General features: G+C 40.7%; 3 protein-coding genes, 1 long non-coding RNA gene and 1 other non-coding gene across 7 annotated transcripts; 1 reads left to right on the top strand and 4 right to left on the bottom strand.

Annotated features, from left to right (window-relative positions):
• Positions 1–23,931: 23,931 nt before the first annotated feature.
• LOC131229657 (uncharacterized) lies at positions 23,932–26,116 on the top strand. Of its 3 annotated transcripts, XR_009163524.1 has the most exons (4): positions 23,932–24,113; positions 24,950–25,238; positions 25,399–25,470; positions 25,562–25,675. It is a non-coding gene; the product is annotated as an uncharacterized LOC131229657 (long non-coding RNA). The 3 variants fall into 3 exon arrangements; XR_009163522.1 differs by having other exon boundaries at positions 25,399–25,656; XR_009163523.1 differs by lacking the exons at positions 24,950–25,238; positions 25,399–25,470; positions 25,562–25,675 and adding an exon at positions 25,855–26,116.
• A 27,586-nt stretch (positions 26,117–53,702) lies between these two features.
• Positions 53,703–53,809, bottom strand: LOC131230150 (small nucleolar RNA R71). The gene has a single exon (XR_009163873.1). It is a non-coding gene; the product is annotated as a small nucleolar RNA R71 (small nucleolar RNA).
• Positions 53,810–77,219: 23,410 nt separating this feature from the next.
• On the bottom strand, positions 77,220–77,731 carry LOC131229641 (histone H4-like). The gene has a single exon (XM_058225630.1). It carries the CDS (start codon positions 77,683–77,685, stop codon positions 77,374–77,376), a length of 312 nt encoding a protein of 103 aa, XP_058081613.1. The 5' UTR covers positions 77,686–77,731; the 3' UTR covers positions 77,220–77,373.
• Positions 77,732–79,388: 1,657 nt separating this feature from the next.
• LOC131229678 (salicylic acid-binding protein 2-like) lies at positions 79,389–86,499 on the bottom strand. The gene is made up of 3 exons (XM_058225660.1): positions 86,070–86,499; positions 84,767–84,901; positions 79,389–79,924 (listed from the first exon to the last, which is right to left on the bottom strand). Exons 1-3 carry the CDS (start codon positions 86,439–86,441, stop codon positions 79,643–79,645), a joined length of 789 nt encoding a protein of 262 aa, XP_058081643.1. The 5' UTR covers positions 86,442–86,499; the 3' UTR covers positions 79,389–79,642.
• Positions 86,500–102,414: 15,915 nt separating this feature from the next.
• LOC131229434 (salicylic acid-binding protein 2-like) lies at positions 102,415–115,324 on the bottom strand. The gene is made up of 3 exons (XM_058225394.1): positions 114,855–115,324; positions 111,495–111,629; positions 102,415–102,916 (listed from the first exon to the last, which is right to left on the bottom strand). Exons 1-3 carry the CDS (start codon positions 115,227–115,229, stop codon positions 102,635–102,637), a joined length of 792 nt encoding a protein of 263 aa, XP_058081377.1. The 5' UTR covers positions 115,230–115,324; the 3' UTR covers positions 102,415–102,634.
• Between the last annotated feature and the right edge of the window lie 14,595 nt (positions 115,325–129,919).

Below are 129,919 nucleotides of genomic sequence, written 5' to 3'. Positions count from 1 at the left end.
GCTGTCTTTAGGGATGGAGGAGACAGTAGCAACCAGCTCCTCCTGGGAGATGGGAGCGATCAGGCCCACATTATCATCATCAAAAATCAGCTGCAGAATAGCTTGGAGAAGAGAGGAGGGAGTGGAATCGTGGTCAGCTTGGAAGAGAGAAGAGAAAAAGGATATTGTTGTGGTCTTGATAGCCGTCTGCTGAGTTAGCTCCTCACCTGAGTCTGTTTTAATAGAAGAAATAAAAGCTTTCCTAGCCTGGGCCACACTATGATGTATGTGTTTCATCCACTTTTACATATCCAAAAATGAGAAGGATATTACTCTCAGGTGGACCACAATGGTGATCGGATATCCACAATTAAAATCCTCCAAAGGCCTAGTGTATTGTTTATTTGACATCCAATCTGTTGACTAGGTCATATAGAGCCGTACGAACACAAAAAATAAAGATCATCTTGATCCAAAACTTTTATGCCCAAAAGTTTTGAATGGTCGACATTCATTCAGCACTGTTTACTGTAATGCGGTCCACTTGAGATTGGGATATACCTCATTTTTGGTCATATACTATAAAATGATCCAGAAAAAAATAGATTGACGGCGTGGATGAAACACATACATCATGGTGGGGCCACCGACCACTAGCCATTGGCTTGTGGCAAGGGGAATAGCAAATCCATTTCCAAGGTATGGTACTATTTTAGGGAAGCGGATTCGCTGACGTATCGCACACTGACTTGGCTAACCTAGGTACGTGTCATGTAAAAGATGAGCACTGATGCTCCTCGAGCTCCCAAGTGTACGAACGGTTTAAATGAGATCAAAATTTTATTGCCCACCGTTCGTCCATTTGTTGAGATCATTCTAGATAATTATCCTAAGAATGAGTCATATGCAAGTCTCAAGTGGACCACACAACAAATATCAGTGGAACAATGATACTTACTATTTAAATATTTGTAAGGCCTACCCCAACGTATATGTTATTTATTTTCCATCTCTATTTGATGCAGGGATGGACGTGATGAGGATAACTACTCCGAATCCATGGAGCTTCTTTGGACTCCTCACAGAGACTTCTCGAATCCACGAGGAAAGAAAGCAGAAATAGAAATAAATTCTAAGAAATTCGAAATTGATTAATTGATCACTAAAAACGAGTTCACAACCCTTTAAATAGGGGTACCAAGCAATGGGAAAGAAATCAGAATCAAACTACAACTAGAACTCTTAGAATCCGCGACTTACTATAAATAGTAAACTTACTATTTATAGACGGTCGTGATGTCTACTAGTGCGCAAGGTTTTCGGCCAAAAATAGTAAGTGTTCTATTTAGCTTCACCAAACCGTTCCCCTAATTATTCTAAGCTCTTTTCACGTTAGACACAACTCCTAAAGCTCGACAGATGAAGAGTTATAATCAAACTAAAACTTACTATTTATAGTAAAAACGAAATTAAAGTAAGGAAACGACCGTCGATCCAGGGGTTTTTCGCAATTTCGGGTTGCGCAACCCGGTATAGCGGGGTTGGTTGGCTAAAGTAGCTCGTTCTACCCCAAAATCATATATTTTACGTCAGGTAACTCATTCCGGATGGCGAGATACGCTTGATCTAAGGTCCGACGGTCCGGATCACTTCTGTCGTCGATCAGGCCTTTTCTGATCCATCTTGGCTATGAAACTGTCCGCGACCTACTCTACAACATTATTCATAAGGTAACATAGGCTCAAACAAGGGATGACAAAAAAATATCATATTGATCCAAAACTTTTGTGACCCCAAAAGGATTTTAATGGCAGACGTTCAATCCCCCACTGCCATTGATTTGATCTCTGGGTTTGTCTCATCCACGAGGTAACATAGGCTCAAACAAGGGATGAGAAAAAAATATCATATTGATTCAAAACTTTTGTGACCCCAAAAGGATTTTAATGGCAGACGTTCAATCCCCCGCTGCCATTGATTTGATCTCTGGGTTTGTCTTATTTTTTAGGCTCAAGCCTTAAGATGAGGTCTCCAAGCAGATGGACGGTTTGGATATAACATATACATCATGATGGGACCAATAGAACTTGGTGACGTGAACATGTCGGCCGGATCGGTGGATCCGCTTCCCTATTTTAGGGACGGGGATTACCTGCTAAAGCCTATCGCAGCGAGTTCCTGGGAACTTAGGTGGGGCCAAGGTGATGTTTTTGAGAAATCCACTCTGTTCATCTGTTTTGTAAACCAATTTTAAGAAAAAAGGCTAAAATTAGCCGGATCCAATACCCATGTGGGCCAAAAACGTGAGTATTGAACATCAACAGTTGAAATATTCATGCGGCCACAGAAGCTTTGAATCAGGGTACCGTGTCATCCGAGTATGAATGACGTTATAAACGGTATATATGGCATATAAACATTACTGTCTACATCAGGAACGTTTCAACGGCAGAAATTTCCCTACACACATTTTCCTTTGGTGTGGCCCACTTGAGCCTTGGATCCTACTCAATTTTGATCTCAAGTCCTAGAACGAGCTCACAAAACGGATGGATGGGTGGATTTCTCAAAACATCACCGTAGGCCCCGCGTAAGTTTCCACGACGGGAACTTCGTAGGGCTTTGGCAGGAAATCCGTGCCCCTATTTTAGCTGCATATAATTACGTCAGAGTGTCATAATGCAGCCTACTCTCTCCATCCAACGTACGATGCAGCTGGGGTATAGAGGGGCGCGGATTAAGTACTAACCCCGCCTGTTCGGACCTCAGGCCACTGGGGGCCCACGTGATGTACGAATTTTATCCATATCATTCATTTATTTTTTACATATCATTTTAGCTAATACTATCAAAAATAGAAAACATCCACGTCTCAAATGGACCACAAAGCGTTTTTAAAATTTTTATTGTTGAAAATTCCTTGAGGGCCACAGAAGTTTTGGATCAATATGAGTTTTTTTTTTTTTTTTTCGCTTCATCCAGGTGCATATGACCATATAACAGGTTGGATGACAAATAAAAAACATAGTGGACCCTCAAAAGGTTTCCATGGAGTGTGTCTTCAGCACCGCTGCTTCCTGTGGTGTGGTTCAATTGAGAGTTGGATTTACCTTATTTTTGGTCCGTCACTCTAAAGTGATATGAAAAAATAGATGGACGGTGTGGATAAAATTCATACATCACGGTGGCCCTTCAACAGCCCTTGGAGCCTCCCTCAGTCCCAAGCTCCGAACGGGCAGGAGTATCACCTACAGAAAATGACCACTGTAGACAAAACCTTTTATCCCGTGGTTTTTATGAAGGAATACAAACTTAAGTTACCAACTTAGACTAGCACGTGCGGACAGCGACTTTGAGGACGAAACTACCCCTCCTTTTCACTGCGAAGGCTATCGCTGACGCTCCTCCAACGGAGAGTTGTACGAACGGCTTAGAAGAGATCAAAGTTACATGGCCCCACAGCTATGTATTTATTATATCCACAATGTTCATCCATATTTCGAGATCATTTGGGAGCATTATCTAAAAAAATAAAAAATAAAAATCATATCCAAAGATCAACTGGACCACACCACGAAGAGCAGCGAGGAAATTGATTTTCACCGTTAAAAATTTTGTAGGGCCCACCATAACATTTATTTTCCATCCAATCTTTTCATAAGGTCACAAAGGCCTGGATGAAGAGGAAAAACAAATTTCATAATGATCCGAACTTCTGTAACCCCTAAAAGGGTTTCAATGGTAGACGTTCAATTCCCCACTGCCTTTTACAGTGTGGTCCACTTGATAGCTGGATCTGTCTTATTTTTCATCTCAAGCCTTAATAAGAGTTCTCCAAATAGATGGACAGTTTGGATATAACACATACCTCATAATGAGACCCACAAAAATCGGTGGGGATTACATCATAGAAAAAAAAAAGAAAAAATGAAAAAGAAATAGCGTGCTGGGGTCGACCGGGTCACTACCCGTTCGACTGGGTCAGAACTGTGCCTATGACTACGGATTATAACCGTAGCATAATTGTAGCTATGTATTTTTTTCTCTTTTTATTTTTATTTTTTACATGGAGAACTTTATCCTACCTACATTTTTCTCTAATACATATAAAAAAAAAATCTCTCTTTTTTTTTTTTTTTCATTTCTTTCTTTATTCATTTAACAAGAATATCTTCTAAACTAAAATTAGTTACTTGACATATCACATATGATTTTGGGAAAGGAGAAGCTACTTCAGCTAACCAACCTAGTTATTTTCCAAATTTCTATCAGGTCGATGGTCGAAAATACATTTCATTCACTTCGCGGTCAAATTAGAAATTGAGTGGGGCAAACATGAAATTGAGTAGGAAAATTGAAAATTGAGCGAGGCAAGATAGGAATTGAGCGAGGGAACCTAAAAATTGAGCGAGGCAAGGTATGAATTGAGCGAGGGAACCTAAAAATTGAGCGAGGCAAGGTAGGAGTTCAGCGAGGGAATCTAGAAATTGAGCGAGGCAACGTATAAAATGAACGAGGGAACCTAGAAATTGAGCAAGGGAACCTACGATTTGAGCTAGGCAACCTAGGAATTGAGCGAGCGAAGTTAGAAATTGAGCAAGAGAAGTTAGAATTTGAGCGAGGGAACCTATAAATTCAGCGAGACAACCTAGGATTTGAGCGAGGGAAGCTACAAATTCTGTAAGGGAACTTAGAAATTGAGCGAGGCAACCTAGGATTTGAGCCAGGCAACATAGGAATTGAGCGAGAGAACCTAGGAAATGAGCGAGGCAATGTAGAAATTCAGCGAAGAATCCTAATAATTGAGTGAGGGAAGCTAGAAATTAAGCGATGGAACCTAGAAATTTAGCGAGGCAACCTAGGATTTGAGCGAGGGAAGCTAGAAATTCAGCAAGGAAACCTAGAAATTGAGCGAGGCAAGGTAGAAATTCAGCGAGGAAACCTAGGATTTGAGTGAGGCAACCAAGGAATTGAGCGAGGCAAGTTAGAAATTGAGCGAGGGAAGCCAGAATTTGAGCGAGGGAAGCTAGAAATTCAACGAGGCAACCTAGAATTTGAGCGAGGGAAACTATAAATTGTGCGAGGGAACCTAGAAATTGAGCGAGGCAACCTAGGATTTGAGCGAGGCAACGTAGGATTTGAGCAAGGGAACCTAGGAAGTGAGCAAGGCAACGTAGAAATTCAACGAGGAATCCTAAGAATTGAGCGAGGGAAGCTAGAAATTAAGCAAGGGAACCTAGAAATTCAGCGAGACAACCTAGGATTTGAGTGAGGGAAGCTAGAAATTGAGCGAGGCAAGGTAGAAATTCAGCGAGGAAACCTAGGATTTGAGCGAGACAACATAGGAATTGAGCGAGGGAAGTTAGATTTTCAGCGAGGGAAGCTAGAATTTGAGCGAGGCAACCTAGGAATTGAGCGAGGCAACCTAGCAATTGAGTGAGGGAACCTAGAAATTGAGCGATGAACCTAAGATTTGAGCGAAGCAACGTAGGAATTCAGCGAGGGAACTTAGGAAATGAGCGAGGCAACGTAGAAATTCAACGAGGAATCCTAAGAATTGGGTGAGGGAAGCTAGAAATTAAGCGAGGGAACCTAGAAATTCAGCGAGGCAACCTAAGATTTGAGCGAGGGAAGCTATAAATTGAGCGAGGCAAGGTAGATATTCACTGAGGAAACCTAGGATTTGAGCGAGACAACCTAGGAATTGAGCGAGAGAAATTAGAAATTCAGCGAGGGAAGCTAGAATTTGAGTGACGGAACCTACGATTTGATCGAGGCAACCTAGGATTTGAACGAGGGAAGCTACAAATTGTGTGAGGGAAGGTAGAAATTCAGTGAGACAATATATAAATTGTAAGACCCGTATCCTAGTCCGTACTGTTCCATTGAGTCCCGCGATCCTTCCTGTCGAATTTCGACGACCTGTGACGAATAATCGACGTTGCGATCGACCCTAAGCCTTATGCTGTAGATTTGAGTCGGCTTAAAACAAGACTTGTACCATTGCGACCGCACCGTCGCCGCGGTTCCGACGCCGCGTCTCTCGCACCGATCCGATACCCTGGCAGGAAGATGTGAGCCGGCGTTTATTTTGAAGAAAACGCCGCGCGTTTGCAATCCCAAGAGAATCTCTTCAATGTGTCAAATCAATCCCATCAATCAATCTCATCCATCACCTCATGTCAAGTACAAGCAACCCATGCTTTCTCTCTCCAAAGTCAACCTTTTCTCACCCTCTCTCTTACACACCCATGCTAGTCAAGTACACATCACCTCACATCCATCACTCCCTCTCTTTACATCCCATCTCTCCCTCTCTCTTTCTCATTTCCCAACCCAATTCCAAGCAACCCATAAGCCTCACACGTCCACATTTTTCCAAGGAGAGAAAAAGAAAAGTGAGTAGTGTGGCCCACTTTCCATCCCTAAATCTTCCATCTTAGCCCTTGAATCTTCATCTCCCACCATCAAAGTGAAGCACAAGGAGGTCGGCTTTCCAACGGACCAAGACGATCGGCCGGAGGGTGCCTTATAGGATAGGATTTTTTCATGTTTTGATGATGGACCAAGTGAGGCCTACCGATCAATGGTATGGATCTCACTTGGGACCTTAAGATGTGGCCGATGGCCCATCTTGATCTTCATGATCATTCCATGATGGGGCCATTCTCCATGGACCCCATCATGATGTTTATTTTCTAACTTGGAAAGAGGTCATCTGGACCGTCCATTTGAGTGGAGAAGGGATCCCCACCGTTGATCCTTGATTTGGTGGGCCCACATGCAATGGGACCCACTCGATGTATGATTGCTTGTAAGGGAGGGCTCATAGTGGCGGAGCCCTCCATCATGCGTGTCCCATTTCTCTCTCTATCTCTCTCTCCTTCTCTTTTATTTATTTATTTATTTATCTTTGTGTGTGATGGGGTGGCCATGTGACCCACTTGGATGGGCCCCACCTTAATGTATGTTTTATCCTTACCATTCATCCATTTGGTGGCCCACAGGAGCAAGGCCCACCTTGTGCATGCCCTGTGCATAGGCCGTCCCTGTCCAGGGACGTCCCTGGACTGAAATGAAAATACAAATATGAGCTTGGTTCATGAGTGTTGGAGGGGGTTTGCCCATGTAGGCCCCACCTTGATGTATGGGGCTAATCCACACCGTCCATTCCATTTTCCAAACCATTTTAAGCGTTGAGCCAGAAGATGAAGCTGATCCAAGCATCTGGTGGGCCATACCTTTCAAAACGGTGGTTTTCACCGTCTAAATTCACTTGAATCCTTTTTTCATGCCAAAAATATCCAATATTGGACTCTACAGATTTGTTATGGTCTGTAGAGACCAATGGCTGGGGTAGATCTACCTGATGCGGGCCCCACATATGAAAAACCCTTGAAAAATGGGTTTTCAAAAAAAAAATTAAAAAAAAAAATTTAAGGGCAGCAGCCCTGCTGCCGCTGACAGCGCCAGAGGCGCAGGCGCTGCCTGCCGTGTAGCGGGCGTCCGTGCAGGGACCCACGGCCCCTCATGTGGGCCCCACCATGATGTATATTTTGTATCCACGCCGTCCATGAGGTGGACCACCCCTTGAGGTGGGTCCCCTCCAAAAATCAGTCAGATCCAGACCTCAGGCAGCCCACACCACAAGAAAACAGCGGTGATTGAACTCTACCATTGAAACCCTTTTATGGGCCATAGAAGTTTCGGATCAAGCTAAAATTCTTTTTTCCTCTTCTTCCAGGCCCGTGCGACCTTGTGAACGGGTTGGATGGGAGATAAACGTTATGGTGGGCCCCACATGGGACCCACAGAGATGTATGTGTTGTACCCACCGTCCAGACAGACGGTGGGGCCTACCTTGCTGTATATGTTCGTCCGCACCGTCCTCCCTGGACGGTGGGACCCCCCCTGTGCGCGTGTGTGCGCACGTGTGTGTGCGTGCGTGCTGTGTGCGTGCGTGCGTGTGGTGTGTGTATATAAATATATATATATATTATTATCTATATATATATATATATCATAATATGTATATGTATATATATATATATATTTATATATATATATATATATATTATATTATATATGTTACATTGTATATATTATATATTATATTATATAATATATATTTGTTGGTGGGCCTTAGGGATTTTAATGGTGGAAATCATCATCACCACTTGTGTTTTGGTATGGCCCACCTTGGTATACATGTAAGGCCCATGTGATGGGGCCCATTCAATGTATTTGAGGCCCATGTTACAAGGCCCATTGTGATACATTCAAAGGCCCGTGGGATATGGCCCATTGCAATGTACATAAGGCCCCTTCGATGTGGCCCACTTGATTTATAAAAGGCCCATATGATGCGGCCCATTTGATGAATATAAGGCCCATGGGTCGGGGCCCAACAGGATGTCCTTAGGGTCCATTGCAATGAGGGATTCCCCCATAGTGTGTGTAATGACAGGTTATGCCTTGGGAGAAATGTTGGTTTGACGTCCACGTTGTAAGAATAATGTTGGTTAAATGTCCGCGTTATAACTCTCCCTAGGGCCCATTAGTAGGCCCACATTTGTTGATAGTTCACCACTTTATAACATGCTTAGTATAGCCCCATGATTCATACCCATACGCATCATTTGTATGCTTGATATGAGGAATGTTTGATCATAGCATAAGCCGTTGGACTGAGACATTTACGGGACTCCTTATGAGACGGAGTGCCCCACATGATTGCGTGGTACGCGTGAGATTGCTGCATGATTGCACGGTGTGACTCATGCATCTTGCATATGTGTGACTTGATCACTGCACGCCCTAGCGACATCAGGGCCGTGGCTCCACAGACACATCGTGGATGGCCATATCGGATACCGGAAATGCTTGGTTCTAGCACTGTGGGCACTTAGGATGTCCTTGGGTGAAAGTCCCAGAACCTTTTGGTACCAGGAGATGCTTCAACGTCTAGACCGAGTGGATACACGAGCGCCCGAGTGCCGAATACCAGTAGGCCGCGTCTCCCACTGTTTCGTGGTCGGTTGGAAGGGGGTGTGGCCTTATCCGCCCGAGTGATGGGGCTATAAGCTAGGCTGAGTATGACCAGCTCGCTAATGAGTCCGCTATCGACGAGCCGGGTAGATATTGGCAGATTACTGGGGCGGATAGTGTGGTCTCTTCCACTTACCTGAATGTGCAGCTAGGGAGGAGGCAGTCAGTGTGAGGCGTATTAGACCCGGTGATATCCAGAGAGGAACTGTACTGATATGTGTACTTGATGAGGACTGACATGCTTGCTTTGCATCTCGCATATGACATTTGGCTACATAGGCCTCGCATCGCATGGCCTTGGTATGGCCGATAGCATTCATGACTTGCATCATATAGCATTGGTGCAGCTGATGGCATTCATGGACTTATCGCATATTTCCGCATTACTCTGATATTGTACACTTGGCGCTGGCCTTGCACACACATTTGCACCACCCTCTAAGCTTTTGTAAGCTTATGCACGATCGTTGCGTGCAGGTTGTGTTGGACAGCAGCAGCGCTGAGGCCGGAGTGTATTTTGAAGCTTTTAATCACCCTGTATTTCCCTTTCTGCATTTTACTTAAAGTTTTTGATTTAGTGGATATGTGGTGATGTTGTTTTGTGACTTGGTTATGCTTGTGGTTATGCTCTATTACAAATTTTTTTTTTATGAAAACCCTCCTTGTAGGATCCCAGGATCGGAACCTGGCATGAGAATGCCGGAATCCGAAAATGGGGCACTACGGAGGCTGTCGGCACCGGATTCGGCGATCGGGAATTTTGTGAGCCCGTTTTCCGAGTTTGGGGCGTTACAGAAGTTGGTATCAGAGCATAACTTGGGAATACCTGAGGATCACATCACATATCTGCTATGAACTTAGAATGTATAGGTTCCAAGTCGGAATAACTTTGCGATTTTTTGACTTAGACCCTTAACCTTCATGCCTTCGAGAATTCTCAAGGCTGATAGACCCTTGTCCCTTCCTGTAGGACAAATGGCTAGAAGATCGACTCGAACGAATCCCCCTCCTCCACCTGCGACTCGCTGTGACCTGCTGCTCCCGCTCTACCACCGGCGACTCCTGTTCCGCCACCAGATATTCGATTTCCATCCCGAGGATGCCACTCCTTTACCCGAGGACCAGGTGCGGATCCGACTGCACCGTGAGTGCCACCCAGTGCGCAGATGCTTCAGCGATGACCGCTATTCTTCGGGCGAGCAGCGTCCCACTGTACACCGGTGAGGCCGAGCAGAGCGAGCGAGCGCCCTTCTCAAGGACTTCCGGCAGCACGATCCTCCGCGTTTTCGAGGCGAGCCTGACCCTTGCAGCAGAGATATGGTGCTCGAGGTGGAGAAGATATTTGACACCATGAGATGTACGACCCGGCAGCGTGTCCCATTCCTTCCTTCTGTAAGGTGAGGCTCGGCATTGGTGGGCATCTATAGCCCGATCTGTAGCACCGATTTTGTGTGGACACGGGAGGACTTTGTGGACCGGTTTGACAGAAGTTCTTTCCCGAGCATGTGCGACCCAGCGTGCATTAGAGTTTGAGACTCGGGTCAAGGGGACATGACTGTGTCCCAATATGAGGCTCGTTTCGTCGCACTATCGAGATTCGCGACGTATCTTGTTGATGATGAGGGCGAAAGGCCCGCCGTTTTGAGAATGATTTGCGTCCTGCCCTCAGGAGTCGTGTGATTGGACACATGCTTCCGACTTTTGAGCAGATTGTGGAGAGGGCCCGATTTATGAGTCGGATTGGGCCAGTTTGCAGACCCGTGACCAGAGGGGAGATCATAAGAGGAAGGCGCCCTCTGGTAGTTCCCACATCATCATAGCAGCGACGCATGACCCGCCTAGCATTTCGAGCACCAACAATACCCCAGCACCACCTTCGGGACCATTTACGTACTTGCTTTGGGTGCGGTAGGGACGGACATCGCGTGCGGGACTGTCCCCATCCACGGCGGCAGCCTAGACACCGCATCGGCCTCCACGCAGCCACCACAGCGGCGGCGCACCACATCACCGGCCTCCGAGGCCTCCCCCACAGCAGAGGGCGAGATCGAGCCGCCACAGCAGCAAGATCGATCAGCAGAGACCTCGAGGGGACTGCACCTCCCAGCAGCTCGGGGTAGATTTTATGCCGCTGCCAGACCCTCGATCATCGGGAGGGATCGTCGAGGGTACTCTCCCTGTTTCTGCATGCATTGCACGTGTATTATTTGACTCTGGTGCATCTCATTCCTTTGTGGCCGCTGATTTTTGTCGATCGACCGGTTTGCCGATGGAGTCTGCCCGTGAGGGTTTGTCAGTATCGACGCCCTTAGGGAAGACTATAATATTAGACCGATTTTGCTCGTCTTGCCCCGTTCTGATTGGGGATATCTTTTTGCCTGCGGACCTATTCGTATTACCGATGTCCGAGTTTGATGTCATCGTGGGCATGGATTGGCTCGCCGAGTACCATGCCGTATTGGACTACTTCGTGAGGACAGTCACGTTCTATATACCCGGCGTGCCAGAGTTCCAGTTTGCTACCTAGCCCAGAGGAGAGCTGCTTTCTTGCCTGTTATCGTGTGCCGTTGAGGAACCAGCTGCTTTGAGTATCGAACAGCTGCCGGTTGTTTGTGGTTTTCCCGATGTGTTCCAGGAGATTCCAGGGTTACCACCTCGTCGGCACACTGAGTTCCAGATTGATCTTGTGCCCGGAACGGTGCCTATTTTGAAGGCCCCGTATCGTATGGCACCGATGGAGTTAAGGGAACTGCAGAAGCAGTTGGACGAGTTGCGCGAGTTAGGCTTTATCCGTCCGAGCAGTTCGCCGTGGGGAGTGTCGGTACTCTTCGTGAAGAAGAAGGATGGCTCGTTGAGGCTTTGCGTAGATTACCGCGAGCTCAACAAGGTCACAATCAAGAACAAGTACCTGCTCCCGAGGATCGATGATTTATTTAATCAGCTGCAGGAGGCGCAGTTCTTTTCGAAGATAGACTTGCGGTCCGGTTATCATCAGGTTCGGGTTCGAGATGAGGATATCCCGAAGACAGCCTTCAGGACTCGCTACGATCATTTTGAGTTCCAGGTCATGTCCTTCGGACTGACCAATGCGCCCGCAGTGTTCATGCAGTTGATGAACGAGATCTTCCATCCGTATCTCGACCAGTTTGTTATGATGTTCATCGACGACATTCTGATCTATTCAAGGACCCGTGAGGAGCATGAACGGCATTTAGAGAATACATTGCAGACCCTCCGTGCACACCAGCTTTACGCGAAGCTGGAGAAGTACGAGTTCTGGCAGGAGGAGGTGAAGTTCCTCGGTCATGTAGCGACGAGGCAGGGTGTCGCCGTGGACCCCTCGAAGATTGATGCCGTGCGTCAATGGGGCCAACTCACGAACGCATCCGAAATCCGTAGTTTTCTTGGTTTGACGGGCTACTACTGACGTTTTATTGAGGGATTCTCTCGCATTGCAGCCCCGTTGACCAGGTTAACCCGGAAGGGTGCCAAGTTGGTGTGGAGCGACATTTGTGAGGAGGCATTTATGGAGCTGAAGGACCGTCTCACGTCCGCTTCTGTCCTCACTCTTCCCTCTGGGAGTGATGGATTTGTTGTATTTACCGATGCCTCGCGAGTTGGTTTGGGTGTTGTCCTGATGCAGCACGGGAAGTCGGTGGCTTATGCGTCTCGTCAGCTCAAGGTCCATGAGCTGAACTACCTTACGCATGATTTGGAGCTAGCAGCAGTGGTCTTCGCACTGAAGGTGTGGAGGCACTATCTTTATGGGGTGAGGTTCGAGCTCTTCTCCGACCACAAGAGCTTGAAGTATCTGTTCTATCAGTCCGAGCTGAGCATGAGGCAGATGCGTTGGATGGAGCTCCTGAAGGACTATGATTTTGATCTCCAGTACCATCCAGGCAAGGCAAACGTGGTGGCGGATGCCCTCAGCCGTCAGCCACGAGGCTTGGTGGCGCACATGATGATTCAGGAGTGGAGGATGCTGGAGGATATAGCAGCGTATGACTTCGAGTTTGGTCTGCGGTCTCCTATCACCTATCGAGCCTGTCGATTCAACCCTCTCTTGTCGTAAGGGTGATCGAGGCTCAGCAGAGACAGTCGTCGAGATCACCGAGCGAGGCAGACTCGAGAGTCGACAGATTAGGCGATTGGTTACGATGGTGGACTTCACTTTAGAGGCCGACTATGTGTCCCAGATATACCTGAGTTGCGCAGAGATCTTATGATCGAGGCACACCGATCGCGATTCTTTATCCACCCTGGCTCGACGAAGATGTATCGCGATATGATGCGTCAGTATTTTTGGGCAAGGATAAAGCACCAGATAGTTAATTTTGTGGCCAAGTGTGACACGTGCCAGCTGTCAAGGCCGATCATCAGAGACCCCCTGGTCTATTGCAGCCATCAAGCGTCCCAATGTGAAAGTGGGAGCACATATCTACCGATTTTTTTATGGGTTTACCAAGGACATAGTGCAGTCATGATGCCATTTGGGTTGTTGTGGACCGTCGACAGTTGGCACACTTTCTTGCAATTCGTGAGACTTGGCATACGGACCGGCTCGCCAAGATGTTTGTTGATGAGATCGTGAGATTGCACGGTGTTCCAATCTTGATCGTTTCTGACCGAGACCCGAGATTCACGTCTCAGTTTTGGGGGAGCTTCCAGACGGCGATGGGGTCTGATTTGTAGCTCAGCACCGCGTATCATCTGCAGACTAATGGCCAAACTGAGAGGGTCAACCAGATCCTTAAGGATATGCTTCGGGCCTACACGATTGATTTCTTGGGTAGATGGGACGAGCACCTGCGATTGGCTGAGTTCGCGTACAACAACAGCTATCAGGCGACCATTGGTATGGCTCCTTTTGAGACATTATAAGGCAGACCGTGCAAATCTCTGAGTTGTTGGACCGAGGTTGGAGAGCAACATCTCCTGGGTCCCGAGCTTGTGCAGCAGATGTTAAAGGCTATCGATATCATCAGGCAGAGGATGCGTACAGCTCAGAGCCGCCAGAAGAGTTTTGCTGATCATCGGCGTCGTCTCTTGGAGTTTGCCGTTAGGGACCATATATATCTCAAGGTCTCACCCATGAAGGGTGTGGTTCGTTTTGGAGCGAAGGTCAAGCTTGCCCCGAGATTTATAGGGCCTTTTAAGATCACCAGACGCGTTAGCGCCGTTGCCTATCGGCTTACCTTGCCATCTCAGTTGTCTGGTGTACAAAACGTTTTCCACGTCTCTATGTTGAGGAAGTGTGGGTCAGACATCGTGCCTGTTATTGATTGGCAGTCGTCGGAGGTTCATGAGGACACTTCTTACATTGAGCAGCCAGTTCGTATCCTCGATCGGAAGGAGCAGGTCCTGCGGACCAAGGTCATTCCCCTGGTGAAGGTGCAGTGGAGCCATCATAGTGTGGATGAGGCGTCTTGGGAGCGCGAGGCGGAGATTCGAGAGCGTTATCCCCATCTTTTCGATGTTTGATTGTATGATGTATGTGTTTTGATTATATATGATATTATATTTCCTATTCTCTTATGAGTTATGTTGAGTTGTGTTGGTAGTGCAAATTTCGAGGACGAAATTTCTTATTAGGTGGGGAGAGCTGTAAGACCCGTATCCTAGTTCGTACTGTTCCATTGAGTCCCGCGATCCTTCCTGTCGAATTTCGACGACCTGTGACGAATAATCGACGTTGCGATCGACCCTAAGCCTTATGCTGTAGATTTGAGTCGGCTTAAAACAAGACTTGTACCATTGCGACCGCACCGTCGCCGCGGTTCCGACGCCGCGTCTCTCGCACCGATCCGATACCCTGGCAGGAAGATGTGAGCCGGCGTTTATTTTGAAGAAAACGCCGCGCGTTTGCAATCCCAAGAGAATCTCTTCAATGTGTCAAATCAATCCCATCAATCAATCCCATCCATCACCTCATGTCAAGTACAAGCAACCCATGCTTTCTCTCTCCAAAGTCAACCTTTTCTCACCCTCTCTCTTACACACCCATGCTAGTCAAGTACACATCACCTCACATCCATCACTCCCTCTCTTTACATCCCATCTCTCCCTCTCTCTTTCTCATTTCCCAACCCAATTCCAAGCAACCCATAAGCCTCACACGTCCACATTTTTCCAAGGAGAGAAAAAGAAAAGTGAGTAGTGTGGCCCACTTTCCATCCCTAAATCTTCCATCTTAGCCCTTGAATCTTCATCTCCCACAATCAAAGTGAAGCACAAGGAGGTCGGCTTTCCATCGGACCAAGAAGATCGGACGGTGGGTGCCTTATAGGATAGGTTTTTTTCATGTTTTGATGATGGACCAAGTGAGGCCTACCGATCAATGGTATGGATCTCACTTGGGACCTTAAGATGTGGCCGATGGCCCATCTTGATCTTCATGATCATTCCATGATGGGGCCATTCTCCATGGACCCCATCATGATGTTTATTTTCTAACTTGGAAAGAGGTCATCTGGACCGTCCATTTGAGTGGAGAAGGGATCCCCACCGTTGATCCTTGATTTGGTGGGCCCACATGCAATGGGACCCACTCGATGTATGATTGCTTGTAAGGGAGGGCTCATAGTGGCGGAGCCCTCCATCATGCGTGTCCCATTTCTCTCTCTATCTCTCTCTCCTACTCTTTTATTTATTTCTTTATTTATCTTTGTGTGTGATGGGGTGGCCATGTGACCCACTTGGATGGGCCCCACCTTAAGGTATGTTTTATCCTTACCGTTCATCCATTTGGTGGCCCACAGGAGCAAGGCCCACCTTGTGCATGCAATATGCATAGGCCGTCCCTGTCCAGTCCCTGGACTGAAATGAAAATACAAATATGAGCTTGGTTCATGAGTGTTGGAGGGGGTTTGCCCATGTAGGCCCCACCTTGATGTATGGGGCTAATCCACACCGTCCATCCCATTTTCCAAACCATTTTAAGCGTTGAGCCAGAAGATGAAGCTGATCCAAGCATCTGGTGGGCCATACCTTTCAAAACGGGGGTTTTCACCGTCTAAATTCACTTGAATCTTTTTTTCATGCCAAAAATATCCAATATTGGACTCTACAGATTTGTTATGGTCTGTAGAGACCGATGAGTAGATCTGACCGATGCGGGCCCCACATATGAAAAACCCTTGAAAAATGGGTTTTGAAAAAAATTAAAAAATATATATGGGCGTGACTTTGCTGCCAACATGGCTAGAGACGCAGCGCTGCGTGTAGGCGTCCGTGCGAGGGACCCACGGCCCCTCATGTGGGCCCCACCATGATGTATATTTTGTATCCACGCGTCCATGAGGTGGACCACCCCTTGAGGTGGGTCCCCTCCAAAATCGATCGAGATCAGGACCTCGGTCGTGGCCCACCACAAGAAAACCGCGGTGATTGAACTCTACCATTGAAACCCTTTTATGGGCCATGAAGTTTCGGATCAAGCTAAAATTCTTTTTTCCTCTTCTTCCAGGCCGTGCGACCTTGTGAACGGGTTGGATGGGAGATAAACGTTATGGTGGGCCCCACATGGGACCCACAGAGATGTATGTGTTGTACCCACCGTCCAGACAGACGGTGGGGCCTACCTTGCTGTATGTGTTCGTCCGCACCGTCCTCCCTGGACGGTGGGACCCCCCCTGTGCGCGTGTGTGCGCACGTGTGTGTGCGTGCGTGCTGTGTGCGTGCGTGCGTGTGGTGTGTGTATATAAATATATATATATATTATTATCTATATATATATATATATATATATCATAATATGTATATGTATATATATATATTTATATATATATATATATATATATATTATATTATATATGTTACATTGTATATATTATATATTATATTATATAATATATATTTGTTGGTGGGCCTTAGGGATTTTAATGGTGGAAATCATCATCACCACTTGTGTTTTGGTATGGCCCACCTTGGTATACATGTAAGGCCCATGTGATGGGGCCCATTCAATGTATTTGAGGCCCATGTTACAAGGCCCATTGTGATACATTCAAAGGCCCGTGGGATATGGCCCATTGCAATGTACATAAGGCCCCTTCGATGTGGCCCACTTGATTTATAAAAGGCCCATATGATGCGGCCCATTTGATGAATATAAGGCCCATGGGTCGGGGCCCAACAGGATGTCCTTAGGGTCCATTGCAATGAGGGATTCCCCCATAGTGTGTGTAATGACAGGTTATGCCTTGGGAGAAATGTTGGTTTGACGTCCACGTTGTAAGAATAATGTTGGTTAAATGTCCGCGTTATAACTCTCCCTAGGGCCCATTAGTAGGCCCACATTTGTTGATAGTTCACCACTTTATAACATGCTTAGTATAGCCCCATGATTCATACCCATACGCATCATTTGTATGCTTGATATGAGGAATGTTTGATCATAGCATAAGCCGTTGGACTGAGACATTACAGGACTCCTTATGAGACGGAGTGCCCCACATGACTGCGTGGTGCGCGTGAAATTGCTGCATGATTGTACGGTGTGACTCATGAATTGAGCGAGACAGCCTAGGAATTGAGCAAGGGAAGCTAGAAATTCAGCGAGACAACCTAAAAATTGAGCGAGAAAACCTAGGGATTGAGCGAGGGAAGCTATAAATTCAGTGAAGGAACCTAGGAATTGAGCAAGGCAACCTAGTAATTGAGCGAGGTAACGTAGAAATTCAGCGAGACAACCTATGAATTGAGCAAGACAACCTAGGAATTGAGCGAGGGAAACTAGAAATTGAGCAAGGCAACATATAAATTGAGTGAGGGAACCTAGCAATTGAGTGAGGCAACGTAAATATTCAGCGAGGCAACCTAGGAATAGATTGAGGGAAGACCTAGGAATTGAGCGAGGCAAACTAGGAATAAATTGAGGGAAGACCTAGGAATTGAGCGAGGGAAGCTAGAAATTCAGCGAGGCAACGTATAAATTGAGCGAGGGAAGCTAGGAATTGAGCGAGGCAACGTAGGAATTGTAATGGAGCAATTCAAAATTTTGATGGAGATATCATAAAAATATGATGGGGAACTTCCACGGATTCATGTAATGTAATGAAAAATTTTATGAACCGCTTGGTCAATTTCATTAATTGCTCGGTCAAATTCACCGAAGAGAATTTCATGTAAAGCTCGGTCAATTTCGTTAACTACTTGGTCAAATTAACCAAAGAGTAAATTGTTAGGCTAGGTCAATTACATTTAAAGTTCATTCCAATTCATGTTAGCCTCACCCAATTTCAAGCTTGCCTCGCTCAAATTTATATTTCCCTTGCTTAATTTCTAGGTTGCCTCGCTGAATTTCTTCGTTGCCTTAATTCCTAGGTTCCCTCGCTTAATTTCTAGGTTACCTTGCTCAATTTCTAGCTTCTCTCGCTCAATTTAGAAGACTTTTTTTTACTGCATAAATCTTATCTTCCAAAACCCCAGCCGAGGAATGAGGATAATCTCATTTGGCAGTTCAATCCACGCGGTCGTAATTATGCTAATTCTACCTACAAATCTCTTCAGGTGATCAAGAGGGCCCCCTTTTCCAGTAGATGAGATTAGGATGAAAGGTATTATCTCAATGCTTCTTTTCTCTGTCTTGCTCTTAAAAATCATTGAATCCAAAGCCCTCGGAGAAGAAAGATCTCTCTCCTGATAAAAAATGAGAGGGATCTCTCTTCTATATTATATCTATGAGAAAAGATATAGAGATCTTCTCTGTTCTATCTATTCCTCTATCTATGAGAGGATAGATAGTCTATCAAAAAAAGTCATTCTTATCTTTGTTGATGATTTAACTAGCGCTCAATCTGTTAGTCGCCTCGCTGAATTTCTATGTTGCCTCCCTAAATTTCAAGGTTCCTTTGCTCAATTTTTAACTTCCCTCGCTCAATTCTTTGGTTGCCTCACTGAATTTTTACGTTGCCTCGCTCATTTCCTAGGTTGCCTCGCTCAATTTCTAGGTTGCCTCGCTAAATTTCTAGCTTTCCTTGCTCAATTCCTAGGTTGCCTCGTTCAATTTATAGGTTGCCTCGCTGAATTTTTAGGTTCCCTCTCTCAATTTCTAGCTTCCCTCGCTTAATTTCTAGCTTCCTTAGCTCAATTCCTAGTTTTCCTCACTGAATTTTCACGTTGCATCGCTCAATTCCTAGGTTGCCTCGCTCAATTCCTAGGTTGCCTCGCTGAATTTCTAGCTTTCCTTGCTCAATTCCTAGGTTGCCTCATTCAATTTATAGGTTGCCTCGCTGAATTTTTAGGTTCTCTCTCTTAATTTCTAGCTTCCCTCGCTTAATTTTTAGCTTCCTCTAGCTTCCCTAGCTCAATTCCTAGGTTTCCTCACTAAATTTTCACATTGTCTCGCTCAATTCCTAGGTTGCCTCGCTCAATTTCTAGGTTGCCTCGCTGAATTTCTAGCTTCCCTTGCTCAATTCCTAGGTTGCCTCGTTCAATTTATAGGTTGTCTCGCTGAATTTCTAAGTTCCCTCTCTCAATTTCTAGCTTCCCTTGCTTAATTTCTAGCTTCCTCTAGCTTCCCTAGCTCAATTCCTAGGTTTCCTCGTTGAATTTTCACGTTGCCTCGCTCAATTCCTAGGTTGTCTCGCTTAATTTATATGTTGCCTCGCTGAATTTATAGGTTCTCTCGCTCAAATTCTAACTTTCCTCGTTCAATTTTTAACTTCCCTTGCTCAATTCCTAGGTTGCCTCACTCAAATCCTAGGTTTTTTCGCTCAATTTCTAGGTTCCCTCGCTCAATTTCTAGGTTGCTTCGCTCAATTTTTAGGTTGCCTCGTTCAATTGATAGGTTGTCTCACTCAATTTCTAGGTTCCCTCGCTCAATTTGTAGCTTTCCTCGCTCAATTCCTAGGTTCCCTCGGTTGCCTCGCTCAAACCCTATGTTGCCTCGCTGAATTCCTATGTTGCCTCGCTCAAATCCTAGATTACCTTGGTGAATTCCTACCTTGCCTCACTCAATTTCTAGCTTCTCTTGCTCAAATCCTAGGTTGTCTCACTGAATTTCTAGGTTTTCTCGCTTAATTTCTAGCTTCCCTCGCTCAATTCCTAGGATGCCTTGCTGAATTTCTACGTTGCCTTGCTCATTTCCTAGGTTCCCTCGCTCAATTCCTACGTTGCCTCGCTCAAATCCTTGGTTGCCTTACTCAATTTCTAGGTTCCCTCACACAATTTGTAGCTTCCTTTGCTCAAATCCTAGGGTGCCTCGCTAATTTTTTAGATTCCCTCGCTCAAATTCTAGCTTCCCTCACTCAATTTCTAACTTCCCTCATTCAATTCCCAGGTTGCCTTGCTCAAATCCTAGGTTTCCTCGCTGAATTTCTACCTAGCCTTGCTCAATTTCTAGCTTCCCTCACTCAAATCCTAGGTTCCCTCGCTGAATTTCTAGGTTCCCTCGCTTAATTTCTAGCTTCCCTCGCTTAATTATTAGGATTCTTCGTTGAATTTCTACGTCGCCTCACTCATTTTCTAGCTTCCCTTGCTCAATTCCTATGTTGCTTCGCTCAAATCCTACGTTGTCTCGCTCAATTTCTAAGTTCCCCCGCATAATTTGCAACTTCTCTGGCTCAAATCCTAGGTTGTCTCGCTGTATTTCTACATTTCCTCACTCAAATTCTAACTTCCCTCACTCAATTCCTAGGTTGCCTAGCTTAAATCGTAGGTTCCCTCGCTCAATTTCTAGGTTCCCTTGCTCATTTTATAGTTGTCTCGCTCAATTTTTAGCTTCCCTCGCTCAATATCTAGATCCCTCGCTGAACTCCTACCTCGCCTCGCTCAATTTCTAGGTTCCCTCGCTCAATTCCTACCTTGCCTCACTCAATTTTCAATTTGCCCACTCAATTTCATGTTTGCCCTGCTCAATTTCTAGTTTGACTGCGAAGTGAATGAAATGTATTTTTGACCATCGACATGATGGATGGAATTTTGGAAAATAATTAGGTTGGTTGGCTAAAGTAGCTTCTCTTACCCCAAAATCACATGTGGTACGTAAAGTAACTAATTTTAGTTTAGAAGATATTCTTTTTAAATGAATAAAGAAAGAAATGAAAAAAAAAAGAGAGAGTTTTTTTTTTTTATATGCGCCCGTGCGCACGCACACACACACATATATATATTAGAGAAAAATGTACGTGGAATAAAGTTCTCGACATAAAAAATAAATAGAGAAGAAAGTGCATAGCTACAGTTATGCTACGGTTATAATCTGTAGCCATATTCTGACCCGGTCATCCAGGTCATGACCCGGTCGACCCCAACACGCTGTTTCTTTTCTTTTTTCTTTTTCCCTGATGTAATCCCTACCGATTTTTCCCATTATGAGGTGTGTGTTATATCCAAACCGTTCATCTATTTGAAGAACTCGTATTAAGGCTTGAGATGAAAAATAAGACAGGTCTAGTACCATTGAAACCCTATTAGGGGTTACAGAAGTTTTGGATCATTATGAAATTTGTTTTTCCTCTTCATCCAGGCCTTTGTGACCCTTATGAATGGATTGGATGGAAAATAAATGTTATGGTGGGCCCTACAAAATTTTTAATGGTGAAAATCAATTTCCCCGCTGCTCTTTGAGGTGTGGTCCAGTTGATCTTTGGATATGATTTTTATTTTTTTGGATAACGCTCCAAAATGATCTCGAAATATGGATGAACATTGTGGATATAATAAGTACATAGCTGTGGGGCCATGTAACTTTGATCTCTTCTAAGCCGTTCGTACAACTCTCCGTTGGAGGAGCGTCAGCGCTCGTCTTCACAGTGAAAAGGAGGGGTAGTTTCGTCCTCAAAATCGTTGTCCGCACGCGCTAATCTAAGTTGGTAACTTAAGTTTGTATTCCTTCATAAAAACCGCTGGATAAAAGGTTTTGCATACAGTGGTCATTTTCTCTATTACCTAATCCGGCTGGATTCCAAATGACCCGATTTTAAGATATCGTGAATAGCTGTGCACGAAGAATGTACACATGCAAGATGTAACATCATCTTGAGAAGCGTATGGATACGTGTTCTTCTCTGTTTCGTCCTAGAGACGGAGCTAGCACTGCCCGTTGCAATTTGGAGGTGAGCAATTCAAACAGCGATAATCAATTTGGCAAAATCCTTCTGTTAAGCAATTCAAACAGAGATTTTCGGTAAGGAAAATTCCTTTTACCATTGGAATGGATTCTTCAACTTGGTTTCATCTTCTTAAGGGTGCGAGTCTTTTATATACTGCCGGTGTCTTAAATTTGTCAATAAAAGGATATGTAGATGCCATTGATAGACTACTTAATGCCAACAAGGTCGATGCCATCGATAAATGCTTGATCTTATTAGAAAAATTCATGTCGTTTGCTAGAACTTTTGCTAACAAGCAGAGAGGTCGATGCCATCGATAAATGCTCGATCCTATCAGAAAAATTTATGTTGTTTGCTAGAACTTTTTAATGTTACTATTCGATGAAATCGAAGGAGTTCGATGCCATGGATCACTACAAGAAAATATGCCTTTAGCCACAATTTTTTAGCCTCAGTTAAAAAAATGAAGGCTGAATGTGTTTTTTAGCCTCAGTTGTTAAGGAACTGAAGCTAAAAGTTCATTTTTAGCCTTAGTTGTTAAGGAACTGAGGCTAAAAGTTCATTTTTAGCCTCAGTTGCATAGGAACCGAGGTGAAAAGTCTATTTTTTAGCCTCAGTTACATATGAACCGAAACAAAAAATGAACTTTTAGCCTCAGTTCCTTAGCAATGGAGGCGAAAAGTCTTCTTTTTGGCCTTAGTTGCATAGGAACCGAGTCGAAAAATGAACTTTTAAACTCAGTTGCACAGGAACCGAGGCGAAAAGTCTACCTTTTAGCCTCAGTTACTTAGGAACCGAAGCGAAAAGTCTACCTTTTAGTCTCACTTGCATAAGAACCGAGGCGAAAAGTCTACTTTTTAGCCTCAATTGCATAGGAACCGAGGCAAAAAGTTAGCAAAAAGTCTAACTTTTTGCTTCAGTTGCATAGGAACCAAGGCGAAAAGTCTACCTTTTAGCCTCAGTTGCATAGGAACCGAGGCGAAAAGTCTATCTTTTAACCTCAGTTCTATAGGAACCAAGGCAAAAAGTCTACCTTTTAGTCTCCCTTGCATAGGAACCGAGGCGAAAAGTCTACCTTTTAGCCTCAGTTCCATAAACACCGAGGTGAAAAGTCTACCTTTTAGCCTCAGTTGCATAGGAACCGAGGTGAAAAGTCTACCTTTTAGCCTCGGTTGCATAGGAACCGAGGCCAAAAATTTACCTTTTAGCCTTAGTTAGTTTACTTTTTCACCTCATTTGCATAGAATCGACGCCAAAAGTCTACTTATCGGGATAGGCAGAGGCCCCACGGGCCATCTAGCGGCCACCGTGATCTATGACTTCTACCCACACCATTCATATATTTTTTTTCATATCAATTTAGAAAACTGGACAAAAAATAAGACAACTTCTAGTCTTAAATGGACCACACAGTGGGGATTAAATTCCTACCATTGAAAAATTCTCAGGGCCACATAAGTTATAGAGTTATAGATCAGTATGATATTTATTTTTTCACTTCATCCAAGTATATATGACCGTATCAACAGGATGGATGGAAAATAAATGGCACGGTGGACCCTACGAAGGTTTCAATGCTGGGCGTTCTTAGCACTACTTCTTCTTACAGTGTGGTCCACTTAAGCCTTTCATCTGCCTTATTTTTTATCCAGTATTTTAAAATGATATAGAAAAATGGATGGATGGTGTGGATAAAAGTAACACATCATAGTGTCCCCTCAGTGGCCCGTGGGGCCTCCGCCAGTACCGAGCTCAGACCAGGAGGGCGTAGTACCTGATGCGCACCCTACTTTTTAGCCTCAGTTGCCTAGAACCGAGGCCAAAGGTCTACTCACCGTGAGCGCCTTGGTGAGAGAGAGTGAGAGACTCGCCATCGGTGGGTTTTTACCCGAGCCAAACCAGAAAAACGAAAAGAAGAAAAGAAAAAGGAGAGAGAGAGGGAGGGAGAGATCGAAGCAAGAAAAAGAAAGGAAGATGAAAAAAAATGTAAAAATCGAAGATCCGATCTTCAATCGATCTCGACATCGCCAGGTACGTACGAATCTCCCTTCGATCTTTGTTATTCACCGTGCAATCTGGCATTTCTTCCCATTTCTTCGACCATTCGTCGCTGATTGAAGAAGGGAATCGCTAAGGTTTGTGGCTCTTGGAGTGTCGGTTCCTCTCAAAATTGTGGTGGGAATCGCTAGGGTTTTTTTTTTTTTGGTAGGAATGGTTGGGTTTTGATGCGTTTGGTGGGAAAAAGTTTCGGAAAAATTCAGTCTTGTGCCTTTTTTTTCCTGCATTTTGTGTGTTTTTGCCGGAATTGCTGAGTTTCTGGAAATCGCTTTTGATTTCGTCGGGGAGAGTTAGGTTTTGGATGCGGTAGATGTGGGAGAAATCCCAAAGGTTTTATTTTTTGCATATTGTGTATGAGTTGTGGTTTGATTTGTAGGAATTTGCTTTGGAGTTTCTGAGATTGGCCCCTTTCGGAGATCTCTCTTCAACTCTGATGTGATTTGTTTGGAAATTAGGGTTTTGGCCTTTTTTAAGCAATGCTGCATCAGGTGAATTTTCAGAGAAGTGGAAATTCAACAAGCATTTTGTCTAATAAATCATATGCTTTGATGTTCTTTTCTGAGATTTAGTTTCATTTCATTTTACTGCATTTTCTTTCCATACCAGAAAGGAAAATGTGGTTTTTTGTTTTTTGGTCATGCTATCTAAAACCCTATTTTATTTATTTATTTATTTCTGTTTTCTATGTTTTCAGAAAAATGTCAGCAAGAATTGTTAGATTTCATGATATTTATTTCATAGCTTCAGTATTCATGCAACAGGGATTTTCTTCATCATTGGTCATGGTGTTTCCTGTTTATTCTTCCCAGGTACCTAAACAGTAACAAGCTCACTGGGCTAATTCCACCTGAATTGGGGAACATGTCCAAGCTAAGCTGTCTGTGAAGGTTCTTACTTTAAAATAAAATTTCCATTTCGGGAATATTTGTGTGTAAATTATTTCTGATAGTTTCCTTCTACGGGAAATTGAACAACAATGAACTGGTTGGTAGCATTCCGGCCGAGCTTGGATAGCTGGAGTTGTTTGAATTGTGCATGGCAAAGATTGAATGGTTCCATTCCATCTGAATTCCTGAAGCTGGAGAGTCTAACATATCTGTAAGTCTTAACCAAAAGATATAAGAGATGGGCCAGTCATTTGTGAACATATTCTAATTTACAATGATGTCTTTGTACAGAGGCTTGCAGTTATTAAGTGCACATGCTTTCATTAGTATATTTATATTTTTACCAATCTATATTTTCTTTTAAACTGCAGAAACTTCTCATCGAACAATTTCAAAGGGTGGATCCCTGTTGAGTTAGGGTGCATAATCAATCTTGATACTCTGTCGGTTGCAATGTAAGCTTTCAATGATTATGACGAGAAAGAGGACTTGTACTACCCTTTAAAAAAATCTCTTATATTGATTATTTTACAGGCCTTTGCTCAACTATTGCAACCTCCTCATGATGATGCTCAAATTATCATAACAGATTGTTTCCTTGTCCCCATATTGGTTATTTGTGATCAGCATGGTTCCTAGGTTTGTAAGTGTCTTTTGGCTTCAACCTGTGAAATAGACCACTCTACTTTTAATTCCTTAATATAATTTCCATGGAGGTGGGTATTAAATACCTTTTGCTCTGATTTTAGCAGCCATTTTTTTCCAATCTTTGGTTGACTAATCATTGTCTTTTTGTACCTCTATTTGGAAACTTGAAAAATCTTTAGTCGATTTGATCAGTTCATCAAGACTCAAGAAAGAAAGTAAAAAAAAAAAAAGAAAAAGATGTGACTCTGTCTAGACAGGTAACTTGGTCAAGTCGATTCAACTCAACAAAACTCAAAAAAAAAAAGATGTGACTCTGATAGTGTTGTTTCTCTGCTTTACAGATTTGGGGCATGCTGTTAATTTATGAAATTAGAGGAAGAGGAGTTGTTTGTCTTTCTAATCTGTCAGTAGAATTCTTTTGTTTGTTTGTTTGTTTGTCTTTTTTTTTTTTTTTAAAAATAAATTTTTATACCTCATGCTGTTCTTAATTTGATAAGAGTTAAAGAAAAATAGGAAGTTGGAAGTTTGAGCTCAAATATAGCAATGAACTGCTAATAAACAAATTTTGATCGATGAGATATATTCAGAATATCCAATGGTAACTTTTTCTTTTCTAATCTGTCAGTAGATATTCAGATTATCCAAGGTTGCATTACCTTGGATAATCTTTTGCTACAATTGCATCTCATGAGATATATTCAGAGTATCCAATGGTAACGTTTTCTTTTCTGGTGCCAGCGAAATAAACAAATTTTGATCGTTGCTGTTGTCCATGCAGTAAATGAGGACTATGTTGAGATGGAAAATGATTTCATGAGGCTTGGTTTCCTTGCTAGTGGAACAGATATATCTCCAATTATTCGAGCTTTAGAAGCAATTTGGCAAAATTCAGTGGGAAAAGGACTTTCTGACTTTAATTTTCGGAGTGTTACTGGTAAACCTTACATTCTTGTTTCTATTTGTTGTTAGTTACAATTTTTTGCCTCAACTTCGTTGTCGATGTAATCACATAATATCTTTACTTGGTTCTTTTTTAGATTATAATATACATTCATGAATTCACATTCCATTTCCGATAAGGAATTAAGTCAAGTTCTAGTCTCACGGTTTTGAGATAGCTGCATGTTCTTCAATCTAATAGGAGATACAGTAAATGGTACTTCCTTTGGGAATGTTTCAAAGGAACGATATGATGCATAAAAGGGACGAATGGCTTGCTCAGCAGGTTGTATCATCTGATGTATGTTTTCCAATTTGTTATTTCAGGGATTGCCCCAATGACATTAAGGAAGCAGTCTACTGTTACAGGTGGCTGGTTGCCATTTGTTATTAAATTAACCATGGTTTAATTTATAATTTTTCATTCTCTATTCAAAATTTGACCAATGTTTCTGATACTTAAGCTGTCAATGGTAAATGTATTTCTGCACGTCGTTTGTTGCAATACTCTTTAGTTCTCTGCAGTTTCTACTGTTGTGGTTGAATCCCCTTCCAACAAGCGAGACAAAATTATGATCATATACCAGTTTTCATGTAGAATTTTGGATAATGAATATAGAAGCCACATCCACAGACTAAAGAAGGGATCAATCTGTCAAGGAAAATTGAACCAGGCCTATTCTTACCAGTTTGGACTTCAGAGACATACCCCTAATAGCAAGATCTTGTGATGAAATGTCCAGGGAATCCTAACCAACCACAATGTTGATACAGTGGATATATGTGAGCTTATTGATTCTTTGAGTCTCTGGCCAGTAGACTGTGTGTGAACATATAACTTCCTTGGTTCTTGCCATGGTTTCGTCCAACTTCTGTGAAGGTTTGGGAAACATCTGTTCTAATAATGTCAGGAAGTGGAAGGGTCTATCAACTAGCAAGCTCCTATATGAACACATACATGAACATTGAAGTATTATATTTAACCAAATATAAATACTTCAATGGTTTTAACTTGATTTTGTTAGTCTGCAAAAAATACAAATATTAATATGTATCTGTCAGACTTATTTTCTCATTACCTATTAAAAAAGAATTTACATTGTTAGACTTACGTAGAATCTGAAATGAACTCCAAATAGTACAGGGTTGGAGATGAAGGTAAAGAAGAGACATAACTGAAACTTTGCACTGTGAAAGGTCTGTTGTTTGAGAATGTGTGTGATTTTTTATTTTTATTTTTTGAGGGGAAAGGTGAGGCGTGTGATATGCATGCATATGGATAAGATGCACGGATGAATGATTTAGATATATGCATGGTTAGGTTAGATGGATGAATGGTTTAGATGATTGAATTTTTGATGGCTAAATATTTGGACAAATGGATAGATGTATGTACTTTAATGTATAAATGAATATGTGTATGGATACTTAGATGGGTAGATGGATATGTATAAATACATACTGGTTCTGGAAGATACTTTAAACCTTGTTCCTGAGTAGCTAGCTGATCAATCTGACCAACCAAAATTAGCAAAATTAAGCTGTTCATTTCTTGGAATTGAATTTTGGACATTTTACAAATTTTTTTTTGACTGTTCAATCGATGGTTTGATGCCAACAAAGGCTAAATCCATCTTTAGTTTCGGTTTTGCCTCAGTTACCTAAACTGAGACTATAACTCCCGTGGCTAAAGGCTTTAGCCTCGGTTGTTGAGAACCGAGGTTAAAAATAGATTTAGCTTCAATTGGAGGCAACCGAGGCTAAAATTTGGAGTTAGTCTTAGTTGGAAACAATGGAGGCTAAAATTTGGATTTAGCCTCATTTCGAGAAAACTGAAGCTAAAAAGATTCTTTTAGCTTCACTTGAAGAACCGAGGCTATAAAAGTCATTTTAGCCTCGGTTGCTAAAACTGAGGCTAAAGCCTTTAGCTACGGGGTTTTCAACCTTGGTTCGGATAACTGAGGTAAAATCGAGGCTAAATGCTTTAGCCTCAGTTTTTAACCTTTTTAGCCATAGTTTTGAATAGAGGCTAATGCCCCCTTTTCTTGTAGTGGATAAATTCTCAATGGGGTGTCAATGCCATCAAAGGTCCCATAAAAAATGTGCACAAAATTACATAAGTGCGTAAGTTGTTTCATATTCCAGTTGTAACACTATATATATAAAGTGTAACCGGGTTTGTGGGAGAGAGAGAGAGAGAGAGAGAGAGAGAGAGAGAGAGAGAGAGAGAGAGAGAGAGAGAGAGAGAGAGAGAGAGTAAAAGAGAGAGAGAGAGAGAGAGAGAGAGAGAGAGAGAGAGAGAGAGAGAGAGAGAGAGAGAGAGAGAGAGAGAGAGGTGCATTAGAGCTTTCTAATTAGTTCGTAAGGGTTCAAGGGCATAGTTAGGGCTTGTGAAAAGAGATTCAATGCTTGTTCGAATCGGTAAGACTATCTCTTATAATTTTTGCTTTCATAGTGCATTACTTGTCACTTTGTGCTATGGTTCTTTTCCGCAAGGATTTTTCCATGAAAAATTTGAATTATTCTTATTTGGATTTGGTTGTCCAATTGCGTATACTTTGCTTGATTTATCTCTAATTAAGTGTTTCAGCGATTTCCAACAAGTGGTATCAAAGCAAATGTTGGGAAGAAGATCGAACTTGAAAGCAATATATCATTGACATCTAACATGAAGTTGAATGTAGAAAAATATTCTGGTAAAAATAATTTGGAACTATGGAAGTTAAGATGAACGATATTGTAGTTCAACAAGGATTAAGCGAAACTTTCCTTAGAAAGCGATAAAAAAATTATGTCAAAAGAAGAATGGAACAAGTAAGATAAGAAAACTAATATATCTATTCAGTTGTATCTAACAGATGATGTCCTCTATAATTTTATAAGAGAGAAGAGTACAACAAATATATATATGGGCGAAGTTAGAAAACATCTATGTGAAGAAGTCTCTTGAAAATCATTTGTATTTAAAGTTACAGTTGTTCATTTTGAAGATGGTAGACGGGTTGATGTTGAATCCCACACTAATAACTTCAATAGATTGATTTGTAATACAAATTTTTTATGGCCAAACGAATATTTCAATGGTGGTCATTGAATTCCCATTGTTTCATCTCTCATGGCTTATTTGAGTTTTGGATCCATCTCATTTTGGTCTCGTGTTCTAAAGCGGGCCCGCGAAACAGATGCACAGGGCGGATTTCTCACAAATGTCATGGTGGCCCTCACCTAGCATCGCAACCTAGGAAATTGCTGCCAAGGCCTTAAATCCGCGTCCGTATTTGGTGCGTGCTAGGTACTACCTCCGCTTGTTTAGAGCTCGGGACATGCAGGGAGGCTCTAAGGACCATTGAGGGGCCATGGTAATGTTTGAATTCAGGAAATCCGCCGACACTCAGTACCGACCAAACCGCCTTTTGTTTAAAAGGCCAATTAGATAAGACTATACGTTACATCATCAACGGACTCCCATGTTCTCAAAAGCCAATTCAAAAAAATTATCCAATTACAGATCCATACCATTAATGAAGGTTGGCATATATATATATATATATATATATATATATATATATATATATATAGGGTTAGACATCCTGGTTGGAGAGAGACCCAAAAGGCCCAGGTAGTCACTTCAGGAGGCGCATGGATGTTGCCACGAACTGCTTGCCATCCAATGGATGGCATTCATCTTGCCATCGGCATGCAATAAGCTAACAACTAAAGTTTTTCAAAATTTAGCAAAAAGAAAAAATAGAAAACTGACTTTCAGTGATTGTCAGTGACTTGAATTAGTGCAAATAGTATAAATCGTGCAAATGGTGACTTTTAGAAAAAGGCTTTGCCTAAAGCCCTGGGAAAAGAATGATCCAAATAGTAAATGGGTTCCTCCCAAAATTTTTATTTTACATGGAAAGTCTTGAATGGGCAGTCTTTGTAAGAACTCTATTTGGTGGGCCTTATTGATCAACGGTCTGGATTGTCATTCAGTTAGACTGAATAATTGAGTAGACCAATGGGCCCCACTTTAGGTGATCTGCTGCGCAACTCTGATTGCGCAGCAGTGCGTGTTAGGGCTGCATTGCTATAGTTGTTTACGCAGACAGCAATTTGAGTCGAACTAGGACACAACAATGTGGAGCATGGGAGAGAGAGTTTTGATGGGTTTCAAACTCTCTCTTCACAGTCTCTATATAAGAGAGCTGGGTCCCTGATTCTACACCACGGCAGAATTCGAGCCCCATCTACTGTGCCACAAAAAGGGTGTGAAGGAGAGGAAGATCCTAGCTCTACTCTGGTATTCTGATTAATGGCGTCTCGGCTAGGTAAGCCATCCTAATCGTTTGATCTCTATGTCCTATGCACAATCAGATTCTAGTGATTTCCGCATTAAGCAATTCAATAGTTGGTATCGGAGCTAACGTGCATAGGAATGGATGATCGAATTCATCTATTTCTGATACAGATTCATTTAGTTGATTAGGGTGTATTCGAAACCCTAATCCTGTTAATTAGGGATTTCAAAATCCATATCCCCAACTCCAAATAAAATTAGCGATTTTGGATTTCGATCACCAATTAGGATGATTAGGGGACTTTAGATCTAAAACCCCAAATCCGGTATTAATTAGGGATTTTGAATTAAAACCCATGATCTAGTTATAAATTTGGGATTTTAAATTCGAATCCCTAAATCCTGATTACAATTAGGGCTTACTGATCACAATTAGGGATTTCAGATTCCTGATTTCAAAACTCATATTCGAATCCGATAATCCCAAATTGGGATTTTATATACCCATACCTGTATTTTTGGGTGATAGCCATGGAGACCATAGCCGGTGTTGAGGGTCAAATATTGCATATTAGACCCCAGTAATTACCTTATTTTACGAACATGATACTGTTTAACGGCCCATTTTAATCATGTTTATGTTGTAAGGTGGATTTATAAGCGTGGACTGAAAAAGATGCTAAATGCATGGAATTAATGCTCTAGAATCACCAAGGCAAGGGACGGACTCCAGGGGACCGAGATAGAAGAATTTACATGCCAGAGATCCGAGAAAATTATGTCATTCATGTTAAACGGGCCTGAAAATCGTCTAAAATGCAAGATCATATGGTTCCTACCATTCGTTTGGCTCGAAACTACATACATGGCCTGAGGACTATAAATTAACTGTACATACCAAATTTCAGCCATTGGATCACTGAGGAAGTGGCCCAACGGACAGATTAGCCCCTAAAATCTAGATTCTGGGCCCACATGCAATCTGGATATGCTCAATTTTGGTCCCAACTGTTAAAAAGATATGAAGAAAGAGATGGACTATAACGTCTCGTACTTTGCAGTACCCAGGTGTTATCGTGGAGATCTAATTTAGTAACGTAAACCTAGTTCATTTAACATTCACCTTCATAAGGCTAAACTAAACTATGCATCTTGGGCTGTGAAGCATGAATCAATGGGACCACGGCATCTTGTCCCTTGACACATGACTTGGTCACACTAATAGGGCTCCCTAGAGATCTTTCACCATCATTAGTTCCGCAACGTTTCAATGATCAATCAAACAATTAGCTTTCCTAAATCAACCATCGGATTATAAAATCAACCATAAACCTTTGGAGTAGCGTATGTACATGGCTTGATACGGAACTATTCAAATCATTTATGACTTCGATTAAAGGCAGATCATACAAGAAAAACTAAATAGATAAATAAACAAAATAAGTATTTAGGAATACACGTATAATAGTGATGCATACGATAAGTACTATAATAATATGAATAATATCATTGGAAGGAATTTACCAATGGAGTCATCAACACAGAGAAATGGATTAATATCATTGGAAGTGGATTAATCAGTATCGTCCCTGTGGGCCCCACAGTCGTTTCGCGTGTGCACCACAAGGTGTACACTGGCGTTGCACCGGGTAACAAACACGGTCAAAGTTGCCTTGACCCGAAAGAACCCGTAAAAGAGAGATTTCTCTCTCAATTTTTTGCCCACTCAAATTCAAATCGGACGACGCCGATTCACTCAAGTTGAGGCCCACCATCATGATCCAATCCATTCATCGTGATCGGTCGACGGATCCGACCAGTACCATCCATTAGCACGGCCTCATGCACTCGAACAAGGAGTGGCCGATGGGCGGGGGGCGTGTGTCGATCCCTTTTCAAACGAGGGAAGCTAGGCTGCCAGGTTGGCGATCCACGTCCGTCCTGTTCCTTGCATCTCAGCCGTCTGCCCAGGCGTCTATCCGCGCCGTCCTCCTGTTGCCAAAAACGGGCAGGCCACCGCCTGCACCAAGGAAAGCAAAGGGGAACACTTCCGCTTTGGGAAGGCATCTCTCGCTCGATCTGAGCCTTCCGCTCAAGCCCTGGAAGCCATCCCAACCGCTCAAATTAGGGCAGCAACGGCTTCCCAGAATCTTCGTCAGTCCGCACGAGAAAAGAATCGAGGCGGATTAACTCGCTAGTTATTGCACTCCAACGAATTTTCAGATGAAAAGTGGGCCCCATACTAATACCATGCCCGATCCGATCCGTCCAGATGGATTGGATGGCCGTTTTAACTGACTAATGCGAAAACACCATTTTAGGGGGCGTCATCTTCCCCGTTAAACCAGAGGACCCACCATCACGGCATGAGCCCCATTTTAAGATCTGAGTTGTTTTTCCAGTAGGCCTTAGTGCGTGAAATCCATCCCCATGATTGGATGGACCCCACATTTAGCGGTCTCTCAAAAACGGCCCTTGCAAGGGACATTTAAAGCTCAACCGTTGGCTGAGATGAGCTAGGGTCTTCTCTCAGCTATAAAAAGCCGTTACTGTGTCTTGGGATCCACACCAGAGGGAGAGGGAAGAAAAGAGAGAAGGAAAGGAGAGAGAGAGAGAGAGAGAGAGAGAGAGAGAGAGAGAGAGAGAGAGAGAGAGAGAGAGAGAGAGAGAGAGAGAGAGAGAGAGAGAGAGAGAGAGAGAGAGAGAGAGAGAGAGAGGTGTTAGGTGCAAACTCGGTTCTGTATTGAGTCGACCCAGCCTGTCCAGACTGAGTCGAGCCAGTGCAGGTCAGTGACATCTTTGCAGGGTCGTCTGAATCGAGACAAGTAACTCTATATCCTCCTTAGACCTTGCAACGAGGTGAAAAACGCCCCTCCATTGAGCTGGAAGGAGGCCGAAACCAAACCTTCAACAGACCGTGTCCACGGCTGGAATCGGCCCTCTGATGGGTTTTGATTTGGACTGTGGGCAGGCCTCCAACCTGCGTTGAAACCCGTCCAAAGACTGGGACAAAATTGGCCTTTAAGTGAGTCGTGGGTTGGGCTCAAACCAAGGCTCCAGATGGGCCATGAGCTGGGCTCAAAGATGGCTCTCAGATGGGCCGTGAGAGGAGTGGAACCAGACCTCCTTTGGGTCGAGCAGTCCATGTCCTGGCCTAGGACAGGCAACACATGGTGGAACTGGGTTCAGCCGCACACACACCACTGTGGGCCTCACCTTAGATTCTCGGTGGGCCGCACCTGAGTTGTAGCTCAGTGGGCTGCACCACTCAAGGGCAGCGGGCCCTGTACTTTTCAGTAGGGTGGGCCGCCCCACATAACTATGGGCCTCACCTTAAATCTCTATGGGCCTCACTCAAGGACTGATGTGGGCGTAGAACTTTTGTAACCACATTTCAGGCCCAGCCCAACAATGTCTAAGGCCATTGGAACCGACCTGAGGAAGGGACAACAATGGGCTACTCAGCTCCAATTCTAAACTTGATATGGGAGCCCAATGGCTGGGCCAAGGCAAGGGCCAGCTCAGCCCTTGATTAGGAATGATTTTAGGCCCAAAGCTAAGCCACTTGTTGGACCAAACCTGGTAGGCCTATTCACCCTAATGCTCACCCAAATAAACTCATTCATGGGGCCCTTCAAACCCACACTAAACCCATTTTTATGTATTATTACCACTGTTATTATTAGGATTATTAATGTTAGCAAAGATTAACCATTAGTGGATCGTTCTGCTAAACTGGTTATTATAAACAAATTATAGTTATTAAATAGTAGTATCCTATTTATTATTCTTGAATATTCATTTTGGATGGTCATTGGTGTCACCATAATGACTACCTTGCTACGTTAACTAATGTTAATTGTAATGCTAATATTAACAACTATTCTCTAATTATTAGATTAACATTGTTACCATTTCCATTGTTAATAGGATTGTTAAATATTAGGATGCATGACCATTAGTAAATTATCTATTCTAGTAATAGTTATTATATAAAATAAATTACAATGATATCATTATGAGATGTTAATGCATGGTCTAATCATAAATAGTATATCATAATATTAATTATCATCATAATCATTATTAACTAATATTAACTATAATACTAATGTTAGTAAATATTTTATAATTATTAAATTAACATTTGTAAACTATTACACATCAACTACAATTCAAACCCTAGAGTTAAGGTTACAACTAAGCTCGAAGATAAAATACTAAGCCCTAAAAACAAGTAATCTAAACCCCAGTATATATCGGTCTTGACCATAGATGCTTGGTAGGACATTGATCTCACGTACAACTTCACAATTCATGGTAGGATTTAAGCCCTAAACACAAGCTCTAAGATAACGCACTTCCTAGCAATGTTAGTTGGCGATTCAAAACATCAGGTGATGATTCTTCCCCTTGAGCTTTTTATTTTCCTATTAGCTTAAGTTATAATTTTTATTTCAATTTATAATTGATATCTCCATTTCATGGTCATATGGGTTAATTATTGAAATTGAATTGCTACATTGCATGCTAAATATTATCCTGTATATTTATTCATGCTGGTGGGTTATTTGTGGATTGTTTATGGAACTTAAACTGGTACATTAGTGGGAAACCCCCACTTATAAATGTACACCCATACTTGGGATGTAACTCGATCGACGGTGATTGCAATGAACCTTCGATCTAGTGGTTATTGAGTGGTGGTATAGATGGATCATTAATGTGGGCCTACCATCTAGGGTTGTTGTGTCCAATGGTTTTCAAGGATGGTATTTTGTCGCATGGTTTTGATACTTGCCCTATGTGGCCTACTTTGATATCGCCCTATGTGGCTTTGTTCTAGTATTTATGGGTTCGATATTTTATACTGTGCAACCATGTAATGGTAAGCCCCACATTGTAATATGATTGGCCACTAGTCGATGGGGTTCCATTAAACATCCTAAGGTGGTAATCTCATGAGCCGGGGATGGTGGTCATGGGATACTATGCCTGAGTTGTCGGTCTACGCTGGGCTCTGAGCTCCCCGTAGTGACCTTTGAGCTTATTAAACCTACTGGTTGTAATTAGACTAATAACGGGTTGGCTAATCATACATACATGGCATAGACCAGCATCTATTGCTATCATATGTGATGTATGTATTTGCCTGTCTGAATGTTTTTGTAAGTGCTATGGTTTTATGCTCATTTGGTTGTCAAATTTTGTGGTGCCAAAACATCAATCTATGTCTCGTGTAGCTCATTGGTATATATGATCAAGACATTGCATCACCGCTCTAAACACTTTGCTTCAAGTCAAGAATGAAGAACTACTTCAATCCATTTCAAGAAATGCAAGTACAAACTACAAAAAAGTGATCTTGTTCAAGACCCAAGTCAAGTGAAATTCAAGCTACAGGAAGTACAACTCAAGATTAAGTGTAATATAAGCCCTAGAAGATCTCAAGCTCAATGTTACATCAAGAATAGAGATCTGAAGCTTCACAATCTTCCAAGGTCATCTATCATCTGAAGAAATGGTATTTCAATGTCCATACTCCATGTTTCAGGTATAAAAGACCATAAATTGACCTTAAGGTAGGTAATTTTGAATACATAATTCAAATTGAATCACTTTATAAGTATTTGGTCTGTTCTAAGACTAGTCCTGGACCTTGTTCGACTAGTCCTAGCACTGGCTCGACCAGTCAGAAATTTCAGGACCTATCCTAAGTTTGTTGCAATTGTTCAAAATTTTCTCTATTCTTCGACTAGTCCCGGACTCTGTTCAACTAGTCCGTGAACAGTGTCGATTAGTCATTCGACCAATCCTAGTTCTTCGACTCAAACTACAAAGAACCAATCTTTGAGTCCTACGACCGATCGTAGACACCCTACGGCCAGTCGTGAAATCTGTCTGATTCAATCTCGCTTAAAAATTTAAACATTCATTTCATCTTCAACCAGTCGAAGGGTTCCCATGACCAGTTGTAGACGTGATTTTTGCATCTATAAATAGATGACGACTTTTAGAGTTTGATAATTCAATTTAAGGAAAATCAAGGAATCACTCGAGATAAGTTTGCGTTTATTTTAAGATACATTGATATTATTTAAAATTCTCTTTTATTAGCTTATATAATTTGATTTTGCTTCTATATTCCTATCTAAATTGAAAAGAGGAATTGTTGTATTCCTTCTTCTTGGAATCAAAATCAAATATAGCTAGCTCAACTGGTTTAATTTAAAATCAATTAGAACCTAGAACCATTTCAAAGTGAATATTGGACATTGAACTTCTACATTTGAACTTCTACTCCGATTAGTTCTTCTTGGCTGCTACAAAGGAGAAATCCAGGTATTTTACATTTATTGTAAATTCCATTATTTTAATTTTGTTTGAGGTTAAGCCAGAAAAATCTCATTGTGTTGGTTATTTGAGGAGAGCCAGAAAGCTCAGAAAGTGGGGTTTTTGGATTGTATAAGCCCAAGTTAAAAAGACACAACTGTGAAGATTTTAGGTGAACCTGTGAAACCTATTTTGATAATAAACGCTGATATCCCCTGTGTGAGGATATTAGGAGTGGAGTAGCTGTGTGGCTGTTATTTAACAGTTGGTGTACACACAGGCGAACCACTATAATTTCTTGTGTATTGTGGTTTGAATGTTCATTTAATTTTTCATATCTTTTATCATTCAGAATTGTGGAATGTTTGTGTGGATGTGAATGTTAATTAAGTACAGTGGGGAATGTTGTAATAATTTAGATTTAAATTCTTGCAATTTGTTTCAATTCATTGCTATTTATTCATTCATTTTCTGTTTGAGTTCTTGATACAAAGAACGTTCTAGAAATAATGTTATCCTGCCATAAACCCTTGGTTTTTATGGTGTAAGGTTGTCCTTAGAACAACATTTGTATCAACCTCTCAATTTTTGATTATTGAGGTTGCTTTTCGTTTTCAGTATTGTGAATTGATTTCTTTTAATTGGCTACCATATTCTTTTATTCCACTGTTAAAGCTTAAATTTAGCATAGTCTTATTCACCCCTCCCCCCTCTAGGACATATAACTTGGCCTTTTCGAGTGGTATCAGAGCTTAATAGCTCGTTTTTAATTCTTTATTCTTAGATTCATTTCCTGAGCTAACGATCTAAGTTATATATAAGATGTCAAATTTTGATAGCCTTTCAGTCACTAGGCCTCCACCATTTGATGGCTCCAACTATGCCTATTGGAAAGCCAGGATGAGGATTTTCCTCAAATCAATGGATGAGAGTGTGTGGCAAGCCACAGTGACTGAATGGATCCCACCTACCACTGAAGTGACTGGTATCGATGGTTCAAAATCGATGAGAGTAACATCGTATTTCTCATGGACCACTCTTCAGAAAAATGAGAGTAGTGCCAATGCAAAAGCACTAAATGCAATCACTTACGCACTATCACCGGATGAGTTCAAAAGAATTATATCCTATGATACTGCAAAGCAAGCTTGGGATATTTTAGAAATGACACACGAGGGTACATCAATTGTCAAGAAATCTAAAGTCCAACTCCTCACAACCAAATTTGAGGAAATTCATATGGAAGAAAATGAAATGTTTATGGACTTTTATACAAGATTGAATGACATTGTAAACTCTATGTGGGGTCTTGGCGATAAAATCCCAAAAAGTAAAGTGTGTGCAAAGATACTACGCTCCCTTCTTGACAGTTCAACTCTAAGGTAACCACGATCTAGGAACTTCGTGATACGGACAATATGAGGGTAGAAGAACTAGCAAACCTATGAGTTAAAATTTAAAGCTCTTAAAGGTAAATCTATCGCTCTTAAATCTTCTAAACATATTTCTCAAGAAAATTCTGATTTAGAAAATTCTGAAGACGATATGGCGCTTTTAAAAAAAAAGTTTTACAAGATCTTCAAAAGTAAAAAGAGGGTTGCTTTTCAAAAATCAAATGATAAGAAAAGATCTAAAACTAAAACCTAAAAATCTTTAAAAGATAGTCAATGTTACAACTGCCAAGAATATGGGCATTTGGCAAACAAGTGACCTAAAAGGGACAAACCCAAAAAGAAGAGCATGTTGGCTACTTGGGATGAATCCTCTGATTCTGAAGCTACTTCTGAATCAGAAGATTCTGAAAACGAGTCAGGCAATGAAGTTAAAGCCCTTATGACTCTAGCTAAATTCACTTTTTCAGATAACGATGATTCAACAAGTGAAGAAAATCTGAATGGTGACTGTGAAAATGAAGATGATCTTCAAGATGCCTACAATGCCTTATACAAGGAAAGTTGTAAAATTGCTGTCAAACTTAAACTACAAAAAGAAAAAATTTCAAAACTTAAAGACAATTTTGAGTCTCTTGTTTTACAAAAATCTCGTATTTTAGATTGTTTTGAAAAGACTAAATGTGTTTTAGAATTTAAAACCTCCTTGATTGAAAAACTTAAATCTGAAAATGATAAACTTAAGCTTAAAAACTCTTCACTTTTGAGTTTAAAGGATACTTGGATGTATGACCAAGGAGATCTAAAGTTTGAAAAACTTCTATCCGAATCTAAAAAATGTGGCGACAGATCTGGGTTGGGCTATGATAAGAATATACCTTCTAAACAGAAGAATACTACTCCTAAGTTTGTGAAAGGAGAAACCTTTAACTCAAAAGGAAAAAGTATTAATCAAAGTTTTTCTAAAAATATTACAACTTTTAAAAAACCTAAAAGCAATTATGTCAACTATAAAACTCAAAACCAAAACCCTTTAGCAGAAAAAATAGTTGATTTGCTTAAGGAGCTCTTAAAATCTAACTCAGTGGGTCACTCGTACATCAATTACAAATACAAGAAGACTAACTATACTCCTAAACTCAAAACAGTTATGAAATGGGTTCCTAAGGTTACCTGCTTGGTTGCCCACGCCGCTTTCAAAGCATCAAGTCATTCGAAGTGGTACCTTGATAGCGGGTGCTCCAGGCATATGACAGGTGACAAGGCTTTATTCACCGACCTTAAAGATATGACTGATGGGTCAGTCACATTTGGTGATGGTAGGAACTGCAAGATTATTGGCCAAGGTACGGTTCAACTCTATAACCTTCCCTTATTTAAGAATGTTTTATATATTGAGGGACTAAAACATAACCTGTTAAGCTAGCATATCTGAAATATGTGATAACAATCATAGTATAAGATTTTCTAACCAAGGTTGTGAAATTCTAAATAATAAGGGTTCAGTAATATTAATTGGTCGCAGAACTTCTGAAAACTGCTATATTGTTGGTGAATCCAGCTCATCTAGTTAAACGTGTTACATGGTCCACACCGATGAGACTGATTTGTGGCATAAATGTCTTGGACATGTACACTACCGTAATTTGTATAGATTAAGCAAAAGAGAACTAATAAGAGGTCTACCTAAACTACAAAAAGTAGATAAGATATGTGGCAAATGCCAGATTGGCAAACAAACTAGGAATGCTCACAAAAAAGTGAACTCTAATGGCACATCTAAACCACTCGAGCTTCTCCATATGGATCTTATAGGACCAACCAGGATGGAGAGTCAAGGTGGCAAAAAATACATACTGGTGATCGTGGATGATTATACCAGATTCACTTGGGTAGCTTTCTTAAGGGATAAATCAAAAACCCTTGATGAAATAAAAAGAGTTCTCAAGTAGATCCAAATAGAAAAATATTCTCAAGTCTGTAAGATCCGTAGTGATCATCGATCTGAATTTGAGAATAACAGTTTTGAGAATTTGTAGCAATCAGGGGATATTACATGAATTCTCTGCGCCCAAAACTCCACAACAAAATGGAATTGTGGAGAGAAAAAATAAAGTGCTTCAAGAAATGGATATTGTTGATAAGACGCTCTTTGTTAAGAAACATAACTATGATATCTTAATGGTTCAGATCTATGTTGTCACACCCCAAACTCGGAAACCAGGCTCACAAAATTCTCGATCGCTGAATCTGGCGCCGATAGCCTCCGTAGTACCCCATTCTCAACTCCCAGCACCTATACACCAGGTTTCGATCCTGAGATGCTACAAGGAGGATTTCAAATCATCAGTTCAATTATAATGAGCATAACCAAAAGCATAACCCACGAACAATAACCACAAGAACACCATCACAAAATCCACTATGATCAAAAACTTTAAGTACAATGCGTCTGAAGGGAAATACAAGATAGTGCGAATAACAAAACTCCAAAGGCTCGACCGCACACTCCTGCTGCTGCTATGCTATGGCTGCGACCTGGCGTCACCTGCACGCATCAATCGTGCATAAGCTTATAGAAAGCTTAGAGGGTGGTGTAAGTGTGTGCGCAATATAAGCGTGCTCATAATGCAAGGTCAGAGTAATGCGGAATCATGGTGATGAGTACATGAATGCAATCAGCCGTACCAAGGCCATGCGATACAGAATGCAAGTCAAGCATGTCAATCCTCATCCACATATCAATGCAGCTCCTCACTAGAGCATCAAATCAGTGCGGTTCTCAGTATGGATAATCATCGGGGTCAAGTACACTCTACGCCAGCTTATCGCCCTTATCCGAGCGCACAACTAGGTGAGTAGAAGAGACCTCACTATCCACCTGTTAATATCAGGCCTAGCTTATCGATAGTGGACCTATTCCTCAAGTTGGTCAAACTCAACCTAGAAATTGCCTCCTCACTCGGGCGGGTAAGGTCACACCCCTTTCCAACCGACCACGACATAGTGGGAGACATGACATACTAGTAAATGGCCCTTGTGCACTCATGTATCCACTCAGTCTCAACATTAGAGTCATCCTCTGGTACTATCAGGTTTAGGAATTTTCAACCATGGACATTTATGGCCCCCCGATGCTAGAAACAGTATTTTCGGTATCCTATTTGGCCATCTACGATGTGCCTGTGGAGGCTACGGCCTTGATGTCACTAGGGCATACAGTAATCACAATTACACAAAGGCAAAGTGCATCTATCACATAGCCCAATCATGCATCAATCCTGCGCATACCATGCGCTCATGTGGGATAACTCCGCCTATCAGGGAGCCCATAAACAGTCCGCCCGAAGGCATATGCTATGATCGGTCACTCCTCACATCAGACATACATATGATGCAAATGATCATGAATCATGGATCTATACTAAACAAGTATAAAGAGATGGGCTCTGTGTATAACGGAGATGGGCCTAGACGGCCTACTTACCACAAGTATGGGCCTGTCAGTGGGCCTTAGGGAGAGTTATAATGCAGACATTTAACCAACATTATCCATTCAATGTGGACGTCAAACCAGCATTGCTCCTAAGGCGTGGCCCGTTATGGATGTCAATACATATGCTATGGTGGAGTCACACTACAAGGGACATTATGTACGTCCTATTGGGCCTCGACCCATGGGCCTCTAATACATCAAATGGCCTCATACATGGGGCTCACATATACATATCAAGGTGGGCCTTAATGACGGGCCACAAATGCATCAACATGGGCCTAGTCACATGGGCCTTGCATACATCACGATGGGCCTCATAATACGGGCCCTATACAAACCAAAGTGGGCCTCAATAAGGACCACCAATACATCAAGGTGGGCCTCAACAGATCGCCCACAAACACACCAAGATGGGCCTTATCACACGGCCTTAAAATATTTTCCAAAATGATTGGACGGTTGGATGAAATATATGCATCATGGTAGGGCTCACACTAATGGAGGGTGTGGATCACAATATATACTTAAGTGGGTCCCAAGAGGGGCCTACCATAATGTTTATGTTCCACCCAACCTAGGGCCCAACATAAGGTTTATTTCCCACCCAACCAGGGCCCAACCTAAGGTTTATTTTCCACCCAACTGATCATAAGGCCACGTGGACCTTGGGTAGGGCCCACTGTAATATTTATTGTAATCCAACCTATTCATAAGGTCAGGTGGACCTTGGGCCCACAGTAATGTTTGTTTGCCATCCAAACTGTTCACAGGTCACGTGGACCATGGGCCCACGGTAATGTTTATTGCTATCCAACTGTTGATAAAGTCACATGGACCAGGGGGGCCACTAGACTGTGGTCCCTGTATCCAGTCCACCCATTATGTGTGTCCCACTGGACCGACGGTTTAGACCAAGTTTCAGTCGCATCCAAAATTCAGGTAGGCCCCACCGAGTAATTTTATATGTTTAGGCATGTCCTCACATGATTTTAGATGGTATGGCCCACCCGAGTTCCATATACGGCTGATTTTTGGGTGGACCGTAGCTAGGAGGATGGCCCACCAAATGCACGGTGTTGATGTTTGAAACGCATCACATGGGGCCCACAGCTGGGGCCGTGAGCCCCAGCCCAGTCATCCGTCAATAGCCAGCGTAGGCGCTGCCTGCATTGTTATTATATTTTATTATTATTATTATTATTTTTTTTTAAAACCGTTTTCTCACGGTTTTTCACAGGTGGGGCCCTCATCAGAAAAATCCGCCCCGCTCATTGACTTCCATATCCCAAGACCACCAAACACGCCCGATATGTAGCATATTTTTGACGAATAAAAACATCAAAGTGGGTTTTAACGGTAAACATTACTATTTCCCATGGTATGGCCCGCTTGATTATCAGATTGATCTCAACCTCCGGCTCAACGCCTAAAATGATCTAAGGAAGAGGATGGACGGCTTGGATTTGACTTATACATCAAGGTGGGGCCTGCATGAGTGGCCCACCACTTCTTTCTCTTTTTTTTTGAAAGTACACACCCATGCTACACATTCCATGACAGCCTCGCCCGTCCAGCGTCCAGGGACGCTGGACGACATGGATAGACACATGCATTGTGGTGGGTCCCACATGGATGTGGCCCACCAACTATATATATATATATATATTCCCACTGGATGGTGGATTTTTGCCTAAAATGTGGTGGGCCACACCATTGATGAATGAAATGGATTTAACATGATTTGGTGGGGCCCACTTCATTCTAGGGAGGGGAGAGAGAGAGAGGAGGGACCCCGCCATTATGGGCCCTCCATTGATACAACACATACATCAAGTGAGTCCCACAACAAGTGGCCCTTAAAATTAAAAACAACGGTAGATCACTCACCTTATCTTCCTTCTTCTTGGTCCCTTAGACTCCAATGCTCCTTAGCTTGCCTTTTGATGGAGGTTGATAGGAGATTGATGGTGTGGATGAGAGATGAGAGGGTGGGCCACACTTGTGGTTTGGGAGAGAGGGAGGTTGGACGTGTGAAGCTTGAGTTGCTTGGGAGATTTGAGAAATGAGGGAGAGAGAGTAAGATGATGGGAGGGATATGGATGGGTGAGGTGTGATGGGTGATGGGTGATGTAAGGAGAGGTATGGGTTGGGTTGAAATTTTGGGAAAAGAGGAATAGGTGAAAAGAGAGAGAGTTGACTTTGTGGAGAAAGAGGGATGGGTTGTTGTACTTGGATAAGGTGTGACTTGACTTGTACTTAACATGAGTGATTGATTGATTGATGGGACATTTCGTAGAGATTCCCTCGAAATCCGCAACGCGCGGTGTTTTCTTTAGAATGAACGCAGGCCCACATCTCCTAGCATGGGTATCAGTTCGATGCGCAAGTCACGGCATTGGAACCGTGGCGACGACGCGGTGGCTATGATACAAGTTTCGGTTCGAACCGACTTCGGTATGTGGGACCTGGTTTAGGATCGCGCGCAATCGTCGGATACGGTGCGAAGGTTGCCGAAATTTGACCGGAAGGACTGCGGAAGCTAATGGAATGGTACGGACTAGGATACGAGTCTTATATATGTTGATGATATTATTTATGGATCAATATGTACTAACATGACTGTTGAGTTTATAGATTTAATAAAATCTAAGTTCAAAATGAGCATGGTTGGGGAATTAAATTATTTCATAGGGTTGCAAGTAAAACAACAACATGATGGTATTTTTATTTCTCAAACCAAGTATGCCTTGAACTTGATTAAAAGGTTCGAATTTGAGAATGGTAAGAATTTTGATACTCCTATGAGTACAACTTTAAGACTCTTAAAGGACTCTACAGTAAAAATGTGGATCCTAAATCGTATAGAAGTATGATTGGTAGTCTACTTTATTTAACTGCTAGTAGACCTGATATCACTTTAAGTGTTGGTATTTGCGCTAGATATCAGTCTGATCCTAAAGAATCACACTTGATTGTTGTCAAGTGAATTATGAGATATATCACAAGTACTGTTAATCTCGGTCTTTGGTGTCCACTCGAGACTAGTGTTCAATTAGCTGGGACTCGGATGCTGACTGGGCTGGTAATCTTAATGATAGAAAATCAACAAGTGGTGGTTGTTTTTATATTGAAAATTGTTTAGTTTCTTGGTTTAGCAAGAAACAAAGTTCTATATCGCTCTCAACTGCTGAGGCTGAATACATTGTAGCAGGAAATGCATGTACTCAGCTTGTTTAGATAAAACGTATGTTAAACGATTATGGAATTGCACAGGAATCAATGATAATATATTGTGATAATTTCAGTGCAATAAATATTTTAAAAAATCCAATCCAACATTCACGTACCAAGCACATTGACATCAGGTATCATTATATTCGTGAATTAGTGGAAGAAAAGATAATATCTTTGGAATACATTCCGACTGAGACTCAACTTGTTGACATTTTCACTAAACCGCTCGACAAAAGCAAATTTAATAAATTAAAATTTGATCTTGGTATGTGTATTCAAAATTGATTATTCATGCATGTATGTATCATAGTGTATATATTTGATAATTTGTGTTTAAAATTTAAATTTTCATGAAAAATGCATGTTTTTTCCTATACACGACCAGTCATGGATGTGCTTGATCGGTCGTGGTATGACCGGTCAAGGACAGCTCAAGACCGGTCGTGGAGCGCATTGGGTCTTTTAAAATTTAGGAAAATATCTCATCTTCCTCATTTCCTATTCTCTCTCCAACGAGCCGACGCCCGACCAGTCGAAGCCACCAACCTAGATATTCAAGGTTAGTGCATCATTTGTGTTTTTCTTGTAGATTCTAGTCTATACCACTTCATTTTATCTCTTGGAGTAATCTATTTAATCTTTCATTACAATTTTGGAATTTTCTTTTGAAAAATCTGATCTAACAAAATCCCACTCTAGATCCTTTACATCTTCTTATTTCCTTAACTTTCTCGTTACAAATGGACTCTAGAGGAAAAAAGAAAAACAACATGTGGTGCTTCCTCTTCTAGGTCGAATTTAACTCGGCGCCATCTTCGGTCTCGAAGATGATCCCTCATATGTGCGGGATTTGCGTATGCACAATGTCATTGTTGAACGTCCTGTTGATCTCGACCACATTGCTCCTTTTGGTATCCTACCTCTTCTTCAAGCTAGGATGGGATAACATGTTACATTGGGGTGGGCCTGCATTCCAATCTATTGCACAAGCCATGTTTGCATGTCTTTCTGACTTTTCTTCTGAGAATTTATCTTTTAAGATTGATGCTAAAGAAGGGTCATTTGATGTAGATCGTCATTTGATATCTCTAATGGATATTCCTATTAATGATGAGGGTATTCTTATTCATACTTTAACTGAAAACCCTCTGAATCGGAGAAACGTATGTTAACGAGAGATCTTTGTAATTTAAATGTGCAATGGACTCATAAAGGGAATGCGCTCCCGCAAGGTATTTGTTACCCAGATACGGGTTCTTCATAGAATATTTATCTCAAATCTGTATTTGCGTCTGGTAATAAAAAAGAGCTAACGTCTTTTATGGTTCGAGTCTTGCATTCTATCATTTTGCTTTCCTTTTTATCTGCTTTCCTTGATATGTAATTCCATTATTCGTTTCGTCTCCATTTAGGTCATAGTGATATTCCATTTGCCTATCTTATGATTTTTAGCTAATCATATGCTAGTAGTTATGCCGGTTGGAGAGGCTCTATCCATCATCTCATTTTCAACAATTCTAATATAAATAAGATGAAAATGGGATTGGCTCTGGCCAAGTGGATATTGGTGGAAGTGGAGTGAAGCCGGGAATGAAGAAGATGCCGGTGATCTTCCTCCAGATGACATTAACATGAATGACATTTTTGATGAGATAAAATCTGACTCTGGTCCTGATTATGAGCCATCCGAGTTTGATGCTTGCTTACGTGCTCTGGAAGAGAAGGTAGAAAATATGAATGTTGGCTACGATTTAAGGTTTAAATATATACGCAAGTATCTCGGGCGTATAAACAAGGGCCTTCATCAACTTGATCCTTCTATTCCTACTCCTTTAGAATCTAATTAAGTGATTATATTGGTCTGTATTAACTTTATTACTTTTTACTTTTGGTGTTGTATGAACCTTAAGTTTCTGTTTGAACTAGCTTATGTTGTGTGGACTTGTTAACTTGCTTATATCTTGACTAGTTCATACATTTCTTACTCTCCTGCTAATTATCCTTTTGATTTCTTCCTTTGTCATATTGTGACAAAAAGGGAGAGAAAATTTCACGTATTGATTGGAATGGAATATGTATTGAAGGATGGAATATGTATTGAAGGGTAGTAGCATTAAATTTTTTTTGTGTGCTACTCAGGGGGAGTAAATAAGTAAGGAAGAATTTATGCTATTTAATGACAACTGGTGCATGATTCTTTAACCAGGCTGTAACTGGTTCTCTTATATAACTGTTTTCTTTTATAACTAGTGCATACATGATTCTTTGAATGTATATTGGTGATATTATTGTTGAGTATGTTTTGTCACAAATTTGACAAAGGGGGAGATTGTAAGTGCTATGGTTTTATGCTTCTTTGGTTGTCAAATTTTGTAGTGCCAAAATATCAATCTATGTCTTGTGTAGCTTATTGGTATATATGATCAAGACATTGCATCACCTCTCTAAACACGTTGCTTCAAGTCAAGAACGAAGAACTACTTCAATCCATTTCAAGAAATGCAAGTACAAGCTACAAAGAAGTGATCTTGTTCAAGACCCAAGTCAAGTGAAATTCAAGCTACAGGAAGTACAACTCAAGATTAAGTGTAATATAAGCCTTAGAAGATCTCAAGCGTAATGTTACATCAAAAATAGAGATATCAAGCTTCACAATCTTCCAAGGTCATCTATCATCTGAAGAAATGGTATTTCAATGTCCATATTTCATGTTCCACATATGAAAGACCATAGATTGACCTTAGGGTAGGTCATTTTGAAGACATAATTCAAATTGAATCACTTTATAAGTATTTGGTCTGTTCTAAGACTAGTCCTGGACCTTGTTCGACTAGTCTTAGCACTGGCTCGACCAGTCCTAGAAAATCCAGGACCAGTCCTAAGTTTGTTGTAATTGTTCAGAATTTTCTATTCATTTACAACCAGTCCTGGACTCTATTCGACCAGTCGTGTGAACAGTGTCGACTAGTCATTCGACCAGTCTTAGTTCTTCAACTCAAACTACAACAACCAATCTTTGAGTCCTATGACCAGTCGTAGGTACTCTACGACCAGTCGTAGAGGTCCTACGACCAGTCGTAGACACCTTACAACCGGTCGTGTAATTGTCTGATTCAATCCCGCTTAAAAATTTAAAAGTCTATTTCATCTACGACCAGTCGAAGGGTTCTCAAGACTAGTCGTAGACCTGATTTATCTATAAATAGACGACGAATTTAAGAGTTTGATAATTCAATTTAAGGAAAATCAAGGCATCACTCTGAGATAAGTTTGTGTTTATTTTAAGCTATTGTGTGCATATTTAAAATTCTCTTTTGTTAGCTTATTTAATTTGATTTTATTTCTATATTCCAATCAAAATTGAAAAGAGGAATTGTTGTATTCCTTCTTCTTGGAATCAAAATCAAATATAGCTAGCCCAACTGGTTTAATTTAAAATCAATTAGAACCTAGAACCATTTCAAAGTGAGTATTGGACATTGAACTTCTACATTTGAACTTCTACTCCAATTGGTTCTTTTGGGATGTTACAAAGGAGAAATTCAGGTATTTTACATTTATTGTAAATTCCATTATTTTGGTTTTGTTTGAGGTTAAGCCAGAAAAATCTCATTGTGTTGGTTATCTGAGGAGAGCCAGAAAACTCAGAAAGTGGGGTTTTTGGATTGTGTAAGCCCAAGTTAAAAAGACACAATTGTGAAGGTTTTAGGTGAACCTGTGAAACCTATTTTGATAGTGAATGCTGATATCCCCTGTGTGAGGATATTAGGAGTGGAGTAGTTGTGTGGCTGTTGTTTAACAGTTGGTGTACACACAGGCGAACCACTATAATTTCTTGTGTCTTGTGGTTTGAATGTTCGTTTAATTTTTTCTATCTTTTATCATTCAGAATTGTGGAATGTTTGTGTGGATGTGAATGTTGTAATATTTACATTTCAAGTACAGTGGGGAATGTTGTAATAATTTAGATTTAAATTCTTGCAATTTATTTCAATTCATTGCTATTTATTCATTCCTTTTCTGTTTGAGTTCTTGATACAAAGAACGTTCTAGAAATAAGGTTGTCCTGCCATAAACCCTTGGTTTTTATGGTGTAAGGTTGTCCTTAGAACAGCATTTGTATCAACCTCTCAATTCTTGATTATTGAGGTTGCTTTTCATTTTCAGTATTGTGAATTGATTTCTTTTAATTGGCCATTATATTCTTTTATTTCGCTGTTAAAGCTTAAATTTGGCATAGTCTTATTCATCCCCCCTTTAGGACATATAACTTGGCCTTTTTAGTTTTTTTGGGGGCACAGACCGTCTGGATGTTTTACCTGGGTCGATGATTGCATGGGTAACGAGCCCACTGTCCGCATGGATGAGCATCCCCGGGGCGATGATTGCATTCACGCATCCATACACATAAAAAGACTTGCATCATGTATTGTTTTGTATGCTTTGTTTTATAACTAAGCTTACCTAATGTGGCGGTGTGTAATCTTGAGGGGAGTTCACACTGAGTTGGCCACTCATCCATCAAATAAATATAACCGTACAGGTAGCACAGGTGACTTAAGTGATTTTCAGGTTCAAGCTGATGAGGAGCCAGGTTCAAGTGCCAAAGTTGCATGATTGTATCTGCCTTGAGAAGTTGAGGGGTCTTATGGCTCCAAATTTACTTGCATTCTATTATTTCTCATGTATTGGATCATGTAATTCTTATATTTGTTAATTTTTGAGACATTGGTTTGTATAAGTCATTATGGGCAACCTCTTGTATATTCTAAATAAAATTTAAAAATTTTCTTTTATGCTTACTTGTCCATTGTACGCTCATCTACTTACTCTGATGAAAGAAAAAAATATATACTCGAATTTGACCATCCTTTAAGGTTAAACACTTGGATTTTTTGGGAAACGAGTCATATACTTGGGTCCTGAAAAGTCGGGGCGTTATATCGCCTCAACCATGGGTCACAAGTACTGAGATGGGCCTTACCTATATATCAAGGTGGGCCTGATGAGGGTCGAATATTGCATATCAGACCCTAATTAGTGCATGAGTTTACGTACATGATAATGCTTAATGGAATATTTTAATTATATTTTTATTGCAGGATGAAATCAGGAGCGTTGATGGAAAAAGAGTACTACAAGCATGAATTTGACACTTCAAAGTCACCAGAGCAAGGAACGCACTCAAGGGAACTAATACTGAAGAATTCACATGCAAGGGAGCCGAGGAAATCAAGCTGTTCACGTTAAAAAGGCCCGAAAATGGTCCAGAATGCAAGATCACATGGTTCTCGCCATCCGATTGACTTGAAACTTCATGCATAGCCTGCAGGCCATAAATAAACCGTACATATTAAATTTCAACCATTGGATATCTCGAGAAGTGGCCCAACGGCCAGATCAGCCCTTTAATTCCTTAAGTGGGGCCCACCTGGTCCCTGGATATGGCTCATCTTTGGTACCAACGCTCTAAATTACATGGAGAATCATATGGACGGAGGAGATTTGGTGCATACATCATGATGGACCTCACATGTGCACTGCATGTACGCAGTGCGGACGCACACCAGCAATGCATCATTACACGCAAGGTCGGTCAGCAGGCGCTGACCGACCAAATTTTTTTAAAAAAGGCAGTTGCCGTTTTCGGCTTCGCGAAAACGGAAACAGGGTCTTGCGGTCCCGTGTTGTGGGCCACCATTAAGGATTGTGGGTCCAATCTGGACCGTCTATTAGATCATAATGGTCCATGTTACCATCGCCTAGGTGGCGTTATCTCAGATGGCAGTAAATATCAGTTTTTAACCGTTCAAACACAGAATGGACGGTAGGTTTAAAACCCTGTGAGCCACCATGAATTTGATCTAGAATTGAGCATGTCCGACCAGTTTTTCAATGTCAATCCAATGGATGGACTGGATTTTGAAGATAATGTCAATAATGGGTCCCACCAGCATCACAGCGCGATCAACGTATACCCTGTTTACGCACGCCGGACGCTGTCCGACCGTTGCAGCGGTTGTGGCCCACCATTCTCGATCAGATGGAAGATCTGATCCGTCCATCTTGTAGACGACTTGGAAACGTCCTAAGGGACGGTCTTTATTTGGAATCCGAGCAAGGAAAGATGGGATGTTATGCATCTGAACTTGGCTGCGTAAAGAAGGTCCGCATGCTGACCGATTTGCGGGCTGTTCCGTGATCTCAATGACCATCAGATGCATGATCCAGACCGTTCAGAAGATTCTTCAGGAGGCCAATACCGTATCCTAGGTGTCCAAATCAAATTCGGAACATGTACCATCTCGGAAACTCATTTCAAACAGAAACGGAAACCTTTCGCACGCGGATGCGGAAGACCTTCCACTGTTGCTGCGACAGCGTTTCCACCGTCTTTCCAGCTGCTATAAAGAAGAGAGAGAGCTCGTTTTGAGGAGGGGAAGCCAGGGAGGAAAGATCCAGAAAAGAGAAGAAAAGAGGAGAAAGCAAGAGAGAAGATAGGGAATTCAAGAGCAAGTGCAGGGAGCCGGATCATCCAAGTTTTTTGGAGATTATTCCAGCTTGGAGAAGCAAGAGATAGAGAGGAAGAAAGAAGGGAGAGATTGGAAGGATGTTTTTCCTTTATCATCTATATTTTTCCTTCTTTCCAGTTGATTCCATGGATAGCTAAATCCTTTAGCTAGGGCGGAGATGAAGCCCCTAATTTGAATAATCCTTGTTATGTGTTGATTTTATTTTGATTTAATTGATGTGTTTTCTTCTCTAGTGTGCTTAATTGGAGGTTCTGTACTTCTCCATTCTAAGAGCTCAACCAAAGTCTAGTATGGATGTTGTTTGGAATATTATCATAGGTGCTTGTATCTGACCATGAACAGGTTCCTATAGAGGAAGAAACAGGAATCTACATCTCTCCATGCCCTGACCATGGATGGAAAGATGTGATCCATATGCTTTAAGGAATTATACATTCTGTGTACCCGACCAAGGACATAGCGTGTGCTTTATTTATTTTGATATCAATCTGAATTAGGGAATCAACAGGTAAAACAAGGTTTATGATAATTAGGGGTGGATTCGAAAGTCCTAGTCTTCTCCTTGATTGAATTTTCCTCATTATTCTTGGTTATTTTTCATTGATTTTTATTTAGTTTATTTAATTACTATCGCAAATATTTGTTGGATTAGTTAAGAAGAGTCTTTAATTTTGAATTGTGACGACTAGTCCTCGTGGGAACGATCTCGTAATACGTACCATATCTACATCTGATTCGTATACTTGCGAGTTTAAAATCATTTAAATCAGGTTGGTTTAAATAAAACATCAAGTTTTTGGCGCCGTTGCCGGGGACTGTTTCGGTCCAATTGGATTTAGGATTCTCTCTTATCATAATTCATAGTCTTAGTTTTTTTTACTAACTTTAGGTTAAATTTTTTTTTTTTTTTTTTTTTATTTTTTTTAGAAACTAACCTATTTCCTGTTTTGTAGGGACCTGACATAAACTACTAATTTGGTAATCTCTTTCCAAATTTTATATTTTTTTATTTTATTTTATTTTATTTTATTTTATTTTATTTTATTTTATTTTATTTTATTTTATTTTATTTTATTTTATTTTTTGAGACATTTAATTTATTTTTGTTTTCTTTTTGTTTACAGGAATTGAGGAAGGAAGCTGCTAAATAACATTGTCTTCAAAAGGAGGAGCTCTCAAATCTACAGACATTCATCATCTCCTTTTCTGGGTTCTTCTTTCCAATTTTCATTTACATAGCTTTTTCTTGTTTTAGAATCTCATAGTTGCTAGGTCTAGTTTTATTTCTCTTAGGTTGCTTCTTAGTTTAGTTTTCTTTCTTATATTGATAACATAGTTTATGCTAGGACGTAGATCTCTGAACATAGAACTAGCACATTTTGACCCTGAAATAGAAAGAACCTTTCATAGAAGATTTAGAAACATCCTGTTTGAAATGACGGAAGAGAATGGAACTAAAGCTCTTAGAGATTATTCATCTCCTATCCAATTCAATGCACCTTCATGTATAGTGTTGCCTGCCACCACGGTAGCACACTTTAAACTTAAACCTGGGGTCATACAATTGTTGCCATCCTTTTATAGTTCAGATAAGGAGGATCCATATCATCATGTGAAAGAATTCTTAGACATTTGCTCCACCTTTAAGTTCCAAAACTTTTCAGACGATTCGATCCGTTTGCGCCTTTTTCCTTTTTCTTTGAAGGATAAGGCGAAAGCATGGTTGAATTCTCTAGGAGTTGGGTCTATCACTACATGGGACCAACTGTCTAAGAAGTTCTTAAACAAGTTCTTCCCGGTTCACAAAACTAATGCTCTCCGTAGAGAAATTACAAATTTCACACAAAAAGAGGGTGAGCACTTTCATGAATGTTGGGAAAGATGGAAGGATTTACTTCTTAAATGTCCACACCATGGTTTTGAAAAGTGGCAACAGGTTCAATACTTCTATGACGGTCTGACACCCCAAAACCGTCGCATGGTTGACGCCACCAGTGGAGGGTCATTCATGACCAAAAGTGATGTTGAAGCGTGGAATTTCTTTGAAACCTTGTGTGAAAATTCCCAGCAATGGGACTACTCAAATAGAGGTGAAAGGAGTCCCCAACCACAGAAGAAAGGTGGTATATATGAGGTAGGAGTCACGCCAGATCTTTATGCCAAAATTGATAGCCTGACAAAGAAAGTGGATGCTTTAATGTTAAATAATGGACCTCCACAAACAACTCAAGTCGAGTCATGTGCCACATGTTCTAGTCTCGCCCATCCTACGCCGTCTTGTCCATCTAGTTCAGCATTTTCAGAATTTCTCCCTGAACAAGTACATGCTATGAACACCTTTCGGAGACCTGGGAATGATCCTTACTCAGACACCTACAATCCAGGGTGGGCTAGGCATCCAAATTTTTCTTGGGCAAAAGGACCACAACAAGGAGGACCATCTGAAAATCCTCCTATGCAACCTTACTCCCAAGTTGGCAGTCAACAACCTCAGCAGTTCTCACAGTATCAACAAGTGCCTCCACAATCTAGGAAACCATCTCTTGAGGACACACTCAATCTTTTTATGCAGAGTTCACTTCAATTTCAAAAAGACACCCAACATACCTTACTAGCTAACCAGCAGAGTTTACATGCAAATGCGCAATCTATTGCCAAGCTGGAAGTACAGTTGGGTCAACTTGCTGTCACATTGAGTGAGAGAGAGAAGGGCAAGTTCCCTAGTCAACCTGTGGTAAATCCAAAAGGACAGTATGAGATTGGCTCTAATTCAAACCAAGAACAATATCATGAGCAAGCCAAATCAATCATCACCCTTAGGTCCGGTAAACAGATCGAGAACAAAATAGATATGCCTAGGGAAGAATCAAAGTCCAATGCGGAAGATCAAAATGAAATGGAGAAACATACTAGTGCATCCAAAGTACAACAACACTCTGACTCTCCAGGAACCACTCATGTGCCATCTTATGTGCCTAAAGCACCTTTTCCCCAACGTCTGGCACCGGTTAAGAAAGGAAACAACTTTAATGAGATATTGGACATGTTTAAGCAAGTCCAAATCAACATTCCGTTGCTTGATGCGATCAAGCAAGTCCCTGCTTACGCTAAGTTTCTTAAAGATTTATGCACTCAAAAGCGTAAGATGAATGTTCATAAGAAGGTCTTCCTTGCAGAGCAACTCAGCTCCATGATTCAAAACAACACTCCTCCTAAATTTAGGGATCCAGGAGCTCCAACCATTTCTTGTGTCATAGGAGAGCATAAGGTTCAGAAAGCGTTGCTTGATTTAGGGGCCAGTGTTAATTTGTTACCATATTCGGTCTATGAGCAGCTAGGACTTGGTGAGTTGAAACCAACTAAAATAACACTCCAACTAGCTGATAGATCTGTCAAGGTGCCCCGTGGTGTTGTTGAGGATGTGCTAATCCAGGTTGACAAGTTTTATTTTCCAGTGGATTTCATCGTTCTAGATACTCAGCCTGTCCAGAATCCTACAAGTCAAATCCCGGTTATCTTAGGACGTCCATTCTTGGCCACATCCAATGCAATCATAAACTGTAGGAATGGAGTTATGAAGTTGTCCTTTGGTAACATGAAGATCAAGCTCAACGTTTTTAATGCTGGACAACAAATGTCAGACTCGGATGATATATTTGAAGTGCACATGATTGAGAGTCTAGTGCATGACTCTTTCCTTGAATCTTCCGATGACGCTCTTGAGACGTGTTTAGCACATTTTGGCAGAGATTTTGACATAGAAAGTTCCATCCAAGAAGTCAATGCATTGCTTGACTATAATCCAGATATGAATACAACAAAATGGAAAGCGAGAGTGGAACCTCTTCCACCATCTGAGTCTAAACTGGTCCCATCTATTGAGAAACCACCCAAAGTCGACCTTAAACAATTACCTGAAACTCTCAAGTATGCATTTTTAGGACATTCTGAAACCCTGCCTGTCATCATAGCTGCTAACCTTGATAAAGAACAGGAGGGTAAGCTGCTTAATGTTCTTAGAGAACATAAGGCAGCTATTGGGTGGACAATAGCGGACATAAAGGGAATAAGCCCCACGGTGTGTATGCATCGTATTCATCTTGAAGAAAACGCAAAAACATCACGAGAAATGCAAAGGAGGCTTAACCCTAACATGAAAGAGGTCATTCGAGCTGAGGTGCTAAAATTATTAGATGTTGGTATCATTTACCCCATTTCTGATAGCACATGGGTCAGTCCAGTTCAAGTTGTTCCTAAAAAGTCTGGGATTACGGTGAAAAAGAATGAGGATAATGAGTTAGTGCCGACTCGCATGACTACGGGTTGGCGAGTTTGTATTGATTACCGTAAACTGAACCTGGTCACAAGGAAGGATCACTTTCCTCTTCCTTTCATAGATCAGATGCTGGAGAGATTGGTAGGGCACAGCTATTATTGTTTCCTGAATGGTTATTCCGGGTATAATCAGATTCCCATTGCTCCCGAGGATAAAGAGAAAACCACATTTACATGTCCTTTTGGTACATATGCCAATCGGTGTATGCCATTTGGGTTGTGTAATGCACCTGCGACCTTCCAGCGATGCATGATGAGTATTTTTTCAGACATGGTTGAACGTTTCCTTGAGATTTTCATGGATGATTTTTCAGTTTTTTGCTCTTCATTTGATGAATGTTTATACCATCTATCTCTTGTCTTGGAAAGATGTAAAAAAACGAACCTAGTATTGAATTGGGAAAAGTGTCATTTTATGGTTCAAAAAGGGATTGTACTCGGGCATGTTATTTCAAGTAAAGGCATTGAAGTTGATAAAGCCAAGATTGATTTAATTTCTAGTCTTCCTCCACCCAGAACGGTTAAGGAGATTAGATCATTCTTAGGGCATGCGGGATTCTACAGGAGATTCATTAAGGATTTTAGCAAAATTTCTCGACCCTTATGCAATTTACTAGCTAAAGATGTTGCTTTAGTCCTTAATGATGAGTGTTGGCAAGCTTTTAATAAGTTGAAGCATTTACTGACTTCTGCTCCAATCATCCAACCACCTAATTGGAATTTACCTTTTGAGCTTATGTGTGATGCTTCGGATTATGCTGTTGGAGCCGTCCTAGGACAGAGATTGAACAAAATGCCTCATGTCATTTATTATGCTAGTAGGACTCTAAATGATGCACAGCTTAACTACTCTACCACTGAAAAAAAATTGTTGGCGGTGGTATTTGCTCTAGACAAATTCAAGTCGTATCTCATAGGATCAAAGGTTATAGTGTTCTCAGATCATGCAGCATTGAAATATCTTCTTTCTAAAAAAGACGCTAAACCTCGATTGATTCGGTGGATTCTCTTGCTACAAGAATTCGATATTGAAATTCGGGATAAAAAGGGTTCCGAAAATGTAGTAGCCGACCATTTTTCTAGACTTGTCTTAGAGTCCACAGTGGATCTTTTGCCAATGAATGAGTCTTTCCTTAATGAACAACTTCTAACTATTTCCCAATTACCTTGGTATGCAGACATTGTAAACTATCTTGTTACAGGTCAACTTCCTTCTTATTGGACTAAACAAGATAAATCCAAATTTCTTGCTGAGGTTAAACATTTCTTTTGGGATGACCCATACTTATTCAAAATTTATCCTGATCAGATTATTAGGAGATGTGTGCCTGAGAGTGAGTTTCATAGTATAATCTCCTTTTGTCATGATCATGCATGTGGCGGTCATTTTGGTTCAAAGAAAACAGCTGCGAAAGTCTTACAAAGTGGATTTTATTGGCCTACACTGTTTCGAGACACCCATGCCTTTTGTTCAACATGTGATAAATGCCAACGTACGGGTAATATTTCCCACAGGAACATGATGCCACTTACCAATATTCTCATTGTTGAAATATTTGATGTTTGGGGTATTGACTTCATGGGCCCATTTCCCCCGTCATTTGGTTATGTGTATATCCTTGTGGCCGTCGACTATGTCTCTAAGTGGATTGAAGCAGTGCCATGTAAAACGAATGATCACAGAGTTGTGGTCCGTTTCTTAAAAGAAAATATCTTTTCTCGTTTTGGCACTCCTCGAGCAATTATAAGTGATGGGGGTACTCATTTTTGCAACAAACCGTTTGAATCTTTAATGAAGAAATATTCCATCACTCATAAAGTTGCAACGCCATATCATCCACAAACAAGTGGTCAAGTTGAGGTGTCAAATCGGGAGATTAAACAAATTTTAGAGAAAACGGTTCGCCCCGATCGTAAGGATTGGTCGCAACGGTTGAATGATGCTCTTTGGGCATATCGTACGGCTTTCAAAACTCCGATTGGAATGTCTCCGTACAGGCTTGTATTTGGGAAAGCCTGTCACTTACCTGTGGAATTAGAACATCATGCGTATTGGGCCATCAAAACATTTAATTTCGATGTGCACAAGGCCGGATCACACCGAAAACTTCAACTCAATGAGTTGGAGGAAATTCGAAATGAGGCATATGAGAATGCAAAAATTTATAAGGAGCAGACAAAAATCTTCCATGACAAGTCGATTCTTCGCAAGACATTTGAACCGAACCAAAAAGTATTATTGTACAATTCCAGGCTACGCCTCTTTTCCTGGAAAACTACGTTCGCGGTGGTATGGTCCTTATCGAGTTGTAAAAGTATTTCCTCATGGAGCAGTTGAGATTCAAAATTTAACAGACGGGAATATCTTCAAAGTAAATGGTCAACGGCTGAAACCATATTTAGATAATTTGGTGAAAAAAGATGTGGAAGAAATTTATTTGGCGGACCCAGGATATCAAGATTGATTAGTTCATGGTTCATTCTTGTCTGGCTGAAGACGTTAAACTTAGCGCTCCTGGGAGGCAACCCATATTTTCATTTCATTTCATTTTCCTAGTTAGTTAATTCAATGTTTGTGGGTAACATTACTGCAAACCCTCACGAGACTACAACTCGTCCACTAGGGGTAACCTAGCGGTTTAAAGGCTTGTTGCATACGCTAAATGCAATCGAGAGCACCTGCGAAAGTGGTATAGATAGGATTTTATTTTTGCATTTTTATCATTTTGCTTTTGTTGATTTCTCTCTTATGCTGACTCGCTCTTACATGGATATTTTTTTAGAAAGCCTCTAGATTCTTTCATACATGTACTATTTGTCCATCACTCCTCTTTTATTTTCGTTGTCCCATATGCATTGCATGCTTATTTCTTTTACATTGAGGACAATGTAGATTTTAGGTTGGGGGTGGGCGATTAGATTACCTTATCAGTATTTTCTTAGTCTTGAGCACAAATTGTGGAAATTTTTAAATTTTTTTTAGAACTTCTTGTGCATTTGAAGTGATTGTGAAGGATAAGGGTGATTTTAACATTGCAAGGTACAGAATGTCAGTAATTTATAACTCTTGGATTCCGCCATCTGTTAGATTTCACAATTAAGTTTGAATTGTTAGCCCATAATTAGAACTTTTAAACATTGATTGAGTCATGATCTCACATATCACATCTCGGTTGCACATTAAGGTTCCGTTTCAACATTAAATGATTAACTTAGTAATCACTAAGCATGAAAGAAACCAGCCTGAAATTTTTAGTTTCGGTCTATAACTAAGAATTGTGAGAAGCGTAAGTCATATAATCTTCACCATAGGTTTGCTCCCTATAGATGAAGATTCGATTCCCCATGGTTGACATGAGAAAAGAGTTAGGAGTACAATCTTTACCATAGGTTTGCTCCCTATAGGTGAGGATTTGATTCCCTTCATTGGCGTTACTGTTCAAGAAAAAAATCAAAGGCTAGTAGAATGAAAAGTTAACCTATCAGGCAAGTGTTGATTTCAGTTGTCATGCATTCTGTTGTTAATTACTAAGGATATCATAAAATTGACAATTGGATCTCTTAATGATAGTAAGCCGAGATTACACTATACGCTCGTGAAACTCAATGTTTAGAATATTCTAATTAATGAATTAATATTTTGAAACTGATTATGAAGTTTATCGTGAGCGTGATTCCAGAAAGAAAAAAAAAATTTTGTGCACCGTTCATGAATCGTAGAATTCTCGCGCCACGACGATCTGTTCACAAGTCACTCGGGTTTACAGAAATTGTTGTGTATTTCTAAAATTATTTTTCGCATGTTTTGCTCGGGACTAGCAAAATGCTGGTTAGGGGTTGTGATGAATTTGGGAGTGCATAGGCCACAAAAACCGCTGAGATCGATCAGCGGGCGCTGACCCAATCCGTTTCTTGCTTACACAGCGTCCGCAAGGTGCGGACACTGATCTGCATTGTGGGCCCCACCCATCATCCAGTTCAATGATCCAAACCGTTCACTTATCTTAAGCTAGTGCAAGATCCTAACTGTTAAACGCAGGATGGACGGCGGAATAAAAGATCGTGTGGGCCACACCGATTTCACTCCAAAAACACTCCTTCCCGGATGGTTTTTCGTCCTGAAACCAATGGACGAAGTGGATTTTCCACTTGGCTTCAATAAATGGACCAACGTCCGAAACAGAGTCGACTTGCGGCTACTCTGTTTTGCAACAGGGAGCTGCGGCTGGATCTGTCGATCCAGGTGGGCCACGACAGCTGGCCGATGAAAAGATCCAATCCATCCATTATATTTGCCGTCCAAAAATGTCCCAGGTGACGTGAATTTTTGGGAAATAAAGCAAGGAAAGCTGAAGGTTCACGTATATTTTCTTAGCTGCGTAAACAGATTTACGCAGACAGTTTCTTGGCTATGCAAGGAAGCACCGCCTTTGGCACACATAACCGACTTTGGTTGCCTATAAAAGAGATAGAGAGAAGGCTGTAGAGGATGATCTTAGAGACGATGGATACAAGGCAGGAACGTGGAGTAGAGAGAGAGAGAGAGAGTGGAGGCTGGCCGACTCCATTCTTCCTTAATTTTCTTGGTTTTCTTTCTTTTTCTTTAAGATACTCAGCCTAATCATATCTATTTTAGGCTAAACCTCTTAGCTAGGGCTTAGAGGTGAAGCTTGTAGTGTGATGGGAGACCTTTTGCTTGTGCCTTTTGTTTAGATTAAACTGATGTTGAGTTTGGTTTAATTAAGGGAATATTTTTAGTTTTTAATGGTCTGTTGTGACTAAAATTACAATGGGTCTGCGATAGCTTTGAGCATGTTCCTTTCCTTTTCATGATTATGACGTCATGAAGCCCTGTTGTTCACCATCGTCTCCTAGGTATGGTCGGATGACGGTACCCTTCCTAACCTTCATAATCCTCTGATTGGTTGTTAATTATTTTAATTCTATTGTTTACTTTGTCTCCTAAGCATGGTTTGGTGATGGAATCCATTCTAATTCATATACCTTTCATCTCTTGAAAACTATATCAAAGGAAGTTCAGTTTGATTTTCATGGTTACACCCTTCAACTGGATGAAGATGGGACTCTAAATCCAGTTGAGTTCTTGAAGCAGGCATAAGATCTCCTTGATCTCTACAAGTGGATCCTCTGAATCCCTAGTTTCCTACCATTGATCTCTCTAAATTTAGATAAATATTTCACCATTACTCCTTAAATTTATTTGATTTAGATTTTGTCTTAGTCTAGTTCTAGTTCTACTTAGTTTCAGATAACGTACAGGTATTAGTCCCTTGGGATTCGACCTCGGTCTCACCGAGTTTATTACTACATCACAACCCTATACTTGGGGAGTGAACAGCCGGCATCTCTGATGTTCATCTATGCATCTTCATCTCTTGATTCCGACCATATACTTTATCTCCATCACCACCAGCGCCTCCATCTCTCTCTGCGGCACCCATTATCGTCGCAAGGAGATGGTCTCTTGGCAGATGCTAGTGGCATATGAGGATTTTAGTCCACCACCGACGTCCTTTACGTACAGCAACACCGTTGGCCATCTTGCACCATGATCACTACCATCTGATGATGGAGGCGGTCGGACGCTTGTTCATCTGTGGCAGCTAGGATTCCATCTCCCTCTTTTCAGTTGCCGCATGCAATTGGTTGAAAACGACTTGCTTTTTTGCCACTTATTTTAGGTTGAGAAATGACCTTAGATATATGGTCGGGTCAGCAGACCTGATTTCAATTCATTCGGATCCTGTACCCGAATGTGGGATCCACATTCAATCCCTATATTGGGCCTGATGCTCGTTCAAGAGCCCACTTCTAGTTATGGATCCTCCTAATCTCTGTAATGGGCCTGACACCTATTCAAGGCCCATTACATATACTCTGGGACATTATATTGGGTTTATTTTGTGACGAGTAGGCCTCATCAGTTGATTTGAGCATGGATAGTGGTTGGGCCCATTTCTTTGGAGCAAATGTTTACACATTAAATTCAGATCACGTTAATAAACATTCAGAATATGGGCTAATCCATTCATGTTGTAGATGCCCATGAATGGATCTACACATTTAATTGTTAAAAGTTGATGCTTCCTATCCATCATGTAAACGGTGTAGGCTAGATCTGCTTTACTCATTAGTGATAACCTGGCAATATGGAGTTTTGACCCAGCCCAACTGTAGGCCCACTACCCATCCTTAAAGGTCTTACATAGACCGTTGGATTACAGAGAACGGAACATATTCGTCCGTTTCTGTCCAAAGTTTCTCTATCCTCCAATGATCAATATTGACCATCTTGTGAGCCGTATCAAACTAATTTTAAGTATAATTCATTGAGGCATGATTATAATCGCAATCCTAAGTCTATATTTGTAGTTTTGGACTCGGTTGTGTTAACCACCATAGTGACCTCAATGGATGAAATTTTTTATAAGTACAAACTTGCAACATTGGGATTAAAAAGATTGCATACAATTGCGTTCACATTTTCATGCGTACGGTAACGAAAACACAGATGATTACTGTTTGCCAGTCACGTGAACGGGTGAAGTAAATGTTATAGGTAATGTAAAGCTGAAAGACTCATCTCATCCACAAGTGTTAAGTGTCTCAAATTAACATAATTGACATCACTTAGCTTCATGTTCAAGTAGATCACTTGATGTGATGGTTGGGCCCATCTTCATCTTCGATGATTCAGTTGATGCCTCCCTTAGCAACTAAATCAGCTATCTTTGCCTGATATTTGTTTACATTCATGAAATTGTTTTGTGAAATTATGAACTAACGTGAGTATACATGTATCTATTTTATTTCAGTCTCAATTCTAACTAATCAGAATCAAGTCCCTGCCCTAAATGGATCTAATTACGCTCAATGAAAGAACGCCATTAAAGTTGTACTGGGCTGTCTTCAATTAGATCTGGCCCTGATAACACTAGAACCGCCAGAACCATCTAATCATACCACTGAAGCTAAATACAATCGATGGGTTGCATGGTTTAGATCAAATGATACATTCCTGAAAGTAATTAAGTATTCGATTTCTGAATCTATGAAGGGAGCCATGCCTAAAACAGACAATGCCAAAAATTTCCTGACTGAAATGGGAAAACGATTCAAGAAATCTGATAAATCTGAAGTGGGCATCCTTCTTAATAAATTGACTCACTTATCCCATGATGGAAAAGTCAACATCTGTGAATACATCGTAAAGCAGATCGAGGTTGTTTCTAAGATTCGTGCTCTAGGGCTTATACTCACTGATGATCAATTATGATCAATTGGTTCATTTGATCATGAACAACTTACCTCCCCAATTTGGCACGTTCCTGTTAAACTATAACACTCTGAAGGACATGTGGTCATTGGATGAACTTATCACCCAGTGCGTCCAAGAAGAAGACAGGATCAGGCAGATGGTCAAAGTTCAAAATGTTAATATGGTGATCGCAGGTCATGGGCAAGGGCATGGGAATAAAGGTAAAGGGCAAAGGAAATAAGGTTCTAATAATGGATTCTCTGGCCCTCCATTTGGAAACCATGAGAATCAATCTAGAAATGGATCTAAATGCAAACGGGTTAAAGGTAAACCATGCTTCTTTTGCAAAAAGGCGGGTTATCTAAAGAAAGACTGCGACAGTTTTAAGAATTGACTCATAAAGAAGGTAATCATTCTGTTCTTGTCTGTTTTGAATCTAATCTGACCAATGTGTCAGCGGATTCCTGGTGGATAGATTCAGAAACTACTATTCACATATACACTTCTATGCAGGAATTATTACAGGCCAAGCCACTAACTGATGCAGAGCGCTCAATATACGTAGGCAATGGTGTCAAGGTTGACGTGGGGGCAATAAGAGTCTATAAGCTTAATTTAAAATCCGGTCATTTTTTGGATTTAGTAGATACATTTCGTGTGCCATCTATCAGGCGTAATTTAGTTTCAATTTCCTGTTTGGATAAGTTGGGATATTCATTTCACTTTGAAAATAAAAGTTTTAGTATTTACTTTAATTCAATTAAAGTAGGAATCGGCTCTATAGTAAACAACTTATACCAGTTAGACTTGATTGCCTCTCACGTCGATAATATTAATACCCTGCATGGAAAAAAATTGAGATCCAAGCGAAGGCTAGACTATGAGAATTCCTCCATGCTGTGGCCAGGCGACTATGCCATATATCTCGTGAGAGATTAGACAGGCTTGTGCAAGAAGAAATTTACATTCTCTAGACTTTTCTGACTATAAAGTATGCATTGATTGCACAAAAGGGAAACAGACTAGAACGAGAAAGAAAGGTGCAACTAGAAGTGTAGGTCTATTAGAGGTTATACATACAGATATCTGTGGACCATTCCCTAAAGCCTCATGGAGTGGCCACAAATATTTTGTTACCTTTATAGATGACTACTCTTGCTTTGGGTACCCATACCTTATTAATGAGAAATCAAATGCCCTGGATGCTTTTAAAATCTATAAGGCCAAAGTTGAAAAATCAGCTCGATAAAAGAATTAAAGTTGTCAGATCTGATCGTGGTGGTGAATACTATGGCAGATATGATGAATTAGGACGCAATCCAGGGCCATTCGCTAGATACCTATAGGATTGTGGCATTGTCGCTCAGTACACTATGCATGGTACTCCAAAGCAGAATGGTGTGGCCGAGAGACACAATCGCACTCTTATGGATATGGTGCGAAGCATTGTCAGCAACTCGACATTGCCAGAATCTTTGTGGAGTGATGCGATCAAAACCGTATTTCATATACTAAATAGGGTTCCTAGCAAAGCAGTAAGCAAAACTTCTTTTGAGTTGTGGAATGGGAGAAAACTAAGTCTCCGATATCTATATGTTTGAGGTTGTACTGCTGAGGTCAAAATTTATAACTCGCATGAAAAGAAGCTTGATCCTAGAACTGTAAGTTGTTTCTTCATTGGATACCCAGAAAGATCAAAAGGCTATAGATTCTACTGTCCTTTCCACTCTATCAGGATTATTAAGACTGAGAATGTTAGATTCATTGAGGACACTGAAAACAGTGGGAGCACGAACATAAGAAATTTTGTATTTGAGGAACAAAGGACTGTGACTCCAGTAATAGTCGCTTCAAATCACGTGGGTATTACTGATGCAGCCGATTCTATAGTCATTACAGAACACTACGTAGAACCTCATATACAAACCACTAATGAGAAAAATCAAGATCAGACCCAACAAGCTGAATCATTGAGAAGATCTGAAAGAGAGAGAAGGCTTGTAAATCGAGACGATTACATCGTATACTTACAGAAGCATGACTGTGATATAGGGGTAGAAAATGATCATGAATCCTTTACACAAGTCAAATAAAGTGCTGATCCTTCTCGTTGGTTAGATGTCATGAAAGATGAGTTGAAATCTATGCGGGACAATAAATTATGAGATCTTGTAGAGTTACCCACTGGAATAAGGCCGATTGGTTGTAAATGGATATTTAAAACTAAAAGGGACTTCAAGGATAATGTTGAAAGATATAAAGTAAGACTTGTTGCCAAGGATTTTAACCAACGTGAGGGCATTGACTTTAAGGAGACTTTCTCATCAGTATCTAAGAAAGACTCATTCAGAATTATAATGGCCCTTGTAGCTCATATAAATTTAGAGTTATATCAGATGGATGTAAAGACTACATTTCTCAATGAGGATCTGAATGAGAATGTACACATGTTGCAGCCCGAAGGTTTTGTAGCTAGAAGCTCAGAACACTTGGTTTGCAAACTAAAGAAATCCATCTATGGGTTAAAACAAGCACCGTGACAGTGGTACCTTAAGTTTTATGAAGTAATTTCCTCATATGGATTTGTAGAAAACACTGCAGATATATGCATATACATTAAAACCAGTGGGAGTAAGTTCGTTATGATGATTTTATATGTTGATGACATTCTATTAGCTAGTAGTGATACAAGGATGTTGAGCGACATTAAGAAATTCTTATCTTAAAGATTTGAAATGAAAGACCATGGTGAAGCTTTTTATGTCATCGCCATTGAGATTCGCCATGACAGAATACTTAGACTGCTCAGCCTGTCACAGAGGGCCTATATTACTAGGGTACTCGAAAGATATGGCATACAAAATTATGCTTTAGGAAAGTTATCCATTGTAAATGAGACAAATTTGGCCTATTTCAGTGTCCAAAGAATGATTTGGAAAAGAATCAAATGAACGAATTTTCATACGCATCAGTAGTAGGGAGTATCATGTATGCTTAAGTTTATACGCGACTGGACATTGCCTTTGTCATTGAAATGTTGGAAAGATACTTATCTAATCCAGGAATGCAACATTGGATAGCTGCAAAGAAAATATTATGGTATCTTTAAAGAACGAATGACTTCGGACTCACTTACAGAAGATCTGACCAGTTGGAGTTGATCGGATATTCAGATGCAGACTTCGCAGGCTGTGTTGATACTAAGAAGTCTACTTCAGGATACATCTTCAAGATGGTGGGAGGAGCTGTGTCGTGGAAAAGCGTGAAACAGTCTACCACAGCCTTATCCACTATGGAAGCTGAATTTATTTTTTGTCATGAGGTATCTAATCAAGCACTATGGTTACAGAGTTTCTTCTCAGGTTTACGGGTACTGGAGCATATCCCGAAACCATTGAGAATATTTTACGATAATTCAGCTGTTATTTCCTTCTCTAGTAACAACAAGCATTCGTCAAGGTCGAGGCATATCGATATCAAGTATCTTGTTATAAAGGAAATATTTCAGAATCATCAAGTGTCCGTGGAATTCATCGGCACTAAGCAGATGATTGTAGATCCGCTCACTAAAGGGCTCCCTATCAAGCCATTTCAGGAACATGTGACATCCATGGGAGTCATTAATCCCACAGATGTTTTCAGTTAGTGGGAGTTGAGCATATTTTGATTTTCACAAACATTTAGAAATCTCATTTTTATGCATTTTATTTTTGGATGATTTTGACATAAAGATTTATTTCTGCTTCTCTATATATGTGTGCAAAATTTGAGTAAGTAGAACTACAGTCGTGTCTTGTTGGAGACATGTAAAAGCTTCGGGATCTTTTAAGGATAGGCACATATCATCACACTAAAGTGTGTAATCCTTATACCACATTCTTAGTTCCTAATCTATGTCGGTAATATTAAAAGTACTTGTGATCATGTTTAGCCTCACTTCGCCTAAATTAAATGATGTGACGACTACCGCGTTTCGATACTGACAGTCTTAATGGACCAGATTGAATAGCATTACTCATATAGTCCAACAATTATATTGGTTAACCATTTGGATGTTTTCTTAAAATATCAAAACTTGTTTTCTTTTTTCTTTTTTAAAATTATTCTGTATGACAATCATTGACGTTGCTCAATGAGGCCCAAGTAGGAGAATGTAAGAACTCAATTTGGTGGGCCTTACTGATCAACGGTCTGGATTGTCATTCAGTTGGACTGAATGATTGAGTAGACCAGTGGGCCCCACTTTAGGTGATCTGCTGCGCAACTCTGATTGTGCAACAATGAGTGTTAGGGATGGAATGCTATAGCTGTTTACGCAGACAACAATTTGAGTCGAATTAGGACACATCAATGTGGAGCATGGGAGAGAGAGTTTTGATGGGTTTCAAACTCTCTCTCCATAGTCTCTATATAAGAGAGCTGGGTCCCCGATCCTACACTACGGCAGAATTCGAGTCCCATCTACTGTGCTGCAGAAAGGGTGTGAAGGAGAGGAAGATCCTAGCTGTACTCTGGTATTCTGATTAATAGCGTCTCAACTTGGTAAGCCATCCCAATCGTTTGATCTCTATGTCCTATGCACAATCAGATTCTGGTGATTTCCACATTAAGCAATTCAACAGTCTCAATTGTTCAAAAAATTGGAGTGTAGCTTACATCCAAATGTAAATGCTGTTTTGGCATTGTCAATCTTAGTGGCAGTGAGGCTGTATTCCAGAGTGGAGTAGAGGACCTGAATTACTTGTTCTGACATAGTTTTCTAGCCGCAAGGTAGGGTGTTAATGGATTGGCTACTCCCCATGCCACCAGCCTGGTGGCTGGTGGTCAGTGCTCTATGTCCACCATAATGTATGTGTTTCATCCATTTTTACAGATCCAAAAATGAGAGGGATATAAATCTCAGGTGGACCATAATAGTGATTTTTTTTAACACACACCCCCACACACGCATGCTGTAGTGGAATTTCACCACCTACGGGTACTCGAACCCTTAACCCGGTGTTGAAACTCCTGAGAGTCTACCACCTGAGTAAGAGTAAGGACCCAACCATAATAGTGATTGGATATCCACAATTAAAATTCTCCTAAGGCCCATTGTACTGTTTATTTGACATCCAATCCGTTGATTAGGTCATATAGATTCAGATGAAGGCAAAAAACAAAGATCGGCTTAATCCAAAACTTTTATGGTGTTCACACCCAAGTATAGGGTTGTGATGTAGTAATAAACTCGATAAGACCGAGGTCGAATCCAAAGGGACTGAACCTTGTACATAATCTGAATATAACTTGAACTATAACTATGATAAGATGAAATCTAAATCAGGTAAAAGGAAGGAAATAATTGTGAATAGATTAATTAAAAACTAATAAAAATAAAGGTGAGAAATAGGGTGCCAAGGATCCACTTGTAGCATTTAGAAGCTACCTTGCATAATTCAAGGACACAACTGGAATCAGAGTCCTATCTTATCCAATTGGTAAGAAGAGATTTATCAGATCTCTGAACTTCTCATGGATCTAATCATTAATGGATAAGATTAGTGAAGATTTGGAAGTGATTCCGTCACCTAACCATGCCCAGGAGACGATGACAAATAACAGCAATTTACCAATCTCACAGCCAATCATAAGAGAATTGTGAAGGTTATGAAGGAATCCATTACCCTACCATGCCCATGAGACAATGGTGAACAACGGGTCTTACTAATTTCACAATCTCAATAATGAAAAGAACATACTTAAAGCTATCGCAGATCCATTGTAATTTAAGTCACAACAAACCATTAAAAACTAAAAGCATACCTTTATAGTCAAACTAATCCAAAAGAGTTCAATAAACATGAATCAAAGCAAAGCAACCATCCTAATCACGCTATAAGTTTCACCTCTTAGCCCTAGCTAAGAGGTTTAGCCTGTCATAGACATGCTAAAAACTCTTAAAAGCAAGAAGGAAGAAAACTAAATGAGAAAAGGAAGAAAAACTCCTTAAAGATCACCGCCTCCACGCCATCTCTCTCCCGCTCCTCTTCTCTTTGCTCTTTCTCCCACGTGCATGGCCTCCACGGCTGCCCTAGATGGTGGATTCCCATAGTGATGTTTTATTGAAAATCCACCCCGCTCATTGCATTCCTGATGAAATTTCAGTTGGAAAGGAGTAGTTTTGGTCGAGTTTTGGTGCGGTCCACTTTATAAAATCAACTCACCATTTATCCTTCATTTGATTGCGATTTACACGTTTGTGCACGCATGGGAGCAGAAGGACACCTAGGCGAGGGTCAAGCCCCCCTTCTGGACGCAATGGATGGTCCAGATCTTGCAAAGGGATGATGGGTGGAGCCCACTAGTGAAAAATGGATGGACAGCGTAAAGACGTTCTCCGTTCTTGCACAGAGGAAAGAGAGGAGACGAGTCAGCTTATGTTGATCGGACTCTCCGGTCCGGTGCACTGCAAGTGCATGCACGTGCACTGTTTGCACGCCTAACCCTATGTGGGGTCCACTATGATGCCTGTGAGAAATCTACTCCGTCCATTTGCTTTGTCATCCCATTTAAGGTGTTAAGAACAAAATTGGGGCATATCCAGATGTCAGGTGGGCCCCAAATCTCTGATATGTGGACTGATCTGTCTATTGGGCCACTTTTAGAGGGATCCAATGGCTGAAAATTAACATATACGGTTCATTTATGGTCCTCAGGCCATATATGAAGTTTCAAGTAGAACAGATGGTGGAAACCTTGTGATCTTGCATTCTGGCCGACTTTCAGGCCACTTGAGCTTCAGTTTCTCGATTTTCTCAGATCTCTGGTATATAAATCCGTCGATCTTGGTCCCCTAGGGTCCGTCCCTTGCCTTGGTGACTCATGAGCATTAAATCTATGCTTTTAGCATCCCATTTCAATATAAGCTCGTAAATACACCTTACATCACAAACACGATTAAATCGGGCCGTTAAACAGTACCATGTTTGTAAATCCAGGAAATAACTGGAGTCTGATATGCAATATTTGACCCTCAACATATGGCTCCCAAAATTTTTTTAATGGTCGACATTCATTCAACATTATTTCCTATAACGCGGTCCACTTGAGATTGGGATATTCCTCATTTTTTGTCACATACCATAAAATGATCTAAAAAAATAGATGGACGGCGTGGATGAAACATATACATCATGGTGGGGCCACAGAGCACCGACCACCAGCCATTGGGTGGTGGTAGGGGAGTAGCCAATCCGTTTCTGTCTATCGTCGGCATATTTTTGCCTTTTGTCAGAAGGTATTGGTAATTCAAGAGGATTCATCTAGATTCGAAATGACCCGATTTTAAGGTATCGTGAATAACGGTGCACGAACAATGTACACCTGCAAGATGTAACATCTTCTGAGAAGTGTATGGATACATGTTCTTCTCCGGAGGTTAGCAATTCAAACAGAGATCTTCAATCAGGTAAAATCCTTCTACTAAGCAATTCAAATGGAGATATTTAGTAAGGAAATTCCCTTTTACTATTGGAATGGATTCTTCGACTTGGTTTCATCTTCTTGAGGGTGTGAGTCATTCATCTATTGTTGATGTCTTAAATATGTCAATAACAAGGTCTATTGATGTCATTAATAGACCACTCAATGCCAACAAGAAGAGATCGATGCCATCGATAGATACTCGATCATATCAAAAAAATCTAGAAAATCCATGTTAGTTGCTGGAACGTTTTAGTGTTGTTACTCGATGACATCGAAGGAGTTTGATGCCATCAATAAATTCTCGATGGGGTGTCAATGCCATCGAAGGTCTCAACGAAAATGTGCACAAAATTACATAAGTGTGCAAGTTGTTTCCTATTACAATTGTAACACTATATATAAATTGTTAAATGTGAAGGAAACGATAAAAGATGAATATCAAGCATGTATACTGTTGAACTCTTTTCTAACATCATATGATTCATTCTCATTGAGAAAGAAAAACAGTGACGTAGGTGCTTTTACAGATGCACTAGTTACGAGGGGGAGAAATTCTGAGCAGTACAGTGGATTTTCACTATCAAAGTCCAAATTCATAGGCAAGAGCAAGGGCAAATTGAAGTATTAGAATTGTACCATGACCGGGCACATGAAGAAGGATTGTCATAATCAAGTTGAGAAAGGAGAATTTAGAGGGTTCTTCCAGGGAGGCCAACATTGAGGAATCCAGTGAGGAGGCAAGTGGTAGTGACATGCTGACTATATCAAAATTCGGGTATTATGACGATGAATGGATTTTAGATACGGAGGCTTTATATCACATGGCGCCTCATAGGAGTTGGTTCATCAGTTACAGTAAGTGCAATTGTGGCCAAGTATTTATAAATAATGATAATGCCTATAAAGTGGTTGGTGTTCGATCAATGTGCATCAAAATATTTGATGGTATGGAGCATATCTTGACCAAAGTGAGATATGTTCCTGATTTGAGGAAGAATTTGATATCTCTAGAAGCACTCGAGGCACTAAGGAACAAATTCATCGGGTTTGATCGTGTCCTTAAAGTTTCAAAGGGGGCACTTATAGTCATGAAGGTACATATGAATGGAAACCTTTATTGGTTGCTCAGGAGTACTTCATCGAGTGGAGTTGTAACGTCTGTAGCAGATTCCATGTCTACATGTATGTGGCATGTGCGTTTGGGCCACATGAGCGAGCGGGGCGTGAATGTACTTTCTGACTGTTGTTTAATTTTAATTTTTAAAAGTATTGATTTTAGTATATGCGAGCATTATATATATGGTAAACAATCGAGATTGTCTTTTAAATCTAGAAAATATTTTTGCAAAGGTATTTTAGATTATTTGCATTCTGATGTATGGGGGCCAACACCCATAGTTTTTAGTGGAGGGTCATCATGGTTTGTTACGTTCATTGACAACTATTTCAGAAAAGTGAGAATTTATTTTATGAAAAATAAATCTAAGGTTTTCACCAACTTCAAACAATAGAAGCCGATGGTGGAAAAACAGTCAATGTGAAAAGTGAAAGAGTTGAGGATAAATAAATGTGGGGAATTCACTTGTAGGGAATTCAATCGATATTGTAAGGATGAAGAAATCATGATGCACAACATAGTGTGGCACACACTAGAGTAAAACAGTGTCACTGATCTGATAAATCAGACTCTCTTGGATAGGGCCCGATGCATGATCAATTATTCTAGTTAGGGTAAGGAATTGTGGAATGAGGTCATTAACATGGCTTGTTACTTAGTAAATCGATCCTTTTCTACAACCATTGAATGTAAAATTTTAAAAGAAGTATGGAGTGGTCAGTAGGTAGAGTACTCGAGACTATTTGTATTTAGTTACGATGCTTACTCTCATGTATCGTCAATTGAGAGAGATAAGCTGGACTAAAGGGTTAAAAAGTCTATCTTTGTCAGATATGGTTATATGAAAAATCATCCTTAGCCATGATGTTAAATTCGATAAAGGATCCATGTTCTATAAGAATGAGCACAAGGAAGCCGAAAGGTTGGTTGTGGACGTTCAATTAGACATATATGAGACACAGATTGATACTGAGATATAAACAGAGATATAAGAGAATGTGGCGCAACCATATGTGAGAAGGAATCTGTTAAGGGATTGTAGGTTACTTTCTGACTATTGTTTAATTTCAGTTTTTAAAAGTATTGATTTTAGTATATGCGAGCATTATATATATGGTAAACAATCGAGATTGTCTTTTAAATCTAGAAAACATTTTTACAAAGGCATTTTAGATTATGTGCATTCTGATGTATGGGGGTCGACACCCATAGTTTCTGGTGGAGGGTGGTCATGGTTTGTCACGTTCATTAACAACTATTTCAGAAAACTGTGAGTTTATTTTATGAAAAATAAATCTAAGGTTTTCACTAACTTCAAACAATGGAAGACGATGGTAGAAAAACAGTGACGGTGAAAAGTGAAAGAGTTGAGGATAGATAAATGTGGGGAATTCACTTCTGGGGAATTCAATCGATATTGTAAGGATGAAGAAATCGTGATTCACAACACAGTGTGGCACACACTAGAGTAAAACAGTGGCACTAAGCTGATAAATCGGACACTCTTGGATTGGGCCCGATGCATGATCAATTATTCTAGTTAGGGTAAGGAATTGTGGAATGAGGTCATTAATACGGCTTGTTACTTGGTAAATCGATCCTTTTCTACAACCATTGAATGTAAAATTTTAAAAGAAGTATGGAGTGGTCAATAGGTAGAGTACTCGAGACTATTTATATTTAGTTACGATGCTTACTCTCATGTATCGTCAATTGAGAGAGATAAGCTGGACTAAAGGGTTAAAAAGTATATCTTTGTCGGATATGGTAATGGTGCAAAGGGGTACAGGCTATATAACCTGGTTATATGGAAAATCATCCTTAGCGATGATGTTAAATTCGATAAAGGATCCGTGTTCTATAAGGATGAGCACAAGGAAGCTGAAAGGTTGGTTGCGGACGTTCAATTAAACATATATGAGACACAGGCTGATACTGAGACGTAAACAGAGATACAAGAGAATGTGGCACAACCATATGTGAGAAGGAATCTGCTGAGGGATCGTAGGTTACTTTCTAACTGTTGTTTAATTTCAGTTTTTAAAAGTATTGATTTTAGTATATGCGAGCATTATATATATGGTAAACAATCGAGATTGTCTTTTAAATCTAGAAAACATTTTTGCAAAGGCGTTTTAGATTATGTGCATTCTGATGTATGGGAGCTGACACCTATAGTTTCTGGTGGAGGGTCGTCATGGTTTATCACGTTCATTGACAACTATTTCAGAAAAGTGTGAGTTTATTTTATGAAAAATAAATTTGAGGTTTTCACCAATTTTAAACAATGGAAGGTGATGGTGGAAAAACAGTCAAGGTGAAAAGTGAAAGAGTTGAGGATAGATAAATGTAGAGAATTCACTTCTGGAGAATTCAATCGATATTGTAAGGATGAAGAAATTGTGATGCACAATACAGTGTGGCACACACCAGAGTAAAACAGTGTCACTGAGCTGATAAATCAAACACTTTTGGAGAGGGCCCGATGCATGATCAGTTATTCTAGTTAGGGTAAGGAATTGTAGAATGAGTCATTAACATGACTTGTTACTTGGTAAATCGATCATTTTCTACAATAATTGAATGTAAAATTTTAAAAGAAGTATGGAGTAGTCAGTAGGTAGACTACTCGAGACTGTTCGTATTTAGTTACAATGCTTACTCTCATGTATCGTCAATTGAGAGAGATAAGTTGGACTAAAGGGTTAAAAAGTATATCTTTGTCGGATATGGTAATGGTGTGAAGGGGTACAGGCTATATAACTGGGTTATATGGAAAATCATCCTTTGTCATGATGTTAAATTCGATAAAGGATCTGTGTTCTATAAGGATGAGCACAAGGAAGCCGAAAGGTTGGTTGTGGACGTTCAATTAGACATATATAAGACACCGCCTGATACTGATACATAGACAGAGATATAAGAGATTGTGGAGTAGCCATATGTGAGAAGGAATCTGCTGAGGGATCGTAGGTTACCGGCGAGATACATGGATGACCTCATTATGGATGAGATGGATCTATTTACTTTTCAAGATACTCTTGACGATATAAATGTCAAAAAGTGGAAAGCAACAATGCATGATGAGATGGATTCCCGTTATAAGAACGAGACGTAGGAGATGGTGGAGATTCCTGTCGGCCAAAAATCGATCGGGTGCAAGTGGATCTTTAAGAAGAAATATGATGGTACAAGGCAAGGTTGGTAGTGAAGGGAAATGCTTAAAGAGAAGGTGTGGACTTCATTGAGATATTCACGCCAATAGTAAAATAAGTATATATCAGATTCGTATTGGTACTGGTTGCTTAATACAATCTCGAGTTGAAATAGATGGAAGTGAAGACTGTCTTTCTGTATAGGGAATTCGAAGGGTATATTTACATGAAGCAACCAAAAGATTTCAAAACACAAGTGGCAGAGAGCAAAGTTTATAGATTAAAGAGGTCATTATATGACCTGTAACAGTTATTTAGGCAGTGGTATACAAAATTTAATTCTTTCATGGTGAGTTATAAGTTTATCAGGAGTACAATGACACTACATAGAAAGTTGTCATGGATTCAGTCGCTGATCCATTTACACATTATTTTTATCATGTGATGATTGGTATAATGAAATGTGGCTTAGTTAAAATTTGAAATTTTATTGGTCCCAGTAAACCGGTTTTCTCCACTTCCAACGACTTTTAGTTTGGATATGAATTTGGGCTATGGATGTACAAGACATATTACTTATGGATCCTCCTATTATTCTTTCTACTTTATTTTTTTGAAATTCAAAATTGAATTTTAAATTCAATAAATATACCATTGGATTAGGATGAAATGAAGATTAACATTGAGATTGGATGAGATGTGATAACCCATACCTCATTTAAACTATCCTAATTCCATTCCGAAAACAGAAAACAAAAGAATATCCAGAAAGAGTGATCATACCCAATCATCTACTTCCAAGCTAACAGCAGGCATTCCCTGCACGTGTATGCAAATCACTCTAGTGTCCCCTTTTGATAAGGGAAGCGGGATCCAATGAGCTGGTGTATGATGCCTAGTACACATGCAGTTCAACAATTGTGCTTGCATCGTGCTTTTACAAGAATTCAAATCATCAGACTTTGCTTTGATAGATATAATTGAAAAATTGCAATCGTGTCTCACATTTGGTATCATGAGAAAAGTATCAAGCATTAAATATTTGCCACTGCCCATCCATGTACATGTGCAAAACTATATGTGGAATTAGGAAATGATTGTTCTATGCGTCAGGCATGTAAATCAAATAAACTGAATAAAAAGCATACCTGATTGGGAAGCCATGGCTATAGGTGATTGCTGGAGTCTTCCGCACCTTACACTTTTAAAGAAGCGTCATGATGGCAATGTAAAACTTTTGATGTGTGTAGGCTTGGGGACACAACCCTACTTATATAGTTTAGAGGGTTGAAGAGTTTAAAACGCATCAAAACTCCTCTCCTCTAGGCTCCACATGAATTTGACAATCCTAGTCCAACAAGAATATTGTACATGTGACACAATTGTAGCGCACCACCCCTTACACAACTTTAAATTAATCACAACCTTATGTGGTCCATTAGTATGCCTAAATCACATTATCTAATTAACCCTTAGGGAAATTCAGACCGTTGATCAATAAAAGCTCACCTAATAGAAATTCTTACAATATACCCATAGGTAGTGTCAATCACTAAAGGTTAGTATCATGGATGCACTATACCGAATCAATCACTAAACATCAATATCGTGAACCAAGACAATGTTAAATATGAAATAAAATCCATTACTTTCATCATTAATATAAAATGCCTTGTATTGTTTATCATTTGTTTTCTATTTCAATGAGATTTACCTAATCTCAATATTCTATATTATGCCATTTGCAGGCTTTGACTTTTGTGACAAAACAATCTTTTTGGAGGATGCATGAAATCAATCAAATGATTCTCATCTAATACATTTTTTTCTTTACAAGTGGAGTCCAACATTGTGGAGCCCATATGATGTGCGTTTGACATACAACCAGTCTCAGACCACCCAAAAATCAAGTCAATCTACACTTCTTCTTCTTCTTCTTCTTCTTCTTCTTTTTCATCCAAAAGAAAAAAAGCAAGATTTCTCCATTCAAGCTATCTTGAAACATTAACATCCAGAAGCCCTAACCCTAAAAACACATGACCCACCCAAATCTTTACAATCAGCTGATCAGCACCATCAAAACCCAAAACCCTACAGAGATCCCACCAACCAGTCCACAGACACATCTAGATCAGCCACTAAAGCCGTAAAGGGTACGGCCCTGGCGTTTGAGTGCGCAGACAACATCCATGGCGGTGACGGTCTTGCGGCGAGCATGCTCGGTGTAGGTGACGGCATTACGGATGACGTTTTCAAGGAAGATCTTGAGAACTCCTCTCGTCTCCTCGTAGATCAGACCGCTGATTCTCTTGACCCCACCACAGCGAGCCAAACGACGGATGGCAGGCTTAGTAATACCTTGGATGTTGTCTCTCAAGACCTTCCTATGCCTCTTTGCTCCACCCTTTCCCAATCCCTTCCCTCCTTTCCCTCTTCCGGACATCTTCTCTTTTTCTCTCTCTCTCGAAGAATGGAATTTGAATTTTTGTGGGATCAAGTCAATCTACACACCTAAAATTTAGAGCTTCCATAAAGTATGCATTATTACCCGATCGGGATTTCCGCTTCGTCCCATATTTTGGTTGAAGGAAGGCTTCGCCAATGGAGGAGCGCAGCAGCTCCACGTAGCGCCTCTGTTTTTGTTAGAATTCTGCTGCCGCTGATTATCCTTTGGAAAATTTGGCATTCCAGAAACGATGCAGTTTTCACCAACAAACCGATGATTGTTAAGAACTCCATAGCTAGAATCGACTGGTGGGCCCGTCGGGTTATTCATGACGCTCAAGTCCCTTCATCTCCCTTTCTTCAGAGCAGACGTAGCTCCCCTTATCTCATTCATCGCCACTCCTCTGTTTTGGTCAAATGGAAACGCCCCTGGTCGAGTTAGGTGAAACTAAATGTTGATGGGTCTGCGGGTGGTAACCCCGGTCCATCAGGTGGTGGCGGCATATGTAAAAACGAGCTTGGTGCCTTCATTTTCACATTCTCCATTGGATATGGGGAAGGTTCGAATAATTTCACTGAGTTGAGGGCCGTGCATGATGGCATGGTGGCATGCATTGATAAAGGTTTGCTCAAGGAGGAGGTTGAATCAGATTCAAAGATAGTGGCAGATTTAATTCTTGGAAAATGCCCCTGTTCGTGGAGGTGGAAGCCGTGGGTAAAAAGGATCAACCTATTGAAGAATTAGGGAAATTTCATATTCAGTCACATTTTGCGTGAAGGAAATGGACTGGCTGATAGAATGGCGCGGCTTGGCAGTGGGACCCAAACGACGGCTCTCCATTTCCACATGGCCTCTATTCCTACGGAAGTCAGAGGTTTGATCTTTCTGGATAAGGTCGGACTAGGGTCCATCAGGACGATTGCACATAGGTCTTAGCTAGATTTCACTTTTGGGCTCTTGTACATTGTTGGTCCGAGATGACCTCTTATGATAGGTCGCCCTGAGATTTTTGGCGCGGGTGCGACCCGAATGAGTTTCCACAATGTAATTGGATGTATATCCATCCTTTTGGTTATCAATGAAAATAATATTTTTGAAAAAAAAAAAAAAAAAACCCGATTGGACTAACCTGCTTCTAGGACATCTCATTGTCATGGTGTGGTGAACCAGTAGAAACCTCTGACTGGAATTACTAAGATAATTGTGCTTGTGTTATCTGAATTATCAGATAATAGTTTTGTTGATTATACCAATGCAATAGTCGACTGGCTTGACAAAACCATCTTTTTGTAGGCTTAAATGAACCAAATGATTCTCCTCTATATATTTTTTTCTTCTCTAAAAAAGTAGTAGAGTCTAGCATTGTGGGGGCCATTTTGCGTGTGTTTGATATACAATCAGTCCAAATGGTGCAACCTACAATCACGATCAGACCACCCAAAAATAATGCCAATCTTATTACTGTGGAGCCCATGTGATGTGCATTGAGCTAAATAATTAGAAATCTTGAGGATTTTGATACAAATGCTGTTAGATAATTGTGTTTGTGTCACAGTTATATGCGATTCCAGACAATCCAAATCATAAATCATCCACTTAACCATGGATAAAGAATAATCGAATGGGTCTCACATGTAGTTCTTTCAGAAATGAAAGTATTCGGTATTAAATACTTTGCACTACAGATCATTAACATGGACTAAAGGTCTCACATGTAGGTAGTCTCAATCACTAAAAAAATAATATTATGAATGCAATACACATGATCAATCACTACAGATCATTAACATGGACTAAATATGAAATAACATTTATTACTTTCATCATTAATATCAAATACATTGCTTTCCTTTATTTAGGATATTTTCTTGTGTTTGGATAATAAAGGAAATATTAGAGTCTACTAAGCAATCAATATCCAAACACCATAGTCTTCTCAAGAGGGTCTCACGGATCAAGTGTGCATCTGGGCAATCTCTAGTAGACAATCGCATAGCTCCCGCGGTTTGCAGAACATGGGCATGTGATCGGAACCATTGATCACTTTCACTTCTTTCACCGGGTTATTCTCGACCATCCAATGCTGAAAATTATTGGGTATCCCTTTATCTTCATCGCATATGATGAAAACTCGCCTAACTGACCCATATCTCTCCTCTGAAAAGATCGGTGCATTTGACAGATCTTCTTGAAACAACGATCCAACCCTTACCAGTGTAGTTGCCAAGGTGAAGTCCTGTTTTCAGCAGAAAAAGGAAGAAACAAATATACAAGCTTGTTAAATAATCTATTGACTGATATATTATATGTAATAGGAAAATGGCTTCTAGTCGTGTTATAATGTCACTTTCTTTAAAACGATATTTGCCTCTAATACAAATCGAATCCAAGTAGGTTAATTTGGATTAACAACAATCTGTCTTCTAAATATAATAAAGCCCAAAATCTTGTTATTGACCTACAACAAGGGGCATCGGAGTTAAAAAGATTTCGAAGGGTGAGATTATAGTGAAGGCTCGTAAATGGCTAAGGGAGGTGGGTGATCACTACTTAAAGTTTCTCACCGAGATATGTAGAAGGCTTTTCGGGGAGAGGATGGAGCTGTGAAAAGAGGTTAAGGGCTGCTTGCATAGATAATGCACGGCTGGGATCTCTTAAAAGAGTTTCGTGCAACTAAATTGTAGGGCACTGGGATTAGGTGAGGCTGAATCCCTTTGCCATTCAACCTCTTGATAATTAAGTCACACAGACCTGGAGATTATAGTGAAGGCTCGTAAATGGCTCACCCACCTCCCTTGGCCATTTAGTAGTGATCACCCTAATGGCTTATCCACATGATGGGCAATCCACATCAAAGATGGGGCCTGCATGATGGAGGGTCCACATCAAAAGTGGGCTCCACATTATGAATGACCCACATCAAGTTCAGCCCATCCAATGGATTATCCACATCAAATGTAGGCCCCTAATGATGAATGACTTATATCTAAAAGTGGGCCCCACATGATGGATGGCCCACAATGAAGGTGGGGCCCACATAATGGACAGTCCATATCAAAGGTGGGCTCTGCATGTGGCGATGGATATTGAAAGTGGCTCCACATGACAAACAATAACATTAAAGGTGGGCCCCACGTGATGGATGACCCATATCAAAGTGGGTCCTACATAATGGAGAGTTTGCATTAAAGTTCAACCCTTAATTAATGATAAATGGTTCACATCTAAGGCAGACCCCGTATGATTGACAACCCACATTGAAGGTGGGGCTACATGATGGATGGTCCACATCAAAAGTTGGCTCTGCATGATGAGCAGTGGATATTAAAGGTGGGCCCCACATGAGGATGATTCACATGGAAGGTCAGTCCCTAATGATAAATGACCCACTTCCAAGGCGGATCCCACTTGATGGACGGCCCACTTTGAAGCCGGGCCTTGCATGATGGACTATCCACATTAAAGGTGGGCCCGCATGATGAATGGCCTATGTCCAAGGTGGGCTCACATGATGGATAACCTACATCAAAGGTGGACCTCGGAAGGTGGATGGTCCACAGTGAAGGTAAGCCTAATTAATGGTCCACATCAAAGGTTGGGCCCATATGATGGACAATAAATATTATGGGTGGACAGATCAAACTTAGGGGAAAAGTACTCATGTGATGTTGGAAACCAAATATATTTTTTTACTCTATTTTTTTTTTTGTTTTTATTTATTTATTTATTTTTTTATTTCCCTCCTGATAAATCACGTTGTTTACCAAACTTGTTATTGAAAAAATAAAAAAGTTCAAGATAAGTTACTTGGTACAGAAGTCACTTACATAATAAAACTTACCGTACATGTGTCTCCTACCGTGTTTTCCAGAAACGAAGATTATTCTCTTGAAAATATTTGAGAAAGATTCACTTGTTGCAGCCTAAAAGGGTTGTTTTTTCAACAAATTCTTGAGAAATTTATATTTTACCACCATTAGAAATTGGTGGTGCTTCTGAGAGAGGAAATTGCAAAAATGCTCTCAATTATTATTATTTTTCTTTAAAAATAGTGAAAGTTATGAATTTTGAATAACATCCAACCCATCCAATGTATGCACACCACCATGGTAATAATGGGGATAAAACATCAAGCTAATCAGATTATCAGATGGGCAATACTTAAATTGGATCCACTGGTTTTTGGTTTTGGTAATAGTATTGCTGTGCATCCGTTTCCTTAAATTGGATCCACTGTTTTTTGGTTTTGGTAAATAGTATTGCTGTGCATCCGTTTTGTGGGTTTGATGTGGGACACATACGAACGGGGATTTCCTGCTAAACCCTTATGTACGAAGTGTCTGTGCCGGAAATCTAGGTAGGGCTCACCGTTATGCTTGTTAGAAATCCACACCTGTTCATCCGTTTTGTGAGATCAATTTACTTATGAGACCAAAACTGAAAAGGATACAAGATTCAAGTGGGCTGCACTATGATCCTTACTGTTGCTCGGGTGGTAGACTTTTAAGGAGATTCAACACCCGGTCAAAGGTTCGAGTATCCATAGGTGGTGAAATTCCACTGGTGTGAGTGTGTGGGGTGTGTGTGCATGTGTTAAAAAAAAAAAAAAAAAAGAACAAAGAAAAAAGAAAAGAAAAGTGGGCTGCTCTAAAGCAAAATGTGGGTAGGGAAATTCTTACAGTTGAAACCTGCATGGGGTCGACATTGATGTTTACATGCCATCCATACAGTTCATAATGTCATTCCTATTGGGATGAACTGAAAACATAAATATTAGCCTGATTCAAAACTTTTATGGCCCCACGAATATTTCAACTATGGAAGTTCATTCCTCACGTTTTCGGCCCACTTGAGTACCAGATCTGGAGCTCAAAAAATGGATGGACGGGGTGGATTTCTCACAAACATCACAGTGGTCTCCACTTAGGTTCCCATAGCAGGAAATCCCCTACTGACAGATACTGCCCTGCCCCACAATTCTAGACTCTTCACTTTGTTTGAAAGAAAACATTGGGGGCACTAATATAATTTCCCTCTGAAAAAGCAGGCAATATTGCAGTAAAAATTCCTAAAAATAAACCCCTGGACTTTTTATCTTTACTATATTTATTAATCAGGTTTTGGATGTTTTGTCCTCTCTTGAGATGTGACTTAAAGATTTTTTAAGGACTAAGTAAGACATTTAAATTAAAAAAGAAAGAATATTTTATGAAATAAAACATGTTCCCGTGATCAGTTTTTATTTTACTTATAAATTGCATTAGTCGGTGGCTTAGATTTCACTCGCAAAATCCAGCAAACAGCTTTTATTTTATTCATAAAATGCATTATCCCACTTACCATATAATGAAAAAGGATCACATAAATTCCAACTGGATGGGGCTCTAATTAATCATTTTAGGGCCAAATTAGGGTTTCTGTAAGTTATAAGTTTTGTTAATTTGAGATTTAGAAATATTTTATTTATTTTAACTAAATTTTAATATTTCAAGAAAGTTCTGTATTTGAATTAGATTTAGTCAAAGGCGTCCTTTTATCTATTTTAACTAAATCCCCCACTGTTTTTTACAGTGTGGTCCACTTGATATTTATATCTGTCTTATTTTTCTGCTCAAGCCTTAAGAGGAGCTCGCCAAATGGATAGATGGTTTGGATATAACACATACTTCATGACGGGACCCACAGAACTTGCTGACGGCAATACATCAGCTATATCGCTGGTGTGTGATACACCAGCCAATCCACTTCCATACCTAAAAATTTCTAACAACCAACAGAAGTACATGTCCTGCGACCTGCAATTTTAAAATCATCGTCCGTGCAGTAACTGCACCTGAGCAAAATAACCTCCACCATAATAATTAAAAAACAATCACACAGACAACCTTCCACTATTTTCCATGTCAACATCTTCTTCTGTAGAACATCAAGCGTGCATATGATCACCTAAGGCCACGATCAAGCTGGTCCACTCATCGGCAGGCCACACTGCTGAAATCAGCGGCCAGTAAATACCCTGACTTAATGTACAGCTGAGGCGTACTTATTGAGCGAATTAGCCAGGTCTCCCTCTTTATATATATATATATATAAAAACCATCTTTAATAAAACTCATTCACGTAAATTGCTTATTGTTGTTAGTGGTCGAAATGATTGAACCCCTAATAGACAGAAATATGTACGGGTCTAGTTCTGGTCTTAAAGCGTGGGAAAATGTACGTAGATGGCCTCGTGTCAGCCTTGTGTCTCTCCCACGAGTGATGTGATGTGAGTACGGGTACCTGGGTGAAAGAATTTATTAAACAAAGTGTAGTTGTCCCCGAACAGAGATGGACAGGTCAAGTAGGCACTTAACTATAATGGGTAAATAATTTTCAAACATGTTTTGCATGTGATTACTTTTTATAATGAGGGGTTCTTAAGTGATACTCTAGTCAGGGATGTGGAGCTTAGGTGAGGCTCACAGATGTTTGTGAGAAATCTACTTCGTTCATCTATTTTATCAACTTATGCTAGAGCATAAGCCCAAAAATGAGGTAGATCTAAAACGCAAGTGGGGTGCACCACAAAAAATGATGGGAAGGGAATGCTTACGGTTGAAATCTTTCCAGACACAACTGAGGTGTTTATATGCTATCTAAACCATTCACAAGATCATTTCCATTGGAATGAACTTAAAATACAAAAATATTAGCCTGATTTAAACTTTTGTGGCCAATGAACGTTCCAAAGATAGGTAGCGTCCTTGAGTTTTGATCTGTCCCTCTTCTGGGTCATGTCCTAACATGAGCTAACAAATTGTATGGATTAGTAGATTTTCAATAAACATCACTGTCTGTCCTACCTAGCTTCCAGTCAGGCAGCATGGGAGTGGATTGGGTGCAGCGGGGGCCTCATGCATCACGGCAAAGCCCTAACGTTGCAACTTATGATTGGGACACTGTGCCGCTGTCAGAAGAATCAGGTCCTCACCCAATCCACTCCCTCTAAACACATGACACGTGGATGGAAAAAATGGGCCTGTATACTGAAGTTCATTCACTTCTTGAATATGACTGTTTCACGTTATAAATTTACCTCTGGAGGGGAGAGTTGATAGAGCATTTTTGACAAGAACTTGGGGCCAAAGAGCATCGTTGAGGGCTTTTCCGTCCCTCGATCTAACTTGAATTCAGTGTCGAGGAAGAGCGCCAGAGGTGTCCTCTCCATATACTATCATTCAAGAAAAAGCGAAAAGTTCTCTTTAGATCCTGTTCCGAATAATGGATTAATGATGGAAAACACATCAGGTTTATGAAAACCTATCATGGAATCCAAAAGAAATCAGAAACCATGGATTCCAATTTCCAACAGATAATCAGCTGTTTGGGTTACAATCCCAAATGGATTTCCACAATTTTCCGACAGCCCACATGTATGCATGCACAAGTCATCTACACCGTACAACATATGCTAGTGTGGTAGACAGGAAAATATCTAAGCCATCTATCAGGTGAACATCACCATTGACACATTACCCACGAAGATAGATGGAAAATATCCCAGCCATCCATCACATGGGTAAATTCGTTCGGTTTTTTTTTTTTTTTTCTCAAGGATCCTTCAATGTATTGAAAAAGATGTAACCGATGTACAGACCGGACTTTCAGGTGGGCAAACTTTGGCCTCACCTATCATATGGCCTATATGACAAACAATAAATGGGAAAAAAAAGAAGAAGAAGAAGAGAAAACAGAACAGGGGACCATAGCTACCCATAAGGGGCGAAGCTACATACCAGTTTCTACTACCAGAAAGAAACCAAAAACTGGCACAGCGACAAAACACTCTCTACCCAGGAGGAAGGCTACTAACTGAAGCTTGGAAGCTGAAAGACATCACTACCAACAAAAAACTGCAAGAGGAGGGATCAGGCAGGCTACAAATTCGTTCGGTTAATTGTGGCCCATTTTATTAGCGAGCCAACCTGATCCTTGGGATAGGGAATCTAAGTAGGGCAGCCTTTCTGACGGATGGCTCAGATATTGACCTGTATGCGAAGTTGGAACGTGGCGACTTAGTATGCTATAGTGTAGTGAGTTACTACGGAGAATGGAAAACTGCGAATCGAAAGATCTGACCGTTGGGTTCCAGTGAAGTATGGAACAGGCAACCTGAGTATCTCAACCTCTAAGATTTTAAGTAAGAATACTACACACCTCCACGTATGAACACAAAACTTATTTTCTCATTTCCGACGTGAGACTAATGGAAAAACTATATACGTTTTTTCATTTGAAAATTTCAAATTAACTTAACAGAAAAACAAGATTTTTAAATATACTTGATTTTTCAAAAACCAAATTTCAACAATACTCAATACACATTGACAAGCACGTACCTTATCCAAGACATAAGATGGCCTGTTAAAAGAATCCGGTATGAACGCAGTTAGGAAGACTGCGACAGACACTTTCTCTGGGTACCTATCCATGGCTAGAGCCAGGTTCAAACCTCCAAGGCTGTGGCCCACCAGGATCACTCTCTCCTGTGGAGGGAGAGAGGCCATGATGTCCAGCAACGGCTGAGAATAGTCAGAAAATGTAAGGACCTCGTCCTCGAACTTCTTCGTATTGATGCCTGAAGCCGCAAGATCAACGACCGTAACTCGGTTGCCTGCAGATGTTAGTAGTGCAGCCACCTTGTACCAACACCATGCTCCATGACAAGCACCATGCACTAGAACGAAGTGCTTCTTCTCTCCTCCCTCCATCTTCTCCTTATGCACTTGGCATTTCTTCTTTCTTCCTTTTTGTAGACTTTCTTTCGGCATGTGGGGCCCAAATAGTGGGCCGGCAAATCAAAGTCGATTGGAAAAGGGAATTTAGATACGTGAGGGGTCCAAACTCATAGCTTACCGGTAGATAAATTGCATTTCGAACGCTGAGGTGATGGGTGTGCATGCACGTGTGATGTGAGGATGTGTTTTAAAGGGAAAATGATTTTTTTTTTTTCTAAAAACCATCTGTAACTTCTGCCATTATAATGTGTTTACTATTCAAAACCTCCTTTTGCATGACTTACCTTACCTTATAAAACTATAAAATTAGGTTATAAAAGAAGGCAATTTTAACTTTAGCTGACAATTTGCAGAAGTGGACCTTTAGGACATTTCTGCCTCCGTTCAACCTCTCTTTTTACAATTTAACCCCTTAATTAGTCAGCAACCAAATTGTTGATGGGACAGCCCTTTCGATGGAGCCACTCCTCTGTCTACTTAAGATCCATGCCGTCCATCCATTTGGCTGACTCATTATAGGGCATTAGCCCAAAAATCGGAATGACCAGTGGATCACACCACTTGTGAGCTGTGAGACAATGACACCCACCTTAAAACCTTCTTAGGGCTCATGCTATGTAGGTTCACCTGAGATTTTTGTCGACGTCAAATCAAGATACTAAAAAATAGGTGGATGTGAAGCTCAAGTAAGCCCCAAGACAAAAAGTGAACAGGCGGATTCCCATTGTTCCAACCTTCATGGGCTCCACTATTACGTTTGTATGTAATCTAGACCATTCATAAAAAATATTTTTTTTAAAAAATAAAAATAAAAAAGACCATTCATAAAGCAGCCCAACCCTTCCAAACGTCATTTCCATTAGAATATTGAACCAAAAGAACAAAAATATTAGCTTGACCCAAAGCTTCTGTGACCCGTGAATGTTTCAATAGTAGGTTTACAATCTTCCTCATTTTTTAGGTCACACCATAAAATGAGCTGGTAGAATACACAGACCAAGTTAATTTCTCACAAATACCACAGAAAACCCCACCTAAGTGAATTTCACACAAACACCATAGAAAGCCCCACCTAAATTTATATCAATGGACAAAATAGTTTGGTTTTAAAGGAAGGGTAATTTTAGTATTTTAAAATGCTAAAGAAACACGTGTATCATATCTAACGTCTGCTTACTGTGGATGTACTAATTAATAACAGAATGAAGAATACGCGGTGCAAAAAGAGGTTTCAAAAGGTAAGTGGTTATTTCTCGATGACAGAAAACGTAGTTGGGTTTTGGAAATAATCCCTAAAAAACAAAAAAGAAATAAAGACTGCAGATAACTAAATATCTACGCACATGGACGCACGCACGGCCAGGCAATTCATAGCTCCGTCACTGTTTGTCTTTCTTTTCCCACTGTGATATTATCACGTGATCCTTGCAGATTATTTAGGGCATGAGCCCAAAATAATGCAGATTCAATGCTCCAAGTTGCCAAATCAAAGAATACTGTGGACTGTCGGCCAGAAGAGAAAAACGTTAGCCAAACCAGAGAATACTGTACATTGTTGACCAGACCAGAAAAAACGTTGGGATTGAACACCCACTGCCACCATGTTTATTTGCATCCATCCATTTAATAAGGTCACATAGACATGCATGAAGGGAAAACACAACCATCAACTTAATCGAAACTCGAGTGGCTTCCGATGAGTTTTTAATGGCGGGCATTCAATCCCCCACTGTGTGAGTCAAATCTCCTTGGAGCCACTGCCAAGTCCTTCTAAATAATTCATATAGTTATTTTCATTGCAATAACTGAAGATACAAATATTAGCTTGGTCCAAAACTCCTGCCTACAAAGGTTTCAACAGTAGCATTTGCATTTGCTCTCTTTTGTGATTTGACTTGACTTTTGCATTGCCTCTTTCCGCAGGACGCAGATTGCATATTGACCAGTATCACTTCGCTACTGATGGTGATTTATGGCCCCCACCATAACATATGTGATTTATCATCACTTTCCATACATTTTCCAGTTAATTTTAGGGTATAGGACCAAAAATGTGACAGATTAAAATCTTCGGTGGACCACACTAGGAAAACAGTGGTGATTGAAGGCCCACCATTTAAAAAAATCCTAGCCACTGTAATGTTTATTTGCCATCCAACCAGCTGATTAGGTCACACAGACCTGGATGAAAGGAAAACAGCTTGATTCAAAAATTTTGCAGGCCTCAAAAAGTTTTTAATGACAGGCTTTTAATCACTATTATTTTTCATGGTCGGTCCACCTCAGATTTGGATCTCCCTCATTTTTTGGTTCATGCTCTAAAATGATCAAAAAAAAAAAAAAAAGATTGAATGGCGTGGATAAAACACATACATCATGGTCAGGCACTAAGATCACTAACCAGTAGCTACGTTGGTACTTGCAGCTGTAGCTTAGTGTTGCAAGACAGAACGGAATGGCGTGCTACGGTGGTGTGTTGACGTGGCAAAGTTGCCTGACCGCCATGATGCATGCCTTATATGCATACGCATGAGCCCAAAAAATGAGGCAGATCTAATCCTCAAGTTGGCTACACCACATGGGACAGTGTTGAAACCTTCCAAGGGCCCACTATTATATTTATTTTGCCATCCAACCTATTTATAAGATCAAACATACCTGGATAATGGAAAAACACAAATATTATCTCGATCCAAATCTTCCATCGATCCCAAGAGGTTTTCAGTATTAGCATTCAATCCCACCCCTTCTGAGGTATGGTCCAATTAATTTTTGGATCGGGATCTCAAAAAATGGGTGGACGTTGTGGATGTATATAACACATACATCAAGGTAGAGTCTACAGAACTTTTTCGCACCACCGAAGTTGGTACGCAATCCCCTGCCGAATAAATTTCTAGCGGACGCGATTCCATGTGATCGCGGGAACCACTGAACTTGGTGCTGGAGACCGTGACGTATGTGTTTTATATCCACACCGTTTATCTATTTAACAACTTCATTTTAGAACACACACTAAAAAATGAATCAGATCCAAACCTCACATGAACCATACCACAAAAAAACCACGATGACTGAATTGTTAAAAATTATACAGATTAATGTATTTTTGTATAATGTGGAAACCGAAAATTACAAAATAATCTGAAATCAGGACAGGCTGAAGCACGTCTGAAACGCGGTCCTTAAAGCGTTATTTGCCCCTACTCAAGTGAACTGAGTATGCTGATAGGTTACAGGCAAACAGTTTCTAGGATACGACGAGCCTAGTGTGGGTCTGCGTTCAGCAAACACGAAGGCCCACCAAATGGAACTCAATTACACACTTTCTGGCAGTATTATAGTATAAAAGAAAAATTCTAAAAGAAAAAAGAAAAGAAGAGAAAAAGTAGTTTCGACTTCTGCACAAGTCAATTCAAATCTCAGCCACTGGTTCAGTTGAACCGTCCTAGACCACACCACTGGTCTGTTCTTCAAGCTAAGGTTTAAGCCTTGCCATATTACTAGAAACACTAAAATGTATGAGTGGAGAGGGGCTGGCTGTCTCAGTTCGTATGGATTTGCTGGAGTAAGTTGAGATGGTTTGGAAACCCATCCAGGCCCTCTTTTTATAGGCTATGGTGGCTAGGGGATTATGGTCCAGAGACTTAAATTTCATTAAGTCATTTCTAGCTGTTAGAAAACTAGCCATTTTATGGCCGTTTTCTGACTGTTGTGCATGGGCCATTAATCTGCTGCATGCTAACTGTTGTGAGACAACAGCTAGCTGTTTTCTAACTGTTGGGCTAGCCATGCAACAGTTACATCTGGACCCTGCATTAACGGCTCAGTTGTTACAGTTTTCGCTGCAACAGATCTTTTCAGTCTCTCTATTTATACTGAGAGATTGCTCTCCCAGTCCTTTAGTCTCTCTGCTAACCAGTGCAAAGTGCAAAGTATGCCACTAGCGCCTCTACAGCCACACTGCCTCACATTCCCACACCCTCGCACCGTGACCGAGACTGAGCCCGAGCGCGAGCGCCGGTGTTCCAGTGCGTAAGTCCATAGTCCACGGACTAGGTAGGTAAATATTATAATACTCCACATCCTTCATATAAACCACAGATTTTTCTCTTCCCTTTTACATGTGGGACTATTCCCAAAAAACCCACAGAAAAGTGTTTTTCAAAACAACTTTTTATATATTATATATTATTTTATTATTGAAATATATTTTATTAAAATCAATATTTTTTGCAACATGAATGCCCCCCATTGAGAACTTCCTAAAACCCGCCAATGTTTATTTGCGGTTTAACCCATTGATAAGGTCACACAAGCCACAATGAAGGGAAAAAGCTGGAATGGCTTAATTGAAATGATGAAAAAAGAAAAAAGGAAGAGGAAAACACAAATATTAGCTTGAAACAAAGATATTTTGCTCTCAATAAGTTTTTAACGAGAGGCGTACATTCATTTGTTTTCTTTTTCTTTCTTTTTAGTTTTCTTTTCTTCTTCTATTTGTTTACTTTTCCTCTGGGCAACCAAAAACCCATCATCAAACAATGCTACTAAGTCTCTCCCAAATGATATTGCAAGTAGGTAAGAATCTATTACTTGCAAAGATGAAGTAGAAGTGTTTTAGTCTTGAGTATCTGATTGCGTCTGTTCAAGCCATGTGAATGGTCAGACTAAGTTGCAGATGTGAGGGCCATCCTGGCATAGTTTGATCAGATGTGAGGAACATCCTAGCAGAATCATCCACAGCTTCTCTAGCAGATGGTAGCCCACACCTGATCACCATGATCATCCTTTAAAAAAATGGCAATGAAAAAATTCGTGGCATATGCCCAACACTTATAATTTTATGATCTTAATCTTAATTTTTCTATTGTTTTCTTAATTTTCAAAATCTATCTTCTAGTGAGAGCCAATTCTCTCCGAATTTTCCTTTTGAACTAGTTCCACATCTCTTATATTTGCAGGAGTAATAGACAAGCCCCTCAAGAATAACGACGATTTCGTCTAGGCAGTCGAGACTCCACTTGCTGGGAAATTCATCATCCACGTTGAGTTCCTCAATTTAAAGATTACAGATCCAGTCGTACATTCATCTGTCCTTCCTTGTTTCCTTACTTCCAGTTGTTGGGGATGTGGACTGCAGAATCACACAGATTTAGATATAGGATAGCAATCTAATGACACCAAGCACACACAAGAGAACACAGATTTAACGTGAAAAATTTCTGCAGGAAAAAACCACGGCACAAAGCAACAGATCTCCACTATAAAAATAAAAATTACAAAGAGATAGGACTTACCCGATTCGAACAACCTCGAATCTCACCCTTACTACACCTTTTAGAAACCCCAAATCCTTTTAGGAACCCTTAGAACGCCTTTAGAAAGCCTTAAAATACTCTGAAATACCTCCTAATCCTACATACAGCCCTTTAAAATCAGAATAGGAAACAAAAATTGTAAAATATGCGTTTTCGCAGAAAATCTACATAAAATCTTCGATGTCATCGAAAACGGACCAAAACTGTCCAACGACTAGGGGTGAAAAATTCTGAAAATTCTCGATGTCATCGAAAACGGACCAAAACTGTCCAACAACTAGTGGTAAAAATTTTTAAAAATTCTCGATGGCATCAAGCAACCTTCAATGTCATTGACGACTGGCTTCGATGTCATTAAAAGACCAACAGACATATTTAAGACATTTGTTCACAATAATCTCCACTATGTCTTCAATCTTCATCCATGTAGCTTCTTGTCCTTTTCTTTTATCTCTGTGTTACATCATAGCTTCTCTTGCACATTCCGTCCTTCTTTTACGCCATCGCCAAGCCCAGAGAAGTTACACAGAACTTGAACTTCTCTACAGAAACGATCTAGGTGAGCATGTCTGGTAGATCAAAATCCACGTGCTCAACCATCTTTGTTCCTGTCTTCTCAAAAGGAAAGACATAATCTTCTTACCATCTCACCGCTACCCAATATTGTTTGCCGGGGTATTTGCTCACAACACTGATAGCCTTTGAAATAACTGGTCTAATCCACACCATAACATACATTACCAACCGCATTTGAATAAGACTCATGAGATATCCTACTTTTCCTCATCTGTTTTGGGACATGTCTTGAGAAAAACTTGAGGAGAGACGCGTAAGGAACACTCTCCAGCTTTACCTGGCCCATCATATCCTTGATCAATACCTACACATAAGGTATTCTTCCCGTGATTACCAAAACCTACTCCTCTTTCAGTTTCAACGCCGAGAACGATCTTTGCAACCCCCCGATCCTTCATCCTTAATGTTCCACTTAATTGAGTCTTTAGTACATTGATTTCAGACATGTCATAGTTGACGATCTACATGTTATCAATTCCTGACTCACCATGAAAGAATCAAACCACTGCCTATGCGACAGGTCGAACCACGACATCCTGCAAAGTCTTTTCTCAGCCCCTTTTAACTTTGAACCATTCTGGTTGCTTCATGTGTATCTGCTCTTCACTTTTTCTTATAGAAGTATAGACTCCAAATCTATCCTTCCAGCTTAAGATCACATTGCTCAACTAGCGTCAATCACGGATCTAATAGATACTTGCTATATCGTCGGCACGAATATCTCTGAGAAGCTGATCCTTTCTCTCTGAGCATAACCCTTTGCTACCAACCTCGCCCTGTATCAATGTTGTATCCTACTGAAGATTCACCTGCATCCAACCATTTTTCGACCCACTGGAAGCTTCACCAGTTATCATATGTCGGTCTGGTACAACGAATCCATCACATCGCCCATATTCACCTTTCACTTCTCAGCATCAGGCTCACCTAGAGCCACTTGAATAGAAGATAAATCTCCTGCAATATTGGAGTCGTCCATGTACCTCGCCGATATCCTTCGATCATGCCAAGTGATTCTTCTCACAGGTGGGTGCTCCACCTCCTCTTTATCCCTGTCTGCATGTCTCAGCCTTCCTGCCCTGCTCGCTCATGTGGTCATGCCTAACATGCCACACACGTGCAGAGGTGGAATCCGCTACATCCACTACAGCTCCACCTTTTGAAGTGCTCCCGATCAATATGTACATGTTACCGAGTCGTTGCGCTTTCATGATTACTCATGCCCCTTTAGATACCTTAAGAGCACCATCAATACCTGTGTACTTGCATCTGTTTGCCTCAAGTATACCAAGAGAAATCAGATTCCGCTTCAAGTCAGGAACGTACTTGACATCAGTCAAGGTACACTCCACCCTATCAAACATCTTAATGCACATCGAACCAACAACTACAACATTACAAGCAATATCATTGCCTATAAATACCTGTCTACCATCGCACTCCCTGTAGCTAGTGAACCAACTCCGATGAGGAGTCATGTGAAAAGATGCCCCCGTGTCTAGCATCCACTCATCCTTATGATTATTGTATGATCGTTTGAGCGAAGACACAGATAAAACATCACCATCACATCTACTCGATCCATCTGATGTAGCAGCATTGGCCTCCTTGTAGAATCTTCTCTCTTCGATTTTGAATTTTCACAATCCTTCTTCACATGTCCTTCCCTCCTACAATTCTAGTACTTTACCTTTTCTTTAGCCTTGCCCTTGGATTTAGATCTAGAACCTGTACCTTGCTCAGAATTTATATCCCTCATAAATAGTACTACAGAAGATGTCTCCATATTGCCGTTTAGCTTTCTCATAGCCTTCCCTTGAAGGGCTGAGAAAACGGTGTTGACATTCAGGGTTTTATTCGTGCTGCACATACTATCCTTGAATGACTCATACGACACCGGAAGAGAATTCAGCAACATACATGCTTGTTCTTCATCTTTCATCACTTTTTTCATATCCAACAATTTGCAAACCAATTTATTAAAGTTGCTGATGTGAGCCTCCAGATTTCCACCCTCTGCCATCTTGAAGTTATACCACTGCCGCTTCAAGTGTAGGCGATTTTCAGAGAATTTTTTCGCATAGACATCCTCTAACTTCACTCATAACTTAGCCGCAGTTTTCTCCCTCATGACGTTGTAGAGAACTTCATCCGTGAGACATAAACGGATCGATGATAAAGCCTTCTTATCAAGAGTATTCTAATCATCATCAGTCATAGTAGACTTTCGCTCCTCAAGAGCACCATCTTCGCCTTGCTTAATTAAAGAACTCATCATCTTGATCTTCCATAACTCAAAATTATTTTTCCTTGAGTGCTTCTCAATCTCATACCAAGTGCTTCCCATTATTACTAATCCTGTAGATTCAGATCTGTGCTCCAATAATTGCTTTGATACCATTTGTTGGGGATTTGGACTGCAGAATCACACAGATCTAGATCTAGGATAGCAATCCAATGACACCAAGCACACACAAGAGAACATAGATTTAACATGAAAATTCCTTATGGGAAAAAACTGTGGCACAAGGTGATAGATCTCCATTATGAAAATAAAAATTACAAAGAAAGAGGACTTACCCAATTCAAACAACCTTGAATCTCACCCTTACTACACCCTTTAGAAACCCTAAAATCCTTTTAGGAACCCTTGGAACTCCTTTAGAAAGCCTTAGAATACCCTAGAATATCTCTCAATCCCGCATACACTCATTTATATAAGTTTAGAAAGAAGTAGAATCAGAATATGAAACAAAAATCGCAAAATCTGTGTTTCCGTAGAAAATCTGCGTAAAATCTTCGATGTCATCGAAGGTCCATCGATGTCATCGAAAACGGACCAAAATTGTCTAGTGACCAGGGGTGAAAATTTTTAAAAATTGTCGATGGCATCGAGCAACATTTGATGTCATCGACGACTGACTTCGATGTCATTGAAACCTATTCGATGTCATCGACAGACTAACAGACAGATTTAAGACATCTGTTCATAGCACCAGTATCCATAATTAAGCACGTGACCAATAAGCAGCCACATGTTGATGGATTTAAATAGGCAAGATGTTGGACCCCATATTCAGATATGTGGGCTCCGCTGCTTATTTAATCAAATATTCGTATGCTTAACAAAAGTCATTTACTCAATCTACATTTGAAGAAACAAAAACCATGAAAATTTAGAACCTTGTAGAAGACTACTACTGTACAATCTAAGCTCTGAAATAGCTTATAGCAAATAGGCTAATCAAATACTATACAATCTAGTCTAAAAAGCATCAAGATGCTACTAACAGCATATCACTCATTTTTTTTTTTTTTTTTTTTTTTTTCAATGGTTCATGAATATAATTTTTTTGAGTGTCTAATTGCAATGTATTTAAATTGTTTTTGATTGACAACATTAGAAACTCAAAACAAAGTTAGAATAAATTAAAATGTGTATCTTATGCCGAACAAAGTTAGAATAAATTAAAATGTGTATCTTATGCTTATTTAACCTTTTAGAAACTGTTGGCAGAGACAAGACTCAATGATGCATGCATCTGGGGGGGGGGGGGGGGGGGGGTTGGGGTCCAATTGTGCAGACGATTTGGCCTGAAATAAAGCTAGTCCACCTATTTGCCAATTTTTTAGAACCATCCAATATTATCGTATGTGTGGCTCATGTGATGAGTTGACCAGTCTGACTTTGGGGTTCGGTCATTCACTATGCATCTGATCTATTGGTTATGGCACACATGTCATGTTGGGCCATATAGAGGTGCGTTGGTGAGCTGTCTATGGATCTGATCTGGTCTGAATTTGATCCTACTAAATAGGATTTGATACATATATAAAGATTCAATCCAATCCAATCCTATCCCTTTGAAATATACACACACATATGAAATTTTCTTTTTTAACCTTTTAAATAAAACCCATAAAAGATCTCTCTCTCTCAATTTTTTTTCTTCCTTCTATTATAATGGTTTTGTTTTGATGGTTGTATATGAAGGACAAAGAGAGTGCATGAGTGGTGCAAATTTAGGCAATGGCTTAGATGAGTTGATTTATCAAGGCATGTACTAGCAATGGTAAGAGACATCATTACACACACACACACACATACACACACACACACACACACACACACACACACACACATCTAGGTTGTTGCATCTTCTTCATTTTCTTTTGTCTATTTTCCCCCTTTTCTTTGATTGTTTTAGGTTGTTGTAGCTTCATCTTCCCATGAATCAATCCCCAGGTTAGATCTCTACTATCTCTTCTTCATTTTCCTTACCTCTATTCCTTTCAAATGGATGCTTGTTGGGTCAGAAATGAGACATGTCTATGAAATTTTAAGCTCCAATTCATGTAAGTGGGTCATTGAAAGTCATGGGATATGCCCCATGTAAGTTTTGGATTGGAGTTTGACCGTGTTGCTTATATTGAGTGAGCGCCTCCTTTCATTGACTTGCATGGTAAGGAATGCGTTCTTACTGGGGCATTATGCTATCTAAATCACATGAAATGGTTGAAATGTAATTAATTTTTTTTTAAAAAAATAATTTCTTGCAGGTTACTAGTAGAGACAGATGATGGTTGGATAAAGGGATTTCTTTTATATATATTCAGAACATTTTTAACATATTATTGTAAATATTATACGTTGTTCATTGTAAAGTAATATAATTTTTAATTGTGTTGCTTAATATTTTTTAGGTTCTAAATATTTTAAAAAATACAAGTTCTAAATAAATATAAATAATCAAATAGATAAGACCATTAAGGACCCCAATGGTGGCATATGCATCAACTGCGTAAAGAAATCTGATGAACATAAAGCCCTTGTGACGTCTCTACCTATCGTCCCAAGGCGAGTAAATATCGTCGATTCTCCCATATTTGCCAATGATCCTGAATAGATCCTCCTAATCTGTATTAAAAGAGATGTTTCCAATGAAGACGCTGAATCCTTGCGTTCCTCGCGATCTCTCACCCATTTAACTTTTTTATGGTTGTCCAAAGGTTACTTGATGTACACTCTTCTCTCTTCTCCCAAAGCTCTAGTTAGAGTGAAATGGCTTGCATCTTCAATATCTATTACAATTTAGCGAGAGAGAGAGAGAGAGAGAGAGAGAGAGAGAGTATTTGGCTTATAAGTGGAAACCTCTTTATGATGACATTTGAATTATGCTTCACTTGATAGGAGTATTTACTGGCACTTTGATATGTTTAAACGACATATACTAACATATAGCAGCGCTTTGATATGTCTAAATAATTCTTCGGCAGGCCTTTTCCAACATTTTTACATATCTATCCCGGCGTTTTGACAACATTTTTTGTGGCGCTTGAAAACACTTTTACTGGTGCTTTGATATGTTTAAATGATGCTTCAACAGGTCTTTATCAACGTTTCTGCATATCTTTCCCTGGCATTGTGCCAACCTTTTGCGATGCTTAAATATACTTTTATTGGTGCTTTTTCCACCTTTTACTAGTGCTTTTACACTTTTTTTTACCGAATCTTTTTACAGCTTTTACCAACGCTTCTTATAGCTTTTACCGGTGCTTTTACAGTTTTTACCGGTTCTTCTTCAGGCTTTACCCGCGGTCACTAGAAGCACTGGTAAAGGATAATAAGCTTAGGTAAAAGTTTTCGTTATAGCGGAGGCCATAAAAGCGTCGGTAAAAGGGTACGACCACTAGTAAAAGATACCCCCCCCCCCTTTAGCGGCGCATGTACGACCACCGGTAATTCCTTTACTGGCAATTGGTTTGACTTTTAGAGGCATTTTTGGCCACAGGTAGAGCTCAATTTTCTAGTAGCATGGTGTGTTAACGTCAGTAAGTTCCGTGGGTCTCAAGTGGATTTACTGGTGTACCACACCAGCGATCTAGTTGATGTGTTGACATTAGCAAATTTTGTGGGTCCCATCATGAGGTATGTATTATATCTAAACCATTCATCCATTTGGCAAGCTCGTCATAAGGCTTGAGCCGAAAAATAAGACAAATCTAAAGATCAAGTGGACCACGAATTGAACATCTAACCATTAAAATCCTTTTGAAGTAACAATAGTACTTTTGGATCAATATGATATTTGTTTTTCCTCTTCATCCATGTATTTGTGACCTTACGAAGAGATTGAATGGAAAATAAACGTTACGGTGGGCCTAAGAATGTTTTAACAGTAAAAATCATTATCCCGCTTCTATTTGTGGTGTGGTCCAGTTGAGCTTTGGACATGATTTATATTTGCGCTCATGCTCTAAAATAGTCTTGATAAATGGATGAACGGTGCGGATATAACAAATACATCATTTTGGGGCCTACGTAACTTTGACATCATTTGAACCGTTTGTACAACTTGGAGCTCGTGGAGCGTTAGCGCTCCTCTTCGCACGACACGCACCACACCAGCTATATCGGTGGTTTGTGGTACACCAGCCCGCTTCCCATATCTTGATCTCAATAAGAACGGTGAAAATGCATTAGTACGGTTGAGAACTTCGATTAGTGGTTTTGATGCGCAGGTTTGCATCAGACGTCTGAACTTCGGGTCGTGGATCCATTGACCTATCTAAAGTGGGTCCCATAGTTTGGTTTGTTAATTTTGAGTTACATGTATGGTCTAAAATTTTGGTAGATCAACTTATCATGTGGGCCACGTAAGTATGAAAGACAGTAAATTGGATGGTCCATGCTTGGCCCATCTACCATCCTACGTGCATCCAAGCAATCCTATTAAGTTCTCCTTCCATCCCTGCAACGACCTAATCAGGCATATCTCACATAAATCTCTAAATCTCTAAGAGGCAGTCCACAGCTCTTGGGGCTTGAGAGCATGAACATGTGATCAGAACCGTCCATCTCCATCACCTCAATGGGTGGGTTGTTCGCGACGACCCAATGTTGTAGATCGTCTTTGTTAACGAATCTTCCTTGAGTACTAGGCAAACTTGGCTCCCGGACCCGTCATTCCCCTCTGAAAGCATTCTGTCCTTTGACGTGTCTTCTTCCCGTGGTGTGGTCTACTTGAGCTACGGTTCTACTTCATTTTTGGGGGGTGATGCCCTAAAGTAAGCTGGCAAATAGGTGGACGGCATTAATATAAAACACATAAATCACGGTGGACCCCACAGCGCTCAACATCACCTAGCTGGATTCATACCTACTGTTCAGACCTCACCACCTTGCTAAAAAACTAATCCTTGTTTAACAACCACACATTGCCTAACCAAATCCAATTATCCCTCCATACGTTTCTTAAAAAATTCAACTCGTGCTGATTCCCTTCGTCCATTACAGCTGGCTCTTTCGGTTGGTGGCTAGCTCATTTTAGAATCTTTGGGTCAATTGCTTGTGTTCATATCTCTTAAGAAAGAAAGTGGATTGGCTGGTGTACCACAAACCAGCTATATAGCTGCTGTAGGGACGTGTCGTGCAAAGACGAGCACCGATGCTCCTCCAGATCTGAATTGTACGAACGGTTCAAAGGAGATCAAAGTTACATGGGCCCTAAGGTGGTGTATTTATTATATCTATACCGTTCATCTATTTTTATGGATCATTTAGAGCATTATCCAAAAAATGAATCATATCCAAAGATCATCTGGACCACATCACAAATATCAGTGGAGATAATGATTTTCACTGTTAAACAATTCGTAGGGCCCACTATAACATTTATTTTCCATCCAATCTGTTCATAAGGTCACAGAGGCCTGAATGAAGAGGAAAAACAAATTTCATATTATTCCAAAACTTCTGTGACCCTAAAAAGGGTTTCAATGGTAGATGTTTAATCCCCCACTGCTTTTTTCAATGTGGTCTACTTATATTTAGATCTGTCTTATTTTTTGTCTCATGCCTTAAGACTAGCTCGCCAAATGGATGAACGGTTTGGATATAACACGTACCGATATAACACATACCTTATGATAGGACCACAGAAATTGCTGACGATGCAGCAGTTATATAGCTTGTGTGAGGAACACCAGCCAATCCGCTATCCTTAAGAAAAAAGAAAAAAGATTGATGTTCCAGGAATATTGCGAACGGTGAAATCGTCAAATCACCAGCAAGACACGAAGGTTTGTCAAAGTACATTCACTGTAACACCCGGATCCATAGCTCAACATCATGGAGTGTGTGTACTGATAGTTATTTCACACTGCAGGAAGCCTCCCTGCATGCCTAGATGATGAGACATTGGCCAAAAAGGATTATGTGGTTGATAATGAATTCTTTTTAATTTAAGCACTTTGTTTTAGTTTCAGACAATTGTAGACACCTTCTTTAAATTGGATTGTTACATGTCCCTCTCATTGCTACAGACGTCGGCAGATGAGAGAGACTTAAAACAAATGACAATAACTCCATGTTTGTGAACCGACACTACCTATAGATAGTATCCAATCCACTCAGAAGGGTTTCTCCACCATCAATATTTGAAAACCAAAAATTAAGTTAATCCAATTATCAGATGGCCCACACCATCCCCCACCCAAAAAAAGTCTAAATTTACGTGGTGGGCGGCTAATGGTTGGATCAGCTTGATTTTTGGGGTTTTCCATTTTCCGAGTGTCATGACCACACATTAATGGGTTAGATGACATACACGCACTATGGTAGGGCTACACTTCAACCAGCAAGGGAGAGCTGCTCCTAGTAGATCGTGTGTGGGAGAATTTCTTCAAAACCAGAGGGGACGTACTTGCCATACTCCGAATAAGAGGGGAGGTGCTTTCAATTGTCAGAAACTATGGGGGTTGGTTTTTGCAATTATCCGTAACCTCTTTTCCAGTCCAGCCGAACGTGGCCGGACTAGAACGGGCGCGGATTAGCTACTGACAGGTTGAGTAGTGAGGCTCGCTACCGAAGTGGCGTCACCAAGTTATGTGGGCCCAACTATGATATATGTTTTGTATCCACACCGTCCATACATTTTGAGAGATCATTTTAGGGCATGATACAAATAATGAGGCAGATCCAAGGCTGGAATGGACCCCACCACAGAAAACAGCGGAGAGAGTAACATGCACCGTTGAAACCTTCCAAAGTCCCACCCGACGAGCCGCTGCTCAAGCGGGTCCCACTTTGTACACTCCCGGGCCCAAAAGCCAGGTGGGTCTGTTCGTTTAGCGGGATGGTGTACAAAGCAAATGGGCAAACCACGGAATAATTCAGGACTCTTCATTTGTTTCGGTTAGAACACTGGTCCTCCGAGATAAGTAGACCGGCTTGGTTTTTGGGGCAGGCCATCTCCTCGTTGGGCTCAACTGATGGTGCTGGGATCTCATATGCATGTACCATGTTGGAGCATGCTTAGGGATGAGATCCATGCCATCTATCAGGTGAGGAATCAGAGGAACATTCTGGGATGCATGTACAGCCAAAAAAACAAAGACCAACGCCTTAAATTCAACAGACCTGAATGCCCCACCTGATTAGTTGGCCTTCACAGCAACTGCATCAAGTATTCTCATTAGGGGTGGCAATGTTAGGCTTAGGGCCGGGCCAGGCAGGCTTGATACTTAGGATGCAAGGCCTAGCCCCACCCAAGCCCAAACACAAAATAATCGTTAGACCCAGGCCTGTATTCACGTGGCTTAGCTTGGCACTATGCTTTTTGAAATTTCATTTCCTACTTTATGTTCCATATCTATCGAGACGTACGCACGAAAAAGTAGGCATTTTAGAGGAATGAAACCAATCTAAGATGGAGGGGTTGCCTAATTGGAATGACCTATTTGTAGGATATAATATACGTATATATAAATTTTCAAGGCAATCTAAATCATCATGTTGTCCACACCCGAATTAAGAACTTCTACATGACTTGCGCTATTTTGTACCGTGCATCCCACCTGAAGATCGGATCGACATGATTTCTGGGACATCTAATTGTCTTGGTTGAGTGCACCAGTTAGATGGTTCTGATGCAATACACATGCGATGTGTCATGTGGGCCACACAATGCTTGACTCTGGCTACAAGGTAAAATAATAGATAAAGGGTACTATCATCATTCCCCCATCAAAAGGATTATTTTAGGTGATCAGGAAAAAGTTCAAGCTTATCGATAACAAATAACTAGAAATCTTGAGTTAAAGCCGTGGGAAAAGTCATGTAAAGAAAGTAAAATGCATTGTTTTCCCTTATTTAGAACATTTCATACTCTGTTTGGCTAGCAAAGGAAATAATAAAGAAAATATTAGATTTCATCAAGCATTCAATGTCCAAACACCTCAGTCAATTTCTCGGGAGTGTTTGAGGGATCAAGTTTGCGTCTCTGCTATCTCTAGTAAATAGTGGCATAGCTCCTGCGGTTTGCAGATCATGGCCATGTGATCAGAACCATTGATCACTTTCACTTTTTTCACTGGGTTATTCTCAATCATCCAGTGCTGGAAATCTTTGGGAACCGTTTCATCTTCATCGCATATGATGAAAACTCGGCTAACTGACCCATATCTCTCCTCTGAAAAGATCGGTGCATTTGACAGATCTTCACGAAACAACGATCCGACCCTTACTAGTGTAGTTGCCAAAGTGATGTCCTGTTTTCAGCCGAAAAAAAATAAAATAAAAGAATACACAAGCTTGTTAAAGGAAGCTAATTGTAGCTTGAAAGAGCTTACAGAGTTTCTGAAGAGAAACGATCACATACAGTCCCATATTTCTCACATCCGAACCATGGAGAAGATGGGTCGTCAGACGACAAAGATTACCTGCCTTGAAAATTAGGCCATCTATTTATCAGGTGGGCCACAACATGAAACTGAGAAGATAATCGGATGTCCGTTGATTTCAATGATGGGGCACTGCATGCCTATGACCGGATCAGGCTGGTTTTTGGGATGTATGCCTGGCTTCACTGATTTCTATTTCCATTAATTTGATAGCCATGTTTGGGTTTCCTTCTATGTTGAGATCTTGTCCATGGATAATGGCTTCAGGAAATTTGTTCTTTGATAAAAATCCAATGGAGTGCACGATTATACATGGAAGAGGTGAGTTGCAACACGTGTCAGCATAGTAGAAGCAAATGAGGTCTCTTGATACATAGGGTGGATGGCATACACACAACACGGTGGACCCACAGAAACAGTTAAATAATATTTACTTGCAGGTTAATAGCCGCATCACTTACTAACTCAAGACCCAAATATAAGAAACTTAGTTGCTTTTTAAAGAAAAGAAGAAGAAGAAGATTTCTTAATAAACTTTTGCTAACGAGCATCGTAATCAATCCAAATAATCAATTTTGTCCGCCAGCTCGACTCTATTGTTGTACCATGAGAGTCAACCGATGACTCTCAACACCAAGTAGATCCTAAATAGGGGACAGTCTTAAAACCTAGGCCATTTACCAATGGGTAACACATGGTGGCGTTAGGATGCAATAGAGATGTGGAGTAGGAGCCCTCAAGAGAAATCTCTTCCATGGCAGGTTGCATTTCAACTATTAATCCAACTTTCCTGTAGGCCCTTCCCCAATCAAAGCCCTTTCCAAGGCATAATGGTGAATGGTTTCACATGATTCCATGCATCCAAATGACCCCTTGATCTCCAAAGGGGAGATGGGAGTTAGAAAGTATAAAATTCCAATAGCAGCTAGTTTTCAGCTATGGCTCCTAAAAGTTGTCGCTTGCTATTTGGCTAATGGGACAATCAATCGAGTGGACACACGATTTTCTCATCAGGCCAGTTACTCCCTTTGATCCACCTACTATCTATCTGGATTTAAAACGTGCAACTCATGATTGTAAAACTGCATTTTTGTATTGCAAAAAGACAGGGTAACGTGGACAGCTAAAACAGTCGGCGTATTCCAATTCCCCGACCTACACTAATAGTTTATATGTAGTAAGACCTCTAATGGGGACTGAAAGTGAGTATGCTAGTTGACGCAAGGATGAACATGATGAGGATAACTACTCTGAATCCACGGAGCTTCTTTGGACTCCTCACAGAGTCTTCTCGAATCCAAGAGGAAAGAAAGCAGAAAATAGAAATAAATTCTAATAAATTCAAAATTGATTAATTGATGAATAAAAACGAGTTCACAACCTTTTAAATAGGGGTACCAAGCAATGGGAAAGAAATCAGAATCAAACTACAAATAAAACTCCTAGAATTTGTGACTTACTATAAATAGTAAACTTACTATTTATAGACGGTCGTGATGTCTACTAGTACGCAAGGTTTTTGGCCAAAAATAGTATGTCCTATTTGGCTTCACCGAACCGTTCTCCTAATTATTCTAAGCTCTTTTCACGTTGGACGCAACTCCTAAAGCCTGACGGATGAAGAGTTATAATCAAACTAAAATTGACTATTTGTAGTAAAAACGAAATTAAAATAAGAAAACAACCGTCGATCCAGGGGTATTTCGTAAATCCGGCTTATGCAACCCGGCGTAGCAGGGTTGGTTAGCTAAAGTAGCTTGTTCTACCTCAAAATCATATATTTTGCGCCTGATAACTCATTCTAGATTGTGAGATACACTCAATCTAAGGTCCGACGGTCCGGATTACTTCTGTTGTCGACCGGCCCTTTTCTAATCCATCTTGCCCATGAAACTATCCGTGACCCGCTCTACATCAGTCCCCTCCACTTCAAAGGAACTCGTCCTCGAGTTCTCATCAGTCCCTTCATAATACTCGGTCAGGTCTGTGACGTTGAAAGTCCGTGAGATCGCCATGTCATCTGGAAGATCAACAATATAAGCATTTTCATTGATCTTTATAATGATTGGGATGGGTCTAATCTTCTTATTTTTCAACTTGTTGTACGTCCCGGCTGGGAATCTCTCTTTGTACAAATAGACCATAACGCGATCGCCCACCTCAAACACCTTTTGTCGCCGGTGCTTATCCGTTTGTTCCTTGTACTTCTCATTTGAGGCATGTAGCTTGGTCCATACTTTCGCATGGATGCCCATGATCTTGTCTGTCATATGTTTTGCTACAATGCTCGTGCCTAGGTGCTTGGGTAGAGGGACCAAGTCAAGTGTATGGCGAGATACTCGTCTGTAGATAATCTGGAACGGTGATTTCTCTATCAAGCAGTTCACCATGTTGTTAAATGCAAACTCTGCTTGAGACAAGGCCAAATCCCACTGCCTCGATTTTTCTCCTGAAATACAGCGAATGAGGTTTCCCAATGTACGATTCACAACTTCGGTCTGCCCATCAGTCTGTGGGTGGTAAGCACTGCTGAATTGAAGTCATGTATCGAATCGAGTCCATAAAGTCTATCAAAAGTGGCTAATAAACTTCGTGTCATGATCAGAAGTAATGGTCTTGGGGACCCCGTGTAGCCGTACGACCCCCCTGAAAAATAGATTTGCCACGTGTGTTGCATCGAGGGTCTTCTTGCATAGGATAAAGTGTGTCATCTTAGAGAAACAGTCTATCACCACGAACACCGAATCTATGCCGCGTTATGTTCGTGGGAGACCAAGCATGAAGTCCATTGATAAATCCTCCCAAGGATCGTCAGGCACAGGTAAAGGGGTGTAGAGGCCCGTATTCTGAGATTGCCCCTTAGAGGTCTGATAAACATGACAACGTTGTACGGCTTTTCCCACATTATGTACTAATTACGGCCAGTAATACTGCTCTTTCACAAGAGCTCACGTCTTATCTTGCCCATGGTGTTCACCGAAGTCACCTCCATGTAGCTCCTGAATAATCTACTCCCTCAGAGAACTTTGGGGGATGCACAATTGATTCTCTTTGAAGAGAAAATCGTCCTGTACATAAAGGTTACTGGGATGACCTTCTTGGCACTTCATCTAAGAATCTTTGAAGTCCTCATCCTTGGGATGCAGCTCCTTGAGACAGTCGAAGTCGACCACCTCATTACTCATCGTAACAAGTAGTGATGCACGACAACTAAGTGCATCAGTCACCTTGTTCTGCTGCCCTGATTTGTGCTTAAGAACGAACGTGAATTCCTATAAAAACACATCCCATCTAGCATGCACACGATTCACGTTAGTCTGACTATTAATAAACTTTAATGCTTGATGATCAGTCTACAGAACAAACTCTCTTTGAATCAGATAATGTCACCAATGTCGCAATGCCTGAATAACTGCGTACAACTCAAGCTCATAAGTCGACCACATCTTTCAGGTTTCGCTGAGCTTCTCACTGTAGAAGGCTACCGGACTGCCTTCCTGTGATAATACTCCTCAAATTCCGATATATGAAGCGTCACACTCAACCTCAAACAATTTGTCGAAATTAGGAAGCACCAAGACCGGTGTTGTAGCCAAACGATGCTTGATCTCATGAAAGCTCTTGTCAGCTTTATCGGTCCACTGGAACAGTCTTTTTTATGCAATCTATTATATGCACGACTATGGTGCTAAAATATCGCACAAATCGATGATAGAAAGTCATCAACTCGTGAAAACTCCTCACCTCATGAATGTTTGTCTGGATCGGCCATTCCCAAATAGCTCGTACCTTTTCATCATCTACACGAATGCCTGTAGACGTTACAATAAATCCTAGAAACAATAGGCTGTCAGTTAAAAAAACTACACTTCTTCAAGTTGAGGTATAAATTGTTAATTTGTAGGACCTGTAGCACCTGCCTGAGATGTTTCCTATGCTCCGCCTCATCCTGGTTATATATTAATATGTCATCAAAATATACTACCACAAATTGGCCAGTGAACAGTTTTAGAACTTGATTCATCAAACGCATAAAAGTACTTGGTGCGTTCGATAGGCCGAAGGGAATGACCAGCCACTCATACAACCCTTCCTTAGTCTTGAATACCGTTTTTCACTCATCACCGGGTCGGATACGAATCTGATGGTACTCACTCCTTAGATCTAGTTTAAAGAACACCTTAGTCCCTTCTACTATATTGAGCATGTCGTCCAACTGTGGTATTGTGAACTGATATTTGATGGTAATTTTATTGATTGCCCGACTGTCGACATACATGCATCAGATTCCATCTTTTTTTGGCATTAATCATGCTGGTACGACATATGGGCTCAAGCTCTCTCTCTCAAGAGACCCTTACGGATCAATTCCTCCACTTGCCTCTAAAGTATCTCACACTCCTTTAGACTCATCCGATAATGAAGGTGGTTGGGCAGGTTAGCTCCAGGGACGAGGTCTATGTGATGTTGGATGTCCTTTATGAGAGGCAATCCATCAGGTAAATCCTCAGGCCAGACTTCTTTGAATTCGTTTAGTAACAGTCTTAAACTTGGAGGGATGTTTGAGGATTCTTCTTCCTCGCTCTTCACCATTATGGCGTATACCTCACCGGTTTCCTTAGATTCCTTCATGAAATCCTGAATGGTCAAAAGGGAACTCCCCTCTACTTTAGAGGCTTCAAGGTGGTTCTCTAGTACCATAAGGGAAAGGATTATTTTTTGACTATCTTTGATGAATATGTAAACATTATCTCGTCCACGATGGGTCGCATCATGACCAGACTATCAGGGTCGACCGATTAGCATATGACAAGCTTCCATGTCGACCATGTTACAAAGTATTTGATCCTTATAATTTTTACCAATTGAAAACGAGATACTGCATTGTTCAGTTACCTTAGTCTCATTCACCTTTTTTATCCAGCTAATTGAGTATGGGGAAGGATGTTTTGTCGTTGGTATTTACAACTTGTCCACCATCACTCTTGAGACGATGTTCTCGCTACTACCACTATCTATGATCACGGTGACAGTGCACTGAGTACAAAATATCTTGTGTCGCTATAAATGTAATTCCTTTCGTGGGGCATACAATAATCACCTCACAACTAAAAATTCGCCACGATCCTCGCCCGTCACTTCATCGCCACCTGTTAATTCTTCAGTGGTTTATTCATGTTCATCAAAGTCATTACATTCTTCTGCTGCCTCATCTTCAGTGCCCCCTTCGTTTATAGTCAAGTGTGCTACGGGACATTGAGGACAAGTGTTTGATAAGTGGCCTAGCTAGCCATAGCGGTAATAATTGTTCGACCTTGGCCGAGCATAAGGATTTGGAATCCTACTCGATCCCACTGTTGTGGGTGCTGCACGTTGAGGTCTGAATGAGTTGCTCCCCGTATCACGGTTTGCGGTTATAGGAGGTTGAGGACGTTCTCATACTGAATTTTTTCCTCGTGCCAGCACTGGATCCTACGTGAGACTCGTCATTGGGGGTCGAGTTGAAGTATATGGACAAGCAGGAGCTCTTGCAAGTTGTGTTTCTACCCTACCCACCAATTGAACTGCTTCATCCACGGTCCCGACTAAATACATCTGAACTCGATCCTGAATTGTCGGTTGCAACCCACCTATAAATCGTGCCACCTTCTATGACTCAGATTATGACAAATCATTTCGTGTAACCAACCGCTGAAATTCTTTAGTGTAATTTGTAATGGTTCGATTTTCTTGCCGGCAATTTTGATATTACTGGAATAATATCTACTCATAATTACTGGAGAGAAATCATGATCGAAGAAGACGTCTCATCCATGACCATGATGAGATGGGCGTCTTGTTCTGACGGGCTCTTGAGAGTTGTAATTGTTCCCACCATGCAAAAGCACCAGATTTTAATTTAAACGCTACCAATTTTACCCTTTTATGATCTGGCACGTCTATATAATCAAAATATCTCTTTACCTCAGCGAGCCAATCTAGAAAATCTTTTTATACGTAATAAACCGTTAAAACTAGGAAGTTCAGCCTTACCTCGATAGTCTCTTTCAGCACAATCTAGATGATCGCCTCCATGAATTGGTCGTTGGGCAAAACCCTCAGTAAGGTCTTCATCGTTAGAACTTGAATCATCTGGTGTAGCCTTACGATTTGCCACTAGTAGTGCTCTACGAAAATCGGGGTTGCGTCATATAGCAACCACGAGTGGTGGAGCAACCATAAGTGGTGGAGCACCACCTAGGGTTCGGGGCGGAAGTAGCGCATCCGCAAGACGGTCGAGGATTACCTGCAGCCCTTGCATGGTCAATTGACTCTCCCAGCGGAAAGCTTCCATTCTTTCCGAAAGATAACAAATTCCTGGATCACCGTCCTCAGGATTTTGATTCATACCTTCATTGTTTGCCATCGGCCCGAGAGGAATCCTCGCTTTGATACCAATTGACGCAGGGGTGAACGTGATGAGGATAACTACTCCAAATCCACGGAGTTTCTCTGTACTCCTCACAGAGACTTCTCGAATCCACGAGGAAAGAAAGTAGGAAATAGAAATAAATTCTAATAAATTCAAAATTGATTAATTGATGAATAAAAACGAGTTCACAATCTTTTAAATAGGGGTACCAAGCAATGAGAAAGAAATCAAAATCAAACTACAAATAAAACTCCTAAAATCTAAGACTTACTATAAATAGTAAACTTACTATTTATAGACGGTCGTGATGTCTACTAGTGTGCAAGGTTTTCGGCCAAAAATAGTAAGTGTCCTATTTGGCTTCACCAAACCGTTCTCCTAATTATTCTAAGCTCTTTTCACGTTGGACGCAACTCCTAAAGCCCGACGGATTAAGAGTTATAATCAAACTAAAACTTACTATTTATAGTAAAAACGAAATTAAAATAGGGAAATGACCGTTAATCCAGGGGTATTTCGCAAATCCAGCTTGCATAACCCGGCGTAGTGGGGTTGGTTGGCTAAAGTAGCTTATTCTACCCCAAAATCATATATTTTGCGCCTGATAACTCATTTCGGATTATGAGATACACCCAATCTATGGTCTGACGGTCTGGATCACTTCTGTCATCGACTGACCCTTTTCTGATCCATCTTGGTCATGAAACTGTCCGCGACCCGCTCTACATCACTAGTTTGAATTAATGACAATCGGTCTCCTAGATATAATGATGGCCCATGGTTTAATTTGTCAATTCTGAATAGGCACATGCTTGTTAAAAGGCACCCATTCTTTAAAGAACTTTGACCAGCTGTTGCCGTGTTGACCGCCACACAAGTAGGATACATGTGAAGAGCATGTTTTAATATACAGACAAAAGCTATTGGTAAGCTCTAGGACTTGCCCAACGTCCATGATTCATTGGCTCTTAAAGGCTTCACAAAATTCAATTACTTATGGTCAATTAGGCTTTTTAGTTAAAACTACTATTTAAGTGAGTTCCAGGATCTTGCTAATTTTGGGTTTAGGTATAATTTTAATAAACTTTACTATTTGATGAGAGTTTTTTTATTCAAGTTAGATTATGAATCTAGGACATCTTTTGCTTATATAAGGCCATCCGATATGTTGTAATAAGTAGTTTTTATTTAATAATATTAAATTTATTATCATTTTTAGAGAATAAAATGGTCCTCTCTTCTTCTTTTTTTCCATGGTTCGGCTACCTACCATGTTCCAACCGTTGTTAGTATTTTAATAATTTCTAGTAACTTGCAAGAGTGACATGGGAAAGAGGACCATCGGTGCAATAACTGCGTCTGAGCAAGAAAATATCAATGATAATAAATAAGAAATGATCACATGCGGATAACCTTCCACTGTTTTTCCCATCAACATGTAGCTTCCACAGAACATCAAGCTTGTGTGTGTGTATATATGATCACCTATGGCTAAGATCAAGCTGATCCAGTCATTAGCTGGCCACACTGTTGAAATCAGTGGACATTCCATACCCTAACTTAATGTACAGCTGAGACCCTCCTGTTGAGCGGATCAGCCAGATCTTGGCGGTGTAACCTATTCTTTGTGAATCTGGATCTTATGCTTGCCATGAACAGGATTTTCTGTTTTCTAGCAGTGATTGGTCTGACATTGTCAGCATTACTGTATTAAATAGTTTGTGATGACGTAACTCAATAGCATTGCAGCAAACAAAAAGTTTATTTTTGTAGCAAGCAAAGGATCCTGACTCAATTCTCTTCATGGCTGAAATCTCTCTTTTTCCTATTTCTTTTTATTTTTTTTGCCATGTTTAATAAATTATATTTAATTATTTGATGCCACAAGTCAACAATATAATTGGATAAGCTGATGGACATGAAGGGGTTGGGGTAAAGTTCTGATTTTAAAACATACACGTGGATGGAAAAGACGAGTCTGTATGCTATTGTTCAACCACTTCTATAAATATGATTTCCTCATAACAAATTTACCTCTGGAGGGGAGAGTTGATAGAGCTTTTGCGAGATGAACTTGGGGCCGAAGAGTGCGGTTGAGGGCTTTCCGGGCCCTCGGTCAGAGTCGAATTGAGTGTCCAGGAAGAAGTCCACAGAGGTCGTCTCCAAGAGCTATCATTCAACAAAAGAGCGAAAAGGAGTTGATGTTTAGATTGTGATATGAACGAAGGAAAACACATCATGGATATGGAAAGCTATCATGAAATCTAAAATAAATCAGTCACCCTGGATTCCAGTGAATCCGGATCATCGGCTTGCCACAAGCAAGAAAATCCTGCTTTCCTACACCATGATTGGTCCATGTTATTACTGATATGTTGTCAACACTGCTGCATTAAATATAGAATGTGATGATTGGTCCATCCTATCAGTGATGTTGTCAACACTGCTGCATTGAATGCTGTCTGTAACAATGAGGTCCAATTAGATTGCAACAAGCAGAAAAATTCTGACAAAGGATCCTGATTCAATTCGAATAGATAATCGGCTGTTTGTGTTGCAATCCCACTTGATTCATGCCCATATGGGTCAAATTGTTTTCTTTAGTCGCCTAGAAAATGACATTGATTTCCACATTTTCCCAGCGGAGCTCCGCTGAGCCCACATGCATGCACTTGGTCCGGATATACACCACACCACATATGCTAGTGTGCTAGACAGGGAAGATATCCAAGCTATCCATTACAAAGGTAAATTGGTTCAGTAACTTTTGGCCCATTTTATTAATTAGTGGATCAACCTGCTTCTTGGGAATGTGTGTGTGTGTGTATAAAAAGAACCTTTCTCATGGACCGCTAGGATATTGACCTGCTGCAATATTGGCATACGTGCATTAGCATACTTACGCACATGGGTGGGTTTAGAAATTGTATTTTTACCAAAATGACTCCTAAGGTATGGCTATTCCAAGAGAATGGCCTCCCATTCAATTTTATTTTTTTTTCGAACACTTATTTTTTAAGGATCAAAATGTACTTGCCTTGGATCAAAATGTACTTGCCTTTATGATTTTCACCGTACATGCACAAGAAGTATTTTAACCTCCATTCTAATACATGATGTGACATTGTACGATGATTTGGCTTACTCAAAGGTGGATCTAATTCGTTTATTTTTTTCATGGCCTATCATTTAAGTGGTAGGACAAAATTTTCAGCCCAATACATACTCCTTGTGATCCACAATAATCGATAACGGTGACCATTTACTCCCAATTATTTCCTTGTGATGTGGTACACCTTATATGTGGATGTGACTCATTCTTTGGCCCATAACCTTAATTTAAATTCTAAAAATAATGGACTGAATGGATTCAACACAGATCCCATGATGGACCCCATGACCCTAACACATGACAACCTCCTCCACCTTCAGTACATGACAACCTCGACCATTAATACAGGGCAACCTATAGCGTTAATATATCATCGATATAGACTGTCAACTTATGACAACTGCCACCCTTAACGCATGACAACCTCGGATCATTGCCCCCTTTCTATTTGTAGTGTGATCTACTTGATCTTTTGATATAACTCAAATTTGGGATCAATATCTAAAATGGTCTCTCAAAATGAATAAACTACGTGGATACGATAAATACATCATTGTGAGGCCTATGTGACTTTGATCTCATCTGCACCGTTCGTACAACTCAGAGCTTGGGGAGTGTAAGTGGTCGCCTTCGTGGAAACGGATTGGCTACTCCTCCTGCCACTAGCCCGGTGGCTGATGTTCGGTGCTTTGTGAGCCTCACCATGATGTATGTATTTCATCCATTTTTCCAAATCATTTTAGTGCATTATCCCAGAAATGAGAGGGATATAAACCTCATATGGACCACACCACAGGAAAACAATAGTGATTGGATATCCACCATTTAAATTCTCCTAAGGCCCAGTGTACTGTTTATTTGACATCCAATATGTTGATTAGGTCATACAGACCCAAATAAAGGGAAAAAACAAATATCAACTTGATCCAAAACTTTTATGGTCCCTAAAAAGTTTTTAATGGTCGACATTCATTCAACACTTTTTTCTGTAATGTGGTCCACATGAGATTGGTATATACCTCATTTTTGGTCTCATATCATAAAATGATCTAGAAAAATAGATGGATGGCAGGGATGAAACACATACATCATGGTGGGGCCCACAGAGCACCGACCACCAGCCAATGGCTGGTGGCAGGGGGAGTAGCCAATCCGTTCCCCGCCTTCGCAGGACAGGTACCCACACCAGCCAGGTTGGTGGTGTGTGGTACACCAGCCAAACAGCGTCCGAAATTTCCACGCCCATTTTGTTTTGCAAACTTTTCTTTTTCAGAAAACACCCTGAGATCAATCAAATCCCCATCCCAGATCATACATCCACTATCCCCTTGGCTAATATCAGCACTAGCATTATTTTATTTTATTTTTAAAGAAAGGTGGAATCTTATCACTGACTTTGTATTGATGTATTTTATTTTTAAAGAAAGGTGGAATCTTATCACTGACTTTGTATTGATGAAAGTGAATTCACAAATAGTCTGGAGGGCCCAGATGAACAAAAAGGAATATCGGGCCCAGCCTATCATATATCCAAGAAAAACACGGAAACAAAAAGCAAAATCAGACCGGAGAAGGAGCCAGCAGCGGGCAGCCCAAAGAATAGAGGAGGGAGGCCAGATTAACATGGACGCGGATTGCGTCCTACCCCGGTTATCCGTCCGGGCAGGGCTCTGTGGGGCCCACCGTGATGTAAGTGTTTTATCCACGCCGTTTAATGATTTTTTCAGATAATTTTAAGGTCTGATTCAAAACATGAGGCAACTACAAGATTAAGTGGACCACACCAAAGGAAGCTGCACGGATGATGATATCCACGTTGAAACCTTTGTAACGTGATGTTTTTTTTTTTTACCATACAACCTATTCTAAGGTCATGTAGACGTGGATGAAGTGAAAACACAAATATCAGCTTGATCCGAAACTTCTCCGGCTCCTAAGAAGTTTTTAATGGTGGACGTTCAATCCCCACTTTGTGGTCCACTTAAGCCTCAGACCTGCCTCATATTTTGGTTCACAGGTTAAAATTATCTGAAAAAAATCTTTGAACGGCATGGATAAAACACTTACATCACGGTGGGCCCCACAGAGCCCTGCCCGGACTGATTACCGTCCGGGCGGGGGTAGGACGCAATCCGCGTCCAGATTAACATAAACCTTTCCTGAGTCATTTTGTTTTGCAAACTGAGGACGGATGAATCCTTGGAAAGCTAATTTACTTTCAGAGTATTACACGAACCAAAATACCACCGCCAGCAACTAAATATACATTGACAAGCACATACCTTATCCATGACATAAGAGGGTCGATTGGAAGAATCTGGCATAAGCGCCGTCACGAAGATGGCGACCGACACCTTCTCTGGGTACCTATCCATGGCTACAGCCAGGTTCATACCTCCAAGGCTGTGGCCCACCAGGATCACCCTCTCTTCTGGAGGGAGAGAGGCCATGATGTCCAACAACGGCTGAGAATAGTCTAAAAACGTGAAGACCTCATCCTCAAACTTCTTCGGATTGATGCCCGAAGCCGTAAGATCCATGATGGTGACCTGGTTGCCTGCGGATCTTAGTAGCGTGGCCACTTTATACCAACACCATGCTCCATGACAAGCACCATGCACGAGAACGAAGTGCTTCCTGTTCTTCCCTTCATCCATATTCTCTTCACGCACTTAGCATTTCTTCGTTGATGCTTTTTATTGACTTTCTTGGGGGGCACTGTAGGGTCAATAGAGAGGGCAAACCATGTACGGTAGAAATCCCACAAAGGCGTGTGCGTGGGGGCGTGGCCGGGTGTGTTAAAAAAAAAAAAAAAAAAAAAAAAAGTACGGTAGAAAAAGGAAAGTTGGATACCTGAATTCAACTATGGCTGCGTCGGGTAGACGCGGACCGGTACAAACCCCAACAGTAACTACCTAGAGACGGACGTTCCTGTAAGGGGCTCTGTGGGGCACACCAAAACGTATGTGTTTTATCCACATCGTTCATCATTTTTCAAAGACGTTTTTATATTATGAATCCAAAAAGGACGTATATTGAAGGCTCAAGTGGACCACACTACGGGAAGCAGTGGAGACTATGACCCAACCGTTGAAACTTTCCTTGGGCCACTGTGAATTTTATTTTCCATCCAAGCTGTTAATAAAGTCACATAAAACTCGATGAAGGGAAAACATAAATATCAAGCTTGATCCAAAACTTCATTGGCCCCCAAGAGGTTTTCAGCCGTAGGAAATCAATCCTCGATATTTCCTGTTCTGTAGTCCATTTGAGCGTTCTATTTTTCAAATTTTTTAGTTCGTCATCTATAATGATTTTTCAAAGTGAATAAGTAGCGTAGATAAAAGACATACATTACAATTGGCCCCATAGAACCCTACTAGGACCGTCCGTCTCTATCTAGGTGCTAGTGGCGTGGTACCCAAACCGTGGGTGGGGTTTGGGTGCACCTCTGTCCGTGGATCCCTCACTGTGGAGCTCATTGTGAAATATTTGCCTTACATCCACACCATACATCCATTTTGACAGCACGTTTTAAGAGACGAACTCAAAAGTGAAGAAGATCCAAATCTTAGGTGGACCATACCACACGGGACAAGGATTTTGACGATGTTCCTTTTCAAATTATTAATAAATAATCATTAAAAAACCGCATCAAATTTCTTTTCAATTTATTGTTTGTAGGCATCACTCATGCCCTTCTTTCATTTTTCAAAACATTGTTATCAAAAGGTACATAAATTTTTATGGGTGATGGAGAAGTCCAGAAGGGACTCAGCTGCTTCCTAAAAAAGAAAAGATTTACAAAAAAAAAAAAAAAAAGTCCAGAAGGGACAAAATCATAGCTTTGGCTAAAGTAGACTTTTCATGAGATACCAAAATAGTCCCTGTCAATGAGAAACGTAACCTAGTGCATCATCCTCCAAATAAAAAATAAAAAAATCCGTACTTCAAACACACTTTCGCAGTATATGTATTTGAGTTCTTTATTTTTGTAGTTCATCTTCTAACATCTTTAGTGTTTGTATTTTACCCTCTGAAGTTTATGCAATTATTAGAAGTCATCTAAAATATGAGTGATAGAAAAGAAGATGAAGAGAAGAGATGGTTGTTTTGAAAATGAACCAAAAAAAATTAGATTTTTATAGGCTAATAAAAGATACTTAAATTCTTTTAAATTAAAAAATTGATTCATTTGGTAACAAACTGTCTGCGAGATTAAATTTAAAATGCATTAGAATCAAAATCACAATTACATTAGAATCAAGTTGATTATAAATCCTCATCTATGTTTTTCCATATTTTCTCAATAATATCCTTAGAGAGCCCTCATAATTTGAAATTTTCTAGGCCGAGAAATTGAAATTGTCACTATGATGGTAAAGAGTATTGGAAAAGATGAACAGCTCTTTGCCACTTTTTCTTTTTTTTTTGGTCTTAAATACCTCGGGTGAGCAGCATTGTTGCCATGAACTTGGGCACAAAGATCACTGAGGTTGGAGCATTCTCCAGCACTTCATCTTACTCAAATCGGCATTCGGAGTGTCCAATCTTTGAAACACCTATCCTTTCACTAACAGCATGGATAAAAAACATACATCTTACAAATATAATTAAGAAGAGAATTGATTACCTACGGCGGTTGTGGGTGAACTTATCCTACAATGTTACGGCCCTTTTCTACATGGATGCTGTTATGGGAGAATTTGAGCCAACCCCAATTAAAGTAAGCTCGGCTTGAACACATCATTTGATGGTCCAACCGAACATTATTCAGGGTACGCAGGACCGATGAACGGCCACGCCAAAACAGGCAAGACAGCTGAGCTGGACAGGCTGACCCACGGTGCAGTACTGGCTCATCTACCTCAAATAAGTACAGACTGTCAGTTGAGATATATAGTGTACCTCGATAGAAGAGAGTCATGATTACGATTATACGCTCTGATTTTTTCGATTCATCATTGTGAAGGGCGCTGCGGATTATCTCCCCTGGCATTTACTCCCTGAGTTCGAGCTCGAACTCAAAGAGTAGGGGCCTTCTTTTATCAGAGAATTTGAGCTGACCCCAATTAAAGTACGCTCGGCTCGAACATGTCATTGGATGGTCCAACCGAACATTATTCGGGGTATGCTCTACCAGATGAACGGCCGCGCCAAAATAAGCAGGACAACCGAGTTAGAGAGGTTGACCCACTGTGCAGTATTAGCTTGTCTACCCCAACTAAGTTCAGACTATCAATTAAGATAGTGTCTAGCTACCAAGTTCTTTTGTAGAGCTTTCACATCAGCTCGGAACCGAGAAGAAGTCATTTCACATTCTAATCGTTGGCTCCAACCAGACCCTCATGAACAAGTGACCAAGCCTAACCCGCCTATGGGCTCAAATTGTTAAAGCCGATGCTAAGATTATAGGGTCGGCTCGGATGAGGACGTGACCTACAATCATACTGAAGAATCAATTCCGGTAATGCACATAAGAAGTAATGTCTGACGCACGATCTCAGGGTAACTGCCAACATCAGTGCATGCACCGTTCGCTCTTACTAGCAGATATCGTACTGAGAATGACAGACACGTTCACTTCAATCAGAATGTATAAATATGGGACATATCTACAGCAACAGGTACGCAAAATCTCTCACCTGAAACCTATTGGGAGCCTTGCACAAAACCTTAAGATCTAGCCTCCCGAAACAAACCAGAATTATGGAATAATAATGCAATGAACTAAATCAAAGCATAAACCATACCACACCAGGGATTTTTACGTGAAAAATTCTCAAGAGGTAAAAACCACAGACCTTATCTAGATCAACAATCCACTATAAAGCAAAACGTTACAACCGATCACAAGCACACACCGCTTGGATCAAACCTTCTTTACTCATATAGGAGTGGATAAACAATAAGAGAAACAAAGAAGATGAAGAGATCTCACCGATTACGAGGACGTGAAAGCGCTGAGATATGTTAGATCACCTCTACGAGCATAGCCTCCCTTCCATAAGCTTCCTCTCTCTCACACCTTTGATAACCTTAAGCCCTCTTAGAGTACCTTTAGAAAATCTTAGAAAACCCTGGAATACACTCCAATCCCGCATACACCCCTTTATATAAGAATAGAAAGAGGTATAATCAAAATAGGAAACAATTTTCGCAGAATCTGCGTTTTCACAATCGCATCTGCATAACTCTTCGATGATATCGAAGGTCTCTTGATGACAACCTTCGATATCATCTAAGGTCCGTCGATGATATCAAAACAGGACCAAAACTGTCCAACGACCAGGGGTGAAAATTTTCGACAATTATCGATGTCATCGAAGGTCTTTCGATGACAGCCTTTGATATCATCTAAAGTCCTTCGATGATATCGAAACAGGACAAAAAACTGTCCAGCGACCAGCGTGAAAAATCCAACAATTATCGATGATATCGAAACTAGTTCGATAACCCAGCAATGAGGAGAAAATTCCCATCAAATCTCCTCCTTTTTGACTCAGGAGGAATTCACCTTCTTCAAGCCAGCCTGGTTTCTACAAACCTCAAACTTGCCCTTGAGCAAAGCCTTGGTCATCATATCTGACCCATTATCGTCCGTGTGGACCTTCTCAAGTTGTAACACCTTCTGTTCCAAAGTATCCTTGATCCAATGATACCGAATCTCTATGTGTTTCGACTTGGAGTGCTGACTTGGATTCTTAGTCAAGTGTATAGCACTTTGACTATTGCAATAGACCACGTGCTGCTTCTTCTTCAAGTTAAGTTTTTGTAAGAATATCTTCATCCAAAGCATCTCTTTACATGCCTCTATGACTGCAATGTACTCGGCCTCTGTAGTCGACAATGCTACGACCTTCTGTAGCTTACTCTGCCAAGAAATCGCTCCCCTTGCAAACGTGAACATGAACCCCGATGTAGACTTCTTGAAGTCTATGTTACCTACCATATCTGCATCTGTGTAACCCTCTAACACAGGTTTTTCATCACCATAGCATAGGTTCAAACTGGATGAGTCTCTTAGATACCGCAGTATCCACTTCACCATGTCATAGGTGTGGTTCTTATGCAAGGATCTCATCTCCTCTTGCATAGCTTTCAACCACTCCTCCTTATGCTCATCGGCTAGGGCCTCAAAATAATCTTCTAACTCTCCCCCATCAGTGAGCATAATGTACTCATGTGGCGAGTACCTCTTGGATGACTGTCTGTCCCTAGATGACCTCCTCACCTGTGGCTCAGCAGGTGGATCAAGTGGGGACTGCTCCCCCTATCCATCTTCTGAAAGAACTCCCTCGTCCTCTGCACCTTGTTGTACTCCCCCGTCATCAAGCACCACGGGAGGAATAACTGGATCCATGTCCTCTAGCTCACCTGAACTAGGTTGGTTCTTTTCTGGCATACTAATGTCTTCTATACATTGATCTTCAAAGAAAACCACATATCTGCTCCTTATGAGCTTCTTCTCGATCGGATCCCATAATCTTTAACTAAACTTTTTATTACTGTACCCTAAGGACACACACTGTCTGATCTTTATATCGAGTTTGGACCTCTCATCCTTTGGTACGTGAATAGATGCCCTACATCCAAACACCTTAAGATGACTGTACAATGGATCCTGTCCAGTTCACACCTTCTCAGGTACTTCTCTATTCAACGGGGCTGATGGAGACCTGTTTATCAGATACACTGCTGTGTGCATTGCTTCTCCCAAGAACGTCTTGGGTAACTTCGCACGGGATAACATGCATCTGATTCTCTCAACAATGGTGCGATTCATTCGCTCAGCTACACCATTATGCTGGGGGGTCTTGGGAACCGTCTGTTCATGCCGTATACATAGGGACTTACAATACTCATGAAAGTCGCCAATGTATTCACCACCATTGTCAGTGCAGATGCACTTCAATGATCTACTTATCTCTCTCTCTCAACTATACCATGAAACAATTTAAACACACCAAAGACCTCGTCCTTGGATTTGAAAGTATAAACCCAAACCCTCCTAGATGCATCATCTATAAAAGTGACAAAATACAATGCCCTACCTAAGATTTTTGTCCTCATAGGACCACAAACATCCAAATAAACCAAATCTAATGCATGCACTTTACTAACATGAGAAGCAGATTTAATAAATGAAACTCTATGTTGTTTCCCTGATAAACAATCAAGACAGGTTTTGAGAGGTGTACTTGTCACATTTGGAAGGAGCCGCTTCCTTGCTAGTAGCTGAAGCCCTTTTTCACTCATGTGGCCTAGACATCTATGTCATATGTCAATAGCTGAATCTTCTGCTGCGTTCAAACCACCCTTGCACACACTGAAACTTGCCTTGTAAAGGGTGTAACACTTCTTTCCTCTAGTCACGATCAACGAACCCTTGATAAGCTTTTAGCACCCACCAGTAAACCGGCTTTCATAGACATCATCATCCAACCTTCCCGTCGACATCAAGTTGAGGCGAAGGTCTGGGATATGCCTCACATCCCTGAGAACCAATGTGCAGCCCACATCGGTCTTCACACAAATATCACCGACTCATACGATCTTCAATACGCCAGAATTTCCCATCTTCATTGTCCCATAGTCACCTGACTTATAGCTTGTGAAGAAGTCCCTACGTGGAGTTGCATGAAACGAAGCTCCCGAGTATATCACCCAGTCAGTGTCCTGACTCATAGCCATGAGACATATATCATGATCTGCTGAAAGAATAACTACAACGTCGCCATCTGAAGCGACCGCAGTGAAATCTGATTCATCTTCCTTCTCCTTTCCTTTTCCTTTCTTGTCGTTCTTCTTACCACGACATTCATGCTTGTAGTGGCCCTTCTTGCCAAAATTTCAGCATTCAACATCCTTTCTGGTATTCGACTCACCTCTTGATTTATCTTGGGCCTTCCCGCCCTTCCTGTTCTTTCCTCTCCCCCGTTCCTGTGTCACAAGGGCCTCTTGTTGAGTAGACCCCTGAGACTTCCTCTTTGTCTCCTCATTGAAGAGACAACTAGTTACCTGTTCCATGGATATCTTTCCGTCTGGCGCAGAATTACTTAAAGACACCACCAATGTCTCCCAACTGTCAGACAATGAACTAAGCAATAGCAAAGCCTGCAATTCATCATCTAAGACCATCTTCATAGTGGAGAGCTGGTTCACTATATTGCTAACCCCATTCATGTGCTCGGCCACAGAACTACCATCCTTGAACTTGAGATTCACAAGTCGCCTTATCAAAAAAATCTTATTACCGGCTGTCTTCCTCTCATACAACCCTTCCAATTTTAGCCATAGGCTAGCGGCTGAGGTCTCCGTAAACACATGGTGGAACACAGAATCATCCAACCATTGTCAAATAAACCCCACCGCCTTCCAGTCTATCTTCTTCCAATCATCATCGGACATATCCTTGGATTTTGCTAATATACCTAAAATTGGAGAATATAGGTCATTGCAATAAAGTAAGTCCTCCATCTTAGCCTTCCATATGGTCCAGTTAGAACCATTGAGGTTGATCATCCTTGATGAGCCACCTTCCATAATTCTAAACTGATCCTACCTGTTCAATGAACTTAGCTTTGATACCACTTTGTTGGGGGCCTTGCACAAAACCTTAGGATCTAACCTCTCGAAACAAACCAGAATTATGGAATAATAATGCAATGAACTAAATCAAAGCATAAACCACACCACACCAGGAATTTTTACGTGGAAAACCCTCAAAGAGGTAAAAACCATGGGACCTCATCCAGATCAACAATCTACTATAAAGCAGAACGTTACAACCGATCACAAGCATACACCGCTTGGATCAAACCTTCTTCACTCATGCAAGAGTGGATAAACAATAAGAGAAACAAAGAAGATGGAGAGATCTCCCCGATTACGAGGACGTGAAAGTGCTGAGATATGGTAGATCACCTCTACGAGCATAACTTCCCTTCCACAAGCTTCCTCTCTCCCTTTCTCTCTCTCTCGATCTCACACCTTTGATAACCCTAAGCCCTCTTAGAGTATCTTTAGGAAACCTTAAAAAACCCTGGAATACCCCAATCCCGCATACACCCCTCTATATAATAATAGAAAGAGGTAGAATTAAAATAGAAAACAATTTTCGCAGAATCTGCGTTTCTACAATCGCATCTGCGTAACTCTTTGATGATATCGAAGGTCTCTCGATGACAACCTTTGATATCATCTAAGGTCCTTTGATGATATCGAAACAGGACCAAAACTGTCCAGCGACCAGGGGTGAAAAATTTTGACAATTATCGATGATATCGAAACTGGTTCGATTTCATTGAACCCTGCAATGAAGAGAAAATCCCCATCAGCGACCAGCGGTAAAAAATCTGACAATTATCGATGATATCGAAACTGGTTCGATTTCATTGAACCCAGCAATGAGGAGAAAATCTCCATCAAAACCTACCCACACTACTTAGACCCAGATTCCTAGCTTAACTTTGTCATCGGAGGGTCCCCTGCTCTAGCCAGGGTCTCCTTTATTTTCATCTTGCGCAGGCTTACAGGGCTCATTACCAATGCTCGGAGCTCGGAGGGGGTGAGCCAAATTTCTACATCAATAGATGCATTTTGTTCAAGCGCAAAATCAAAACTAAAATTTCTCAAAGCATTAAAAGAAAAGGTTTGTATCCTACAACCGCCAGTAGGAGATAAGACCATCAGTTAAGTAAGGTTACACTATGGATAATGATACCCAGGTTTGGCTGTACGTGAGTTTCCTAAACACTTGTCTTAGGGAGTTCATGAAAAATGGAGCTTTGGGGTTCGCCTTAATATATGTGTGATCCACTCCATCCATCAGTTTCATTTGATTATGTTAAGATGAGAGGCCAAAAATGAAGCAAATCCAAGATCCAAGTGGGCTACACCATAGGAAACAGTGAAGGGTGGAAATTTCCGCCATTAATAGAAATGATAAATATTAGCTAGATCCAAAACCTTTATGGCCTAATAAGATTTCATCGGTGGGTGGTCAGTCCATCACATCATCACAATGATTCCAATCTTTGAATGGTTGGGTCAAAATTTATACTGCCAGGGGCCACTGATTAATGATGGCTTGCATTGATAAATTACTTCAAGTTTTAATGGAAATCTACCTCCTATTGCTTCTTTCTCTCAATTTTCCTTTGTACTTCTTGTAAAAAAAAAAAAGATTATAGATAATGAATTTATGACAAGTTTATCACAATTGTGTGAATATTTTCATAGATTTTGTGAACATGTTTTTGTCCCTTCTGGACTTCTCCATGACTTATAACAATATTTCATTGGGTAGTTTTGAAAACATTGATTTGAAAATGAAAGAAGGGCATGAGTGGTGCCTACAAACAATAAATTGAAGATAATTTTGATGCAGTTTTTAAATTATTATTTATCAATAAATTAAAAAGGAACACCGTCAAAATCCTTGTCCCCTGTGGTATGGTCCACCTAAGATTTGGATATGCTTCACTTTCAGGTTCATCTCTTAAAATGTACTATCAAAATGGATTTATGGTGTGGATGTAAGGAACATATTTCACAATGAGCTCCACAGTTAGGGATTCACTAACAGAGGTCCACCCAAACCACACCCACAGAGTTGGTTACCATTGAGTGGACGCTGGCGCGGATTGGGTACCACGCCACTAGCACCTAGCTAGAGACCGACGGTCCTATTAGGGGTATGGGGCCCACTGTAATGTATGTGCTTTATCCATGCAGTTTATTCATTGTGAAAAATCATTTTAGATGAGGAACCCGAAAAATGAGAAAGATAGAACACTCAAATGGACCACACAACAGGAAATATTGAGGATTGATTTCCTATGACTGAAAACATCTTGGGGGCCAATGAAGTTTTGGACCAAGCTTGATATTTATATTTTCGCTTCATCTAGGTTTATTTGACTTTATTAATAGCTCCAATGGAAGATAAAAATCACAGTGACCGAAGGAAAGCTTCAATAGTGGGGTCATAGTCTTCCTGTAGTGTGGTCCACTTGAGACTTCAATCTACCACCTTTTTAGGTTCATACCATAAAATGGTCTTTTAAAATTGTTGAAAGATGTGGTCAAAAGACATGTTCTTGTGGACCCCACAGAGCCCCTTACAGGAACCTCTGTCTCTAGTTAGTTACGATTGGGGGTAATACCAATCTGCACCTACTTGATGCAGCCATAGTTGGATTCAGGTATTCAACTTCCCTTTTTCTACCGTCCTTGGCTTGCCCTCTTTATCAACCCTACAATGCCCCCGAGAAAGTCTATAAAAATCATCAATGAAGAAATGCTAAGTGCGTGAGGAGAAATTTTTATTTTTATTTTTTTAAAGTGCGTGAGGAGATGGCATGGAACTTGTTGAAAATGCTGATGAATAAAATAGTTGCCCTAAGTCGTCGGAAACGCCAATAGCTTTAGCTGTCGAAGATGCCAATGGTTAAAATCTGTTGGCGAGCAACAGCTGCGCGCCCTTTTCTAGACGGACCGTCCGACGGCTTTTACCCGTTGCAGAAGGTCATTGCCGACGGGTTTCAGCCGTCAGCGTTTTCCTGTTTTTTTGGTATTAACATCTCTTGCTATTTTTGCGAGTTTCTTTGGACATGTTTAGAGCCTCAAGGGTGCCACATTACCGATGTAGAGAGGGACTCGAATTGCCTAGTGTAGCACACACCACTAACCTCTATGGTATGTTGATGTGGCAAAGTTCTTTGGGGACTACCATGATGTATCTGTTATATTCATGTTGTCCATCTATTTTACTAGATCCTTTTAGAACATTAGCTAAAAAATGATATAGATCCAAAGCTTGAGTGGGACACACCACAAAAGGCATTAGCTTAAAAAATGAGATACATCCAAAGCTCAAGTGTGCCACACCACAAAAGGCATTAGCTAAAAAATGAGATGGATCCAAAACCCAAGTGGGCCACACCACAAAATGCAGTGGGGGAATGAACAACTACCATTGAAAACTTCTTGGGGGTATAGAAGTTTATGGTTTAAGCTGATATTTGTGTTTTACCTTCATGTAGGTCTATATGACCTTATGAATAGGATGGACGGCAAATATACATATGATAGACCATATGAATGTTTCAATGGTTGCCATCATTGTCTCCACTGCTTCTTGTGGTGTGGGCCACTTGAGATTTGGATATATACCTCATTTTTGGGCATGTGCCCTAAATTTAACTGGAAAAATGAATGAGCAATATGGATATAAAACATACATCATAATAGGCCTACAGAACTTTACCATGTCAACATACCACCGAGGTTGGTGGTTTTCGGAGTAGATCAACCTGGAACGTCAAGCTTTTCTAAAGAGATAAAGACTCCCCTTTTTTTTAAAGAAAATAAACTCTACATTGGTAGAAACGAGCACCAACAAAAACAAATTGGGGCCTTGCAAAAGAAAGCAAATAGCTCTAAATCTCCACAAAAAATGCCATCAACAGGCCAACTCAAAGGGAGTAATATCGAGACTATCCCCGGAGCCTTTAAATCCTCATAGTAGAGAAGGGGAGCCAACCCTACCCCAAAAACAGAACAGGGCCTGGAACAAAGCAGAAAACAAAATTAAACACAATTTAGCACAAGCCCCCGACTGTGCCATGCACAAGCCCAATACAACCAACCTCCAACCATCAAACACCTCCAGACAACACCACAATTTAGCACAAGTAGGCCACCAGCACCTCCATATGCAAAATACATCCACCCGCCTTTAGCAAACCTCTAGCATCAACCAACAACTCCAAAAAGCATCTACAAAAGAACTAAAGCCTAGCCATCAGGTACCTCTATATAAGCAAGCGTGTACCTCCAGCACCAACCGTATGTACAGAGAACAGATTTAAAAATATATTATTTTTTTTAAAAAAAAAAGAAGAAGAAGAAGAAGAAGAAGAAGCCACCACCATTGGAACCGGCTAATAACACCCCAACTCTAAGATGCAACTAGCTTGACAGAGAACGGACAACAACTTAGGCACAATTGCAGTCCCCTCTCCACATAGCACTGGCTCACCTTCACCTCCAGCATAGACTTCTCTGTATGGTGTAGTGCCGTTTAAAGAAATTTGAATTCAAATAATGATGAAAGTTGCTATCTTCTTCTCTATCATTTTCTTATTTTCGAGTCTTTCTAAAAATTTATAGAAATTTCAGAAAATTCATAAGTAAATTGCAAATAATAAAGAAGCGCGAGAGTAAACAACCGAAAATAAAGAAGTTAGGTGTGTGCTGCAAAAGTGTGTTCAAGATACAATTTTTCAATTTGGTAAGTTGAAGCTAACATTTCTCTAATTTAGGAGAAGAAGTTCATTGTATCCTAGAAGCAAATTTGTTGGAACTCTCTTACAAATTAGTATAGCCATTTTGGTAAGGTGCAATTATCACCTTAAAGATAGAGACATTGTAGCACACTTTAAGCCTATCTTTAAGTGTGTTTTTCTTTTGTTTATGCTTATTCCATATGCCTCGTGGTCCAAGATCGCTAAACCATTAGCGGAAGGTGGGCTCAACATTAGGAGTTTGAAGGACGTTGTCCAAGCTTCCAGGCTGAAAATGGTGTGGGATGTGAGATTCAGTTCAGATAATGGGCCTTGGGTTCAGCTTATGAGGGCCAAACACCCTTTAGATTTGGATCCTAGCAGGAGGAATTCCATTGGCCAGCTTGCCTCCCCCTTGTGGGCAAAAATCAGAGCGTCGTTGCCCTTGGTGAAGTGTAAGGCCCAATGGATGGTTGGGCAAGGCACTAGCAGTCTATGGAATGATTTTGGGAAATCCAGGCATGTCTAGCGTTGAGTCAGTCCCTCATCTTTTTCTGGACAGCGCACTGGCCGTCAATATCTAGAACCATTTTGGGACTAGCCTCGAGATTCATGTGCTCCCCGCTCAGTCCATTGAATGCAGGCTCAACCAGTGGTGGTCGACGTCAGCTATTGGCAGGCTTGCGGCCCTCCCACGGAGATTGATCCCCATTTGCATCCTGTGGGAAATCTGGAGAGCACGGAATGGTGTCAAATTTGACCAAATCGGATCAATGCGGCTAGGTGCATTGCCAACATTCACGGTTGGATCGCTTCGATGTGCGGGCTTCTGGCTCTCCCCGTCCTGCTTCGGCAAGGCAGGGCCCTCTCCGATGCTCTTCTTTTGGCCATCTCCCCGATCGATGGTATGCGTGCTACTGTTATTCGATGGTTGAGGCCTACGTCCGGCTGGGTTAAGCTGAATACTGACGGGTCGTCCCGGGGGAACCCGGGTCTGTCAGGTAGTGGTGGGATTGTCAGAGGTGACCAAGGTGAGTTCCGGTTCGCATTTGGTTCTGCCTATGGTGTTGATTCGAACAATGGTGCGGAGTTAAGGGCCTCCTGCTGGCTGTAATTAGAGGACATGGCGACATCATCATTGAGTGAGACTCTAAACTTGTTATGGATGTCATCTTGGGTAAGTCTGCCCCCCCCCCCTTGTAAGTGGCACCAATGGCTGGCCAGAATCCTATCCCTCATGGGAAGAAGCAATGTAGTTATCCAGCATATTAACAGAGAAGGCAACGGGCCAGCGAATGGCCTGGCTTGGGTGGCGAGTGAATCTCAGTCGTCTGTCGACATCTATCTTAGGGAGTTGGATCTCCCGGAGCTGGTGCGGGGTAGGTGCTTCTTGGATAGAGTCGGCCTGGGTTCTATTAAGAGAGCCCATAGAGAGGTTTAGTTGTTCTTTTTCGGGGTGGTCTTGCCGATTTTTTTTTTCTTATTGTTTCTTCTTTCTTTGTATAGGGGTGGCCCGGCTAGGCCCCTGTTGATGATAGGTCCCCCTGAAATCCTAGGGATCCCCAAAATACGTGTTTCCAGGTTGTAATTTTTCTGCCATATATGATATCAGGTGGTGCGTTCCCACCTTTCTTTTGAATATATATATATATATACCTCCCATCTTCCAATAACCAACTTGTTGAATGCGTTGGCTACCACATGGATCACTTCAGGCAAAAGTCAAGCCCCACTTACTCAGCTAATGATGGGACTAATTTTTATTAGTTATGGTGTGGCATGTTTGATGAGTGAATGGGGTTGACTTTTGCATAAGGTGATTACCCTCATCTGTTGAGGGTAATCATAGTGTCAGAACTAATCCTAGTGCTTGTAGTGTTAACCTATCTTGGGCCTCGACATCCAATCTATCCATCATGTTCTCCCTTCAAAGTTAGGCCATGGGGAAAATAGCCTAATTTGAAACTGTGGTGGATGGGAATGCCTATAACTAAAACCATTTACATAGTTTGTGGCGCCCACCATGTTGTATATACAGCATCTAATAGCTAATCTAGTGTGGCTCACTGAAATGAAAGAATGCAACAAAAGTTAGACCACTTAAAAACTCAAGGGGGCTGAACCATTTAAATTTTAGATGCGCCTTTTCAACTAGACGAGATGCAAACTTTACCCTTACCTATTTTGGATATAGCTCCACACTTGTCGGCAACCTCTGGTGGGTGCTTTCTATGCGAAATTTCCTTCAATTTTATTTTATTTTTTTCTATTCGTTTTGAATTTAAAATTTTGAATTCAATAAAGAAGACTGGGATGGGGAAGAGAAATCCGGTATGATAGGGCACAACCCAGCCCCTCCAATGTCCTCTCTATCTATTCCTTTATAAAATGGAGAGGCATATCTCGTGAAAGTATTTCTAATAGAGAGAGCTTCCCAGGGAGAAAATAGAGAAATAATAATTATTTGTCCATCAAGCCCCACCTTTAGGATCTAAACCATAAATCATAATTTGGGGGCCATCACAGCCATAGAGTGATAAGATCCACTCCACTCCTATACTAGTTAAGTGAACCATTGGATGTAGGCTGTTCAACTTCAACTCTGCGTGAAGGTCCTTAAGATTGTATAAATACTATTAGATCTTTTAAGTTCACCCACCTGAGCCTCTTTCAAGTGGTATCAGAGTAACCTACAACATCTCTGATGTAGAGCGGGTCGCGGACAGTTTCATGGCCAAGATGGATCAGAAAAGGCCCAGTCGATGACAGAAGTGATCCGGGCCATTGGACCTTAGATCGGGCGTATCTCGCAATCCAGAATGAGTTATCTGACGTTAAATATATGATTTTGGGGTAGAACGAGCTACTTTAGCCAACCAACCCCACTACGCCGAGTCGCACAGCCCAGATTTGTGAAAAACCCCATGATCGACGGTCATTTCCCTGTTTTAATTTCGTTTTTACTATAAATAGTAAGTTTTAGTTTGATTATAACTCTTCATCCGTCGGGCTTTAGGAGTTGCGCCCAACGTGAAAAGAGCTTAGAATAATTAGGA

Source organism: Magnolia sinica, chromosome 16 (genome assembly GCF_029962835.1).
Source record: "Magnolia sinica isolate HGM2019 chromosome 16, MsV1, whole genome shotgun sequence".
NCBI classification, from domain to species: Eukaryota; Viridiplantae; Streptophyta; class Magnoliopsida; order Magnoliales; family Magnoliaceae; genus Magnolia; species Magnolia sinica.
The sequence above is the reverse complement of the archived record's forward strand: the minus strand, read 5'-3'. Positions and strand labels throughout refer to the sequence as shown.

Excerpts from the sequence above, each read along its gene's own strand:
- LOC131229434 (XM_058225394.1), bottom strand. The coding sequence starts at position 115,229 with ATGGATGAAGGGAAGAACAGGAAGCACTTCGTTCTCGTGCATGGTGCT. Across the intron at positions 111,630-114,854 it reads CCTCTTATGTCATGGATAAG|CTCTTGGAGACGACCTCTGT; the intron begins GTATGTGCTTGT and ends GTTGAATGATAG. Across the intron at positions 102,917-111,494 it reads ATCAACTCTCCCCTCCAGAG|GACATCACTTTGGCAACTAC; the intron begins GTAAATTTGTTA and ends GGCTGAAAACAG.
- LOC131229641 (XM_058225630.1), bottom strand. The coding sequence starts at position 77,685 with ATGTCCGGAAGAGGGAAAGGAGGGAAGGGATTGGGAAAGGGTGGAGCA.
- LOC131229678 (XM_058225660.1), bottom strand. The coding sequence starts at position 86,441 with ATGGAGGGAGGAGAGAAGAAGCACTTCGTTCTAGTGCATGGTGCTTGT. Across the intron at positions 84,902-86,069 it reads CATCTTATGTCTTGGATAAG|TATATGGAGAGGACACCTCT; the intron begins GTACGTGCTTGT and ends CTTGAATGATAG. Across the intron at positions 79,925-84,766 it reads ATCAACTCTCCCCTCCAGAG|GACTTCACCTTGGCAACTAC; the intron begins GTAAATTTATAA and ends TGCTGAAAACAG.